Genomic DNA, 144,179 nt, shown 5'->3' on the forward strand with positions numbered 1-144,179 from the left:
AGCGGGCTTGCCCATGGCAAGTGCCATAAGAAACAACAACAATAAAGTTCGAAAAATTGTTAAGATATTTAAACATTCTCCTATAAAGAATGATATGATATTCAGTTAGTATATATTACTAAAATATATACTAACTGAAAATAAAACAGAATATATATTAATATTAGATTCTAAAACACGTTGGAACAGTTTACTCCTAATGATGGAACGATTTTTGAAACTGAGAAATCCAATTCAAGCAATAATCGACTTAAACCAGTAAATAAATTTTTCAGATAGTGAATTCGACTTAATATCCAGAACTGCATCAGCTCTACTTCCAATAAAACTGACTATTGAGGCATTATGTCGGAAAGATTCCAATTTATTAACAGCTAATGCAACAATAAATTTCATGTTGCAGTCACTGAAAGAACAGCACACATCACTATCTGAAGAATTATATATTACATTGAAAAGTCGCACAGAAGAAATGCATACCGAAATAGAAAATGTCTTATGGTATTTACATAATTATAATGATTTTAAAAATGAAAAAGAAGAAAAGAAAATAACCAATTCAAATCTGATTAAGTTTATAATAAATTTTCTTAAATTTTTTTACCCACAAACCTATCCACATTCAGAAGAATTCGGTTCAGTTATCGAAGATTGTGATGACACTAATGTCGATAGTGAAAAGGAATTGTCTCTTGAACAAAAATTAGAATTAGCGAAAAATAAAAAAAAATCAATGAACCAAAATACTATACAGAAATCAGCTATATCCAAAACCATCCGACGAAAAATCGATTTATTTGAAGATGAGGGATTTAGAGGTAAATACTCGGAAAAAATATATCGCGCATTGCTAACAGTACCACCAACTAGCGTAGATGCCGAAAGAGCGTTTTCGACAGATGGTAATTTTTGCACAAAATTACTTCTCAGGCTTAATGACAGTGCACTTGATGCATTATGTTTTTTAAGATCACATTTCAAAAATTTGTAATAGTACCACAGACTGAATAGGGATATTTACACTTTTTTGTGATTTAAATAAATAAGATGGCCCTTTACTTTTTTGTGATTCTTTATATACTGTTATAATTTATAAGTTACAAATTATTTTTTGTGATATTTACCCTTTCTACTAAAACTGGCAAATAAAACAAAGAAACACCTGTTCTTTCTTTCTTTTTCTAAAATTTCTACTACTGGTATTAAAACCGGTATCCCGGTATTAAGATCTAAAAAATACCGGTATTGAAATTTTGTTCCGATATTGCAATCCCTAATTATTATAATAGCTGTTAGATTATTCGTAATTCCATTTGCAAAAAATAGCACAATATAGATACTTTGAATTAATTTGTATGAAATAAAGAGAGAGAAAAAAAGACTAAAAAAAGCCTTATAAAGTGCATAAAAATAAGAACCCCCCCTTTTTTTTTCCAAAATTTCTCTTAATAAATTTTTTGAAACATTTAATCATTCTATTACATATTAAAAAAAATAGTGAGGTGGTGACAAAAATTTTGTTTCAGATATTTTGATATAAACATTTTGTAATGTTTTTAATCTCCATGTTTTTTTAGATTTCGTGATGAAAAATCAGTGAAAATGCTCTCCAGAGCTGTCTGTCCTAAATTTAGCATGTGAGTAATTTCGTGGAAGTTTATATCCTCTTTAAGAAAATTTTTTTTCACAAATTTATCAATTTTTTTTTAATTAATTAAAGATCTATCGAGACACAGATTTATTACTTTTATAGATAGAAAAAATTTCACAGAAAATTCACATTAGAAAAATTCACTTCAGAATTTCACATTAGAAAAAATCACTTTTACATCACTTTAAAATTCAAAAGATAGTGTTCTAGTGGTACCATATTTCCTTTCGAAATTAAAAAAAGATTATAAATTGTTTAAAATTAATTTTAATTATAATTTATAAAAATACATTTATAGTCATAGTGAAATTGAAATCTGATTTTATTATTTCATGAAATTAATGTTTTAAATTATTTCCGCGTTTTTAATATAAAGATGAAAAAGAATTGCTTCATTTCAAGATTTGAATGCAACAACTGAAATGTTGCCCTTTATTCTGCAACATGCTTTGAAAACATGCTAAAGAATGTAACATTAGTGATTTATATTTTTAATCGCATGTCTTTAATATAATAGATTTTAAAACAATTGGAATGAGTTATTATGCAATTAATCTAATGAATATTATTGATTTTTTTCATTTGCGCAATATGAAAGAAAGATATTAAAGAAAGATTTAATTGCAAATTTGCTTTCGATAAAGACTGACCATCTAATTATGAAAAAAAAAAAAAATGGAATTGATAACATTAGAAATGTGTTAATTTTATTTTCAGATAGACATGCATGTTTTGATGCATATTTTTTAATATCAAGATTGCCAATAAAGCTAATTTTTTAATCTTTACTTTCGGGAATGTAGAATTGTGAATAGCTATTGTTATGCGTTATTTTTTGTTTCCACTTTTTTATTTTAAATATTTTAAATTTTAATATATTTCTTTAGATTTTCATTGAAGTTTACATACTTTAGCTTTTTAAAAAATATCAAACAATGAAATTATTTTTTCAATAATTAAGACCAAAATCCGTTTCATTATTTTTAAATTCTTAAACAATTAACTCTTGAAGATGACAAATATTTTAACAAGTTGCATTTCCTTCCAGTTAACAATCACATACTGATAAAAAAAAAGAAAAGAAATATTAAATGCTTCTTCTGTTTTAGCTTTTAATATTTTTTTCTAACTTTTCTAAATGATTTCAAAAGATATTAAGTAAGAGTTTTGATTTTGGATATCTGAATTATCTTGAAAAAACGATTTTCTTAAAAGCGTTTACTCCCTGGCGCTTTTTCTCTTGCAGTATAAAAATTTAATTTTTTAACTTTTTATTATTTCTCTCTATAGAAGCTAAAATGCATCCTAGGTACTTTATTTCATGACATTTTGCAATTGGAAGTATACATTTAATTAAAATAGTTGAGGAAATAAGCCCTTGTTTTATCTTGAAAAAACGATTTTCTTAAAAGCGTCGTAAATTCTACGGTACGTAAATTAAAAATCGGTTTCTCATTCTATTAAACCTTTCAAGGGCATTTTAAAATACTTCACGGAATTACTTGAAAAGTGTTACCTTTGAGATACGTAACTATAAAATATATTGAAAAGAAAATTTCTTTTTCCAATAAGGCAGAGTGGATTGCCGTTTTTATTCGAAACTACTGGCCTAGTAGAAAATGATATTATTCAATTTTATAAATATTAATTTGGCTATAAAGTAATACATCCAGTGATTATTTTGACCATGGCATTATTTAAAATAATTAAAAACAGGAACTTTATCAAAATCAAATAATTTTATTTATTATTTCTACTTATCTTGTTCAGGATATTTTAAAATTTCTGAAAATGTCAAGGGAAACATTTTTTACTTTGCATAACATATGTTTTTTAGGAAAATCAAATGCTCAATGAAAATCATTTTGATAACCTGTTGATATATATATATATATATATATATATATATATATATATATATATATATATATATATATATATAAGAGACCCTCATATCCGCTATGATTGGTCGGGTTTTATAACTTGGATGTCGATAGGAGAATATTTGATAGTATATATAATATCATATTACTCTATACTTATATATATAATATAAAAATACGAGCCTTTGTGATAACGTTCTCTTGAAAACACTTTATCTTTCTACTCATTGAACAATAGAACGTTGAATATTTATACGATGGAAAGGATTAGTATAAGGGTGCGCAACACATGATTCATGTAAGTGAGCAATACTATAAACGGCTTTCTTTGATAAAAGTACTTTATTGATGTTGTTGTTAAAAGAGAGATGGAATCACGGAAAGAAAAAAAGTTATTCACACTAGATATTACATAGTGGAAAACCACTATGTAAAACCTTGAAACAGATAAATGGATCTCTAAATTAGTTATTTTAGTACTTGTAAGCGACACTTTGTATTACGCCTCGAAACAACGAATGCAGTTGACTCTAAAGTTGGGCTAAGGTTCGAAAGGAAGCAACTCTCTTGAAAAAATTTAAACTTATGAATGTAAAAATACAGAAAAAAAAATCAAGCTATTTGAACATACCATTTTGCCTTTATTTTTTTCACAGATACGATTTCGGAAAATAACACATTGAGGAAATCGTTTAAGATATCAAACACAAAAATATTCATAAAAATTGCTTGTATTTAGCTAGATTTTCCACGATGATAACTTAAAGTCAAAAATAGTAAAGTATCGAATATTAGTATAATATGAATTAGTAATGGCGCTAATCATATTTCACAGTTGTTAAACTGTAAAATTTAAAACTTTAAAATTTTCTTTGTAAAAAAATTTTTTTTACTAAGTAATTCTTTGTTAAAAAATTTGTTAACTCTTTGTTAAATTTTTTACAAAGTTATTCTTTGTAAAAAAATTTTTTTCTTTGTATTTAAAATTTTTAAAAACTCATTCCGGACTATGATCAATAACACACAGAACTAAGGTTTAGATATTTGAATAAAATATAAATAAAACGAATCATTTACAGATGTAGGCAAAGTATCTTGAAATGGTTACTTTACATGTTTCTAAACAGGACTCTTCTAATTAGGAAACGATTAAAAAAGGTCTAAATAAATTAGTGCAAAAATTTTAAACACAAATTATTAAAATAAATTTTGAAAGTCGCTTAGATGATACAAAGATGTGCTGCTTATCTTCCCTAGTAACATTAATATCGGTTTAAATTCTATTTTGCCTCGGTTTCATTGAGAAAGAAGTACGATTGTCACAAATCTGAAGCTGTTTCATTTGGAACATTCAGTACACCTTACAATTCTCGGCATTCAAAATAAAAGAAGACACCGTTATGTTAACTTTGTTATTTACGATACAATCAAAATTAGTGTAGAAATATGTTGTGTAGATTAGTAATGTAGAAATAGATTCCAAAACTTTATTGCTGTAAATTATTAAGTTATCCTGTTTTTAAATTTTATTCAGAATATTTTTTAAATATTTAAAAGAATATTTTTCCAAACAGTAATTGTAATCACCAATGTTACAAATCACAAATCTAAACTTTAATGACTTTTTTATAAAATTCGACTTTTGGGCAAAAATATGGAAAATTTAAAGTCTTTACTTTAGTCTATTTGCAACAGAAATTATTTACTGTTTATCGTCGACAAACATAATTAGATACTTCACCTTAAAGTTATTTTTATTTATTTCTTTAGTAAATGGTTAACAAAAATGTTGCTGAAAGTAAAACTCAATGCCAGCTCACATATTTTTTAAAATTCCACCAATATTAACATTTTCAAAGCAAAATGAACTGATTCAATAAAACTATACATACATTTTGACAAGTATTTATTTCATCAAGTGAAGCTATAAATTAAGAAAGATTTATAGGTTTCTTTAAAAATATAGCAAGATCATTGAATAGTTGTTTCTTCTCATAAGCTTTGCTTTTAAATAAAACAATCAGAAATATAAATTAGTCTCACAGAGCCATATTCATCTTGCAAAGTATTTTCAGAAAACTGTCTACCTTTCATTAAATCTCATTGGCGTAGAATAAAATTATATTGTACAACTCCAATTTATAAAGCATTAGTAAATTTTTATTGTGAACTAGAACTGGATTCGATTGACAAAATATTTTTAGTTAATCATTCTATAATAGTAAGGTAAAGGTATTTACTATTTTTGGCTCTTGTAAATAAAGATAAATTCACAATATTATAAGTATTAGTACTAATAATTTCTTTAATTTTTTAAGCATTAATTGTGATTAATATCACAGAATTCTTAATGAATCGAAAAAATTCGTGCAATGTTAGCACCATAAACAAAACAAAATCATGAAATCCGACAAGAAACCAAATGAATATGGTAGTGTTAATTATTTAAAGTGCTATAAATTCAGCACTAAAATTCAGATGCAAAACCCTAGAAATTATTTCAATAAGAAAAAATTAATAAATCTAATGAAAGAAAATGAATCAATACCGTAAATGATAAAACAATGCTTTTTATTAGATTTCATGTAAATACATTTCATTGCAACAAACACATACGAGTTTATGATAAAAATACAATGTATATTTTGTAAGACATTAAGGACATGCATTAATTGTAACTATAGAAGAAACTACCTAAAATTACATTTTTGAAGCCATTTTAATTTGAAATTAAGACATTTCTAGTGTAATTGAAAAAGCAGTTTGTTTCTAAATATATCATTTTACTTGTTCTTCAAATAAGAATGTGTTTCTTTGTTACTTGCGATTTGAAACAGAATATAAATAAGAATTACAAATCAAATTTTTATTACCGATGAAATATCAATATAATGGAAAATAACATCCATCCTTATTGAATAATTTTTAAATATAATAATTATTTTTCACCAGCTCAATCGATAATAATAAAATTCCCAAGGAATTGGAACACTTCAAATATAAAATTAATAAAAATAATAAATATGAGAGTGTTCAAACCATATAAAATAAATAAGTTAAAAATTTATTTTTGCAGTTTGTTCTTCATGAATTTATCACTTCTTTTTAATAATATAAATAATACATTTCTTATATTTTAATACATGTAGTTTATAGGGCGAAAATAAAAAAATACTTTCAAACTTTTTGAAAAAAAAAAAAATAGCCAGGCTAAATAAGTATTAGATTCCAGGAAAAATATTAAAATAAAGTTAATTCAGACGAATCTATTCAGTTTAAAAACACCTGTTAAAAATTGATCATTCAGCTATTGACTACATTAGATATCAAATATGATTATGAGAAAATGTAAAACAAAACAAAAATAGATAATTTATCTTAAGCAAATCAGCATTACAGATATGGAAACTGAATAAAATCCAATTACCTATGAAAGTTCCACTTATTTTTCTGGACGCTTAGTTTTATAACAAAAATGCATTGCTTAAAAACTATTATTAAAATTCTTTACAATGACATCAAAATATACATAGTATTTGCAAGCATTCTGAGATTTTAACATTTCTTTAGCAATGTAACAAAGAAAAAAAACAACACGCTTTTTTAACACAGAGCAGCGATTTTCAAATTTCGTATCTCATTGATAATCTTTACAATTGCAACTGTTATCACAGGACACTTTATTAATAGTATTTACATAACTTGCTTATATTTCACAATATATACAATGTAATTAAATATATTAAATTGCACTTTATTTATACTGCTATTAAATGCTTACAAAATATATTTACAAATGGGAAAAATGTAGAAAAAATCCATTATTTTAAAATATTTAGATCATTATTTATAGCTTACAAATAATATTTTAATAATCTAATCTCTTTTTAATTTAATCTTAAAAATATCTTTTATCAGAAATTATTTTACAGGTTAATTTTTTTTTCAGATAAAGATTCATAAATATAAGAAGAAAAAAAAAATCAATCACCACTTTGCAAAGAAACACCATAATAGAATATTTTAATTTAAATTACAGTGCATAAAGATAAACACTTCTTAAAACTATTCCTTTTCCATCATTTTTTTTTTTTTTAATTTCGAAGATGAACTTGAGAAAATCAATCAACACAGTACAACAAAACTTACAAGTATTTTAAGAAACTGAAGCCTTTTTATAGTCCTGCATACAAAGAAGTCTTCGACATTCTTTGATTAAAATTACATATTAAATTCAGATTTTCGGTATCACATTCAATGTATATAACCTAATAAACCTTTTTATATGACATAAAAATAATACGACATAAACGCATGAATTTTATGAGGTACATAAAATTCGAAACAATATTTAAATGCAATTTTATTTATTTAATGTCAAATGCTATGAGTAAAATATGGAATTTTTCACAGTACTTAATATTTATGAAAGTCATGTATTTATTAATTCATTATTTGAGTCTAAAGGTAGATCCGAATTATTTAGTTGAGTATCAAAGGCACGTATGGTAGTAAGCACATCAGTCCTTTGTTGAGCATTCATATTTTGAATAATATGAACTACTGAATCCATGGCAATATCAGGGTGCGACTTCAGCAAGCTAAAACAATTTAAAAGAAGAAATAATTACTGTAGTGCAAAATTAAAACAAATAAGATACTACAATAACATATTTTCAAAAATATCTTTTAGTACTCTATTGTTATGAAAATGTACAAAACGTTCGGACATTTCTATTTAAAAAAAGACGTTCATTTTCTAATCTTAAAAAAAGTTAATAAAAAAAGATTTAATTTAAAATTCCAGTATTTTGTTACTACTACAAATGATAAATCTAGCAAAGAAAAATAGAAAAGGAGGTGGTTGAAACAGATGACGATGAATTAATTACATGCTGGGAAGAACAATTGAAAAAAAAATCTTCAAACAAAAATAACGAATAAAATTCAAAATCATCATTTATAACAAATAAGATAAACATAAAACATTTTTGAAGCAAACTGAAATAGTCAAAATATAATTAAGAACAAAAACAAATTAACAGCATTTACCTGCGTATTTGGGAAATAGCTGCATCTCGACGGAGGCAATCAATGTTTTCCAAAATTTGTGATCGTTCAAGGGTATTATCTAATTGCATAGTTAGCCAATCAACAACAGTTTTGTTATCATCCCATAAATATTGCTGAAAAAAATATCAAAAAATTAATAATAATGTTACTCATTCATTTTTGTACTTAATTTTTAAGTCTATCCATATAGGAAACGTGTGCGTGTGTGTACAAATTTCAATTTATCTGCGTTCTAAATATAATTATTTTCTAGTAATTTAAACTCGGGCTTCACTTTTGTGTTCCGTAGGCTTTACTTTTCCCACGCTGAACCTTTAAGAGCTGAAATTAAAAATGCTTTATCTGCAAAACTTCATTCTAAAGTTATTAAAGTTTATAATACTTTCACACAGCCTCTTTCTGCTCTTTTTCGCACTCTACCAGTGCCTGTTCTCGTAAAGAACTTTTCAAATGCATTTTAAAAATTGAAATGTTTCCTTAAGGATGAAGAAAATGCTATTTCCAACTAATCATCGCTGTTCTTTCCCAAAAAAAATTTTCATATATAGATGAACAGGAAATCTTACGTGTATATCTTAGTTAATTTTCTATGCATTAAAAATAATAAATACATAGAAAAAATGCTATGCTATGCTAAAATGTAATAAATTTTATATAATCTAAAATTTATTAAATAAATTAATGAAAGACATATGACGAAAATTCAGATTAACTCAGTGTAAACTCTTCTTGAATTCATTCAAAATAAAAGTATGCTTAATTAATGATTAATTTTTTTTGTCTTTTAAGCCTTTTCTAAACCAATTTAATAAAGAAAACAGCAAAATAAAATGAATAGAAAAGAATAATCTTTAAGCGTATTCAAACATCAAAAACATTCTGTAAATAAAACATCAAAGTCAATGGAAGCTAAGAAAACATTTCTAATACCTTTTAAGTCTAGAGATAGTTATATAAAAAAAAGACAGAACATAGTGAAAAAATATTAAAATTTCAATACAGACTCTAATAATAGTTCAACTTACATTAACAGCTCCATGTTCTTCAACAAACCATCTTTCAAGCATTGAGTCTACTTCTCCGTCACTGAGACTTGGTTTCACAGAAAGGATGTCTGCTTTGATACGATTTTGGAGTAACAGTCGGCGCAAACGCCAGTAAAGAAGTGTTCGAGATTTGTTCCATGGAATGATTTCCTATAAATACATACTCAATGAAATAGTATACAAATTCTGCAATAATTTAAAATTAAAAAAAAATACGCTTTCAATAATATTCAATTTTAAACTCAAGAAAATAAAACTTTTATTCACAAAGCAAATGAAAACCATAAATATTTTTTAAACATTTAATGAATATCACCTAAAAGTACAGCAGGGGTAATTAAATAACATCAATATAATTATATCTGTTACATACGATACAAACATTTCTTTACGTTTCGGAAGTTACGAAATAAATCTTTAAATTTAGATCATGTCATTATTACGTTTATTATATCTTTGCGTTCTGAATTAACTGATATATTATCGAATAAATATGTGTTAAATAACATATCTCCTAAATCAATGAAAAAACTTACTTGAATAGCTCCTTTGTCCATCATATGACGGGGAGTATCATGAAGATCAGAAAAAGTCAAAGCAACTTGATGATAAATGGGAAGAAGCGCCTGTTCTCTTAGTTGTAATTGTTTTTCTAAATTTGATTTTTGTTCAGCAGTAATTTCAGTAGATGACAGTTGTTTCAATATATCTTTGCAGACATTATCTATTCTATGCATGGTTTTCACAAGATCTTTCTTCCGAAAACGAATTTCAACTGTACCTTCAGGCTCTAAAATGCCACCTCTAATTGAAGGGAGGAAAAAAAAAACACATTTTGATTCGAAAAACAATATATAAAATAATATAGACTCTAAAAATTCTTTTGAACAAATTATAGAGAGAAGTTTAACTAAACACGGAATATATCAATCAATCAAAATCAATTGCCTGAATATATTTAGAAGTTTGGATATCGACAAAAAGAGCATTAAATAAACAACAGAACATACACAAAAATATTTATTTAATGAAGCATTTATAGCAGTGAGTTTTCAAATTTCATTTATAGAGGAAACAAATAAAAAACACAGGCAAACTTTTACAATCTTGTTTTCTCTGCCTTATTTTAAAAAGTAAAACAAAGGAAAAGTTGCTACATTATATATTCTCCTGTATCTGGATAATTAAGATTTTGCATAAAATTAGAACAACGATTTTACCTGCTGTCAGTGTCTGCATACATTTCCATATGCTTTTCATTAATGGTAGCGTCTACAACAACCCAAGCACCACCACGGAGCTCCGCATGTGGAGGAATGTATACAAGAATAGGTTGGTTGTACTGTCTCAAAGCATCGACAATCATGGCACCAAATTTCAAAATCTGATCGTACATATCTGTATCACAGGAATATATATGAATTATACTAATAAAATGTTAAAATGAAACAAAAATAATCGATTAGAAAAACAATATTATTCTAAAATAACCAACTTTTTTCAACAAGAAAATTCATGAAATACAAAATTAACAGAGAAAAGAATTAAAATGTCAACTGAAAATTAACCATTTTACATAAGATATTACAGAAAAAATAAAACAAAAAGGAAATCTCGATATTTATATATATCACTAATATTTAATAACAAGTTACAAATATCTAATTTCAATTAAGCCATTAACATTAAAGTACTTTCAAAAAAAGCTTTCATACGAAATCAAAGTGAAACAGTGCCAGTTTATTAAAAATTAAATTTGATGAAGAAGCTATCATGAGCATGCAGTTAATGGAGTTGTAATGAATGATATTATAAAGCTGAATTTTAATCATTACATACACCTTTACTGTTCAAACTAGAAAAAGTTTTATAGAAATGAAGAACAGTCAGATTACACATACACACATTAAAATAAAATGCATTTTAAAATAGTTACTTAACTAAGCAGTAAGCATCCGAGAAATAATATTTTTTTTGTCTGTGTGAGTATAGCTTTAAATATAAATTAAATAAACATAAGTTATAATTTGTAATTTTAAAAAATCATTTGGTAACTAGGAATTTACAGAACTGTTAAATATACATAACAGAGTTCACATATAAAAATTCTAAATGATAATTAAAAGAAATCTGCTAAATACAATCAGATTTTCATTGTAAATATATTAAAAACAAACACTTTTGTAAAAATGCTCTTCCAATTTAAGAATTATGAAGAAAACCAAATGTTTACAATACGGGCAAATGATAGAAATACAAGTAATTCCATAAAAATTTCATACCTTTCATTCCTCCAGAAAACCCTCTCCAATTAGCAAATACAATTAATGGCAGTTCTTCCATATTAAAATCATTTATAGCTTGTGCTGTTTTATAAGCTGAATCCGGGAACCAAACTTGCCCAGCCTGAGAAATAACCTGAGCAAAAAAAAGTAAACAAATAAAATAAAAAGGTGTAATGGATATAAAAATATCAGGCACATTTTTGCCTATGAAACATTTGAATTAATCTTTTATGAACCGTTTTTTTATACTTAAACGTCTAAATCCTAATGATATTTTTCCCCGCTATAAACAAATGCACACCAAATAAATTCATGACAAGAGACATTTAATTTTGCATACAAGAATATACAATATATTAAACAATTTCAAAATAGAGATCGAGGAGTATAAATATCGTGTTTGAATGTTAATGCTACATATATTTAAACAGTCTCCTTGTTTAACATATTCAAAATTTAATAAAGAAAATTCTTATAGTAATAAGACGGAAATATTTTAATTATTGCTGAAAAGATTTTATGAGCTATAAATAGTTAAAAAATGAAATTTAAATAAGGATGAAAAATCACGTAAAGTGATAAAAGAATCCCGTCTATACACAATTTCATATAAAAATATCATTTATACAAAAAGTTCCAAAAACAGTAGAATAGACTTTTATTTCTTTAACTATTGAAATTAGACATTAAATTCCAGTTGCAAAGTTTCATTAAATAAGGTAGGCAATTGTATGAAAACACTGACTTTTGTAGAGGTTGATAAAAAAAAAGTTACAAAAGCTAAATTTTTATACAGCCCTCATAGTGTAAAAGAGTCAATTAGTAAAATGTTTCCTTCAAACACAAAGTTTCATACATCTGCAAAAGTTGTTGAGATGCTCAAAGACAAATTTATTAACTCATACCACTTTTTCATACTTTAGACTGATGTTGATGTAATCTTTCGGTGTGTAATTTGATGTTATCTTTCGGTGTGTTATTCGATGTAATCTTTCGATGTAATGTGTAACGAAAGGAATAACAAATATAATGTAAGAAATTACTAAAAGGACGGAATCAGATCATAATGGATTTATTAATTGTTAAAAATTATCAGATGGATTAATTCAAGTGTTTGCAAAACTTGTTTAAATTACACGCCTTCGACACCTTTACAAAATTGCATCCTTCTCAAAATACTTGCGTACACACGATCTATATCATCGCTTGTGACATCAAGACATGTTCCTTCTATTCGTTGGTAAATATCTACTGTTCCTACAGAAGGTCTGTTGTCCACAGAAGAACGCAAGCAACCTCTTACAATAAAAGTTAAAAGACGCCAAATGTCAAGTTAAATGATCAATGTCAGATGATCCAGGTGGGAATTCGACAAGCCGATTTCCCTATCATGGAATTTTGCATTCAATCATTGTCTTAAAGATGATGTGTGGTGGGGATTAACAATTATTATCAAAGCTAATCATGAGCATCAGCAAATTGCACCCACACATATGGAAGTACTGCCAAAGACAATAATTCATCCATTAGTTCAGACACAATGTCAATCAAAAATAACTGAATGTATTGGCCATCATTCAGCGTATTGCTGCACTAAAAAAATGAGTATATGAAAATGCCATTCTAAACATTTACAAAACCAATGATAAAATTCATTCACAAAGAATGGATTTTTATTTTCTCCTTTGGTCCAAAAATACATGATTGGCAAATTTTCTTTCAATTCCTGGTGATTGGATAAAATAATAAAAGACAATATTTGAAAATGACAGCATTTCTGTACTGAATAATTAACATTTCTAAAATAAAAACTTACAATAAATTTGTAACAAATCCCTCTAAATTTAGAAATACACATATGTCTGTAAATTTTGCAGTCAGAAGTCAGAAACTTTGAGTATGCATATCTCAATGTAAGCAAAACATTTTATTAATTGATACTTTTACACTATGTATACCATTTTAAAATTTAATTTTTTTTAATTATCAACCATCACAGGAGATAAAGTGTTTGCATACAACTGCCCGCTGATTTAATGTAACTTTCTAATTGGAAGTTTATGCTTAGATGTAATATTTAGAGTAATAAGCCCTTGTTCCACTTTTTTTTGAGGGGGGGGGGGAAGGACCCCCTATATATGAATCTCCACACAGCATATAAAGAAAAATATAAGGTTTTATGCAAATTGTTAAATGTTTTAATATTAAGAAATTGAAATACTTTTCCCATATTATCCGCTCCCTTTTCACAATTTTACCGCATAAAATTTTACACATGCTTTAATATGACTTTGAAATTCTCATTTTTTTAAATCCACACACCTCTTAAGAAAATTTTATAACGAAGGTACAATATAATTTTTTTAATAATACTATTTTTTTCTACTTCAAAGTACTTCAGAATTTATTGTAATAAATATAATATACATAAAACCATCACATCACATTCTCATTATACATAAATTCTCAAACTACCTTTGCTTCAGAATCTAAATTAGCTGGATCAGCAGGAATATCGATTTCAACAGTCCGTGTTTCGACAGCAATTACACCAACTGGAATACCACCTAACCGTGCACGTCCACAAATTACAGTCTGAGCCCATGGCTGCATAATTTCCATAAAAGATCCATAATCAAAGAAGCCATCTTCCCAAAATCCTGGAAGATCTAAAAAGGAGAAAGGAGAAAAAAAATATAAAAATATATAACCAAAGCAATCTGTTTGAACTTCAGTGGTTAAACTAAAAAAAAAAGAACCTCGAAATTTCCATGTGTCTTAAAAATATCGCAAGAAATTTTATAATTTGAAATGACTTGTTTTTCCACTTATAGCAATTTTTTAACTTCTTCCCACTGACAGGAATCCAGGGTTTTTTTTTTAACAATTTTGAGTGCCTTGGTCTAGAGTAATTTGGGACCTCAATGAAACTGAATGCCAGTGGACTATATATATATATATATATAAGCATTATTTTGTTTGAAGCGGAATGCCGTTTCGAAGATATAGAAGAGACATTGCATTTTTAAGTCCGCTTTAATCCATCCCGGGAAAGCATAATTTATTTATAAGAAGGCGCGGACAAGGCACATCCGCTCTCTGCGCTGCACAAAAACAGAAGTGGGGAATCGCAAGAAATAAGTTATCCCTCGTCTTATATAACATGAGATATCGATAGGGAAAATATTTTTTAATAGCGCTAATATATTATTAAGATTCTGATAGGGAGTTCTGACGCATGTCAATCACAAATAAGAGAAACACAGGGATCTTTTAAAAAGAATGTGCTTACTGGATATTTTTCTATCCGGTCACGCGGAGTGTGTGAAAGTGCAAATGTAAGCATTTTTACAAAGCTTCTCTTGAATTAATTAAGTAGAGAAAGTGGAAATGGATCAGGAAATAAGAGAATGAAATTACTATGGGCTAAATTAAGATAAAACTTTGGAAATTAATTTGGATTAAATTAAGATTTTAAAAGTTATAATATATATAGGGTGATTATAATTAAAGTTTAGGTTTCAAAACGCTATAAAAAAGAACCACTGATGAGAATGATGTCAAATTTGAACGGCATGTTATTGAAGAAGGCGGAAAGCGTATGGCAGAAGAAAAAAATTAGTTTCAAATTTTTGCAACAGATGGCGCTGTAAGCGATAGAAGATGTAAATTAAAATACCTGTTATGCTCACGACACATTTCAAAGTTATAAAACCGCCAGGTACACGGCTGTTTCTCATTTCGCATCTCAGACGTTCGCCATGGGCGTCTCACTGCAGGACCACGCTCTGATGGTAAAGCTGTATTACAAGAACGATGATTGTGCAAGAGTAGTTCTGCAAAAGTTCAGGACACTGAAGGGTATAAAAGAAGGCGTTGGTCCAATGAGTGCCGTGGGTCTGAAGAAAATGATGCAAAAATTCGAAACGATAGGTTCGTTTGATGTGCAATCTGGTACAGGGAGAAAATGAGTGCATTTGACAGTAGTTGATGAAGTGGCCACAGCATTACAGGAGGGGACGGCCGGTGGTGTACAACCGTGCAGTGTAGGAGGAATTGCCCGAACATTGGACAGGCCTACGAGCACGATGCTGAAAATTGTACGAAACATCCTGCAATGCTTTCCGTACAAAATTGGTCATGTGCAGGAGTTGCTTCCGCCTGACCTGCCAGCAAGGGAGACGTTTGCGTTAGAATTTCTTGCTCGCATGGAAGTGGATAATTTTGTTGACAGATGAAGCCCATTTCCATCTGGCAGGGTACTTCAATACCCAGAATTGTCGAATATGGGCAATGGAAAATCCACTGGCAACGCACTCCGTACCACTTCATCCTGAAAAGGTTAAGGTGTGGTGCGGCTTTACGGCATCATTCATCCTATATTTTTTCGAGCAGACGGTGCTTCCGGTCCTACTACCATCAGTGGTCATCGCTATGCTTATCTTTTGCGCAACCGCGTCATTCCAGCTCTGCAACAGCGTGGATGGAATCATTTTTATGCAAGATGGCGTTCCTCCGTACATTGCACATCCCGTGAAGCAGCTGCTGGGGCGCCATTTCGGAAATGCTCGAATTATCAGCCGTCATTTCCCTACAGCCTGGCCGTCCCGATCACCTGATCTTACTCCATGTGACTCCTGGCTGCGAGGTTATCTGAAAGATGTTGTGTTCCGTGCTCCAATTGCAAATTTAGCGGTATTAAAGGCATGCATTTCGCAACACATTCTGAACATCACCCCGGAGACACTGCGATCCATTGTGGAACATGCTGTTTGTCACTTTCAACTTGTTGCACACAACGGTGGACACCATACTGAACATGTTTTGCGCCAGTCTCGTGATATTTCCGAACTTCTTTGAGGAATGGATCTTATGCGGTATGTCGCCACAAAACTCTTGAAACCGATTTGTCTCTTTCGATGTGATATGTAGTCATGCAAATAAAACTACTTAACAATTCTAATTTGCCAATGCGTTTTTAATGTGTAACTTACACCTTAGCCGTTGTTTTACGAATCATTTCTCATTTCTCGTCGTGATTCTAATTTTTCCTTCTGCCATACGCTTTCCGCCTTTTTCAATAACATGCCGTTCAAATTTGACGTCATTCTCATCAGTGGTTCTTTTTTATAGCGTTTTGAAACTTAAACTTTAATTATAATCACTCTGTGAGTATATATATATATATATATATATATATATATATATATATATATATATATATATATATATATATATATATATATATATATATATATATATATATATATATACGTATACACGTACCTAATATAATAAATCAGACCCCCCCCCAAAAAAAAGAAACGCTTGTTCTGGAATAATTTTCCACAATTTTGCAAATTGTTGCCTTTTGTAAAAATCCATAATTTTAATCTATATTACAATAGTATTCCTGGGGTTATGTACAATTGTGTAAGAAAAAATGCATCAAAATTCTGAAATCATTAGCAACAGAAATATTGCATTTAAAACAATACATTACACTTTATTAAGTATTAGAGTGCAACTGCTTATTTTATCATTAATAATATAGGCAATTTATGTTACATATATAATTTTACCATTAAATGACCCTGTATAAATATTTTTGAAATGGCATATATGTTTAGGTAACATTACGACATCAAATGCTGCGTTTAATTAAATCCCTAAATATATTTTTAACATATTTAAAATTATAATTATTTTTATTCAAAATTAAATTAAATTACTTTAAACTCTTTTTATCTATGCTTTGGGATTAACCTATTGGAAAAGGCAGCCCTGGAGTAACTTAAAATCTATGGGAAAACTTTCAATAGCAATATAAAACGGAAGAAACATCGAATAATATTAACAAATAAAGAGAAGGATTTCAAAGCATGGTTTACTGCATTTTATTAAAATCTAAAGGTTATTTTCATATATCACACATTTCAGTTGCTTCCTTAATAACATATTCAATAGAAAATGTGGCAAAATATTTGATTAAAGATCTATTTCATTATAAATAATTTTATATGGACACCAAAAACTTAAACTTTCTCATAAACTATGTAAGAATTAAATAAATTTTTCATGGAAATACTTGGAAACATCTCATATTCAGATAATTAGCAACAAGGTTTTTAGAATCCATGAATGAAACTTTAAACCTAATCTCTTAATAATCTGAGAGAAAATAGCAAATGATATATTAAAAAAAAAATATTGATTATTAAGAATAAATATTTTCATCCTCAGAATATTTTCTATTATTTGTTTATATATACAGATTCCATTTGTAAAAATGAACTTAATATACTTGCGAAATCTGATTGTGGATGGGGGACCTATAGATTGCCAGATTATTTTTAGATCTAAAATTAGTAAAAGATGTGCAAAAAAAATAACATACTATGCAGTCGTTTATATCACAATAGAACTATCCACCAAAGAAATCATGCACCAAAGAGATCTTATCCAGCAAACTAAATGGATTGCTGCTCAGTGGCACTGTTGATCAAAGGGTTTCCAAAAAATTTCTTAATAAAATAAATGAGAGACAAAATCAATTAAATAGGTATTTTCGCCGGACTATGGTACTCAAATTCCTGGTAACGTTTGTGATGCGGTGGCAAATTAATCAAATAGTAAGGGGTAATCAAATTTATTAAGAAGGAACTATATAATACTATTAATTTAATATTGTTAATAAACGCATTAAGAGAAATTTTGACCAGCTTGAAACATATTTTCTTTTTAAAAAATATTTTCCAGATAGTCTAATGGAATAAACAGAATTTACACATCAAATTAGTTAAATTCTTAATTAAAAATGATTCCATATTAAAACAACTATTTTGTATACATAAGATATATTCGTTTGGTTTTTATATTATGAGGAATATATGCAGACATCTAAGTATTACCTTCTCAGCATTAAATTTTAATGTCTATGTTATTTTAAATTCACAACTAAAAAAAATAAGATTCGTGATATGTTTTAATGTATAAATTACTATCACGTAACTATAGTTTGATCGTTGAATTATGTTTTCTAATAATTAAAATGCAATTCGTTGCCAACTATAAGTTATTTTGTATCCAAAAATTAAATTTTGTTTTTATATTTATTAATTCATTTAACAAGATATTTACAAAGTATACAGTAGGATTTTATTACTTATACCACTGATAGTATTAAAAGTGAAATTCTTATATATCATCCTAATAGTATCCCTCGCAAAGCCGATAAGCTCACAATATTCAAACGATAAAAGTATCTTCATACCGTATCTTTTTCATTCAGAAAATTTACTAAAACTAATAACAAAAATACCTAGAGTTTAATATGGATGCATTTACCGAATAAACATTAGGGGACTGGAAAATAATGTCTTTTTTCTACATTTAATTCATATAAATAAATATTTTACCAAGTTTTTAATTTTAATCAATAATTCAATCACCCTCGTTTTCAACAACCTTTTACCATCGAATACGCAACTTCTCAATGCAGGATAGATAAAAATCCATTGATTTTTGAGCAAAATATTTGAAGATGTCATTTTGGACATCATTAGAATTTTCAAATTTTTTGCCACTTAGAAAACGTTGTAAAGATCGGAACGAATGGAAATCCGATGGCACAACATCGGACGAGTATGGATGATGAGACAATACCTCCCATCCCAATTCATTAATTTTTTGAGGTTCCTCTTTCGCAGTGCGGTTTTGCATTATCGCGTTACAGAATAAAACCTTTTCTGTTGACAATCACCAAGTATTTTTGATCCATTCGATCCAGTTATTCACTGTAAACGTCCCACAGTTTTCCATGTTTCAGCGCTTCAAAATGAACGATTTTGAAGTAAACAATGTGCTGATAAATGATTAAAGAATATCAGGATGCGTAGAAACGACATTACTTTCCGGTCCCTTTAATAAAATATTCGCTGAGAAAAGGATAATCAAAAATGTTGCATATTGTCTACTTGCTGTGACAGTAATTGTGAGTTCTTTAAAAACCAACTTCAGGATCACACCTTGAAAAGCCAACAACATGGTTTATTCTAAGAAAACTTCAATTATATAAAGCAGTTACAGTTAATAAGCCTATTAATATGTTACAAAGACATAATTTTGAACTTACTTGGGCTTTCTCGACCAGCTAGTAAATATCTTGGATCATATGGAAGTCTAGTAGGTGTAAATATTACATCTCTGTCCACTGGATCAAGTGGTTCCATTACTGGTAATTCTGCTCCTCTATTCTAAAAACAACAGTAACATATAAATAAAACTATCACTATTGACATTTTAAAATTTCGAAACCAAATTATAAAAACACATCGTACGTACATTTTAAAAATATCACTGCATATTTGGAGATAAATAACATAATTTAATACTAGCATGTATATTTAAATATAAAGAATATAATTATCACCAGTAGAGAACGAAGGATTAATATGAAATTTATTAAAAAGATGTAAAAATATTTTTACTGTAATGATTAGCTATCCAAGTTACAATGATATAATTATATAGGAACAGATTATCAAGCAATATATATTAAGAAATTGTTTCACGAATAGATGGACAAATGCCATTGTGAAATTATGATTTAAATTAAACTTAATTTTAATGCATCTTTAAAAATTTCCTTTCCTTTCTTCTTGAATTTTGTAACATCACATATAAAAGAAAATATTACTTCCAACATTAATCAAAGATTTCTTTTTCTTAAGTTAATTTCCCATCTATACCATGACAAAATTAAACTGTAAAAAAATAAATTAAAAAAAATGAGTAATCTTTTATCGCTTTGTTTCAGCAACTAAAATAGTAAAACTTTCAAAATTCTACCAGTTCTCTTAAAGTTGATATCTCCAAACACAGATAATGTAAATTAAAAGAATCAAATTTTTTAATAGCTTTAACGGAAAAAGAAATTAAATATACTGTAATTTAAATAAATCAAATAACCATCTATAAAGCAACATTAATTTATATATACCTTAGGCATGTAGGACAGCCATTTTAACATCAAATAAATCCCTTGAAGATCATCAGGTGCAGTGACATGTGAAACACCATTATTATGCATGATCTGAACTCCTCCGAGTTGATTATTAGAAGTATACACTTCTCGTCCTAAAAGCTGTTTAGAAAAAATATCTATAAAGTAAAAAGTGAGTTTGAAAAAATTAATGAAAGCAAATGAGAGGTTTTTAATAACCAATACCTTATTTAAAGCACCAGCTCCAGTGAGAATAATATGGGAATTCTCTATCTGAATAACTCTTTGACCAAGTCGTACAAGATACGCTCCAATTCCTATAGCTCTGCAAGTAACCTGTGAAGTTATAAAAACAGTATTGTTTTGTTAAATAAAAAATTCAGACAGCCTAGAAAATTTATCTTCTCAGGAAAAATTCTGGCTTAAGGAAAATTCACTTCCTACTTTTAAATTACTTTTTTTAAAGATAATATACTGAACAGAATATTAAATTTAAATTTCTGAAATCTACATAGTGTAATTTAAACTTGTTGGATTATTGTCTATTGATTTTGAGGCACAACTACCTTAACGTGAAATATTTTTCAATAAAAGAACAGCGACTGCTATGACATGAAATACCACAGAATTAGATATTAAACTAAATTATGACTTTTCGTAAGAAGAAAACTGCAGCATTTTAAAGCAAAAACTCATGTACCTACCATACTTATAGTAATCACGTCTTTATATGCTTGAGAAGATTCACCAGCAATCATTCCAGCACATCTTAAATTTTTTACACCAATTCCATCATCCCTCCCTTGAAATAAAATCAGATTTCAGCATTTCAATGCAGATTAATCAAACGGTTACAGACAGTACTGTTATAATTTATATTTATAATCCAGGAAAAACTATACATGCATATTAAGAGATCTTTTAATAGCTTATCCATACACATTAGCATCACACACACACACACACACACATCCTTGCAATAAGAAAATTTAACTGCTTTGATTAATACACAAAATGAAGCTATGGCAGAGTTAAACATAAATCCAAATTTGGCTCCTGACATATAAAAATATTAACTGCAAATATAAAATGAAAAAGTTACAAAGCAGAAACTTACCAATAATATCGGTTATTTTGTAACGAGATTCACCTTCATCTTCAATTAAGACGGCATGGATAGAATTCATAGCACTAACTTTTTTGAAATTTTCAGGACTCATGTAAAGATATTTGTAACCCTAAAATGAAAATTATATAATCAATAATGCTAGGACATTCATATGTTTAAATAATTACCTATTTTTTTAATACTAATAGAATACTTTTGATTTTAAATCTGCTGCTTGGAGATATGTCTTTCTCATGCATTCAAATTGCTGATAAGATTAGAAAATAAATGTATCTCATCCATTGTTTACAATACAAATTGATATCTAAAACTATGGTAAACATTTGCAAAGGCAGCAGATGTTTACCATTAACAAAATAGAAAAAAATGCCTTCTAAGTTATTATTTATAGAAAATTTTAGTAATAATTTACTAATTACTATGATTTACACAAATGAATGAACTGTAACACTATTACAATACACTTTCAAAATTCTGTAAAAATCACAAAAGTCAATTAAATAAAGTTAAAAATAAGTACCTTATCTGGATTATCCGGATCTATCCAAGCCACATTAAAAATATGCTTGATTTCTTCAGCTAATCCAATTCGAGCTCCACTGTTTGCAGAAATATAAAGACGTGGAATACCAAGTTCTCGGGCCTTTTCTGATGCTTTCTAAAAGAGTAAAAGACCACTGATTAACGTACCGAAAATGACGCATGTCTACAATCACAGATTAAAATTACAAGCTAAAATTTCAAAGATTCACAATTTAGATATGACTTTGATTATCTAAATTTTGATATATCTTTTTCCTTCACATTCAGGAATCATGTTTATGCAAATATAGATTAAAAATGCACAATTTACAAAAAAATATCTTTGTCTAATCCTGAATTTCAAAATAAAGTCTATGTTCCGACCTGTCACTGTGCTGCCCTCTTGCGGCAAAAGGGAAAACACTTCAGTGTATCGTGTAGCGTTAGCGAGTGTGTGTGTGCGTTAGCAAGGCTGCGCCTGCTATGCAATGATGACCAGAATAAAAGGAAAAAGAGTCCAAATTTATTCTTGTGTTGTGATTTTTTAATAATGTGAGAGCTATCGACGTAAAGTTAGTGCTTGTGTAATCATATGGTCCGTCTCGGAGGAGTTGAAATAGCGATCAGCGATGGATTACGTTGTGTGTGAAAATATGCGAAGTGGATTAGCGTAGGCTTAGGAAACGAAAGTTGTAGCTTGAGTGGTGTTTTCTGTTTCTGTTCTCTGTGTTTTCGCGTATTCTCTCGTCCCAATTCTCAAGGATAATTATTGTGGGTAAGTGTTCAATTACTTAAATTTTCATTATGTCTTTGTCTAGTTTGAAGAAAGACGAATTAAAGAGTTTGTGTACGGAATTAAATATTAAATTTGCATCTTCCGCTAAAGTTGTAGATTTGATAAGTATAATTGAGAATAGTGACATTTATAAGCAAAGAATTGAGGTTGTGAAAAATTTAATTAAAGAGATTTCAGACGAAAGAAGTAAAAATTCGGATCAAGCCGAAAACGAAAGGCGTTCATTAGAACAAAAATTGGAGATTGAAAGGCTTTCGCTTTTGCGTGTAGAGAAAGAAATAGAGCTTTTAAAACTCAAATCCTCATCGTGTGAGCTTAACGATAATGAACAGTGTTTTAGTTTAGAGAATTGAATTAAGAGTATCAAAGTTTTGACGATTCCTGTTCCCAAAAATGCTGAATGTTTTAATCTCTTTTTCAATTCGCTCGAAAAAGCTTTCAAAACAAAAGTAGTTAGTGATAAATTTAAAGCGGAAATTCTATTAAATCTATTAGGGGATAGAATTGGCAATTTAATGGTTTACATTAAAGAAGAAGAGTTGAGTGACTATGAAAAAATTAAATCTATTGTCTTAAAACAATTTCAACCAACTTATCAAGAATGTCTAAAACAATTTAAAAGTGCAGTAAAATTGCCAACAGAAAATTATGTGCAATTTGCTTCAAGAGTTAGATCTGTTTTTGAGTATTACATTCAACTTCGTAATGTGAATGATTTTTCTAAATTGTGTGAGTTGATGGTTTCTGATCAGATTTTTAGCACTCTTCCTCAAGATTTAAAAAGTTATATCAGTATTAAACAAGGAGAATCTGTTTTTAATGTGCAGGAATTAAGTAGAGAATGTGATTTATTTGTGGCTTCTAAAACCGAAACCAAAACCAAAACTGAGTGCGTTTCGTTTTCCCGCGCATTCGTTACGAATAGAAATGAGCAAAGGAATTTCGGTAAAGGAAAATTTGAGAATCGTAATAGAAATGTTTCTAAAGTTTTCTTATCGAATACTAATTCTAAATGCGTTATGTGCCAGAACAACCACTCAATATTTAAATGTCAGGAATTTCAAAAACTTTCTGTTAGTGATAGAGTTGCATTTGTGAAATCCCAAAACTTATGTTTTAAATGCCTCTCACCAATATGCAATGTGAAAAAGTGTTCTGCAAGAAATTGCTTTTGTAATAAACCTCATAATAGGTTACTTCATTATCCCAGAGAGTTTGATCATTTCAGTTGGAGTGGTAAAAACGAAACTAGTACCATAGTTAATAAAGGGGAAAGTTCAACTTTAAACCCGGAAGTTAATTCCTTTTATCCAACTTCTTGCGCAACTAATGAAAATGTGCAATCGACATTTTCAGCTACGAGTACGGTTGAAAATAAACAAATGAGAACTGTATTGTTAAGCACGGCTAAATTTTATATTCGAGATAAATTTGGGAATCTGCAATGTGTTAGAGGGTTACTGGATGTAGGAAGTCAGTCCGATATTATGACTTCGGAGTGTGCAAACAGATTAGGGTTAAAACAAGAAAAAATAAATGTAACAATTTCATGTTTAAATAATTCCTCAATGACTGTTACCAAATTTATTAAAGCTGAAATTTCAAATGCTGATAAGAGCTTTAAGCAAAATTTTGAGTTTCTTGTTGTAGATAAAATCACTGAGTTAACCCCAGTTAAATATTTAAGTGTTAAAGAACAAATTCCTTCTAATATTAATTTGGCTGATAATTTTATGGTTCCCCAAAAAGTTGATTGTCTCCTAGGTGCTAAATCGTTCTATCATTTGTTGAGGCCAGAAAAGATCTACTCATCAAATGCAGAGTTGTTTTTTCAAAATAGTGTTTTTGGATTTTTGGCTTGCGGTAGTGTAATGGAATTTGATTCCCCAAAAATTCATTGTGGGTTAATTATTGATGAAGATTTAAACAATACCATGAAAAAATTCTGGGAACTGGAAACTGTTGAGTTAGAGACCCCTAAATCCCAAGAGGCAAAAATCGCTGAGGAACATTTTGTTAAAACTCATTATAGAGAGCCTAGTGGAAAATATGTAGTCACAATCCCACTTAAAGAGGAACCTAGTTGTTTAGGCGAGTCTAAAAGTATAGCATTAAAAAGATTAAATTCACTTTGGAGGAAACTATCTCGTGATAAAACTTATTTAAAATTGTATGAAGAATTTATTAATGAGTATGAAAAGTTGGGACATATGAGAGACGTGACGCATGAGACAGAACCAGAAACAGTGTATTACATGCCCCATCATGGAGTATATAGACCAGAGAAAATGACCACTAAGCTTCGTGTAGTATTTAATGCCTCTAGTGCAACCACGAATGGAACATCATTCAATAGCTTACAATTTAATGGGGGAATTGTGCAGGAGGACTTAATTTCAATTATGATGCGATTCCGCAAACATCCATGTGCATTTATTGCGGACATTGAGAAAATGTATAGGATGATTTACATTCATCCCAGTCAGCGAAACCTACAAAGAATACTTTGGAAGGACAGCGAGTATGGTTCAGTGAAAACGTTTGAACTGTCGACAATTACTTACGGTACTACTAGTGCCCCATTTTTAGCTACTCGAACGCTAATTCAAATTGCAAGGGATGAGGGACACAATTTTCCCCTTGCAGCGCCTGTTGTTGAGAAAGATTTTTATGTGGACGATGTGCTATCTGGTGCTAAGACTTTACCCGTATGCATAGAGATGCAACAGCAGCTCACTTCCATGTTAAAACGAGCTGGCATGAACTTGCATAAATGGCGAGGCAATCATCCTCAGTTGTCTACCACTTCTGGATGCAACTACGACTTTGCAGACTGTGATAACAAAACTTTAGGTGTCACGTGGGACCATACTAATGACTGTTTTTGTTTTAAGGTGTCCATAACTTCAACGAATGTTCATACTAAACGAACAGTTCTATCCACAATAGCCAAGTTGTTTGACCCTCTGGGCCTCCTTGGTCCTGTGATTTCACTAGCGAAAATCTTTCTACAAAAATTGTGGCTTCTGAATCTTCAATGGGATGATCAGCTTCCTCCTGAAAATCATAGTGAATGGGAGAAGTTTTCAAACGAGTTACAGTGCATTAACAACATCAAGGTGAGCAGATGTATTCTTCCATTTTCCGACGTCGAAGCTATAGAGCTTCATGGTTTCAGCGACGCTTCTGAAGCTGCCTTTGGAGCTGTTGTGTACTGCAAATCCCAAACACCTGCTGGTGAGGTTGTTGTCAAGATGGTGGCCAGTAAATCCAGAGTGGCTCCACTGAAGAAGCTCACGATCCCGAGATTGGAGCTCTGCGCTGCTGTGCTGCTGGTGAAATTGATGCAGCGTATCCAGTCGGCTCTTCGACTGAAAGTGTCCAATACCTATTACTGGAGCGATAGTATGATTGTGCTGTCATGGATTAAAAAAGAGACGTCCCAGTTAAAAACCTTCGTGGCAAACCGTGTAGCCACACTTCAAGACCTTTCGTGTCAGGAGCAGTGGAGACATGTTTCATCAGGTGATAATCCAGCTGATCTTATCAGTCGTGGTGTAAATCCGTCCAAAATGCTCGAGAGTAACTTGTGGTGGGAAGGCCCTGCCTTTCTAAAAAACTGTGAGTATCCGTGCAGAGAAATCTCTGACACTGTGATAAAGGACGATGTAGACTGTGAACTCAAAAAAGTTGACTGTGAAAGTGTTTTAGTTACTACATTGAACAATTCATGTGTTACTGATATTCTTAATTGTAGTAATAGTTATACTAAAATATTGCATGTAATAAGTTATGTTTTCAGATTTCTCCACAACTTGAGGAGTCCAACTGAAAGGAGACTGGGTCCCTTGAAAACAGAGGAAATTAGGAAGGCTGAAACCTTCATAATAAAGGAAATCCAGAGTAGGGAATTTTCAGAAGAGTTAAGGTGTTTAAATAAAAATAAACCTGTTCTTGACAAAAGTAAGATCAAATGTTTAAACCCCTTTTTAGATGAGGTTGGTGTACTAAGAGTCAATGGCAGAATAAGACATAGTAATGTAAAAATCAATGAGTTAGTGCTTCTTAAAGATGAAAACCTACCCCCTCAAAAATGGGCATTAGGTAGAATAATTGAGTGTTATCTGGGTGAAGATAAAAGGGTCAGAGTTGTAAAAGTTAAAACTCAATCTGGAGTTTATAAAAGAGCCATTTCAAAAATTTGTATTTTACCTATTGATGTGTAATCTTATATTAGTGTTCTTTATTGTGTGATTAATGTTATTACCTTGTAATGTGTAGTGTTTAAAATCTGAATTTGTGTGTTTTTATTGTGCATTGAATTGTGATATTTCATAGTTTTTCCTTGTGTGTGTGTGTTGACAACATTATGTCAAGGCGGGCGGTATGTTCCGACCTGTCACTGTGCTGCCCTCTTGCGGCAAAAGGGAAAACACTTCAGTGTATCGTGTAGCGTTAGCGAGTGTGTGTGTGCGTTAGCAAGGCTGCGCCTGCTATGCAATGATGACCAGAATAAAAGGAAAAAGAGTCCAAATTTATTCTTGTGTTGTGATTTTTTAATAATGTGAGAGCTATCGACGTAAATTTAGTGCTTGTGTAATCAGTCTATTTAATGTTTTTAAGCATGTGAGCATAATATCGAATGTGCGATTCTAATAAATGTTGTTTTATCACCCAAAAGTAAAGTTTTTAACCATCAGGGAAAAAATATTTGATCATTATTCTACAAAGAGAATTAATAGTTTAACAGTCAAACTAGATCTTAGCAATACTTACAAGAAACAAAAGATCTTCTTGTGGTGCAAAAGTTCCAATTAAGAAAGTAATGTCATTACAAATGACAATAACATCTCGCCCTTGAGGATATTCTGGAGTAATAAAGGTCATTTTCCAAGCAACCATACCTATCTATAAGAAATAATAATTTTTTTTTTTATTTCACAAAATAAAGATTGACAACACATCCAACAAACCGATTTTTTTTAAAGCTTGCAAATTACTTTGTAGAGAATTTAAAATACTAACATCATTCTCTCCAGGCAGTCTCTTCCTTTCAATTAAATTACCACTAGAATCTAAGACGAGTTCAGTATACTTCAGCAGCTGAGAAGGAATTTCCACTTCAGGACGACCTGCAGTATATTCTTCCCAAAGGCGATTCAAAGACTTAAAAGAAGAAAACAAATATGTATATATCATACATTGCATTACATAATCGTCGATTTCTCGAATTAAGTTTTAATTCCTATAAAAAACTTACTTGCTGAAACATGTCAGGAAAGTCATATACATATGTTGTGCCATTGGACTGAGCTTGAAATCTCTTCAACTGTAAATAATCTTTCGTCATATAACATGTTGAAATAGGCAAATCATGTAATGGCCCTTGTTTATGACCCCATGCCTCAAATTTCGTACAGCCAGTTACCGGATCAGTTACTTCTTTGTACAAGTTCATATCCAAATAATAGCCACTTTCATTTGCGAGATAGAGGCGTATAGGCATGCATTTAGATGTTGGAGTAAGCCTAAAATAGATATTACATTATCATTATTTTTTATTCTTTTAATGATAATTAGAAATAGCACAACATATATGCAATAACAATATGCACGCAAATATTACAACATTAAAAGTCGAAACTAATTATGAAAACTTCAAATTTTATAATTTTGTTGTTCAGTTTGATTTATTTGGACATATATTTAAAAATTTTCAAGGCATTAGCTAGAATATTAAAATGTGTAGCATAAGAATAAGCTTGAGTTAAAATCTTTATTTTGTAGTCTTAAATTGAAAAAGAATATATTCTAAAATAATCGGAAAAAACAATATAAATAAAATAGCAAGGAATTTCCAAAATATACTGAATGTATTTGACCACAAAATTTATAAATGAAGGTTGTGTTTACTCAAGTCTTCAACATTTTTACCATTTCCAACTAATTTCACATAATTTACATTTAAAGAACATGGCAGCATCAATTTAAATAGTAATATTTCAGTTCCAAACTACTGATACTGCAAAAACTTATTTTAAAATTTCTTCAATTTTATCAAATTAGTAAATCCTTCCAACTTAATTTGATTCAGGTAGAAGCAATCAGTTGTTTTTTACACTTGTAAGAAGATGTCTTATAGCCTATTGCTTCAGTTTTTCTCATTGATAATAATTCATAATGAAATGCCTTTGTTATTCATTACAGACGCATCAATAAATACAGATAGTATTTAAAAACAATTTTTCATGGTTAAAATGTTTTTGAAAAATTACCTGATCGTCATTTTCAATTCTGCTTGCAGAACTCTGAGTTTCCATAGTCTCGGACCATACCTCATAACCATAGCACGAACGTTTTCAGCTATCTGCGAAGAAAATTAAATTATCAATCATTCTGTGTATTTAATTACGAGCGCATAGTGATTCTTTAAAATAGAAAAACTCACTTTAGATAAATCCATCGTGACTTTTGGAACAAAGTTCAGGAATATGTGGTTGCAATCCGTTCTTTTAGCCTAATACAGGTAAATAATAAATTACTGAGTCAACGGTCCAAATGATACAAGACAAAAATTTTATTCACATTTATGCAAAATAATGAAACAAAAACCTGAGGATGAGTAAATGCCACTTCTAATTCATCCATTGCTTCTAACAGCAATCGTTCTCCCTCATTTTGCAGATATTCATAAGACGCTTCCTGAAAGACGAAGAGCAACATTATTTCTATAAGATTATAATGCATGCAAATGTAATAATTCAGATGCTTTATAAATATCACTTGTTGAATATAACCAAATTTATTTTAAAACGCATGTAATTCAAATTAAGAAGTGGGTATTAATATCTTCAATTTCATTAAAGAAAAGAATTCAACAACATTTAAAATACCATTTACTACCCTTATATCACGAAGGTAAAAGGAAAACAATTTTGTATGTATATATATTGCAAGTATAATTTTAAATAATGACCTAATAGCACTGAAATTCTTTTTTTTTATTTATTCATTTTTAGAAATAATTTAATGTTCACTGAATAAAAATTTATTTTAAAGTGTTTACACCAAACTGAATTCCTCTGTTACAAAACACTAGCAATATCACATATAGCATATACACATAATTGAATGCATTAATTATTACTAATTAAATTTCGATGTTAGTCAACTGTACAGGAGCTTTTTCTTTTTTTTTTTTTGTACATGAAATTGTGGTGAATAGCACATAAGCCAGTTAACAACTCTTCTACCCGAACAATTTTTTTGGTATAATGGTTATGTTACTGGACTGCGAACCACAAGGTCCCAGGTTCTATCCTACGTGCATCTCTTACCACTTCAAAATCTTCAAATATTAATCATTTGTAGCATAATCATGAAATAACTTACTAAAAGATCCTGAATAATGAAAATAAACTAATGAAATTTTAAATAAAAAATACGCAATTTGCATACCTTAGTAATTAAATCAGAATGTCTGATGATGGAACGGATGAAAAACCTGTAATCAGTAACTTCTTGACCTTTTGCAACCTTTAATAGAAGATATATATATATAGTTGGATATAGTTTTTTCCTACTAAAAACGTTAATAAAGGATAAAAACACAATACGAACCTTAGCTTTCCCTAAATATAAATGCATTTTTTGATTGGCTGTAGGTATGGCTTCCAAATCATAATTTCGCAAACGATTAATCTCAAGTTGAAATGCTAGAGCTGGTTCCAAATGTCTATATATACGATCTTCTTCGAACTGTAAGTGTTGTAAAATAATATAATGGTAAAATCAACTACCAACAAAAAAATCATACCTTTTATTTAAAAATAATCATTTACTTACATTATCTCTTGCTCGATAAGTGAAGTATTCTGGAAATTGTTGCTATAAAAAGAAAAAGAAGAGTATCAATACATATTGATCTCTATGCATAGTAATAAACAGATAATTAAAAACATATGAGAAGCTAAATTTTTATAAATATGAATAAATTTTCAAAGAAAGCAATTCTTTTGCATTTTTGCTTTGAATCCTATCTAATAATTATTTCTAATATGGTAATATAACAACAAATAAAGATTTAAACGAATACTGTTTTCTATCTGTTGTGTAACTTAAAAACTTTTTTATTTGATCTCCCAGCCAGTTTTTAATTCAGGATTATAATAAAAATTATATTAAATGAATTCAGATTTGTTGTGTAACTTAAAAACTTTTTTATTTGATCTCCCAGCCAGTTTTTAATTCAGGATTATAATAAAAATTATATTAAATGAATTCAGATTTCACAGAAATATATAAAATATTCAAATTGAATTGAATATTGTTTGAATTCGAATCAAAGATCATATTGATTTTTAGAAATTCATTATTTCCCATTCTGTAGTCTTACTTCTTTCAAAATGACTTTATATAAAAGACAAGGTAGGATTTTCTCAACAGGATTAAAAAAATGCTAATGATAAATAAATAGAAATTTAAAATTTTAATATACTAATTTAGACTTTAGTAGTAAGATCCATTCAATTTAATAAAAAGTGGAAAAATTAGCTTAAATGATTCATTACAAATAAAATAAACTAATCTTTGAGAGAAAACACCAAATACACATTTTATCATATGACTGAACTTTTCAGAATAATTGCACATTGACAGAAACACAAATATTCATTTAATAATTGAAGTTCAAGGGATAAAATGTCACATTAATTTGCACCAAGTTTTACAGTGCTATCTTTAATAAGTGTAAATTCTGAACTGAATTCATCATATTACCAAAAAAAAAAAAATGCTCATGACCATTTGGAAAATATTTCATAACAATTAAATTCAAAATGATTTTAAAATGTTAGAAGAACTTATACATCTGAATAAAAGTCAAACTAAACAGCATATGTCCAATTTCATTGAATCCACAACTAACATAACTTTGCAATTTAATACTAGAAAAGTTTCTTCAAGTTTTGGAAAGTAGTTTGTAGGTAAGCATTATCTTTTAGTCTCTCTTCATATTATTAGCAAGAAATTGATTTTATTTTTATATAACTATGTTATTAATGTTTGTGCCTATATATTACCAACTGTAACTATTTCACGAAAAAATTATTTAAGTAAACATTTAAAATTACTTTTGAATCAAATGAATACACAATGTTGCTTTAAAAAATCAATTTTCATTAAAAAAAATGCAGAAACTTGAATTCATTCATACCCGAATTAAATGAAATTGTAAGCTTTATCACTTGAAACATGATCTATGGAAAGTTGTAAAGTATAAATTTATATTTCCGATTTCTCCGCAAACTCAAATGAATGTAATTTTTGAAAGAAAAAAAAAAACTATTAAGAATTTTATACGATGAATTAATAATCACAATATATAAGCTAATAAATCTCTAACATAAGAAATAAAATAATAAAAAAATACATTAATTGATTACCTTGTGTAAAACTATGAATGTTATTCTTCGCAATTTCTTCTCCATAAAAACTTCTCTCTAAAAAGACAGAAGAAATGAATTAATCATCAAGTTATTTTCATCAATAATAAGATATATTTAATATCATAAACTTATTAAAGTTTTAGAAACACAGAAAACTTACATTTTCTTTACAAAAAATTGAAAATCTTTTGCTGTATTGATTGTCATCTTCAATGTTTTGCATCATAATTGCTACATTTATAATATTCAGGAAGTCTTCATGCTATAAACAAAACAACACTTATAAATATTTGAAGTGTAAAAATAACCTATTATTCTATATAACAACATTAGGAAGTACAGGGTTCTTACTGATGTTTCTGCTGCAACAGAAAAAGTATTGAACTCGTCATCATATGTAGAAGAATCATCTAATTTTCTTGCTGAAGCAGCCGTCTCTAAAACTTCCATCAGATTATAAAAGTTGCTGAAAATATTTTTATAGAAATTTCATATTTATAATGGAATCTTGAACAATACGAGTATCATAATCATAAATCAAATATGAAAAATTCATTTACATATTAAATTTACTCACTGTCGAAATTGAAATAATGTTTATACATATAAATAAAAGTCATTGTCACTATATATGCATGCGAGTTCCACATCTTCTCCTAAATGAAACATCTAATAAAATTTCATATATTTAAAACAAAAGAGAAAGAATACTTTCAACTGCTCAAAGTTCAAAAATTAATTAAGTATTCAATTAATTAGAAATTCACCAAAATGTCGCCATTTAGGAGAAATATTCTTAAACTATTTAAAAATTCAAAATTTTATAATTTTAATAATAGCAATTTCATTACAGCACAGCATCTGTTTCAGTCGTTATTAAAATTTAGACATATTATAAGTAAATTTAACTGTGAACTTTATTCTTCTTTAATTCATTACTTCTTAAAATTTCTGCTTTTTTTTAAATACATATCCTTTTACCGTGTTTTTATTGGTTTCAAAGTAGTGCATAACTTATGATGGACTTACGCTAGTAAAAACTAGGATAAGTTGATTATTGAAACAAAAGCAAGAAAAGTAAAGCTCATGCGATCAAATGAAACAGATGTTTGATGATGGCAGTGACTTCAGGATATAAGAAATTAATCAATACTTTTTTTCTCGTAGAAATTTCGGAAGAAATTAATCCAAAAAAGATTCTCACCATCTTCAGATTTAAAAAAATTACCTTTTCAACGATATCAATTTCATTTGTAAGCGAGTTTTCTTTCAAATGTTATTAATTCTTAAGAAAATTTAATGCAAGATATTTTGAAGTAAGGAAATTTATAGGTACTCCCTTACTAGGCAATGTTAAGCCCTCGAACTGTTCAACCACCATCTTTTTTTTTAAATTTTCTATTTCTCTCTTATTTAAATTCATGTCTTGAAAAGGGTTTTATATGTTATACAAAAGTAGTTTCTACTTTAGAAATATTATACTTCAAAGGATTTTAATGCCATGCGTATTTTCTCGATGTACTTTCGAGTAAATGCAAGTCTGCAACTTTTCTTTTATCATACGAGGGCAAAGGTTTAGGTCTTCCCCTGGTATTGTTTAATATAACTATTTTTCAATTTTTAAAAAAAATGCTTGCTACAGTCTTTGATATTCCTATCTTTTTCACTATAGTAAGGTTACTCATTCCTGTTGAAGAAAAAGCTTCTATTTGCCACTTTCATGATCAGTTAACTTCTTATCTTTTGTCATCTTCACCAAGAGAAACAAAATTTCGAAGAAACGTACGACAAATTAAAAAACTGAAGACTTGTCATAATCTTAGTGATTTCAACTTTTGGTTGAAAATTTTCATTATCATAACATTTAGAAACAAAATAATTCAATGGAATTAATTTATATTAAAAGGCTTCTATGAAAACTTATTTCGCAAAAATTAGAGCTAAGCGGAAATTACACAACAATAATTTTAAATAATTACGAAATTACCTTTTAAACGCATCAAAACTTGAAAAAGCTGCTAATAAACCATATCGGTGGCAATTTTCATAAGCTTCTTTAATATCCCAGTTTGAAATTGCAGACGGATCTTCACTTTTCAAATTACAAGATGTAAAATGAATCGCTCTGCAAGAAACATAATATAAAAATATTCAAAAAATGCAAATCTATTATACACTGCAAAATGGTTAAAATTTCTTCAGTAAAGTGAAAACATATTTGGTCATATCAAATGTTTGATTTCTAACATTATTCAAAATTTCAGAAAAATAAATAAACAAATGAAGACTTTTTTATTAATCATCTCATACAATACATAGTGCCTTCAAAAAGAAACTAAAAAATAATGCATTACAAAATAAATTGTAGCGTGTAAATAGTGAGTTTGAGTCTATTTCTAGTATGCCAATAAAGTTAGTGTTATGTCATTGAAATTAGAAGGACCCCCCCCCTTTCTTTAATCTTGAAGTTGCCATTGTAATCATCTTTGCTTTGTCAAAAAAAAAAAAATGGTAATTTATCATTATTATTATATAACAGTGGCCGATTTCAATTCTTTGTCAAAAATATTATAATGCATTATCATCCCTCTATTAAAATTCGTAGGAAAAAAAGTCATTTATGTTAGTATAAATAGCAATAATCTTTTTAAAAATTTTTTAGTTAAAATGTTCTTAGAAATTATTATAAATATTACCTGTTTGGATGAGATGAAGGTAATAAAAATTGAAATAATGCAGCGCAAGTTCCAGACATAAGGCTTACATGCTTCAAGCAAGTTAGTTCATATGAAATATATGCTCGTCGCACATATACCTGAAAGAAAAAAAAGTAAATAGAGGAAGTGCAGAATTCCTCTATAATAGATAGATGGCGAAGACAAGCTTTCATTCTTTAACTTATTAGCAAATTTTAACGAATTTTGGCCTCATTTTAATGATTAAACATTTTAAAATTATTTCATTTTTGAGAAATCTGAAGAGTCTATTTAATGAAATGAACATAAAAATAAAAGAAAAAAATGGTTAATAAAACAAAATGCTCAAAAAATTATTCGATCCGAAAACATAATTCCCGAATAGTAACTAATATTTTTCTAGCAAAAGTCGTCAAAAATCATTTTTTCCCCTTTTTCTTTTTTTAATGAGGGACAGCAGTTCAATTGGCAAAAGCATTTAAATGTAAGTGGCTACTGACTACAATAGTTTAAGAACATACATAAAAGAAGTTTTTAGGAGTTCAAAAATCTTTGTCATGGTTATGAAATTTCAAGCCTCATGTTTTTCAGATGCAATTAAGATATTTGGCAAAATCAATATAATTTTAAGAACTCTGAAAAGAACTTTTCATATATTGCCGCTTTCGTAAATCAAATAGCTTTCTAGTCTATTATTTAACGGATTTCTGAGAGACTACTGTATCTTAAGACAAAAATACAACTCGAAATATTGACTTATATATATATATATATATACAGCATATTTTCTATTCTTTTCTATTCCTGTCACAGGAACATAATATTATTCATTCAAATTACACACTGAAACTTGAAGCTTATGAGCACATTAATATGTCTACTTTAAAATGCTATTTGTTTTAAATGATTGATTTAACATTTCAAAAGATGAAATATTTTTTTGAAAAAAAAAAAAAAACATGCATGTAACCATTTAAAAATGATAACAATTATTCAACAACTGAACACATTATAACTAAAGAAAATACCTCTAAAGCAGCCCTTTGAACAACACTATTGCTGTGAAAGAAAAAGTCTTGCAACACATCAAATATGGAAGTTTCCGACATGATAAGTTTTTGAAGATTTTCAGGGCAAAAATCGTGACCGTACATATCAATGGCAGAAAGGAAAATAGATTCCATTTGATTATGTCTTAATTCATATGCCGGTTGATGAGCTGCAATTAAGACCTATAACAAAAACATTCATCGTTAGGAAAATATCCAAGTTCGATAAGGTTTCATAACTAACATTAAGAAACCTAAAATTTAATTAATTATATAGGGTACAAAAAATTAAAAATATAAATTTGTCATTATATAATTATTACATCTTATCACTTACAATATTTTCAATACTTCTTATACGACCAAAGAAATAAATAGAAACAAATTTTCTAAATACAACCGAAATGTGCGATCACTCGATCACTCACTCACTCACCACACACACACACACACACACACACACACACACACACACACACACACACACACACACACACACACACACACACACACACACACACACACACACACACACACACACACACACACACACACACACACACACACAAGATAAAATAATATCATGCTAAAAAAATATAAAAGCCTCTAAATTCCTTAATTTTTTAATAAAAAATACATTTCATCAAACATATTAAAATTAACATTTAAAAATTGGATAACAGCATCGCAATTTTATTTTACCTGGCGAGCACGTAGAGCGACCTTCGAATTCTCAGATTTATTGAGGGTAGTAAGGTCATTCAAAATTGCACCTAATTCATCAGTCAAGCCAGGTTCATGCCCACAAAGGTGATCCTAAAAGAAGACATAGACAACAGTTTTATTGAGCAGATTTATTCACTTTTAGTAATTAATTATATAAATTTTTGTAAAAAATTACTATATAAATACTAAGTAAATGTTATAAACAATATATTATAAATGATAATATTAATAAGAAATAATAAGAAAATATTATAAAAAGAATATATTTTCTTAAGAACTGAATATTTGAACATCCTTATTGAAAATTTGTTACCTATTTTTGTAGTTTCCTAACTAATTAAATACTGATGAAATACGCTACGAGTTATGAAAAATAACTTTTTAAAATTTGAATTGAATCTAAAATTCTGCTAAACAATAATAATAAATGAAAGAACTGCCAATAGTTTAAAATATAATTGAGGTAACTTCACACTTCTTATTACAAGAACTTCGAAATTTTGAAGGAAATTAAATCCTTTTCACTTCCTGTTTATAATTAAAAGAATTCTATTTATTTATACATTTTTGTTTCTTATTATAATTATAAAAACAAAAACAAAAAAAATATGAATGAAATTTTAATTTTCAGCATAATAAATCAGTTAGTCAAACTACAGAACTACACTACTAAATAAATCCAAATTTTATGATTATGCTAAAATTTAGATTATATATGTAATGATGCATAAATGAAAAAAGTACAAATTCTGAGAACCTACTCTTATGTACATAATATTTAGATCATAAATATATAATTTAAGAGTACGTTTTTTTATACTTTTCTCTCAATATTTTCGTTTTTAAAAGCAGAAAATTAAATAAATACTATTTTTTTTAACTTTAAACTCTAAACAGCCAGCTAATGTAAAACAAGAATAATAAAATCTTCTTCATATCAAAATAGATATTAATAATCCAAACAGCTACTTATTACTTCAAAAAGAAGCTGAAATCGAATTTTAGATATTTTCTTACAAAGAATTTTAACTATTCAATTTGATTTATTCACCTTTTCCCTGTTGTACGCTTTGACCACAGTTCTTACAAAGAAATAGTAAATTTTCAATCAACAACAATAAAAAAATAAACTACAATGATTTTTACAGATTTTTTTAATAATTAAAAAATTTAAATGATTATTGAATTTTTTCTGCCATATAACTTATATATACAATCATCAATAATCATCTACAAAAAAAGGAGGAAATGAACTCACAATTAGTTTAATGATGAGCTGGTTCTTCTTACTGACTTGCAAATGTGAAAAAATTTTAGCAACAACAGTAGCCATATCATCTTTATGCTTCTCTCTTAGCAATGCAACACATTTGTCATAATGTCCTACATAAAAATGAGAGATTAAACTAGCATTTAATATAATAATTTTATTTTTGTCTTGTGATCAGTCATTACCTTATAAAAACTGTTCAACAATTCTTGAGAATAGCTTAATTACATGTTTATAAAGATAGAATTTTAATGGTCGATTTTTTCCCCACTTCCTAATAATAAAGTAGAGATTTGAAATATATATAATTGGGCATGTCACCATGATTATAGAATATTTTAATTAAATTTTTATTCTACCTGAGTGGTACCTTCTGGTAGTTTATTTAATAAATATCAAATGAGGTCGCCTGGCCATAATCGGATGAAACACATACTGAAAGAATATCTTGGCTTCACTCAAGGGGGGGGGGGAGTGGGGAATGTGCCCATCAGTTGGAACAAAAAGAAAATCCAGTGTGGATGATTTTCTTCAAGAATAAATTTTTGCTATTTTCTCTCTATTTGCATTTCTTTTAATTCACCAGAGGCATTATGAGTCTTACTATGCATGCATGAATAACAGAGTCCTGGATGTAGTTGAGTAAAAAACTTAGCATCACAGTCACCACCATATTCGAAGACAAAAGATATCAATGCTATTCCTAAATTATACTACAGCGATTCCCAAGATTTGAAAATCGATTCGGTTCGCGCTTTTCCAAGGAAGAAAGATAAATCTAAACCGAAAATCATTATCATAACTGATACGGCACAGAGAATGGGAGAAAAGGGCGGTGCCATCAGAAAAAAATATTACTTTAATTATACCATTTACTGAATTATAATAGCTCCAATTAAGGAAACAGAATTAGGTGATTTGCGGTTAACTATCAGTGGCGGGGGAATTATTTCATCTGAAATGTGTACAATCAGAATAATAAACTACAAAGAAACTAAATTAAAAAAAATCTCTACAGTTTTTGTCAATATTATTATATCCCTTTCACTTAGTGGGCTATCCATCTAGAGGATAAGAAAAGATTTCGTGAAAATTTGAGAAGGTCATCAATACATTCCCCCCTCCAGCTATAAAAGCAAGTCTTGCCATCCTCCAAAGGAGGGAGTCTAACATCATTCCTGCTTCTATCTCAGAAATTTAATCACAAAGAGAAAATAAATACCTTTATTTAAGCAAAGATTTCCACTGTTTCTAAAATTCCCAGGGAATTGCAATTTCGAAACGCTAAAAATTCTCTTGATTAGGTAATTAATAAGTTTTTTTTCGAAGCTTAGCATGCTATATATATGCACATACTCATTTATAGTGTTTGGGTCCAGAAATTCTGTTTATTTTGCCTCCAAGACAAAATAGAAGAAAAGCTGAGTAACTAAATCTTTATTATAAGAGCCTCTTATTTGGAAAGTCCCCACGAGAATTTCTCCTCTATCGGGACAAGATTTTAATTAAATCTTAAAAATATTTTACCACAAAAATATGATTTAATGCAATTTAATATTTTACAATGTTTTGAAAAGATAATTCTAGTATCTCCAAAAATAGTTTGTGTAACCACACAATAAAATTCTACAATTTTAATACCATGGAACAAAATGTTAAAAAAATACTAAAAACTGTATCACCCAGCTTTTGCACTTTTCAAAAGTCTAGAGATGTAGTAGTGTTAACAAGGTGGAAAAATTAATTGCGGAAAATCACTTATATTAATTACCACCTAAAACTTATTCTCAAAAGACAACTTAAAAGTATTGTAAATGAAAAAAAAAAAAAAAAAAAAAGGATAAAACTGTGCTTGGTTAAAATTCTTATTAAATTATTCCCACTTATTTCATGAAAAACTTTCCTAGTAACAAATTAAATTGAGAAACAGTGGAAAAGTGAAAACACATTTTGCAATACAAAATTACACTTGCAAGAAATTTTTATTAAATTACATTCATTTAAAATATAAAATTAATTCCAATATACCTTCAAATGCCATATCTCTAAATTATTTTTACTTTGATGGTTTCTATTTCAGATATATATTTGGATGAAAAAAATAATAATTGCATCATAAAAAAATTAATTTAATAAAAACAGCATGAAACTTTTTAGAATATATCATTTTACTGTATTCAATTATAATCTTCAAGGACCAGATTAACGAAAATTATTCAAAACAACAAACAGTTAAAAGCTGAAGTCTTTTCAATTTTTAACAGTTTCAATAAGCCATGTTAAGAAGATATTATTTTGTAATGTATTAAAGTTACAACTTACCATTTTGAAATTCTGTTTCAACAGATAAGTATTGTTTGAGAAGATCTTGCACAACTGCTTTCATTCGACCACGTATGCCGTTTCTGTAACGTTGAACTAATTGCACAATGCCTTGAGTAGTCATAAAAAACACATCACGATCAGATCTTTTCTGTAAGGTAGCAGCATAGCTGTCGATAACACTAGCAATCTGAAAGAGAGAGAAAGAGAGAAAAAAAAACTAATATATGATCAATTTATTTAAAACGTTTCTAGCAAAACATTAGAAGTATTCAGGGGGAAAAAATACTTTTCCTCATAATTCAACTTTCTCACCTGCTGACTAGGAAATTGTGCTAAAACTGATGTTATATTGCTAGAGTACATGGCCATTAACTTCTTTATATGCTTTTCAACATTAGGTGGAATCCTTCCAGATATTGAAGATATAATTTCCTAAAATAATATAATTTAAAATTAGAAGGAAAACGAAGTAAATAGCAAATAAATAATTTCTGTGAAATAATTTTTATTACAAAATAATTTTATTACAATGAATTATTTCAATGTTTAAAAGAATTCAACAAAGAAAATATATATAATAAAGGTCGAAAAAATTTATTTTTATCATGCATTCTGTGAAAAATTAAAAATATGCTTAAATATATTTTTTTGGTTTTGATTTAGCAAACATTCATCATCTCAAGAGCAAAGTGTGCATGTACAGCTAATAATGTGAAAATAAGTATTAGGTAATTTTCAAAATATAAAAGTAAAAAATAGTTTTAATTAAAAAATGATGGAAGGCAAGACAAAAATCATAAAAGTGAGTGACAATGAAAGCAATGAAAAAAAAAAATATTGACAGCTGGTGATAAATGAAATCTCATAATTAAAATTCTAAACAACCATTCTTCATATAATTTTTAATGAAACTACAATTTGTTTATTTTAAAGTATTTTTATCAGCACCTCACACTTCTTTTGTTCCGCCCCATTTGATTATTAAAAAAATTTCATTTTCTAATACATAAATACGACAAGAATTAATAATATTAAAAATCTTTCATATAAAAAAAACGTCATTCATTAATTCAATAATTCCTAAAATTTAGGTTTTTTTTTTTTTTCCATCTAACAACTTGATTTTCAAACTAAGTTGAATAAGACAAACACAATAAAATAAAATGTTGAACAGAACTGCATTAAAAATCAAAAATACATAATACTAATAGCAGGAATGTTTTAAAAATACAAACTTGAAGCTCAAGTAAAGGTAGGCTGGGATCTCTTAATGTGCGCATAAATGTGTCAACAGCTTGTGTCATTTTGGGACTAAAATAAGGATCAGGAAGGGCGTAACCAGCAAGAATATATTCCAGCTCCTGTCTTGCATTTTGGAATATCTGATTCAATTTATCACCATGCCAGCTGGAGAAATCATCATTTGGGAAAACGCCAGTAAATAACTGCGCCTATAGGAGGAAAAAGACGATAAGACCGACATCCTGCATAAAATACAAGCCAAAAAGGGGGAAAAAATTATACCACCTTATTAATTCGTCTATTTCATAACGTGTATTAGAATCCAAATCAGGAAGTTTTTCTTTTAAGATCACAATTTTAATTTATAAAACAGCACTTAAAGGCTGAACATTTCAATTTTCAGTTAAAGGTAAAATAAATCTCTTACATATACATTTTTAAGCGCTAAATGGGGGAAAAAACTGGATTGAATCTAAAAATAAAAACAAATATGAAACATTGCATTCTTCAAATAAAATTTAGAAAAAGATTCCACACACAGAAAATAAAAGAATAGCGATTAAGCTAAATTACATTCTTTTAGTTTTAATCTTTTATATTTGTTACTGCTAGGAGTTCAAATGTCTATTATGCAATTACTACATGAATGATAATACTTTCTAAACTCTGCGCATTTTAACTATACATAAATTAGATTCGAAAAGGTTTTGAAAAATACAATATTGGTCAGTTTGCTATTCAGACACACTCAGAATCGAATTTCATAACTAAATGAAGGAGGAAGGGCATACAAATTCATTTAAATTTCATCACGAAAATTATGACCAAAATAATAAAAGAGTAATAAAAAAATTCAGTAAAGGAAAGACCATTTAATGCAAAAGAACCATATTTAACCACAATCGAATACATGCATTTAAAAACGAGAAACCTTTACAGAAACCAATATTCGTAATTGTCTGCCAAGATATAATTTTCCTAATCATTGGATGAAATGCGTTTTCAGATGCGTTTAGCGAAATAAAAAGAACAAAACATAAAAATGGATAATCACCACACTATCACAAGTTGATATAATCAAATTCGAGAGCAAAATTTTTTCCTACTTTTACTATTCTATAAAGTTAAGAAATGATACTGTAAAGAGCATGCATCTTTCTAAGGGAACGATATAATCAGATAAATGTTTTGTCAGTATTTAAACTTCGTTTTAAAAGATCGTGTATTTAAATAATTCATCCATTCTCTAAACTCAACTCTTTACCAAGTATTTAAATAAATAATAATAAATGAAAGGCATATTTCGAAATAAAAATTAAAATAGAAACAAACTCACCTTTTTCATTTGAGAAGGATCATCCAATTCCAATCGAGCTAATATAGTTCCAGCTTCTAAAACCGCACCAGGACGCTTCACAAAATGAATACTGAAACGAACAAAGTTATCACAGATCAATGGTCCATAAGTGACTGAAATGTATATATGAAATTATATATTTCAAAATTATTTACCAGCCACTTTCGTTAATTGTGAGAGTCATAACCATTTTCATTACTTCAATTTCAGCATACGGTTGAGAAGGATAAACATGAGCACCGTCTTCAACAAGAAACTGGATTAATTTTCCGGTTGAAGGAGATCTGTGTAAATTATAAAAATTACATATCGATATGATACATCTGTAAATTCAAAATATAGGGGGGGGGGGGGAGTAAAAGTAAAGTATACAGCTACCTTAAAATTGTTGGATCATTTTCTTTTTCAAACATACACGTTTGATTTCCAATTACAACTCTATAATGATCGATTTCTTCTTTCACATAAGTGGTATAACTTGCTCCATCCACTGACAAAAGTAAACCTCCATCACTTAATCTATGAGCCTCTATTTCCTTGTATGAACTATTAAGAGCCAAAAAGTACCGATTTGGACCAGATTTGGTAACCTACAACATAAAGATTATTTTAAAAACTTCTCTGTAAAATTTAAAATAAGAAATCGTTTAATAAAAAGAAAAATTAATTACCTGGACTTTATATTTTATGCCATCATAAATAAGTTCAACATCCACTGTGTTGTTCAAGATATTAGCAGGTAGTATTTGACCCCTAGAATAACACATAATTGCTGTATGAAGATGAATTCCATTAATAATAATCCAATTATAAAAATGTACAAAACTGGAAACAAAACATTTCACCAGAGAATGAACTTCAAACTGGAAGAATTAAGTATTTTACTTCTGTTTTAAAACCTGTAACACACCATACCATTCTTCTAGTAATTGTAATAAAAAAGTAAAATAAAACTCAAATTATAAATTTCATTAATAAATACAAAATAAAAAAATAAAATAACTTAGAAACAACAACAACGCCAATCTAGGCTAACTCATGCAATATTAAATATTTCACCATAACAGTGATTTTTAGGTTTGAATGCACAAATATCAATGCTTATTTTCATTTTGAGCAACAATTATAATAAACAGAGAATAGAAATAAGACAGTAACGGAGAGATGAAATAAATGGAATTTTTTAATAACATAACATAATTAACAATTTGTAATGTTATGAAAAAAAATAGGAATATAAGATGGTACAAGTTTAGTTTTTATAAACAGAGACCGTATGATTACATGTCATTTCACATAATTGAAAAACCTTTCATGGGAAAAATATTGTTTAAAACTTTTATGAGGATCAAGACTAATATATTTTAAGTTAAAAAAAAAGATGAAAACGAAACTCAAATATTACCGTACACGTAAATAAAATCAATGATCTATTTTATTTATGAAATCAATATCTAATTTTGAAACTAAACAGACTATAGGAGAATAGTTATTATATGACTAAGACATAGGGAAAAAAAATGTAAAAAAGAATTTAATTCATACATCAATGAGCTCACTTTTCAGAATTAACATAAAACATTCTAGAAAGCAGGTTAATTTTTCAATTGGGATTTCTTTCCAGCTTGATATTTTCAAAATTTTGATGCAAAGATAAAGAGCTAAATGAAACAAACTGTTAAATCTTTTTAAAAAATTACATCTTTTCACTGAAAATAGATAACAAAAGTTATAATAATACATATGTTGCAACTGAAAATTTCCAATAATATACTCAATCATATTACGTTTAAAAACTTTACAATACCCTTCTGCTAATATTATAGCTTATCATAACATATTTCTATACAGAAGTACAATTTTAGAAAATGTGTCATTGAAAAATATTTGTAAAAAAGAAATGAAAAATTGAAAATTAGACTACAAATTTATAATTATACTTCCTACTGAAAAAATGCATTGACATAGGTGAGAATTTATTTGATCTCTATGTAAACCAGGCAGTATAAAAGAACTACTTATACCAAAATCAACAACGATTATTTTGTGGTAAAATCAATTTTTAAAAATAAAAATGTTTACTTCTCCAGAGATGTCTGGAAATTATGGAAATTATCCAGAATCTTTCGGTCGGCAACATGGAGAGATCCACAAATCACAGCAAGAAAAGTATCTGGCTTCTCCGCCTAAAAATAAACACAAAAGCAGACGTTTAGTAAAGAATCGCAAAAATAAATATTAAGCTCCGTTCTGGCAGCCTGTGCGCTGTCAGATGGCAGATTTACGACCATATCCGTACAGACAACGGGTCATCGGAACGGTGCTTTAAACTTATCGATTATCTACATGAAACACCTAATTGCATAATGAAATCATCTATTTATATCTGGACAGAAATAACACTATAAAAAAAGTAAAATAAAAAAAAGTATATTTACAAAAGTTAAAAAAGAACATAATGCACTGCCATTTTTATTAATGCTAGTATAATTTTCGAAATATAAAGCATTTGGTAAAAATATTTGTATAATTATTTCGAAATAAGAAGCACTTTGCAGCACACTACATTATTTAGTTTCTACTATAATGAACTAGTTAATTTAAATTATAAATCTAATCAAAGTTCTCATCTTTTGAAAATAAATATTTATAGAAGAATGCAATAAGAAAATTTTAATAACAAGAAAATAAGCTTGAAACCTACAAAAAAAAAAAAAAAAAAAAAAAAAAAAAAATCTTAGAATTATATAAGGCAAGTATTTCTTGTAAGGAAAAATTGTATTCTTAATGAAGTTACCTTCACTTTTTCAGAAATTAAATGATCAAGCCAAATGGTGTTGATGTTATTTCGCTGGAAGTCCTCCGTTTCCAAAAGTGTTATCAGATATTCAACAGTTGTTCTGAAATCACCTCTAATAGATAATTCTTTCAGTGCAACAACCAGGTTTCTATTTTGAAAATAATATATATATCAAATCAGTTCTTAAAACTAAAATAATTGTCAGAAAAAAAATTCAGAGAGCACTTACTCTCGAGCTTCTTCTCGATTTTCACCCCACGAAAAGCAATGACCAAACTGAGAATCTGCAAATTCATGTAAACCACCCGATGCTGTAACACTAAAATAACCCCATACATTCTTATTACTTCTAAAATTCAATTCCTGGACAGTTCCAGCACTAGGTTTGAATCCTTCATCAGGATTTTCACTAGTGATTCTTGCAGCAATTACATGACCCCAAGGACGAGGCTTGTGCGAAGGATTATCAAAGTCTATCATTGTATCACTCCAAGGATTTTCCTTGTACAGAGTTCTAATATCTTTTATACGATATAAAGGTATTCCCATGGCAATCTAGAAATATTATTGTAATTAACATACTTTTGTAATTTTAAATATTAATTTTAAAAAAATAATCTTACACAGGGATTTCCGATTAAAAAAAAAGAAGAAAATACCTGCAGCTGACAAGCAGGAAGATTTACATCGGCAACCATTTCTGTGCATGGATGTTCAACCTGAAACAGTGACGCAAAACATGACACAAATATAAATCGAAAGTTCTAAAATTATTATTCATAATATCAAATTTTGAATGATTATTAAATAATATTTTTGTAAAGCTAAATATATCTAAAATGTCTTAATGGAAGTTTTATGGGCTAAAAGATGTCTATGTATGCAATACAATTTACTAAACTTTCACCATAACTTGAAGCATGCAAAGAAAAGAAAAGAAAAGAAAGAAGGTTTTACAGGATTCCCATTCTTATTGAAGGGAGGAAAAATTCAAACATTTTCAAAGATAGTTCTTGTTTAAAAAATCTAAAGACCATGAAACTGTATGCTTTAAACATAATAATACAAATGATGAATTTAAACACAATATTTTCACTATTAACACTCAAATACACCATTACTTTTTCTACATCTAGATGCTTATGGAAAGAGCACTATAGACACTTGATGTTTATGAGAAAAGCATTAAGGACACCTGTAATGCTTAAATTGTAGTTAAGCTAAAACTTGCAGTTCAAAGTGTGTTTTGAGATCAGAATGCAAGCGCATACTATTAGATGCGATACTATGTAGTAGTATTCTAGTAGATAACTAGGTGCGAGGCTACTATTACTAGATGCTCACATCTCAAACACATTCACAATTTCGTTGATGCAAAATGAATATTAAAAAATATTAATCCCGAAAGATTACCTAAGCTTTGTTTTGACTTGTGCTTGACAGAATGAAGGGAGAAAATATAAAATACAAATACAAACATTTGCTTATGTTTAAATAAATAAACCGGAAGCAATGTATCATGTAAATATTTTAAATTTGCATTTTAAGTTATTCTATTAAAGCCTAAATCCCTGAAACTATTTGATTTGCTATGCATTTAAAATCTCCATTTTTCTTTTAAATCAGTCAGTTCATGCTTTTGCAGAGTGATAACTCTCTCGTCAATTTTTACCTTTTTTTTTAAATTTTTTAATCACTTAGTTTATCTATAATGCATTTTATTTTCTCTTCATCATTTTTAAATAGTCATCATTGCTCGTTGCTTTGTCATGTTTCCATTCGAACATACTTAAAGTAGACATTTTCTGCATATAAATTCTTTCATGATTTGGAAATTCCCTATAAGATCGCATTTTTCCAATATGCAATATATATTTCCTCCACAAAGCAAATGTTCGATATGCAACTTTCTGCAAACGTTTCGCAACATATTTCTGCATCAAGGTTTCCAAACTCAACATTTTTATTTAAGAAAAATCCTCTTCCAGTTATGATCTGTCTATAGAATATATCATCAGAATCTTCATTATCTCTTACAGTTTCTGATAAGACTTTTGATTATTTATATATTTTGCGAAAACTTATCAAATTGATTCGTGGATATTTCAAACTCCTTAAATCCTATTGAATTACAAGCCATATCATTAAAAATTTTATTAAAATAAAATAAAATAAAATAAAATAGCATTTATTATTATTAATATTGCAATCCTAACTCATAAGAAGAGAAAGACAGGCTTTCATCTTTTAATAGTAGAGTATATTTTGACATTCTTCTCAGATCTAAACAATCCATATTCCTGGTAAGTACATAGTTGACAGGTGATATATTCAAAATTTTTATGAATGAAAATGTATAAAATTCCAACAGTTCTGTTTGAAATTTCTCAGCTTCTTCCGAATAGTAAACCTAGCCTTTCTTAACATTCTGCCTCTTAAAGAGTTCCATATTAACTTTGCTAATATCGGCATACGAATCTTTGTTTGAAAAATCAAACTTTGAAATTCTATTTAAATTTGATAGTTATGAAGTATTTTATTTTTCATACCACTGGAAAATTTTTAGCAAAAAGGAAGTACCTTTTTCATATCCTGTGCTAATAATAACAAAAGTAGTCATCCTCAATATTATAATGTAAAATATGGTTGATTAATTTTCTTCAATGATTAAAAAAATCCTCAGACTGTCATGTTAAAGGGATCTTTGCAATATTATATATCATTTAAACTTTTGCGTTGGAAACTTGCGCTATTCCAACATTCTCAAGACATAACATCAAGTCGTTCTACATTTCGATTGCTCGTTAAGCCACAGTTGCATTCTCCAAACACCTAGTTCTGCAAAAATTTCAAGGAAGTTATTCTCTCTGAAATTTTTAGGTAATTTATTTTCAGTCGAGATAGATAAAGTATCTTTGGTTGGGGATGGCCCATGAAAGCTGAAACCACATATCTAATTTCAACTATCTTGTTTTTGTTTTGTTTTTTTCTATTCCAAAACCGAATGAGTTGCTTGCTTTATTTACAAAGATTCGTTAAATGCTTCGTCAAATATCAGACTATGAAAAAAATTAACAGACAAACCTCATTGATTAAATAATTTCACTCACTAATGCACAGAGCAATGCTAAATAAATTTAGGCAACAATATTTTGTGATCCACATAAAAAACTTTTAGCAATTTTGTAATCAGGGAACGTTTTGCAGAGTAGGTTTGAAATATCCTAGCAAAAGTTATCTGAATAATAAACTTTGAATAAAAACTCCAAACACTTCAAAGAAAATTTCAGTTCTGCATCTTTGTAGTGCGAAAACACAAACTGTTTAATAGTATTATCGTCGTTGCTACGTCTACTGAAGATCTGTCGGCAGTTTTGATGATTACCTCCAAACTACACAAAAAGAAAAGATTGATGAATAGACAACATTCCAATATCAACTTTCTTTTTCTGTCAGTGGAATTCTCAAAACAAAACCAAGTCCTAAACTGACGTTCATTTCGCTCCCACAATATGATGGATGTACATTTCCCCATTTTTTAATGACCCAACAAAAAATCAAGTATTTTTCTGGAATTTCAAGTGCAAAATAAAATTCAAGACTGTTATCAGGACCATGGGCACCCTATTTCAAACTGTTTCTCGATCTAAGAATATGTAATGAAAAAAAAAAGGAGAGCATCTAGAAATTATTCACAGGGGCATTAAGAAAATTATACCCTTAAGAATAGAGAATTAATTGCAACTGTCAGATGAATTTCAGTGAAGGCCAATATGTATCCACATATCTCAGAAGCACCTTAAGTCTAAGCACCCCAAATCGCTTTTAAGATTTAAGAATAATATCTGGTTTATTGTGATGAGAAGAAAAGTGTAAAATGGATGGTATTTTCTTTACATTTACAAGAAGAACATGATATAAAATATACTTGATTATAACAAATAACTTTATAACATTTGCATCACATAATGATGAAAAAAAGACAGGCTAGATTGTAGAAAAAATTATTACATTGAAAATTTAATTTATATAACATGAATATAAATGAAAACAAAACAAAACAAAAAAAAATTCTAAGAGCAATTAAATAATGTGTGTAAGAAAAGACTTTAAAAAACGATTTCTTTTTATCATTTAAAATATATTACATGGGAATGTTTGGAATGAATAGAATTAGTTTTAGATTCAGGAATCATCACCTATTTATCACACAATTACTGGATGAATTTTGAAACATAGATAAACAATACTTGATACTCAGGGGTCAGCAATAATCAATCTTTAATCTTTCTGCACACAACCCTGTTTGGGCTAAAAATTTCCATAGCCCATTTTAGACTAAGAATCTTTTTATACGCTCAAAGAACGTAAATAAAAGAAAATAAATAAAGCAAATGTTATAAAATAAATAAAATCGTTGCTGATGAATAAAAATAAATTTAACAGTTACTAAGTAAAATTTAGTTTGACTTTTGAAATCACTATGCAATATTTTTGCTTCTTGATACAGAAGAATTTGAAAGAAAAGCAATTTACTAACTTTTCGGGGACATTAAAATTTTTTTGATCAATTCCAAGCAGGATTACAATTTTTAATACAATGAGTGGCGGTGCATTTCAAAAAATCGGCTTTTCAACATTAAAAAAAGATTTAAATAATCACATTTTGTATTCTCATGCTAACTGATATTTTTACTCACCTGAAGTCGAGGATTTAATTCCAAGAAATAAAAATTTCCATCATCTTCATACAAATATTCTACAGTTCCTGTGCTAACATAACCAACCATTTTCGCTAAGCGAACAGCTGCCTATAATTTTTGAAGGGCAAAGTTAAATAACATTTATATGCAATCACTGTAAATAGAGTTAAAAAATATTTAACTTAGAATATCGACATAATGCAAATAAATTTTTTAATTAAATGTTTTAATTTGCAAAATATAAATTAAATGAAGAATGAAACCAGCCGAAACATTTTCTTCTCCAGTGGATCTCTTAAAGTGGAAGCTAAACTATTAAGCAAGCAAAAAGAAAAACGTCGAGTTTGAAGTTGGGGAAAAAAAGAAAGGAAATAGATGAATATTAACAGAGCCTTAGTTTATTTTTTTCTATACAGTTTACATTAATACAGGCAAAAGAAGATGTAAAATAAAGATGATAAAAAATTATTATGCTTGCAAAAATTCATCAGGAAAAACTAAAAATCCAAATTAAAACAATAGTAATTTGTAAATACATAATGAAAAACAATATCTAACTTAATATGCAGGTGCATTTATTCATTTGATGATTCGTCATACAGTTTATTTCTTTAACGTTAGAAGAAGTAATTTCCAATACTGAGGAGTTTTATTAGATCACCATTAAAACAATTACATAAAAAATGAAACACAAGACAAATATATAATTTCTGAATTTCTAAGTAATGAGCAAACAGTTAAATCTGATATATATATAAATTTATAAGATTCATATAAAAAAGTGTTTCATTATTTAAATATTAAGAAACATCAGATTGCTTCAGATCTTGAATGTATTAAAATTAACATGATTTTATTACAACGTCGCTAATTTAGAAATGAAATTCTAAAAAATATTATAAGAAGAAATTGATTTCATTATTACTTTTTATGTAGTTAAAACAGCATGCGTTAGGGAAGTAATTTTCAAACTTTTTAGATTCCTGGCACCCTTGGACCCATCTCTAAAATTATTAAATCGGCACTGTTAGAGCATCATGCGACACGCCTTTAAGTACATTCGGTAAATATTTTAACACAAGTGTGGAGCGATATGGAGAGAAATTCGTGTTTGATATGTAGTGCGATTGCAACTATTCCTGACACTGCAGCTTTGTTGAAGCCCAATAGCGACTTTGCTTTATTTAGGCAATTACGTGTATACAAACACCACCTAAGTTCATTCTCGTTCGTGTAATTATTAATTGGTTCCTATATTTTTTTCCCCAGTAATTCATCCCGACAATATTTATATAGTAATATATCTTGAACTATAGAATTCCAATCATAGTGAACCAAGGCTATCAAAATAACTTAACAATTTCCTCAAATTGAATGGGAAAAATGAAAAGTGAAATCGATACACTAATTCTGTATAACAAAATTACTCCATTGTCTCAGTTCGTCGCGTAATTACTACATTATTACACAGTGGCAAGTTATTAAAATTACTACACAGTGGCAAGTTATCAGCTTCCCTTAGAAATCTCTCACCAAATTTGCAGGTTATAACCTCTTTAATGTAAGCTTTATCAACTATTCATCAATCGTACAAACCTCAACTCTTTAGCAAAACAATAATTAATTCGAAATGAAAACTTTAAGTAAAGTTTATTAGAAATTATTTAGATTATTAGTATTTAGAAAAGTTTTTTCTTCTTTTTTTTTTTTCCTTCTATGGAGTTTGTCTTGTCGTCGTTTGAAATATTTACTGTTATTTCTTATTGTTCTATTGCTAAGAACAGGATGATACGACTCCATATACCTTTACAATTTAGAAAAATTTAGGCTGTGGTTGACAATTTTTTCACGAACACACAATCTACTGGGTTCATCTTCATTACTGACCAATGTGAAACCAAATGCCAAATAACTACAGTCATACTCGTCAGGCAGAAAAACATTCTGTTTTGGAAACTGAAGACATTTTATGTGAATTAACAAATGTTAGAGTTCGGTGCCCCAATTCAGAATAATTATTTATTGTTGAGGCTGTTCTGTTAATGTTATTTCTTATTGCTCTCTTTCCAGCATTTAGCCAATAGTACATTTTAAATTAAAGGAAGAAAAAAATTGAGAACGTATATTGCAGAGCTAAGCTGAGGGCAAATTTTCTACATTGTAGTCTTGTTCACAGAAAATGTTCTCTCTTTTCTCTATATTTATGGGTATATTTATATCAATCTTTGATTTCTAGTGTTCGTAGAGCGATTTTTCTTTTTTTATTTCTAGTATTGAAAAGACACTGCTTTTATACACTTGCAACACTTCAGAGCTTTGCAGAACCCAGATTGAAGATCACTGTATTAGGGAAATGTTTATTCTGGAATACAAATAATTTTTTCTATTTTTTTTTAATTGACAATAAATTTAGAAATTATTGAATGTTAGAAAAAAAAAATTTTTTTTTCCTCGACAGAGAAAAAAATAAGGAATTAAACACTACTTCTTAATAGAATTTTGAGGTCCTATACCTAATTTAAATTCAATACTTTACAAGTATTTCACATAATATGATTACCCTAATTTTCTCATTATTTTGAAAAGTCTATTTATCCATGTAAATAAAATTACATTTGGAGATTTCCCTTCATTTTATCAATCAATACTGCTTTTTAATTTAGTGAATTTACTAAATAGAAGGCATCAGATAGACTAGAAAATAATTTTTGCAATTACACTTCAAATAACTCACAGATTGTTTGAACCCTACCAATTAACATACAAAGTAGTTCAAAGGAATTTTTTGAAAAATAAAGTAATTCTAATTAAAGTAGATATATCCAGTTAGAAAATTATCTAGTTTTCTTAAATATGTATAGCAAGATTTTAATTTTTATATTTTGGCATGAAAAACAGTAGGAAACGAAACTTTATACAGGGTTGCCAGTGAAAACTGGACAAAAAAATTCCCTGTGTATATGCAACATAAGAGGAAATGCCCGAAGAGCACCCATGTGCTATTAATAATGGAATAATATTCCATAGTTTTAATTAGTGGAAAAATCAAGGTTTTTCAATAAATGTGGATTTAAACAAGATGTAATTTTTAAAACAGTAAAATCTCTGGACATGTTCAAATTCTTTTTATAGTATTCTTCCCAAATATAGAACACTGCTAAAAAGTCCCCCCCCCCTACAGTTTCAGAAGCTTCACTAGAAATCAAGTAACTTGCAGTCATTATTCAAATATCGATATTTTTTTCTCAGCCTTACATTTTTAGGATCATCAAGCTCTATCAAAAATAAGTGTCTAATGTTTTTGCTTCTTCGATTATGCTTCTTTTGACAATGTTTTTCATTAACTAATTTTTAAAAAATGAAAAGATTACCATCTAAAAGCATCATTGATTCAGATCTCTGAAGAATATAAGCAATATAAGAGAAGCATAATTAATTTACCCTGACAAGAATTTATAACATTATTACTCGAGCCAGATCCAGGATTTTTTTTAAAAAAAATGAAATCTATGTATTTCTTTATATTGTCAAAATCCTTCAGAGTATTTTTGCAAACATTGACATATTCTACACAGTGAAAAGAACAAAAATTCAACAAAAATTCAGCGTCACGTCTAGCCGAACTATCTTTAAATATTTCATATATTGCTCTTAGAATAACTTCCCATTCCGTAGATTTACGTTCACACTGAAACGCTCAACGAATTATGTGTACCTATTATGTGTAGTCATTTTTGCACGAAAATTCTTTGACAGTTTAAAAAAATTTTTATTTACATTTGGTCCTTCTTTGTAAAAGCATGTCCAAACTTGACATAACTTCTTTAAAATTCCCAAATAATTCTTGAGCAGTGGTATGCCTTAAATATATTAAATTTCACTAACTTGTGGAGACTACTGGTAGATTCACACCTTCATCTTATAATAAGATCCATTTCCTATTTTTGTGAAATCCGGTTCAACGCTTCATCCAAGCATATTAAAAACAGTTTCTAATGTTTAAAGATTTCTTACAAGATTGTTGAAAAAAACGAAGCTAATCTATAACAAATATTGTACAACATTTTTTTGTGACATAAAGTACATATTTTTAGCTATTTCACTATCAGGGTCCATATGTGAAAATATTTTCGATATATCATTGAATGCATTAAAGGAAGAATGTGATGCAACAAGTTTTAATGCTCATAAAAGTTCAACTTTAAATTGTTGTTCTTGAATAAAAAAATTCGAAATCGGCTTATTTTCGGACATAAAATTTGACGTTTCCAGATTTGGCACATCATATTTTCCATTGTTCTTTTTAGATACGAAGTCCAATATCAATTAAGACTTTTTTTGACTGGCAGCCAATTTTGCATGTTTTCCTCTTTTGACATGATTAGTATGTGTCTGTTTTGCCATATTACTTAAGCTTATTATCTTCTTATAAAGCGAGTACGAAGGAAACAAATTTTGCGAAACTTCTCTAACTCATTAAGCAAAGCCGGGATTCATATTTTTATTTGTCGAATCTGTATTAAATACGAATTTTGAGCAGCTCATTGTACATAAAAAAATTCTCTAATTTGCGCCGAATAAGCTCAAAGTTTTTCAACTAATAAACAAACTATTAAATAAACTCACACGTGAGTGGCAAAACACTACCGCGAAGCTTCCACAAATTGAATATAGCAATTTCCGCCAGAGAAATTTATTCTATTCTCTCACGCAGTTATAGCAGTCTCACGTATCCTCATTTGCTGTAATCCGGGAATCTCATGGAAAGAGAACAACTACTCCTGAGACTTATCTATACAGGAAAAAAAAAAAAAAAAAAAGAGGAACGACTAGAAAAGCAGCGAGTTTCCGCAATTACACAGTTGTCCCATTTTTGGTTCTTTTATTCTTGCAATGTCCAGAGATCAGCATTTTTTAAATTTAAAAAAAAAAAAAGGAAATAAACTTAAAATTCCCTATATTATCCCGTTTTTACGGAAATTTTAAAATTTCCTTATTTTTTTTAGATGATTTGAAAATTCATAGTATTTTCCAGGTGCCATGGCAACCCTGTTTATAATAGAATTTCTTGGAAATTTTAATTGATAAAATTATTGATCACTACAAATTAAAGGATTTACTTTTTCCATTTTTTCAAATACATCAGGTTTGGCAATAACACAAGGTGCTTCTTCAATAATCTTTTGATGCCGCCGCTGAATCGAACAGTCTCTGCCAAACAATGAAATGGCATTACCATAAGAATCAGCAAGTAGTTGAACTTCTAAGTGACGAGCACATGTGGCCATCTTCATAATGAAAACAGGAGATCCTGGTACCTCAGTTTGAACCTAGAAAAAAGCAGAACGTTATGTTAAGGAATACATAAAGGCTTGCTATTTATTCTAATCAATCAATGTATGGCAAATAAATTTTGTGGCATAAAATTCCATATTACGCAAATAAATTTTGTGGCATAAAATTCCATATTACGCAAATAAATTTTGTGGCATAAAATTCCATATTACGCAAATTAATTTATAATAACAAATTTTTATAATTTATAAGGTGTGATAAATAGAATTTCTACTAAAAAAAGTGTATTTACTTGACGAAACTGAGTTGGAAAATCTTCTATACTGACAGCTTTCCGTATTCCCTTTCCGCCACCTCCTTCAGAAGCTTTGATCATAACAGGAAAACCTATCTCTTGTGCAATCTATTGATAAAATGTGCATTAAAATCAGCGGAATAAAATACATATCTAGGACTTTTAAGAGATTAACAGACGGACAACATACAAAGGATGATTAAGATTATTTCTGCAACTGAGAAAACTCAAAAGCTACACATATTAAATTTCGGTCTCTTTTCTTAAAAAACATTTTGTTTAAGAAATATTATATTTTAACAAAGAAATTTCTCTAAATGGTGAAATTTCATTAAATCTTTCTATTGCTATTTAATAAAATAAGAAATTATATAAAGAAATCAGCCCCATATTATACATATTCGAAGGTGTGTAAACTAATTTTATCTTTAAAAAAAATAATAAGCACTCTTAGAGAAAAAAATAAGAACCACCCATACAGAGATTTTTTTATTATTAAAACTAAGAGTCCGATGAAATAAATTAAGTTAGGTATTAACTAAGCAAGTGCCCAATTTTATACAAATAGAAACATAGAACATTATCAGGAATAATACTTAAAATGTTTTTTTTTTATTTATGTTTCGTTTGAAAAATCTTATTGAAAGACTTTCAACGCATATCTTAAATTACTTTACATGCCGGCGTCTTTGCATAGGGGTAGCTCGTCTTCCCTGTGATCTGGGCTTCCCGGGTTCGAATCCCGGTTCAGACATGGCTGTTCTTCATTTGTGTTCTATCTGTGAGGTGTGTGAATGTGCCCCCCCCCCCGTAAAAAGGGGTTGTGCAAGCGAATGTGTGAGTTTCATCTTCATATGAGCTAGAAGTCAGACTTCTGCCCTCGGGTGCTCAGGGGTATTTACCCTCAGAAGCTATTGCACCCCCTTTCTGTGGTAACGCGGACACGACCATCATCATCATCACTTAAATACACAACATATATATATATATATATATGTAAAAATACATAAAAATTTCTGTAAAAAGAAAGAATCCTCCATTCCCCTTTCTAAACAAGTGAAAGGAGATGAAATAAGAATCAAGGAAATGCAAAGGATATATTTTCCCCATTCTATTATGTATTTCCTTAAAGTGAGATAAAACCATACTCTTTGCACTATCCCCCAGATTTATTGAACACTGAAATCTGTTAAATAATAAAAGATCCGCCATCGGAAAGAAAATACAGTCTATAATCGTGCAGATCTAGCGGAGTGATAAATGTTTTTTTTTTTTTTTTTTTTTTTTTTTTTTGTAAGAAGAAAAATATAAGATCCTGTGTGCATATATATACAGGGTGTTGCCGAATTCGACCTACAAATTCAGAGGGGTGATAGTAGGCATCAAGAGGATAAAGAATCACCATACAACATGGGGTCACAAACGTCGTTTAGGGGGTGAAAATTGCAAAAATATAGGTAGTCGGCAAAATTTTGGAAACTGTAAAAAATTAATAAAAAAAAAAATAACAAATGGTGTTTCAACTATGATTTTTTTTTTAAATGAAAGCACATTCTTAAAGGCAATTTTTCATGTAAGTAAATGCTGATTTGGTGAACCAGGGGGTCGTAAATTATTGAAAACGAAAAAGTAGTTTAGAACCCATTCTGCAAATATATTAAAACTTTAAGAGAAACAAAAGCTTGAAAACATAAGGAATTTTATACTCTTTAATTTGATATAAGTCTGTAGTGTGAAAACTGAGAAGGTTTTAAGATATTAAAAAAAACTAAACTGTTTGCCGGGAAACATCGCTGCAACATCGGCACCATTGTTTACAGAAGGTATAGCAAAATTCTATCGAAAAATCTCAGGAGTAATAGTAGGCATCATGGAGATAAGAATTTTCAAAGAAATATAAAGTCGCAAACGACGGTGAAATTTATTTGCTGGAATACAAATACAGCATACATTTACAGCACAGACATTTTAACATAAGAAAGGAGACGATGAGAAACTTTTATAAAAATTGCTCAGCGTTGCGGACACGAAGGTCATTACACAACCGACACCGACGTTTAAAGGGCCACCGGACGCGCTCAAACATACCAGATGTACTTGCGAATTCTCCAGCAGCTACGACGATCCGTTCTACGAGATCATTCAAAGTATCCAAAGATGTCTGATAAACAAGAGATTTCATATGAAACAACAACAGGGGAACATTATTTAGAAACAACATGGAAGATATTTTAAAATGGACATTATTCAAAACTGCAGTCAATTAAAAGGTAGCAATCTTACATAGAACACCTTCTCTAGATTTTCATATCACACGTTTTATTAATGGTGTACAAACATATACATATAAAAATAAATGTTTTTGCATATTATCTTTATTTTATTCTAACTACGATATGAACTAAAATCTAACTTCTTAGTTCACATTTATATTTTCGCCATTCTTTTAGTTAAAAAATTAAATAGTTCTTTTATAAAAATTTTGAATTTCCGTACAAAATTGGGAATATTTCCAAAGCTCTTTGCCTGGAAATCTTTTATTCTATAACACAGTAAAATATGTACGTATGGTGTTAAGAAAATGTATTAATTAGAATTTTCTATAAAACGGTTGGTATAAATACACATGTTTACTAAAATTTAGACAAACATTGATTACAAATTCAAAGTTAATATTTTTTTTTTTTTTTTTTTTTTTGAAATTTTACTGGAATTTATAGTTTTATTCCCATTTGTAATTTAAAATATTTTTGTTTCGATAAAATTTTATAAATTTAAAAAATGTATTCTGAAGGTAATCACATACTTAAGCGAATTTACGGGAACACAACCTAAAGAAAAGAGTATCTTTCAATTTAGTGTTGCATGCTTCGTTTTTGATTTTAGTCTTCCGGCGATTTCTAAGAATGTATGAAGAACATCTTACACGAATTTGTTTATGTTTCGTTTAAAAAATAAGCACTTTCTGCGCCATTCGGCAATAATTTCATTTGAACTCCGCATTTCTTCTGCCTTATGCTGATGTATTCCTGATTTATATTCTGCTGATATTACTCCTTTTCAGGTTTTTTTTTTTTTTTTTTTTTTTTTTTTTGTCTTGATGGCGAGCAGGCATCAGGAGAACACTATTGGGAAACCACTACTCGATTTCAAGATTCTGTTAAACACTTCTTTTCTTGCAATAAATACCAAAGGCTCCCCTTCTCTATCCAGTTCACAATAAATCATGAATCATAATCCCGTTCACTCACAATAAATCGTGAATCTGTGCCACATATTTTAATTTTGTGGCATAGAAAATATTTGCTATAAATTTCCATAAAACATCTGATATAATGTTTGAAGTTTAAAAACATCAATTTAGCCAATGTAGCTTCTCTAGGAAAGCGAAACGAATTTTGTTTTTTAATGAATGAAATGCAATTCTATTTTTTAAATGCATGCATAAACTTGGATAAAGGATAATACAGATTTTGATTACAATAAGGATACACACACTGTTTTATTACGTAAAACCTCACATTAAACGGAATACCTTAATGAAAATTCAAATTTTCATTTTTCATCTCCCCCTCCTCAATTTTTTCGTATTTTAATGCATGATCTGAAATGATTGTGCAAAGTTTTCGACTGGTACCGATAAAAATCCCATAAATGTGCCAAGAGCTATCGTTTTCCCAGTGATATTTTTCCATTATTGTTTTTTGATTTTATAATTGTGATAACTTCGAGCAATTACTTCGAAAATTATTATCCCATGAAACCAATTTTTACATAAAATTATTTGCAGCGACGCCAGTTTCTATGTCTACCTATTTTTTCCTCTCTGGTTTTCACAATTAAAAAATATTTTTAATTATAGCCACGAGAACTTGAAAACAAATTAACATATTTAACATTTTTACTGGATGTAGTAATAGACGTACACGTCAATGAATTCAGTAACTAACTAAATATATAATATTTTTCTCCGAGATAAATTGCACTGCAAATGTAAATAAATAAATTAGTAAAAACAATGCATGACAATGCGCGAGTTAAAAAATATTCGTAAATGTTGTTTCTTTTGGATAGTTCCATACTACATTGTAGAAAATCGAATATATCGTATATGTTGAATAATAGTAGCAAAATAAAAAAAAAATAAAAAATGATTTACGAATTACGATCTTAAATAATGCATGAATTAATCCTTTTTACTTTATCGTATACGACGTATAAAGAAAGTATTATAATTGTCAAAAATTTGAACTCGAGTTTCTAACAAATCCCCACGTTTTAGACCACTTTGAGTTCGAAAAACACATTTTCGGAAAATGTCCGTCTGTCAATCCGTAACAAAAATAACTCATAAACGCTTTGATCTAGATGGATGAAATTTCATATATGGTACTAGTTTACAAATTTTTATTAACTTTTCAGCAAAGTCTATTCAGTGGAAGACTACACGTCCGACTGTTTTAATATAAATTAAAATGTTAACTACAAAACAAAGAGAGCTAGACGGATAAAATTTGTACTCAGATTTACCATCTATTTTTTATCTACTTAATGCCTATTAGCTTTCCTCTTAATTTATATTTTGAATTTGACAACGCTCACTGAGAACATCGATCTGGTGCTGCAGCGATGTTTTCTGGTTTCCATTTTAGTTTTTCTTGAATATCTTAAAACCTCCTCAGTTTTCACACTACAGACTTATATCAAATTAAAGAGTATAAAATTCCTTATATTTGCAAGCTTTTATTTTTCTTAACGTTTTAATATATTTGCAGATAAGGGTTCTAAACTACTTTTTCGTTTTCAATCATTTACGACCTGGTTCATCAAATCGTCATGTTACTTACATGAAAAATAGCCTCTAAGAATGTGTTTTCACATTAAAAATAAATCATAGTTGAAACACCTTTTATTATTTTTTTATTAATTTTTTACAGTTTCCAAAATTTCGCCGATTCCTTATATGTTTGCTATTTTTACCCCCTAAATGTCGGTTGGGACCCCATGTTGTATGGTTATTCTTTATCCTCTTGGTGACTCCTATCACCCTTCTGAATTTGTCGGTCGAATTCGGCAACACCCTGTATGTATATATATATATATATAAAAGCACTTTTAAGGTCCTTATATAAGGACCATAAAAAAAGCGGTTTTTGAGGATTTTAATGATGCTACGCATCCTGTATTCTACCTCTAGACACAAAAACAGTAAAAGAGGAACAATGCTCATCCATTTTATAGCAAAGAACAATGGCAGTACGTCCATTCATTTAAAATGTATATATATAAGTTCAAGATTCACAAAGACATTAAACCGGTAGCATTTATTTTTGATATATTTTATTGCGGACAAATGGTGTAATATTGCTCTAACATATAAAAAATGCTCATTAATATTATTTATAAATGCCATTCACTTCACATATGCCTTTCCAATGATTATAAGAAATTATAAGGGATTTGAAAAGTGCAGACATCGTTGGGATGTTAAAAGAACAAATTCTTGGCTTACCAATTTGCAAATAACATAGTAACTTAATGCGGTTGAAGTAATCACATATATATTACAAAAATTTAGAAAAAAATTCATTTCTGCGCACAAGTAAATGAGATAAAACTTACTTTCATGCCTTCATCTACATCTGATACGCATCCTTTTCTGTACAACTCAGGGCGAATTTTTATTTTGTGACCAAGATTTTCATTCCATTCAGCTTTTAAATCTAAAAATAAAGGTACAAGATAATTAAAAAGTTTAATAATAGGATGTAAACTAATGATGAAAGTATATTTTTTAAATTTTAAAATATATTTTCTGCATTAAATGGTTTTAAAACTGAACCATTAGGCCTTAAACACTTTGATATAAAGACTCAGGAAAAATTAACCATGTTTGAAAGAATTGAGTTATAAATTCTAACTACTCTTCAGTTTTGAATATCAATATTGCATCTACTATTTATATCTCGTTTGGTTATATCTCTGATGAACATGAACACAAAATATGAAGAATAGAGCATACAGCTGAGTTAACTAAAATCAAGAATTTTATTTAAAGAATAAGCATGTCAAGTTTGAAAAAAAAAATATTTTGGGATCAGAATCATTGTATAAAAATAAAATACAAAATCTTATAAATCATTAAAGTTACTTCTTAAAACTCACCAGAACCACTCCATGGCAAAGTTGGTATGCCAGCAGTCTGAGCAACAATAGATGATGCAATTTTATCACCCAATGACCACATAGCTTTCTCTGGTGGACCTAGAGCAAACACATACCCACACACACACACAAAAAAAAAAATCAATCTTCAAATTGCTGCTAATGTGGTAAATAGGGGTAAATTTACAAATGAAACATTCTTTTTATTCAATTAACTATATAAAATGTAATATACCCATAAATGCTATGCCATTTTTATTCAATAATTCTGGCAATTTGGGATTTTCAGAAGCATGGCCCCATCCAGCCCAAACAACCTATAAAAACAAGTAAAAAGGAAAATTAAGATAAAATCAAAACATTGATAGTAAATACACATACTCACTGACGTTCATAAAGGGACAGCAAAGTTTTATAGAGAAAAGTAAGTTGTAATAGTTTAAGTTATTAAAGACATAAATATAAAATACAAATAATCCTAAAGCAAAAATATAATGCAAAAAGTAGATTTATAAAAATACGCAGGAAATACAGGATATAAAAAAAACATACCAGCGTATGGTTTTGAGAAGATAAGCAAAATTATTACAAAAATTCAATTACAATTTCTTTTATGAAACCTTAGCAAGGTATGTTTTCACTTCTCATTTTGATGCATACATAGCATCAAGTGGTACATTCTTAAACAGATTATATAAGAGAATATGGGACTAATTCTATTATTCCATTTTAAACAACAACAGTCTTTTATATCAAGTGGTATTAGACTACATTCTGCTAAGTATCTCCGAAGTGCATCCCATACATATTCTGTTAGATTAAGGAAGAGTGAGTGAGCAAAGCATTTCATTCAATATATGCTATTACTTTCAAGAATATTAAAAATGCATGTTGTGCTATGATATCAGTTATCATCACCCTGATACAATATCCAATAACATCACAAAAATTGTGTACACGAGGCAACATATTTTAATGATTAGTTTTTGTATTTATAATCCCACTTTTCAAGATGTTAAGTTGCACACACCCATTCAACATCATGCTTGATCCTATCTTATCACCACCATTTAAGGAATGCTGCATTTCCACAAATCTTAAGTGCATCGGAGAAGAATGGACAGTTCCCAATTAACTTCACATGTACTGGTTTATAAAATCGGATAACAAACAATCTTCTGTCATTTGTTAAATATATATTTTCCTATTCCAGTATATATATTCCTGACATCACTCATATCGCTTCTTTTTATTGGAAATACTCAATGAAACACATTTAACTTATTTATGGTCAAACAAATGAATACAATTTGATCTCCAGATCCTCATTTAGGAAGACATTCCGGCACCCAAGTTTGTAGGTATCCCTTGTAATAACTTTATAACAGTCATCCGACAGTTTCTTTTGGCTGTAATCAGTACATAACGATTCACATTTGTTGTAGTTTTAACTGATCAATCAGAACTAAAGTATCTAATGACTTTTTCAGTTTCATAACATCTTTTCAACAAACATTCAGTAACATTTTTGGCACTTCCAGATCCAAATACATTACTGACTGAATAACCTTCTTTTAATTTACCCACAATATTTTTCTAACAACATTTATTTAGATGTGTTTTTTGATTCATAAAACTTACAATATTAAGTGAATAGAAAATAAGGTGCATAACACATGCACAACATGTTATTTCACACTGGTCCGTTTCACTGTGTATTATCTTGAATGACTTACCTGCTAATCATGCCATTCAAAATATTTGCTTATTCACCAATCAATCAATAAAGTAAATTTATCATATCTGAATAATTTTGTCACCTTCACGTGACCACTTAAAATTTACTTTTGTACAGAAAAATCAGCATTTCATATCTGTCCCTTAATTTGCGGGCACCAATATATATAGAATCAAAGGAATGTGTTGAAATATAAAACATGAAATTAATATAAAAACTTTACAGACAATCAATATTACTTGATATTTATATCTTATTTTTTAAAAGTAAAATAAGAGTGAGAATACCTGTACATTCATTCTTTTGGCAATATCTAATATTAATTCCACATTAGCATAATTATTATTATTGGTTCCACCAGGAACAGGCACATAATGATCAGCAAGCTTGATGTATTCTGAAAAATTTATCAAACATAAATATAACTAAATTAATGACAAAAAAAAACAAACTAAAGTACTCATTAAAAACAAAATTAATACCTGCATTGGCTTTTAAATCTTCTGGAGTTACCATGACAACAAACCGAATCGCCCTTTCATTTCGGAACATTTCATAAGCCCATCTTCTGATGGATCTCATACATTTTACAGCTGCAATTCCATTATTAGCTATCAAGACCTGGAAAAGGATGTTGTTTATAATTAAACAAGATTTTACTGCTAAGTTTTATTTCAATAATTAGGTCAAATTATACTACAATGGAGATAACAATATTACTTTCTTTATTATTGAAAATAGAATTGGTATTAATCATTTCCCAAGAATATCTGAATAGATTAGTGACTTTCGAATACTTGATGAGGATCTCATTAATATGGACCTAAAGGCATACAATCATAGGCGACTTTGCAAAGCAAAAACACAATTTGATGCTTCTATTTCTGTAAGTTTTCCACCCACACCCACACACAAATAAGAATTGAGCATGTATTGCATACATCATAAGATAAGAATATTTATTAATGCATTTTATTTTCAATAATAAATAAATGATTTAAATTTATTCATTTACAGAAATACTAAATATATATTGCTATAAAAGATATTATGCTGTAATGTAAATGTAATGTTGACTATTCAATAATAAACTTTAACAAAATGTAGGACTATTGACTCTATTTTGTAAACCATAGTACAACTGTTTTAAAGCATAACAAATGTGTTTAATGAAACAAAATTCATTATCCATGAACAGCAAACATGAAAAAAAAAAAAACCCTTTAAAATATAAAATATACATAATATGCAAAGAAATAAGTTAATTTCATAATAGGCTATTCTAAGAGAGTGAGACACAATATGATAAATCTTTGAAATGGATGGTGATGTCAAATTAATAATTAGTACCTGCCAAAATTTTTCTTGCACAGTCCTAGTAATACAAGCAATGTAAGGGCAAAGTTTTAACCAGATTTTACATGTCTAAAGAAATGAATAATGTTCCTTAATAATAAGTAATGCTAGAGATCATATCCACAGTACAATTAGAGTAAATAAAATGTTTCAGTTCAATAAATAGAACCTGAATCATGCAATGCTCAAAATTCGCCCTTTAATTAAATATATAAAACATTTTGACTTCAATTTAACATTCATACATAACCTCCATTAAAGAAAAAAGTCTACAAAATAATAAAATACACAGCATCATCAGTGCTTTTAGTGCAATATTATATATTATATATATACAGTGGATAAAAAAGTATTGGCAATTACCTTAATTTATTCATATTGACAAATAAATAAAATGTTATGCAATTTTAGCTGTCGTAATTAAATACAAGACATCTTAGATATATAAAAATAGTAAAACTTTTATTTTAATTTGCATTTTCTACGATTTTTTCTTTCAAAATCGAAAATTTGCATGTCAAAAAAATATTGGCAAAGTTTTAACTGCTATGCAAATTTTGTTACATTGAGGTCACGTGTTTCGACTGATAAGAAACTCTACCGGTATAAAGTCTGCAAAACTACTCCAAAAGTGTCTATGCATTATTTTGCGATTACTGCAGTAAAATGACTTCGAAATCGAAGGGGTTGGACGTTAGTGTTAAAAACTTGATTATTAGGCTCAGAAATGAAGGTTTAACTTATCGTGCTATAGGAGTGCAGTTGAATGTAAGTTTATTTACTGTCAGAAGTGTTGTAAAAAAGTTCAAGGAAACAGGATCAACGGAAAATAAGACTAAAATGTGGACGACCTCGAATATTTTCTACAAGAGAAAAACGTGCCATTATTAAGAAGGTTAAGAAAAACCCTAAAATAAGTCCACACCAGATAGCTAGAGATGTGGCTTTCACTTCGCAAAAGATTTTCAGGGTACAGACTGTACGGAGTGTTTTACACGAGGGACGTTATTATGGAAGGGCAGCTAGAAAGAAACCATTCATCTCGCAAATAAATAGGAGAAAGAGGTTAGATTTCTCAAAATCCCACATTGATTTATCCGAAGAGTTTTAAAACACAGTTATTTTTTCCGACGAATCAAAGTTTAACATTTTCGGCAGTGATGGACGACGATATATGTGGAGGAGGCCAAATACTGAATTGGAAGAGCAACATTTAACTGTTACTGTAAAACATGGTGGAGGCAGCGTCTTAGTTTGGGGCTGTATGGCAGCTAATGGAGTTGGCAACCTGTATTTTATTGATGGTATTATGACAGCACGTACATACATTGACATTTTGCGCCATACCTTAAAAATCAGTGCCCAAAATCTTGGATTGGGAACATCATTCGTTTTTTAACAAGACAATCACCCCAAGAATACAGGGAATCTCACCCGTGAATGGCTACTCTACAATGCTCCTCGCCAGTTAAAAACCCCACCTCAATCGCCTGACACCAATCCAATTGAAAATTTATGGCACCTGCTGGATCTAGAAATCAAGAAACAAAGTTTCAAGAAAAGACGACCTCAAACGTTTACTCTTGCAAGAGTGGCACAAAATTCCCAACAGTACAACAAAGACCTTAGTTTCCTCTATGAGAAATAGATTACAAGCTGTTATAGATGCAGAAGGTATGCATACAAAGTACTAAACATATACTGATTTTGTTTTCGCTCATAATTTTGTCGATTTCATAAATTTGCCAATACTTTTTTTATCATGTAAATTTTGGATTTTCTCGTAGATTTTGACTAAAAAGATATTTAAATGAAAATTTCGTTAATTTTGTTTGTCTTTTCTCCTTCTGTAATCGCTATGTTAAAATAAAATTTGTAAACATACTTTGTAAGCAAATATGACCATTTATAGGCAATTGTCAATACTTTTTTTATCCACTGTATGTATATATATATATATATATATATATATATTCTGTAGTAAAATTTAATCTCTGATTAAGTAAGGAACTAAAACATTTAATACAAGGTACAATATAAGAAAATATTGCATGTATTTTACCATGAAGCATTCAGTATATTGTAAAATTTATTTAACCCAATTATTTTTTGAGTTTAAAGTATTGTCTTAAAAATAAAGTAAGTTTTAAAAATATCACAATGAGTTTTTTGTATTTTAACAAAATTATTCATCCTTTTTGGGCCAGAAAATTAAGAAACATTTTCTAAATATTTAGTTAGCAGAGCTACTAAAAACAGAAAATGGAATATTTCCTACTTTAGAGTAAGGTAGCTCATTTGTTTCTAAAAGTTGTAGTTATAAAGCTTAATTTCTAAAATTGGCTATAAAATGCTGTTCCTTGAATATTTCTAGTGGAAAATATTATATTTTAAAAAATGAATTCCAGGTAATCAAAAATCTCGTTAATTGAATTAATAATTCATTCAGTTTATTTTTATCAGTTAGAATTATTTATAGTTTGAAGAAATCTATAGCTTCTTTTACGATTTTTTTTTCATGTCATAAATCTTAAAAGAAATTTTTTAAAGTTCCTAAAATATAAATCCATAAAAGATTATTTTTAATTTTTTTAATTATTCAAATAATTACCACAGATAAGTCAGTTTAGAAATAACATAACAAAAAGTTGGGCAACTACAATCTGCTTTTTTCCCAACTAAGTACAAGCTGTTTTCTTTACATGTGTGAAGGAAGAGGATTTCTTGTTCTATATTTAGTTTTTAATCCAGCTAATGGACTTGTGAATGAAGAATCCAGTTAAGAAGATTAACAAATAATGTTTATGCACACATATAATTTTTAAAAAAAATTATTATGAAGATAATTACAACTATAAATAAAATCTTTGTGCTCTCCCAATGCATTATGATTTGAATTAAAATTGTTTCTTTCTTTTGCTTCTTTTCTCACATTATTTGACATTCATGTGTGAAATATTTCCTTGAAGCTGATGAAATCTTTCACATACATATATGTAATGATATCGCTTAATTTAAATTAAATCCTAATTAATTTCCTACTTTTTATCTTAATTTAGTCCGTATTAAATTCATGCTACAATGTTCTCTTATTTCCTGACCCAATTCCACTTTTTATTTAATTACTTTAAACACATGTTCTATAAAAATGCTTACTTATGCATTTCCTCACACTCATGATCAGAGATAAAAATCCTTAATGCTTTCAACATTCTTTTAAAGTTACTTAAATTTCCCTATCCTAAATCGACTTGTGTCAAAGAAATCCCTATAAAAAATCTCATTACAAAATCACTGAGGGAAAAATTTCTCTCTTTTTCGCTCTTTAGTCGCAATATAGACTGATGCATCTTTTATGATCATTTCTTGTACATAATTATGCCTCCTGGGATGGAATAAATCGAAGTTAAAAATTCAAAAGTATCTTCTCTTGTATGTTTACATATATACGCAGCTGCATGTTTGCATACATACATGTTTTACATATATACTTTTATTTATTAGAGAATATTTGATGTGACTCGTTAAACATTTCTATCAAAATATTTTTTTACATGATCATGAAAATATATTAAGTATTATTTACATTATAAGTATAAATTTAAATCACTGTTTATTACTTTAACAAAAATATTTGCTGCTATATCAAATTTCAAAGGGAAAAAGCAGCTATAAAAAACATTTCAAAATATTTAAGATATTGATAAAAATGAAATCATTTTGTGAAAAAAAAAAATGAAAAAAAATTTTTTGGTTCTAGGCTAATTGAATTAGAGGTAAAATTAATACTTCAATGCAGCAAAAAATAAGTTATAAGTGTAACTATTTATGAATTTATTTACTATTATCTTTTAATGAAAACCACTTAAACTTTAAGCTTGTTGTTCTATGCTCAAATTATTTTAAGAGCTAACAATTTTTGTCAGAAAATTAGAATTAGCTTAGAATTCTGTTTTTTTTTTTTGTTTTTTTTTTCCCATTGTTGTTGCTTATATACTATTTTAATGTTTTTTTTTTTTCTTCTTCTAATATTTTAGCTTTACTTTCAGCGGAATATTACATATTATATTCTCCTCTGTGAGCATTTTATGCGTAGAAAATTCAGTACTTGTTCATATTTTGCATTAATTCTTTGGATGAGTACTTTTATAAGTATAAGTTTAGCATGAATGACCATACTAGGTTGATACTTATGGCCATTAATATTTAATAATCTTTTGATAGTTTTATTTATCAAATAATCAGACATAAATGAAGAAATTTTAATTGCTTAAAGATATAACCTGCAAAAAAAATCCATGATCAAAAAACTTTTTGGCTGTTATTCTTTTGACTGCAAACTTTGAAGTAATTCTAAATTTTTGCTTTCTAAAAAAATTGCTAATATTAGCAGAAAATAACCAATCAGAGAAATAGTTTCACCATAAGATTAAAACTAATCTTCATTTTTTAGAGTATTATTATAATTAGTAAGCCACCTAGTAGAAACAATAACATGATAAATCCAGTATTTCTGAATTTCTTTATCACATCTCTAGATTTACATTTTAAAATTGCAAATTCGAATAGATGCATATATATAATGAAATCCTAAACATTAATTTTTTGTAGGTGCTAAAATTTTGAAAAATTTATGAGTCTTCATTTGTTTCATTATTTTGTTATAATAATAAGTAACTTTAATATGGAAATTTTGAAACCTATTTTGTAAAAATTGTATCCTGACACAGCACAAACATGTAATCAAAAATATACCTCCCAAATATAATAATAAAAAAGTACTCTTCTGCCAGCTAAAGCATTTTAATAGAATCTAACAGAAAAAAACAAAGCCACTATCAGCAAAAAATCATACCTTGTTAATAACATGATTTCCTCCAAATCGACGCACAAATTCTTCAGGAGTTGCAATATTTACATCTCTCACATCGGCTTGACATTGGTCTTTTTCAAGCTGTAGCAAATGAGCTCCTGACATAGATTGCCTATGAATAATGAAAAATTACTACAAATGTAATACTTAATTACTTTGTCTGATAAGAGGCTCATGTAAGACAAGACATATGCAAAATAAACAGAATAGGAGAAACAGAGCATGGATAAATAACACAAAAACATTGGAAAATTGATTTAATTCATCAGGTTTATCCGATACATTGTATTAATGAGAAGCAATTATTATAATATCACACAGTCATGAAATAGGTTATTTTATACAGTGCATGATTAGTGTTTTATAGATTAATTATTTAACCACCATGCTTATACACCATATGTCAGCAACTAATATGATTTACATAAGCACCTTATAGGGTAAAAAGAATTTATATTCAGCCTATATTTTTTTCTCCTTAAATTAACTTATGTTTTCAAAAAATGATATTATAAACCAAGGTGTATTTTCTTAAACTTTAAGGATCCAAGCGATATTATTACATTTATTTTAGTTCACTCTTCTGGCCTTGCTTATTTCATAAATATGTGATCATATACTAAATATCTCCTGACCATATGAAATGTATTTACGATTGTATATCAACTGATAAGAGATGATAACATTTTTTAGAATCCATTTCTTTAAAAATATTTTGTGAAAGCCAACTGATAAGGTAACTACTCTTATTAACTACAGTTAATTCTTAGGTAACTACAGTTATTCAGTGGCTTCTTTGAAGAAGGAATTTACTTCATTATGCTTCTCATCTTGCTTCAAATTATATAACACAAAACCAGATGGTTAATATATAAGAATAAAATTTCAAATACATTCTTAATTTTCTATAATTGATTCTTTGGCCTTCATTACAAAGCAAGTTTCCTTGCCTACCACAAGACTACGATCAGAATGTTGGTTTTCAATAAGAATTACTTTATAAATCTGCTCCAAATTTATAACTGTAGATATTTACATTGAATATAAAGTTTACCAAATCAAAACTGCATACACAATTAAATTTAAAAAATTTTAAAAAAATGATACTTTTTAGACCATGTTGTTTGAAAAAGAAATAAATACATAGTATGCTGAAACCTTCATAAAGTTAAAATTTTACAATTCATTGGCCATATTCCTTTTCATTATAATTTTCTATAAGTAAAAAGTAATCATATATTAGGATATTTTTTTTATCTAATTCATATAATGAAGAAAGCCTTAAATGAAAATCCTGACTGCATTGCAGTGGCAGGTTCAAGCCCATAAATTTATTACACACATACAAACTGTCATAAATATTCAACGCTTTGTCCAGTTGAGTAAATTAGTTTTAGTAATAAATTCTGTAGTAAATACCTTCATGTGGCAGGCTATGAAAAAAATGTCTAAATTGAGTTGAGTTGAGATTGTTTTTTATGGCACAAAAGCCATCTTTGAACAAGCTGTGCCACATTCTTGAAATTAAAATACTTATATTAATTTAAGGGTACATCTGTGAGTTATGAAAAAGCATAACAGTGATGTAAAGTATGGTACTGTTCTAAAAAGCGCAGTTAATGTTTATATATGATTATAAAAACCAATATTTTTTTTTTTTTTTAACTAAGAAGGCCAAATTGGGGTTTTTGGAAAGCAACTCGCCCAATTCAGGGCGAAATTTCTGAAAATATGCAAGACACTGGATAGAAAACCATGGGCATTCTACAAGAATGTGCAAGACAGACATAGGACTATTACAAATTAAGCAAAATGGTGTTGGGTCCCCCATCAACAAATGTCGGTGGGTGAATCGAGTGTACCTAATTCTCATCCTAGTTAAAATTGGGTTCAGTTTTCTGCTGTGAAAAGTGGGTCAGAAATCTATTGTAGACTTAATTGTATGGAGCTTATTATGAATCTGTGCATCCCATTCAGTTTGCTATTTGGAATCCAAAATGTGACATATATATTTCTTATAATCAAAAAGAGCTGTGTTGGCAAGAAAGTAGTAGCCAATTTAGCTGCCATATCAGCCTTTTCATTTTCTGGAATTCCCACATATGCGGGGGACTCAACGTAAAATAGTTTGAAAGCCCTTCCAGATAAGTTTGTCATACAAGTTTAAAATGTTGGAAAGCAAAGGATGGCTGCAGGCATGTAAAGATGATACAGATTCCAAAGTTCTCAGTGAATCAGTGTATATTATATAGTTATCTGCAGAAAAATTGGAAATAACTGATAAAGCTTTTAGAATAGCAATTATTTCTGCTGTAAAAATGGAACAAAATGAAACAATTCTATAAGCTACTGTGGAATTTGAAATAATACAAGCAAAAGAAGTATGATAGAAACCTCTAGAGCCATCTGTAAAAATAGGTTTAAATTGACGATATTTTTGATGATGGTCAGTAAAGATTTCTTGATAAATGATATCTGCAGTTTTTGTTTATCAAAATATTGAAAAGGATTCAAGTATTGGATACCATGAAATTTCCAGGGTGCTAAGATAAATGATTGCTCAGGAACTATTTGCTCCTTCTGTGTAAAAAAAAAAAAAAAAAATCTAAAAGGCTTGTTTATTAATAATTTCAACTTTTTGTCTACTTGCCAATCTTACTACTTTTTTCAAGTGAAATTATGATCAGATACATTTATAATAATATAAATTAAAAATAACCATTTAACTCCATTACTACACTTTTAATCCATTCCCTTGAAATTCTAATGCAATAATAATATAAATATATTTAAGATGCTTTCACACTACAATCACTTCTTTTGCATATGAATCGCAGGTTAGCTATGCAGTGGGAAACCAAAATGTCAATACAAATGCAAATGATTCCCATAGCACATGGAACCAATACAGTAAGTGAGAACTGTATGCAGTTCATATGGTGATTAACATGTAAAGTATTATGAGATGTATTTAAGTAATATGATTTGATAGTAAGTAAAGCTACCCAAAAAGTAAAAATTAAAAAGAAATAACTATCCAGATTATTCAAAAATACCATCTAAGTTACAATAGTAATTATACTAAATAAATCTTTTAACAGAAGTAAAAAGAAAAATTAATAACATTTAATTTCTTGAGTTAACACAGAAATAATAACAATAGATGATATTTCCCAGAAATACCATTGTTTTTCAATACAATCCAATCCACTTATAATCAAAATTCAACTTCTTATTTTAATTCGAGAATAATTTTTAAAAATACAAAGCTTCAATGTACTTATATTTCGTTTCATCAATTAATTGATTTTTCATATTTTACAAGATACAACGCTATAATCTTTTTAAATTTAATGCTCCATATCTGAATAAAAATAAAAATGAACATCAAAATCATTTCATTATTTAGACAGTTGGTTAATAGAAATGAAAGATTCCATCAGTTCAAGAAAAATGAAAACCACGCAACATCAGAAAATCAACAAAGCTGTTACACAATTCATGTAGACTTCAAACATTTATTTAATTAATATATATGCAAACATATAAAATTTACAAAAACTGGGGAAAATAGACTGGAAATTGAATTAACATGACAACTCATATAATCAATGTCTTCCAAAACATACTGCTTGAAATAAAAACAGTACACAATTTTTAATGATTTGAAAAATTGTGTACTGTTTTTATTTTGTACTAGTTATGAATATATATATCCATACTAGTTTATATACTTCATCCTAATAGTTTAAATCAAAAACAAAGTTATTACTAGATAGGATTACACTTGCTCCATAAGAATTCAATCATCAGGTTACTCTTCAGATTAAATGCACAATACATACATATATATTTTAAATTTAGAAATGAACAAACACTTAAATGTTTAATACTGTTAAAAAGGCCTACGAGTGTGAGTACTTAATGTTTACATACAAAAACCTTCACATTTAAAGTCAAAGGTTGCATTAGCAAGTATTAATATAAAGACTAATAAATAAATATTAATTAATTTATTGTTTACTTTGATTTCCACATATTTGTTTGGAAGAAAGGATATATTCTAACTGATTAATTATTTACCAAGTGTTTTCAAATGTAAGATAAGAAAAGCACGTCTAAATATACTGTACTAGCATTTGTCTAAATCAGAAACAAATGTAAATAAATTTAAAAACTGTAAAAGTAAAGCAAAACTCACATCATTTTGATATCAGAAATTTTAAAATTTCCGAAAGAGAAAATTTGCATGTAATTGCAAATTATATTATATATGAATTTAAAAAAAATCAGATCTAAGGAATAATTCATCGCAATATCACAGTGTTTTACACGCACGTTGAATTTGGCTCTCAAAATCATGGTAAACCAAATAGTTAAAATTATCGCTCTTGGCACAAAATCGGGAAAAGTATCAGAACCCGAAATGAAGATTCCGTAAAAACTTTCGGTGATATTTCTCATACACTGATATAATACGGCTTACCTTTTGTTAATAAGAGAAACACCAGAAGAAATTTCATTTTAAAACTTCATGAACCCACTGCACTGTCTATGTCACTCAAGAGGCAGAAGTACGAATTAAAGAGAGCATTTTTCAAATATAATGCAGCTTAATAAGTAGAAAATATTGAAAATGAAGAAATTTATTACCTTCTTACACGTCTTCTCTCGCTCATTTTGAAAATAAATTCTATAAATATCAATAAAATGCTAGAGCTTTTGGGCTACCGATCCGACGATCAGATGTAGAGTAGACGATTCTGATGTATTCGCCAAGAAGAATTGACGCCAAAGCAGTATGGTAACCTAAGACACTGTTTATTTCATTGGTAAAGGGACCGATTGCACATTGTGTTATTCTTCTTTTAGGTCAATAACATGACTTAGAAAAAATATTAATATGAAAACTCAAAATTTTCGCAAAGCAAATTACAGTTAATTAAGTAATTAAAAATATTATTAGCAATATTATTTAATTAATATTTCAAGACTAATTAATTAAATAAAAAAATTTACTGCTGCTCCGAAGTGTTTAAGCTTCATTCTCCCAAAACAAATTTTGTTTTGTTAGTAAAGATTAAATCGTCTCATTTTTGTATAACCTTGTTCCTTTTAACATTATTAGGCATTATCATTACGGAAATGATATTAGCACCACGGGGGAAGCTGCTTATCGAAAGAATGTAAGAAAAGTAGCCAGCATCATAATTTCGGAAATACGGTCGGTACATTTAGATTCAAAACAAAAGTAAAACTCTCTAAAACATCAATAATAGATATTTTTAAATACTGAAAAACTCTTAAATCATATTTTTTACGAAAGCTAAAAATACATACATTTTGGATTTACTGGAAAGGTCGCACTAATCTCCTGTATCAAGAATTTTACAAAATCATAAAATTTTATCACCATATATATATATATATATATATATATATATATATATATATATATATTTGACCTCTTCAAGGGCTAATTTTTTCAAAATGAAAATAAAACAATTGATTTTTTTTTTTTTTTTAGTTTGAAAACGTTTTATTCATTTTACGTTTCAACAACTCAATAAGTCAGAGAAATTTTGAATTTTCTTAATCTTTATACAGTAGGGAAACTTTGAGAAGCGCAATCAAAACAATATTCAATTATTCCATGGCCTGTTTGTTCACCAAAAATACGAAATATTTCTTCAATTTTTATGACATTAAATAAAGAAACGCAAGTGGAGGTAACAATAAAAAAAAAAAAAAAAAAAGAGTTTTTTGTTTGTTTTTTTCTCCCTATTAGCAATATCTTAAATGCCAGACCTTTTATTCATCAAGGAAAAAAAAGTCATTATATTGTCTTTAAAAATTAAACCTTAAAAAACAAACAATAAAAACCAAGAGGTATCATAAATTAATTATAAGTGTGAAATAGCAAGAATCATATACAGAACTAAACACTCAGAAAGTTTGATAACTGCCTCACAAACGCAAGTTTAATATTCTTTCTTTCTTTTCTTTTTTTTTTTTTTTTTTAATAATTTTTTTAGGAATTCGTATCTTTTTTCTAATAGCAAATCTGAAAAGTAGAAAACAAAATATTCTGCAATTTCCTAGGTTTCTTTTAGGACAGTGTATTCAAGATGCCATAATACAGCATCTGGTACTGTTTAAAAATTACCTTTACTTAAATTTTCAATAAATAAAAAAACTCCCCACCATCTGACTTTCAATCGGCTTTAGCTTGATTACATTAACTTTTAAACTGAGGTCAGATAACGAGAACAGCATCTTAGGCGGTAGCTGCCTCTCCAAACTTTCGCGTCACATTAGCGAAATAATATTTGACTCCCAATGTCAAATTTAACAAGCACCAACCGTGCATATAAGACAGATCTTTAATGGAATCGGTATTTAACAGAACTTACTAAACAGAATTCGTGAAGTTCATTTACGAAAAAGTTTTCACTAAAGTTAACCAGTCACGATACTGATTGAAATAAGGAATACGGAAGCACTTGATAACACAATACGGAGCCCTGTTTTGAGTAAAATTGTAATTTTGTTTATAGTTCCACCAGTTCTTCCACAGGACTTCTTTATCATTAATAAAGTGAGAATGTTTTGTGAAGGATAGGATAAAAATTTTAAAATTTACAGAAGGGATAAGATAGCCCGAATTCACATGAAAGCAAACGCATCCTACAGTTGGAACTGTCAAATAAATTTCAATAAGTAAATTATTTCCATTTTGATTTGCATGTTGTGAAATTAAATATGATTTCACAGGATTTGTTTTAATTAAATTTTATTTCAAAATACACTATAGAGTATTAGATGACGAGGTTTTGAATCGAGATTATTTGAAATTATCCGCGTTAACAAATCTATTAAGAATATAATTTTATGAAGCTGATTTAAATTTCTAATTGTGATTTAGAAATGCCGAAGGAATGTAACAAAATAGAACAATTATAGAAAAAAAAATTCAAATTGTAAAACAAATTATGAAATGGAAACTGGACTGAAAAACTTTAAAGATGCGGCATTTCCACATTTTATTTTCCATTTTTGATGTATACTTTTTTGTATGCCTTAACGCCGAGCTTGGATTTTTAATATTTCAAGCCGATGAGAGTATTTATTTCATATTTCTTATTTATTTTCGCAGAAAATAACGTAAATTGAAAAGAAGATTTTGTTATATACTTTGATTTAAAAAAAATAGCTAATGGGAGATAGTTCGCAATTATTACATTATAAAAAGTGTGTATATAAAAATATTACGCGGACAAAAAATTCCACTAAATTCTTTGTAAGTAGCTAATATACTTTTCGCATTTTCGATCCTACTCCCTTGCGTTTTTATTACTCATGAATCATATATTGACAAATTTTTTCTTTAAAAAGAGAGGATTTTTTTTTATCTTGCTGCAGTACACAAAAGTTGCTTACAATAAACTTTTATTGCATGAAAAGTATTCTAAGCATACAATTCTTCTAACTCCTTTCAAAATAGACTCGAAAGGACTATATATCGCGCTGGTATAAATGGAGGGGATAAAATTATATTGATGTAAGTCACTTCGCAGAAAAAAAAATTATATTGTAAAAAAAAATTGTTGTTGTTGAATTCGGATTCAAAAGACAGCTAACATGATAGCATTACACTATTTTTGTTCTCGAATAATACGGTATTCTTAGCAATACATTAACCTCTAGACAATAATAAAAATGGTGGCTTACACGACTGAAACTTTAACTATCTAAATATTCTTCACTAGGTACAAAAAGTTTACTTCAAGTATTTTATTTTTAAATCCGAATTTTTAACACAGAGATTACTATTGATTTTAAAAGAAATTCATTTAAAAGTTGCTGAATTAATACCATTTATGTATTTCGGCAATAAAGTACCTTTTGTTGTAGATTTTAAAAGTTCAAAACCTCGTTTGTTTATTAAGATTTTCCAAGTAAGCGTTTCAGTGTTAAAATTTCAGTTGAATTTTGTTTAAATTAAAAAAAAAAATTAATGCTAAAACCTTTTTACATTAAAAAATTTGTTGCAAATGTTGAAAAAAAAAACTTTCTAGTAATGTTTCAATATTTAAAGTTTTGCTGGTAAAAAGAAACCTATAATAAGAAAATGGAATCAGATTAAACAAAATGACAAGCGAGTGATTATCATTACGTAATCCCAACAGACGTGAATACAGATGTTTGCCATTAAATATTCTGATGCTAATTTTAAAAAGAAAAACGAGGGTCACATTTTTTTTATTTTTAATTTAACCAAAACCCCTTCATTTAAAAGTCAGTAAAATTCAAGAAAATGTCCTACTGTTTGTCAACTAGCTGACAGACAAGTAGCAGAGAAAGAGATTTCTCTTTAAATGGCGAAAGGAACGAAGGCTTTTCTACTAATTAAAACTGACCCAAAGCAATCGAGAAAGCGCACATTGTGGGGTTCCCTAGAAAGCGCGTGGTGCCATTGCGCAGTGAATAACCGTAAGTCCTCTGCGCACTCACGTGAGTAATCAGACAGGATCGGAAGAGTCTGAGCACACGTGGAATTCGTCGATTAAGGCAGGGACTTCGGATGACTGATTTTCCAAACAGACGAACTATTACAGCTCTGAAAACTTGTTTAAAATAAGTTTTTAATAAACTTTACAGTACAAATATTTCAAAAAGCATCAACATCACAACCAATTTTTATGATATAATTCATCGTTTTGATATAAAACGTCTATAAACAGTCTAATAGAGAAATTTCCAATACACCAAATTTTGAATTCTAAAGAATTGAATTTTCTGCTGACTTATCTAAGAAAGCCTGAATTTTCAAATCAACTAAGATCGCAATGCGGCAATAATAAATTTTCTTGTTGATATCGGAATAATCAGTTCACAGCTGCGTGTGATTAATGAGTGTATATATTAAATATATTAATAGAGTGTATATATTAAAAGAGTTTTTTACCAATTGCATGGTTTTTTTAATTAATAAAAATATATTATTTCATAAAAGTTGTTTAGATTTTAAATGAGAAAGTCAATTTCAACTTATAGGGAGAGTGTCAGCATTATTTTACATTTCTAATAAAAATCAAATTTTTGTTATTATTCTGTACATCGATTTTATTTTTAAGCTTTTATTAGCTTCACAAAATAATATCTAAAAAAATTGCACGGTACACCAGATCTTTTTATTTGTCAGATAGCTATAATCAATTCTAAGATATTTCTCCCAGACCTGGATTAATATTAGCTGCATGAATAAATGAAACTGGACAAAAAATGAATGTAGTTATTAGTATTATTATTTACCGTTAAATACCGCTTATGTTTCCTACTTGCATTGAGATGCTTTAACATAGTCAAATCCCAAATGGGGTAGCAATAACATAATATTACTCATATAATAAAGCATAAGGCTACTGGTTACTTTCAAAACAAATGACAAGAGCACAAAATATATTATTGCTAATTAAACAACTCATTGACTTTGAAAAATATATTAACAAAATCTATGAAATTAAGTTTTTAAAATGAATTAAGTATCCTTAAAGCCTGATTAAATATAAATAGCATAAATTTTAACAATCTAATAATTTCAAACCTAAGTTTAGTTGAGTTCTATTAACGTCCCGTTTGAAAGTAACACTGGGCTATTTTGGGACGGACCTCGTAATTATGAACTGTGGTCAGATGACGAGGACGACATCCGATTTCGCACCTCCTCTCCAAACTTCTACACCACACCAGCGGGAGGACGTTTTGCCCCAACGGATTTAACGTGCATTAGACTCTCTTGCACGACGTTTCTTCGGTGGTATCGGATCCCGAAACCTGAAACCCTCCGGTTCTGAAGCCGAGACCTTACCACCAAAACACCGCGGCCCCTCCAAACCTAAGAATAATTCAGCTATATACATGTCCCGTTTTGAAGCAGTCCAAGGGCTATTGTGAAATAGACATGGTAATTCTGTGCTCATGTCAGACGATGAGAATGACGCCTGAGCTGGCACTCCCACTGTAGGCTTCCACACCACATCAGCTGGAGGACGGTTGTGCCATGAGACTAAACTTAACATACACCGGCTTCACATATACAACGGATCTTTAGCGGAAGCGGGTTTCGAACCTGTAGCCCTCTGACCCCAAAAGCTTCCCACAAGCCCAAAATTCAAGAATTTCGTTCATTTATTATTTCAATATGTGAAGCAAGTGAATTTTTATTCTTTATTAATTAAAATTGAATTGTTTAAAATATAATGCCCAGAGGCTCGTGAACGCTAATTATGGGAACCATCGTGAGTCCAAAAAAGAAATACTGAAGTTACCAAAAAATTTATAGTGATTTAAAAAATAATAATAATAAACTGCAATAATATTTGTTACAAATAGAATTAGAAAAATGATCATAACAAAAAAGATGAAATCTATTTTAAATTTATTTTTATTTATCATTAATTAATTGTTTCTTTTAAAAAATTTTAGTTGCATCACAAAATCTCGCGGATAATAAAAAGGCATCGCTCGATCATTCCACTTTTAACTCTATAAAAAGACTTCGATATTTTTGTTAAAAGATTTTGTATTAAAAAGTTTGCGGTCAGAGAGATGAGTATGAGAAGTCCTTGAATGCCAGAAAATTCATATATTCATCGGAAAATTCTAAGAATTCCCTTCTCTTTCTATTCAGCACATGAACTGTTGTGCTGGAAAATATTAAACGAAGCAGCAACCATAAAAGATCAAATATTTATCACTAAATTAATTACCATGATCAAGATTTCGTGATAACTTTAAAATAATGATACAAATAACTAATTACCGTATTTTAGTGTTATAAGGAATTCCAAGTTTTTAGACTTCAATTTAGGAAAGAAGTTTTCATTAAAGATATTAACATGCATATTTCATTAAGTTTAGTTTAGTTACATTAAATGTTACATAAAGTTTCATTAGTTGCATTTTAAAGCAACACGAGGACTATTGCGAAACGGATCTCGAAATTTTGAGCCGCGATCAGATGATGAGAGCGACGCCTGGGCTGCTACCTCCTCACCAGGCTTCCACGTCACGCCACGCCAGCGGGCCTGCTTACGCGGCGGTTCTTCGGTGGAATCGGGACTCGAAACCGAAATCCTCTAAGCTAAGACCTTACCACCAGACCCCCTCGTCCCTCATATATTTCATTAAAGATATTCTAAGATATAAAAATTATTTTTATTCTTCACAGAAGCCGTCAAATGTCTCCCCATTTTCATCATTAGAGCAACACACGTCGTAGAATGCATCTTCCATGATACCATCCATGCTGTTGATCACGCCATGCTTTTTGAAAGGCATTTATATTAATTAGTTCAATATCTTAAGCAATCGGAAAAATTTTAAAACAAGATTTTTATTTTTTTCACAGAAATTTTATTTATGTCATCATAAATTAAAACTCAAATGTCAGAGACGTTCTGCTGCACACTTTGAGAAGTTGCAAAAACTATATCTTAGCAATATGGGGAATTCAATTGGAAATATAGCTAAAGTTTGATTGATTTAATCACTTCAATTAGAGTCCAATTGGATTTCCCAAATTTTCATCTCTGGTGCTTTGGTTGCAAAGTGAAGTGAAATGAGAATGGGAATTTCAGTTTTTTTCTAGAATAATTGAAAACGGTGCATTCATTTCTTAAAACGTTTTTTTTTTTTTTTTTTCCCCTTATAAAGGTTGTAGAGCATAAAAATTTGAGTTAAATGAATAATAACATTTTATATTTTGCTTCAGAAGTATAAGTATTATTTTTTATATATGCATACTAATTTCTCGTTTAGAAACAACAGGGAAGATATTTTAAAATGGACATTATTCAAAACCGCAGTCAATTAAAAGGTAGCAATCTTACATAGAACACCTTCTCTAGATTTTCATATCACACGTTTTATTAATGGTGCACAAACATATACATATAAAAATAAATGTTTTTGCATATTATCTTTATTTCATTCTAACTACGATATGAACTAAAATCTAACTTCTTAGTTCACATTTATATTTTCGCCATTCTTTTAGTTAAAAAATTAAATAGTTCTTTTATAAAAATTTTGAATTTCCGTACAAAATTGGGAATATTTCCAAAGCTCTTTGCCTGGAAATCTTTTATTCTATAACACAGTAAAATTTCTACGTATGGTGTTAAGAAAATGTATTAATTAGAATTTTCTATAAAACGGTTGGTATAAATGCAAATGTTTACTAAAATTTAGACAAACATTGATTACAAATTCGAAGTTAATATTTTTTTTTTTTTTTTGAAATTTTACTGGAATTCATAGTTTTATTCCCATTTGTAATTTAAAATATTTTTGTTTCGATAAAATTTTATAAATTTAAAAAATGTATTCTGAAGGTAATCACATGCTTAAGCGAATTTACGGGAACACAACCTAAAGAAAAGAGTATCTTTCAATTTAGTGCTGCATGCTTCGTTTTTGATTTTAGTCTTCCGGCGATTTCTAAGAATGTATGAAGAACATCTGACACGAATTTGTTTATGTTTCGTTTAAAACATAAGCACTTTCTGCGCCATTCGGCAATAATTTCATTTGAACGCATTTCTTCTGCCTTATGCTGATGTATTCCTGATTTATATTCTGCTGATATTACTCCTTTTCAGGTTTTTTTTTTTGTCTTGATGGCGAGCAGGCATCAGGAGAACACTATTGGGAAACCACTACTCGATTTCAAGATTCTGTTAAACACTTCTTTTCTTGCAAAAAATACCAAAGGCTCCCCTTCTCTATCCAGTTCACAATAAATCATGAATCATAATCCCGTTCACTCACAATAAATCGTGAATCTGTGCCACATATTTTAATTTTGTGGCATAGAAAATATTTGCTATAAATTTCCATAAAACATCTGATATAATGTTTGAAGTTTAAAAACATCAATTTAGCCAATGTAGCTTCTCTAGGAAAGCGAAATGAATTTTGTTTTTTAATGAATGAAATGCAATTCTATTTTTTAAATGCATGCATAAACTTGGATAAAGGATAATACAGATTTTGATTACAATAAGGATACACACACTGTTTTATTACGTAAAACCTCACATTAAACGGAATACCTTAATGAAAATTCAAATTTTCATTTTTCATCTCGCGCAAGTTTTATGGGAAAAGACCCACTTCAACGTTATAAGATCCGCGTAATCTGAATAAAAGAATATCAATAACTTTTATTGCGTTTATGTATGAAAGCACATATTTCTCAGAAGTATTTGAGAAAACATCCATAAGAAGCGGAAAACACGTAAAATAAATGATAACATAACAATGGGTAGAGAAGAGAACCAATGACAAGATTAAAATCTTTTAATATAATAATCTCTAAAATCTGCTGTTACAACAGCAGAAATACCCGAGTCTGGTCACAAACAGCTGTGCAGGAAAACAATCTGCATGCTCTGTATTTCGCAATGAATAGAAGAATAACTAATTGAAATAAATTCGGGAAGAAAAAACAAGTTGAGGAAGTCGTCCCCCTCCTCAACTTTTTCGTATTTTAATGCATGATCTGAAATGATTGTGCAAAGTTTTCGACTGGTACCGATAAAAATCCCATAAATGCGCCAAGAGCTATCGTTTTCCCAGTGATATTTTTCCATTATTGTTTTTTGATTTTATAATTGTGATAACTTCGAGCAATTACTTCGAAAATTATTATCCCATGAAACCGATTTTTACATAAAATTATTTGCAGCGACGCCAGTTTCTATGTCTACCTATTTTTTCCTCTCTGGTTTTCACAATTAAAAAATATTTTTAATTATAGCCACGAGAACTTGAAAACAAATTAATATATTTAACATTTTTACTGGATGTAGTAACAGACATACACCTCAATGAATTCAGTAATTAACTAAATATATAATATTTTTCCCCGAGATAAATTGCAATGCAAATGTAAATAAATAAATTAGTAAACACAATGCATGACAATGCGCGAGTTAAAAATATTCGTAAATGTTGTTTCTTGTGGATAGTTCCATACTACATTGTAGAAAATCGAATATATCGTATATGTTGAATAATAGTAGCAAAATAAAAAAATAAAAAAAAAATGATTTACGAATTACGATCTTAAATAATGCATGAATTAATCCTTTTTACTTTATCGTATACGACGTATAAAGAAAGTATTGTAATTGTCAAAAATTTGAACTCGAGTTTCTAACAAATCCCCACGTTTTAGACCACTTTGAGTTCGAAAAACACATTTTCGGAAAATGTCCGTCTGTCAATCCGTAACAAAGATAACTCATAAACGCTTTGATTTAGATGATGAAATTTCATATATGGTACTAGTTTACAAATTTTTATTAACTTGGGAAACTACATGTCCGACTGTTTTAATATAAATTAAAATGTTAACTACAAAACAAAGAGAGCTAGACGGATAAAATTTGTACTCAGATTTACCATCTATTTTTTATCTACTTAATGCCTATTAGCTTTGCTCTGAATTTATATTTTGAATTTGACAACGCTCACTGAGAACATCGGTCTGATGCTGCAGCGATGTTTTCTGGTTCCCATTTTAGTTTTTCTTGAATATCTTTAAAACTCCCTAGTTCTCACACTACACGCTTATATTAAATTATAGAATATAAAATTCATTACATTTTCTAACTTTTATTTTTTTTCAAGTTTTAATATTTTTGAAAATATGGGTTCTAAACTGCTTTTTCGTTTTCAGTAATTTACGACCCCCTAGATCATCAAATTCGCATGCTACCAGCATGGAAAAAAAAAAACTTTTAAGAATGTTCTTTCACGTAAAAAAAAATCATAGTTGAAGCAGCATTTGTTATTTTGTTATTGATTTTTTACAGTTTCCAACAGTTCTCCGACTCCATATATTTTGGCAATTTTCTCCTACTAAACGTCGTTTGGGATGTTGTATGATGATTCTTTATCCTCTTGATCACCCCTCTAAACTCTATCTTCCTTCTCTATCCTCTTGATCATCCTCTATCACCCCTCTAAACTCTATCTTCCTTCTCTATCCTCTTGATCATCCTCTATCACCCCTCTAAACTCTATCTTCCTTCTCTATCCTCTTGATCATCCTCTATCACCCCTCTAAACTCTATCTTCCTTCTCTATCCTCTTGATCATCCTCTATCACCCCTCTAAACTCTATCTTCCTTCTCTATCCTCTTGATCATCCTCTATCACCCCTCTAAACTCTATCTTCCTTCTCTATCCTCTTGATCATCCTCTATCACCCCTCTAAACTCTATCTTCCTTCTCTATCCTCTTGATCATCCTCTATCACCCCTCTAAACTCTATCTTCCTTCTCTATCCTCTTGATCATCCTCTATCACCCCTCTAAACTCTATCTTCCTTCTCTATCCTCTTGATCATCCTCTATCACCCCTCTAAATTTGTAGGTCGAATTCGGCAACACCCTGCATATCGTCATGAAATTTTGTGCCAAATCCAGCGAGGGAACGTCTGTCTGTACATGTAAATGCGATAACGCAAAAAACACAATGATTTAAAAATATCAATTGGTATGTGATTCTGAAATTTCTAATTTAGATTTTCAAAGAATAATTTCTATTAATAGCCATGATAACGTAAATACCAGTAAATATTTTCATAGCGATATTGGTAACGTGCATATGAATAAACGCAATAGTTATGAATGTATAAAATATTCTTATCGAATGAATACAAACGGAGACGCGAAGGTCAATAAATAAATAAATTAAAAATGTATATTTTGTATTGACTTCAGTGGAAACACGCTGGTTCAAAATATCTTCTTAGATATAGAACATCAATTTCATCTCAATATAATGTTTGAAAAAGTGGACTTATTGAAAAATAACCTCTTCTCAGGAAAACCAAAATTTATTATAGATCAAACATTTTAGTTTAAGAATCGTGCACTGAATTTCATTCCTCTAGGACTTGGTACTTTTGAATTGTTAACGCCTAGAAAATCTTTCCATTAGAGGATTTCATCCAAAATCTGATACAAATGTACAATTTATATGCCGTATGCTAAATTTTATCTGTCTCGCTAACGATCTTCATCGTTTTTGAAATATAATATTTACCGTTCATATTCAGAGTCAGGAACCTTCCGCGTTTTTGCGTTTTGAGACATTTTTTCGTAGAAAGGGAGAGAAATAAAGGATGGAAGGAGAAGATGTATGCATTCATCAATAGAATGAATTCAGATTATTCGCGGAAGGCAAAATAACTGCTCATCTTTCTGCGTTCTACCCCTTAGCGAAGTACAATCGTCGAAATGTGTTAGTTTCGTGATCCTGAAACGAACAGTACATACACGAGCGCGTGCACGCGCACACGTACAAAAACGCACACACACACGCACTCGCACTCGCACACATATGAAAGAAAAGCAGACAAATTTATTTGAAATTCGATTTTTAGATACAATTTTGATGTGAAAATCTCATGTCAAATTTCATTTATTTAGTTTGTTGCGTTGTTGAAATATCCCTTTTGCATGCACACCGATAGATTCATATCGCTGATGGATTGGATCCAAAATCATACAGCTCAACATTTTTTTTCTCAGAAATTCGATACAGCCTACTTTTTAGTTATCTAGTTCATATGCACAAAGAAATTTGTAGAAGCAATTTTTTTCAGGTATTCTTAATGAGGAGATACATGGAAGCCGAATTTATTTAAAGATTGCAAAACTTTCACAATATTTTACATACGAGTAAGTAAAATGCAATGTCGTGATATTGTTCGAACAGCTCATGTGGAAATGAACTGACCATTTTCCATGCAAGCATTTCAATTAAAAAGCCGACATTTATGAAGAAACCCAGGAAAAAAAATTTTCTGCCAATTATTCCATATTTTTTGAAAGAATTCTTCACTCAATTTCAGTTTATGAATTCCACGGAATTAAACACTGGATTCAGAATTATTTGAACAAAAAGTAGAACAAACAATAGAAAAATCTTTCTGGGTTTATTCTAAAATTTAATTATATATTTATTTTTAAAATTTTAAAAATATTTATATATGAAAAGTGGACAGTTCACTTGAACCTGAACGGTCGTTAAGACAATATCGCAACATTGTGTTTTTCCCATACTGCTATTCTGTTCGTTAAAAGGGGGGGGGGGAGGAAAAAAGTTTTAAGCACAAAAATAAAAGTCTTTGAACTACGGCATTTATCGATAATAAAGGCATTCTGTCACAAAAGTTTATAGAATCTTGTATTTTGACCACTTTTTTTGTTTCTATAGACATATTTCAATGCAACTTACTGTATGGATATGTTACGTCTATTATAATGAAAAAAAAAACACACCGTTCTTTCCCGTATATTTAATACTAATTTTTAAATCATAATATATCCCAAATATAACAGAATAAACAGAAATAATTTATCCCAAACATTTATAGACAAATGCAGTTTTATGCGAATATGGTATCGATAATCATGGCATCAATTTAGAACCTAATTAATACGTAGTAGGAAAAGGAAAGCAATCCTTTATTCTGTGTTTCAAAATGCCTAAAGCATCGCAGCTCTTTAATAAAGAAGTGAGTAAATTTCTGAATTTAAAATTGCTCGATAAAACTGTTTAGGAAATATCGAAACCCTTAAATCTTTATAAAAGTATGATTTATCCTGCATTAACTCATAAGACGCCATATAAACCTCATTTGGAAAAGACCCCGTGTAATGGATATTCGAAGTGATAGATAGGCACAAAGAATCTATCTATCAATGAAGTTAGAAAATGTCGGTTAGCGAAATTACTAAGGCTTCCCAATTGCAAAGATCCAAGAAAACTGTTTACAGACAAATTATAGAACATGATTATATGATCTATGAAAAAATGGCTTGCAGATTACCACTCTCAAAGCTTCACATTAATAACAGATTACAATGGGATCATAATCATATGTCATATGGTGATAAATGGATAACTGTTTTTTTTTCAGTGATGAAAAAAAAAAAAAAAAAAAACTCGATGAACCTGGAGAGAATATAAAACATTGGTATTATTTACGAAAAAGAGCCAGGAGCTTTTTCAGTAGGAAAAACGGTGGTGGATCTGTGATGGTGTGGGTGGCTTTCAGTTTCAACGGAAGAATGTATTTGACCTTTTTCGGTGGCCAATAGAATTCTCCTAAATACATAGAAGCATTAGAAAATTATCTTATGCCATTTTCAAAAAATACAGGGAGACGAGATCGGAATATCAGCAGGATAATGTTCCCCTCCATACTTTCAATGGTACGAAATATTTCTTAAACTCGAAAAATATTACTGCTCTTGAGTAGCCACCGAGGAATCCTGATCTAAATCCATATGTGAAAGTATAGGAATATATCTCGAAAAATATTACTGCTCTTGAGTAGCCACCGAGGAATCCTGATCTAAATCCATATGTGAAAGTATAGGAATATATCTCGAAAAGTATATGAGAATGAATGATAATTTTATTAAATATATGCCTTGAAGACAGCCATTGAAAGAGCATGGTACAACTTGGAACCAGAAATATTACAATTGCGTGGGAGGTAAAATGTGTACATGATGCCATATTGAAAAATGAAAAGACTTTAAGCCATTGATGCCATATTGAAAAATGAAAAGACTATTAAGAATATTGTACTGAGTTCCGTTTGTTGAAATGCCATATATTATATAAACATTTGGGACACCTAATGTTTCTATTTTGTTATATAATTGAAACAAAAATTGTCATTTTTTTTAGATTATAACTGCACAGTACGTAGAGTATTCGTAAACTGTTCTTGGGTTATGTTTAATGTTTTTTTTAAGTATACCACAGTGAAGAAGTGAGAAAATACGTATTATAACAGTGTTGATATAAAAATCTGTCTTCTGGTATTGGTGAACAAAGAAGCTCCGGCTTATCCGGCTTTTTTGTTATCCGGCCTGCCCTTCCCCACATTAGGCGGGATACTTGGGAGTATACTGTATTTAGTTGATCGCATATGGCATGAATAAACATACTGGTAATTTGTGTTTGTATGCCTTTTTGTTTTGAAAAAACATATATTTTACTAGAGTCAAACTTTTGGGAAAGAGTATAGTTCACACAAACCTTTTTAAACTATACTTTTATATTATTTTTTTAATTCACGGACATTCAGTAGATTTTTTTTCTTACATATAATTTGAATTCAAATAAATAATTTTACTTCAACACTGACATTCATTATCCTTTAAAAAAATTGATTTCTTTTAGGTGATCATCGTTTGTTTATATAAAGCAATTAGGGATTTCCCAAAATAGAAACTTTTCGTCAACCGACATTTTGACCTTATTTACAGCAAAATTGCAGAGAAGCATATTTTTAATGTCGGGGATTTCTACGATAGTAAGATAAAAAGTTGCATATCAACTCCACCATCTCTGCATTTCATCTGTTTATATTCGGAGTAGAGGGTACCACGTTAGCTTGCATATAAATATTTGGAAAGAATTCTGATAAAATTTACAAAGAACTTAAGAAACTTTTCAATCTAGTATCTTTCTTTCCCTGTTGGATTTTCAATTCCAAGAAACTTTGATTTTTGCCTAAAAACAATGGATAAATTTTATGTGTTTTTCTATGAAAATCACTAGTCTTTAATCAGCTTCAAAAACTAAAAGAAAATCTTTCTTTACATTTAATTAAATATTTTAATGTTTTTAAACGATTAAAGTTTCTTTGCCCTCGATTCCACCAGACATAACCAACAATTAAGAAAGGGGGAAAACACGAATTTTACGCAATTAAAATTTTTTGGATCCTGTCAAGCTTAATTTATAATAAATTCATTTGATGAAGATGAACTGAAAACTTTAATGCGTGAAAAAAATTGTAACAGTAATCGTAACCCACCTATCGCTTAAAATCTGTAGAAAATGCTTACCTCATGTGTGTCGGATGTTTGCTAGCTTTGCTGATATCCAGAAAATCTTTGGACTGGCTGAGACCGTAGGAGGAATTTTCGATGGCATCAGTGAACTCATCGTCTTCTTCAGAAACGATGAACTTAATTTTATCACTGAAAAAAGTTATGAATTCAATAAAAATTCATCTTGTTTTATTATTACTCTTTATTAGTATTTATAGTAAACCAGAAACAAAAAATAATAAATCAGAAAAGCGAATTTTACAATCATTGATAAATTCCTTATGATGATGAGGTTTGAAATAAAAGATTCTATTGTGTTAAGATAAATTATCAAGGCTGAAATAAAGTAGAATAATATTTATTAGGGTCCCGCATAAGTTTTTTTCACACCACGCTATATATGATTTTAACTAAATTTATAAGAAGATGCAAGCTCATCTACGACATCAGTTACAGTTGCTCTTATAAATTATGTTTCGTTGGTGACACAATCTTTTATAAAATGTTTTTTACATATTCAAAATGGATAGCCAAAGAAAATATTTGTAATAGCGAAAAGCATATTGCAGATTTGATTTGTAACATTTACGAAAGCGGCGCTACGACTATTATAACACTGTCCGCAATTGGTTTAAGCGATTTAGAATTTGGCAATTCTTACTTGAAAAATGGAAACTGTAATGACCTCCGAGAAGCGAATCTTAATCAAGGCTACGCTTGCTGAAAATCCGCAATATAGTGTGCCCGGGATACAGGATGACACTAACATCCCCGGGCCAACGGTACATAATCATTTGACCAAGATTTGATGGAACAGTCAATATGGATTCCACATCTATTGACGGACACTAACCTTATGAGCTACATCTCTAGGAGGGATTTGCTTTCCCAGCAACATGAAAGAGATCCTTTCTTAAGGAGACTTGCAAACAATGCAAATGTAAATATAACTTCTACCGATCAAATTTTCTTACTTTTGACTCTTTTAATCTAATTTTTGAATGGAATATCATTTAGTAACTGATCTTAATAAATCTCAAAGTGAAATTTTTAGTAAAGTTATTAAAGCAAAGGAGGCTATTTTTACTCAATGATAGTTTTATGGCGTACTTATTAGATATAAATAAGCGAATCATATTCAGATTCTAGGCAATTTAAAAAATGTAATTAGAAATATTATATTTACTAAAGGACTTGGTTTTTTTAAATGAAGTATGTCTGGTTTTTTAACGAAGCGTCGGAATTACAATCGAATTAATAAAAGCAAGTCATATTAGATATCCATACTGATAATCGGAAGAAAAATAATTTCTAAAATAGCATAATACCCTTTAACATTAGTAATTAGAGTCTTAGCACAATTTGATCAAATAGAAACCAGTAGACAGTGTTGGTGAGGCCTTTTAGCATTTCTAAATGATCACAAAAATTAAAAGACGACTTATCCTTTGAAGATGAATTTCCAGGTAGAGATGTTCTTCTGTAAGTCTCAATTCCGTGATAACAGAAAATATAGTTTTAAAAAGCAAAACGGATGAAGCATTTATACCTTATTTGAATTTCATCCCCACCGGGTGATGAATCGAGAGATTCAGTCAGAATCCCATTCTGTTTCGAATTTGTGTCCATACTGAAAGAGTCCTCTACAGTGTTTTCTTCTGATATGGTTTCAGATATTTCCCCATTCAACGTCGGGGTCTGCAAATCTGAAATGTAAGCATTGCAATCAGTATCCATAAAAACACGTAATTATCCGTATTGCAATCAGTATTCATAAAAACACATAATTATCCGTATTGTAATCAGTATCCATAAAAACACATAATTATCCGTATTGCAATCAGTATCCATAAAAACACATAATTATTTGTATTGCAATCAGTATCCATAAAAACACATAATTACCCGTATTGCAATCAGTATCCATAGAAGCACATAATTATCCGGAAATTAAATAATCCTTCAACAGCGATAAAGCTTTCACACAGTATTAATTCATTTTTAATATAAATACATATGTGCGTATAGCAAAGCATATGCACACATATACTTTGCTAACAAATCCTTATAAATAAGAAAAATGTCTAGAAGCAGATTTTATAAAAATATTCCTTCTATGAATGAAATATTCTCTTAGTAAAAATATTAAGTATTTATATTCTAAAGTGGCCATTTCCAAACTATAAAAAAAAAATTGTTATACAGGAGAAAATTATAAATGTATAAAAGGGAACGTTTTAAAACTAAATATTTTAAAACTAGACATGGCAAATAAAAAAAAAAGACTTTTGAATTTGAACAATATTCTCTAGTATAGTAATAGTTTGGGTAAAGTTAGGGAAAATGAAACATGCTTTAAAATTTAAACTGAAACGCTGATAATTCCTTATATGATATGCATATTATTTTTCCACAATTGAACGTCATATTAATTCTTAATGTGAAGTTCAGTACTGGAAGATTTATATACAGCTGAATATGATAACAATTGTTTTCGGATTCATAAGATAAAGCAGCTTGTAAAATAAAAAAAAATAAAAAAAATTAGAAATTGACAAAACGATAATGAAAGAAAGAAAAGAAAACACAGCGTTCTTTCTAGTTGACAAGACTCGGAATCTAGGAATTTAAAAAATTCCGTTGTATATAAAAAAAATTCTTGTTTAAAATTAATTAAGAAATACTACAGGCTTATTTTTTGCTTTCACTTATCTGAAGATAATTTGAAATCGAAACTTTCATATCTTGTAGTGAAGACTCTGCTTCTAGTATCTAAAAAATTCTTTCGTAAAAAAAAATATTATTTAAAATTAATTAAAAAATTAAAGGTTAATTTTATGCTTTCACTTATCTGGATATAATATCAAATCGAAAGTAAAGTCCCCAGCATTTGATTTTTTATTTAAAATTTCCATTCTAAAGCAATGTAACAATTGCCTCGATATGGTTTTCATTTTGAAATACTTACGGAAGCCTTTATATCATTTCTTTAAACATCCTTATTTGTCGCTTTCTTTGAGAAAATGTAAAAAATTCTCCCACTGTTTGATAAATTTGTAAAAAACGGTTTAAATTTCATACGCCCGCTGTAATAGAAGCAGCCATTTCATCATCTTGTTAATAATCCCAGATTCATATCTAATTTAGGTTAAGAATTTTTAAGTCCTCTCAGTTCATCAAATTAGCAACCCATACCCCACTCAGACTGAATATAGATAACTGAAAGAAAAAAAAAAAAAAAAGAACATCGAAAATAATTATTTAATCAATTATTCTGAAGACTGTATCTACTAGAAACTGTGGTAAGTAAAGGAGATATTTTTATTGAGTCTAAATGTTTCCATACATTGTAATTTAAAACGGGGAATCTTTCAGATTATTTTGTAAGAAAAAATCATCTTCCATTTTTCCCTCTGTTTTTTCTATTAATCATATAAATGTCTGAAATCTGCGTAACAAAAGAAGTGAAAGAATATAGCAATACTTGTAAGAGTATTTTATATGCTTCACCGTTTTGCTCTTATGATGAGCATAACACGCTTTCAAAGTTAAATTAAAATCAAGAACTTCTTCCAAAATGCTTTCCGATTCTCTCTTAAATATTTTATTAAGGAATAGATTTACGAAACTCAAGAAAAATTTGTAAGCAAATGCAATCAGCTCAGATAATTCGGTAAATTTTATTTCATGACTTATATGTAAAAAATACACATGCCATAAGATTCTTTCAAAAAACTCCTTTTTTCAAGGCTTAAAATTGTTTTAATTCTGTACTTGGCCTTTTAAGACCAATCTTTTAGAATGAATAAAAAATACGAAGTTGTTCTAAGTTAAAGAAGTTACTCAGATAAAAACTGAAAAGAGCATATCGAATAATTGGACTTAATCTTGGCTGTTTCAACACTTCTCCAAGAGGAGCCATTTCCCCCTAAAAAATACGCGGAAAGACAATCCCTCCTCTGACAGTCATCCTAGATAGGCGTGTCCTCTAGAGCTCCTGCCTGAACGATTGCCCTGGTTAATTTGATCGGTTTCCTTTTGATTATTTTATCTCTTTCTCTGACAGAGAACACCTGAGTCTTATAAATCACATCACTCCAGACAAAGTTCCTCTAATTCCCTTTATCATACAGCCTCTGTAGATGAATTATATGTTGCAATGGAATTCGCAGGATTTTCTAATGCTGATGCTAACTTTGAAAAAAATTTCCAAACAGCAGCGCCCTCTCAGTAAAAACACCCTATCTCTTCAAAATCAGCTTTAATAGCCCAAAATTCTATTTCAAACACTCCTAATTTTTCGATCGCAGCTCCAGTAAATCTCTCAACATCGATTATTGAAGAATTTATTCCCGTCTCATCGAAAGAGCTGCCAAAGGGAAATTTTCTAATAGTTGAAATCCTGATATAGATTTTCAAAACACGTTTAAAACATTAGAAAATTCTGAAAAATGAGACCACCCAAGAAAATGATACAGTTACTTCCAAGAAAATTCCCAAAATTAACTTAAAACTGTCCGTAGACTGCAATCTGATCCTACAACAACTATAATCTTTTTTGTTTCCATTTTTAATATGAATGTTTATTTTCTTCGATTTTGTTTTACTCCGTGTTTTTTTCCGTAGCTACCAAAAGCTCTGATTCCAAGATGCAACTGAAGAACCATAGCCAGTGACTAATGTACCGGAGTAACTCTTCTTTACTCTGCTGTCCGCTCGCAACTGCAATCCGAATAGTTAGCAAACCGCTCTCTAGCATTTGCGAATTATTCCGACAGCACGTGCTTTCGAACTAACCCATCTAAATCCTCCGTCTCGAAACAAATTTTGTCAGAGAAGACAAAGGCATTCGCAGTTTGTGGGCGTGCTTTCGCGGGGAAACGTCTTTCCCCGAAAACTTCCAATGAATCTGCAAATCAATGTTTTGACTGTTGATTTAATTTAAGAGATAATTGATGACTCGCGTTGAGTTCGCCTCGCTCCCATAGTTCATATTGGGTTCGCTGTGAAAATAATTTTCTCGAACGGCTCGCGAGCTATTTTCGTGTCATTCGGCTCGCAGGTGTGTACTTGCATTTATATAATTTATCGTCAAGTAAATAAATTTATAATATGTGAATTAGTTGGTGTATAGTTGGTGGTTGGTATTAGTGGGTTAGAGCCCCCGCTGGTGTTCTGGCCCTCCACCCTAAATATGAGGCCCTCCTAAATATGAAAAACTTCCGCTATGGTGCTGTTTCTTGCTTCTTTATAGGGCAAAGTTGAAACAATCTCTGCCGAAGAAGAACATGTCTCTCACGAGGAAGATGGTATCGTGGCCAGTGATGACCATTAGAACTCCATCATAGTTCAATGCAATTGTGTCATTCAGTTTGCCCCTAATGCTTACGCAAGAAGGGAGCAGATATTTTACATTTGACAAGGCGTTTTTTTTTTCTATTAGTAGATCCTATTTGTTTCAATCCGGTTTGGATTTGAGAATTCGTAAACATTTTATTTAGAGAAGATCTCACAGCAAGAAAACAAAAATCAGAAAGAGAGAGAGAATTACACGATGGAGACGAGACAAAGCCAACTGAGTAAAAATTAGTTATGGGATAGCTAACTGGTAACATTTTATTTATTTCTGCTGAATTATAGCAAAGGTTAATGAACTGAGGTTTGCTAATTTATAACTTTCTAATTCCATTAAATGGTTATTGCTAATACTTTCTTTCAACATTATTTTTATTTCGTATTTAGCATTGAATTTTTTTTTTCTGTTAGTGGATCACAATTTTTTCAAACTGATTTTAGTGCTCATGAACATCACTGCAAAGAAACAAAACCTTTAATGCAACTATATGAGCTACATCTAAAGTACACTAAATATATATATATTTTTTTTTTCTTTAAGCACTCTGCCAATGCGCATGAGATTTGCAATCACATCCGAGATAACAGTCCCTATAGACGGACACATTTTTTTAATTATTAATAAATTTTTAATCTAATATTTTTTTATTTGATAGTACGATATAAATTAAATATGTGAGTATATATTTAGCCCATTTTATAAATTTAGATCACCTACATATTAATAATACGCTATTGCATGATATTGGTGGTCGTGGAGGCCCTTTTTACAAGTCTTTATTCCCCAAATTTGTTTCATGACTACAAATTTGTATTTATTTGCGTATAATTCTTAATATAAATGGAAAAGCAGAGTTACTTCCTAATCATAATTAATACGCTTTGCAATATCTGTCTTTTAAATTAGTCTTGTTTCATGTTTGTACAGATGGATTCTTCAAAATTTCACTCCCTGATGTATCAGAATTCTGACTTTTTTGATATTCTCATTTAATCGAGTAGCTGAATTTCGATTTCATACGAGTGGTGCCTTTTTGGTAATGAATTCGAGGGAAAAAAAACCGAATTTCAAAAATGCATACTTAAATTAAAGATTATAAAGTTAAAAATAAGTAAAATAAAAAAAATTTCTAACTTTTAATAAAATATGTTTTTAAAAATTGTTTATTGTTATTATCACTTATATCTAGAAGCAGCAAAAATGTTACCAAGTAAAGTACCCTAAGAAAATTAAAATCATTGGATTTTAAGAGAAACACAGAATCCTAGAAAGTGTTTGATTTAAAAGAATCAAGTCAAGTTCAACCCCTCCCCCCCCACAGTGACAAAAAAATGTTTTGTTTTACAGCGATATATCCACAATGAACATTCGTTTTTTAAAAATACAAAACTTCACCATCTTTGCAGCTTGACACCGATATTAAATTTTTCCTCAATCTAGCAGAGAGGTGATGAAAATGTCACCTTAACCTAAATCCAGATGAAACGAGACTTACAAAGAATTAAACTTCGTAAAAGAAAGTCAAAAGGAAATACTGAATCCCCGGGGTAGAAACTGTTTCCTCATCACTTTCTTCCTTAATCACTAGAGGAAATAAAGCAAATGAATGAAACGCATGAGTTAGAGGAATTGGAAGTGACCTTCGATGTGAAATTAAACTGGAAGATGCTTTTGCGGTGATGTTTTTATTTGAGTCTATTTACTTAAAATGACCCGAGTACAAAAGATTTCACAACTGATTATTATGTTTTTGTTTTTTCACCTCAAACTAAGTAATACCAAAATGTTCAGATACATTTTGTAACATATCAAATGAATTCGATTTTAAAATCTTACAGACATCTCGTTCCGCCACTTCCTTAGAGAGAATTATGCAGTTATATAACATTGATCGTGCATGACTCATTTAACCTTATGTAACAGACATTATCCTCTAGTTTGATCATTTATATATTTAATTATTAATATTATTTATTTAGAATTTAATAATTTTAATATTTAACACTTATAATATTTAATACAGTATTTGCTTTTATTTTTCACGTGTAAAACAAGAAAGGAAAAAGTCAACCTTTTGTAATTATTTTGAAACAATATCTTTTTATTTTCGAAAGACGAGCATTCCCCCTCCCCTTTTATATTTGTAACTAATATTTTTCCAATTGTATTTGAAATGAACGTTAAAAAAATTTCAATGCTTACTTTCTAATTAAAATCATTAGAGATCACGCTGATTTTGGCCGCAGTTCTGTTTTTAACAAAAAACCAGCGAGAGTGGTCTTCCCAAACTTTCTCGCATACTCTCTAATAAAGGTGTTATCCCAGAGAACGCCTTGCATGGCGTTGGGGTACAATAGTTAAGAAACATTAACCTTTGAGTGAATTTTACTGAATCTATCGCGTGATCCTTGAAGAATGTTTTGGCGATTCATCTTTGGCATGCGGTTAATAGTATCCGAAAATCGAAATCGTGTTTTAAACACGTTTTTCTCAACCGATTGGAACAAAAATTTGACACAGAACTAGATTTTTAGTCCAAAAATGACATACCAATTTTCATATATTTAAGTTCATTGCGTTTTTCAGTTAATGTGTAACCATGTTTCTGAAAGTACAGATCGACAGACGGTCAACTCCTTCGTAGAATTGGCTCAGACATCTTTGTTACAGACAGGCAGATATAATGCCAAAAATGTGTTTTACGAATTTAGGGACGGCTTCAACGTGGTGATTCGTCAAAGTTAAAATTTCTTGATGATTGCAATATTTTCCCTATATTTCGTTTACGAGAAAGTAAAACAATAAAAATGACAAATTAGATGTGATTTCTTATCCAGATCCTTTTTTAATTAATAAAAGAAAACATATATAAATACAGTTTTTGATTTCTCTTTACTCAGTTCTGCAGTTTTTCAAATTCAGTTACGAAAATGATAGTTGTAGCAGATTGCAACACGATTTTTCTTTATTTGGGATGTTCCAGAATCACATATTTAATGTCTTTCAAACTATGCAGAGAATAATAACCCTGTTTCAAGCATGATAGATTCTGAACAAAAATAATATGACGAGACTCTGGAACTAAGTAACCAGTGCCTAAAATAAAAAAAAATATTATTTAGAAATGGATTTTCTACTTTTCGGATTCTTTCCTCTTCTGTTCATTTTATATTATCTATTAAAAAATTATTTCGCTTTGATATTCTTGCAATATTTTGCTAACTATATATGATTTAAATGCTACATTTATTTATTTTGTTATAAATGAATTATAACTATAATGGTTTTCCAGACAGAAAAATAAGAATATTTTGGAATACATTTTTAAATCAGTTATCCTATATAAAGATTTTACTACGAACAGATTTTACAGACATACTTTCTGAATATTATTTAAATATAGAAAATTTTGAAAACCATCCGTTATTGAATAAAGAAAATGTGGACTAACAGAAATTGAAAGATCTCTTATAGCCCAGCTTTCTTCATAAGATATTTAATCACGTTTAATATCTTCGTAGACTTCTTAAACATGATACTATACGGGGATCTTAAAAGTTTTCGCAACTCTGTTTTATTTATTTATTTATTTATTATTATTATTATTTAGATAGGCTAATAAGCAAAACTTGACTAGAAAGAGATTCTGATTTCTAAAATATCATTAAATTTTCCCATATAAGCAATTTCGATACTTATCTTTGAGGTATTGGACAATAAGTAGTTTTACCTTTACAGAAGAGCAATTCGAGGATGCTTCATCATATTGGAAAAGTAGACTGTGTTTTTTTTAAAAGCATGTAACTTCCCAAATTACTGATGTAGAACATACTCTTCTAGACTTTTCTTTTGAATAAAAGAGAGAGAAAAAAAATCTCATAGTTGTGCAGTTATACTATATCTGTAAAAAATGAACAACCGAGGTATTTTTTCATTCATAATTCATAAAAGCGTCATTTCATTGTTAAATGTCCAATTTTTGAGAATACATTTTGAATGATAATAGGCAGCGAACGAGTAACCTTAAAGCATATTTAAAACAACGCTTCAATTTGTCGCCGACTGACAGGTGTTCGTACTATAGTGATGCAATCCAGGATGTCAAGCATTTGATATCTGAATGTTCCAAATTTATTTCTGAAAGACGTAAACTTAGGAATTGCTTTTTGCAGAACAATATAGATAGGCCTCCTCATTTACTTGCCTTTGTACAGAGCAAATCATCTTTCATTTCCTTTTGTACATATATAAATAGTATTTTTCGCCGTATTATTTAGACTTTATTTCTGTGTGTCTGCCTACATGTATTTGCATATATACTTGTATGCTTTTGTATTTGTATTTTGAATATTTTATTTTTATTTGATCATACTTCTCCAATTGTATCATATCATTTATTGCATGTTTCCGTTAGTATGTGAGCAATTTTTTTTTTGTTTGTATTTGTGTATTTTCTTGTTTCCCCCACTTTTCTTTGCATCTGTACCTGCGTCCTTTATATTTGAAATTTTTTTCCCCTATCAATTGTGTACTGACTTACGTTTGTAAGCCTTGTGGTATACTTGTTGGCGCACAAGAAGTTTATACATCGAGAATAATTTTTTTTTTAATGTTGTTGTTGTGTTGTGACTTATGGCACTTTATAAGCCCACCGATAGGTATATGTCAGCGATTTAAGCCGAGTGAGCGTCTCTTGTTTTTTCAGTAGCGCCAATTAGGGCCAGGAATACGACTTAGCTACTTCATGCGTTCACATTCGCTTGCACAACCCCTTTTTACAGGGGAGGGGGCACATTCACACACCTCACAGATAGAATACAGAAGAAGAACAACTATGCCCGAACCCGGGACGCCCAGATCACGGGGAAGACGCGCTACCATTAAAAAAAAAATAGGGCAGAGATATGTTTCTCTGCTTTCGCGAGTAGAAAACATTAAAGAAGCAAAGTTATTGGAATAAAACCTTGACCTATAGAAAATTATAAATTTAACAGATTGCTATTATCTGAATATAATGCTTATTGTTATCAAAAGAACGGATTTCATGTTAGTTTTTTTCGTTGCAAAATAATAATAATAATAATAAATAATTAAAAAAAAAAGGATTTCTTTCCGAATCTATACGTATGAAGGTGAAAATTAATCTTCAGCTCCAAACTGAAATGATTGCGACATTAAGATCAAATGATATCCAAAAATAAATTTTTTGTTGTAACATCAGTGATGCATGCGGTTTAAGCGAAAACTCTACAGTCGGTTGCAAATGATGGTCTTTACTTTTAACACGATAAAAACAAGTAGGAGAAAACAAATGGAAGAGTCTATTTATGGTGGTAAGAAAAAAAATACATTTAAAATTTGAAGATAAAATTAATGAATCAAACCAAGTTTAAGATTTTGCTTTTCCAGATGACGAGGAAGTATTAAAAAATTTAACTATTTATTTAATGTTACATGACGTCAATTTGAAAACTAGTCATGAAACCAAAGCTATCAATCTATTTTTGAATTACGATTAAAAAAAATTCAGGATATATACAGGTATTCAATAAAGTGTCTTTATTCTAAGCATATTGGTTACTTTTATATGGTTGATTTATAGACTGGTTGTTCACACATATTCGCCAACTGACTACAGTACATTTTTTACAAGCGATTATTTATACTTTGATACAGGATGGAGCAAAATATTTCAACATCCATTTTCTCCACACAAATCCAACACAAAGAGAAAAAAGATCGGAAAAAAGAAAGAAAAAAATAGCGGAAAAAATCGAAGAGCAAAAGCCGCAATACTGTCTTCGTCATGTTACAGATGTTAGTAACTCAGTTAATGTAATTCATACTTAACGTTGCAAATGGCTGAAATTAGATTCCTCCAAATAAACTGTTCAAACATAGAGAAGTAATCATTTACACAGCGTTCATCAATTACCTTTACATTTCTTTTAAAGCACGTGTAAAACAAACTGAAACGGGGATTAATGGCCTTAGGAAAGTGTCATTTACATTTAGCTCAAGAAAAGCACAGAATTCATCTAACCCACTAATTAGAAATGTTTGTAATTTTCAAATACTGAAACTGCTTATTATAATTTTAGAGAAAATAATCGAAAACGTTGACTTTAATCGCAACATTACACCCACGATAACTATTATACTAATCAATATTTTATTCTACTCTTTTTCTCGTAACAGGTAAGGTGTTTTGATATTATGCACATAAACTAACAACTATTACGTAATTTTTAAAAACTTTGTTTAAATATTAAGCCTATTTAACTATTCGAAATATATATATAAATGTATACTTCTCATTTTACTTTATTTTCCAAAATCACGGGCAAGCTAAATATCAGCTGCGACTGAGCGGATCCAAAAAAGTATAGTTAAAACTGGTAAACAAGAATAAGAGTGTAAGTTTGATTCAAATGAATAAATAAAAATAGCATCATTAATTCATAAAAAATGAAATTTGCAACCGAAAAGTTCCAAGCACGAGCCGTCTATTGTTTAAAATAATAGCCGTGAAATAGTACATAAATATTGTCTCTTAATACGCAATAACACCCATCTCATTTTTCCAAATTTTACAGCAACAAATAATTTTAAATTTCGCAACTAATAAAGTACATGGCGGATCTTTTTTACATCGGTACATCATATACGGTCTCCTGTTTATACCAGATATGAAGAAAAAAAAAAAAGAGAGAGAGAGAAAAAGAGCAACACCATATACGTTATTAGTTACGAGAATTCAGTTTTCTTCTTTTTCTTATAACATTTGGGGAAATGAGGTAGACAGCTCAGCTTGCAGAACAACGAATCAACTAAGAACTCGGAAAATATTCATATTTGCATGTATATACTCAGGGTCAGATTAAGGCCTTTAAACGTGCCAAGTACTTAAAAAATTTTGGTGACCCCTAATACATGTAATTCAGAATATAAACAATAAAACAAAATAAATAAATAAATATTTGTCGAAATTAAACCAAACAAGAATATGACACGCATTTTTGTAAACTTCCACTTTATTTCTATTTGAAAAATTTTATCCTCCTTTTTTTGTAAGTGAAATATCCTTGATCAGATTCTCCAAACTAATCTCATATCCTGCTTCTGTATTTAATAGTAATAAGGCATTCAGCCTGTCTTCTTGCATAATTATTCTGATAGGAATGTCGAACTGTACCACGTATTGTCAATCCTACTTTTCTCTTTAGTATTTTTTAGACTTTACTGAAATTATTATTTTCCTTCTAACAGAAATTTATCATTTTTTTTTTCTCCTTATTTTGCACACAAAGTAGACACATTTGATAGACAGCATGCAGAGTTTCCTCAGCTTTCATTTCTTTTATTTTTGTTTCCTTTGATTGTATGTTTTTTGGTAGAAATTTACACATTCTTTCGATTTACCGATTTGGCGGTCAACGGAGTACTTGAACTCAAAGGTTCTTCACCTCCGCATCTAGAAATACTGGGAAAGAATAACATAACAATTGCAATTACATGATTGAATACATTTTACAGAGTATGCTCTTGTTTCATTGAATGTGCGGATATCTTTTGCATATCCTGCTTCAGCTGCATCATTTGTAGTCTGCAGTCCTTAGATCAGAATAATTTAGGCCAAGGAAAAATTTTTGGTGCTTTCTTTCCTTGATTCCTAAATAAGCATTTAGCTTGCTAAATGATTTTTTTCACTCTATATGTACCAAAAAATGATTTTAAAAAACCCTGATTCATTCTTCAAATATTTGACAAGTTTGCTTCTGATATCAGTAAGTATACAGCAAAAACGATTTTGGCAAGACCACAAATTCAGATTCTGATATCTCTCACACCATAATCTTTTTTGGAACTACTAGGCATATTATCCTATTGAAAGAAACATTTTAAAAGCAGCACAACAACACGAATGAAGTAACTCATCAAAAAGATTACGCATACTCCATTAACTTGTCCAAAATATTTTTAAATTATCATTAAATACCCATACAAGCTATTTTAAAATTATCATTAAATACCCATACAAGCTATCAGCCTGAACAGACATGAAGAATATGTTTCAAGATATTTAGGTCACATCCCAATCTTTCCATTGTGTTGCTATTGTAAACATCATTATGACAACAACAAACTTTCAACAATTAAAATAATAAGAAACACTTCTCGCTAGTGAATGGCATTGCCATTGGACGTTTGATGACTGTTTACCAGACAAGAGATACTGCAATGTATTCTACGTAAAATCATCTGTACCAAGTTTACCAGTATTTCAGGACACTTATTACATACATTGAATAGCATATGCTTATTTGTTCTTTTTGTGGAACATGAGAATTTTTTAAAGAGATAAATAGAATAGAAAATAATAAAAAATGTAATAACGGGAAAATTAGTTTGAAGACAATTGTACATTTACAGTTAAATTTTTGGTTTAAACCACAGTAAGTATAAGCCTAATATAATCAACTACACACTTTTTTTTCAGATCCCTCCTTCAACATAGAAAATAAATTATATATAATTACTTTTTCATTGATCTTCCAAGAAGACAAAATAAACACATATTTCCGTATAGAGAATCTGATCTTCTCTCTTTGTTCGATTAGATAATCAAAAATCCATTTTTCAAATTTAAATAACGGGAAGCACTTCGAGGATAAATGCAACTTTCATTAGCAGATAATTGAGATCGAAGCGATTGGCAAATTGGGAAACAAATACAGTTTACTTCAAAGGATTATGACACAGGTTTCTGCGAAAGAAACACACAAAAAAAGAACATTTCACGCTTAATTAAGGAACTTCTTTCTACTTCAGAAGAATTATTTTCCATATCATGTTAGATAATGTAGAGTAACTGTATTCAAGATGCAACTTTCGCCCCCATTTGTATCTTTTAAAATATGGGTTAAGTAAATTTTCAAAGCATGAAATGAAAGCACCATTTTATCATCGAAGTACTTCCAGTTATTTCAATTTGCAAATACTCTTTGTCCTCCAAAACAACGATCAGATCACAAATCACATCAAAGCATTTGAGAAGAGAAGCTATTCATATAAGAGGGGCTTACAACTTGCTGCTTACACCTTGAGGCACTAGATTAACGATTCATTGAGGAGTATAGTTTTATAATTACAATAAAAATACCTAAATTTAAATATTACATTAAGAATTTTTAATTTAAGTTTTTTTTATATACCTTATGTTATACCTGACAGAAATATACTGCTATTTTAAAAACTAATGTTATGAAATCTAGCAATAATAATTTCGTGTATTCTCAAGCTAAAAAATAATAATTTAGAAATAATAATATTATTAAATAAAGTTATCTGCGTTAAATATAAATGTTTAGTTATTATAAAAACATATTTTTATAAATGAAAAAATCAAACACTGTATACTTAATTAATTGGAACCCATTCATTTGTGGTGCTTATTGTAAGTATAATAAATTATTCTTTCATGTAAGAAGAATGATTTATATGCTGATATCCTGAATTTTCTTATTTATTGAAAAATAACAGTCCGAAATATTAAAAAATAAATGTGCAGAAATTGAAGTTACGGAAGCGGCCATCAAGAGATGGCATTTTTTGAATGATGGTTGTGAAATAGTCAAGATTACCCTATCTATTAAACAAATATTGAGATCAGAGCTATCGAACTGAAGGTATTTCGGAGAAAGATGAATGATCGTTGTTGAATAGCACTGGAGCGGAACTGTGAGGCCATCACCGGCCAAGGTACAATCCCACCCTAAGGTGGTACATCTCATCATCAGCAGGGAATAACTCAATCCGAAATCGTTATAGTGCCCAATAGGAAAGCGAGAATCAAACACCATACTAGAAGCTTTTCAATTTCATATCTGTTAAAAGAAAACGAAAGTGGGGTATATATAAGAGTCTTGTATCGTAAATGCTATTAATTTTGGTCAGTAAACTAAGTTTTTCAAATAGCGTTTATGTTTTACTTTTTTAGGATAAGTTAGCTCTATATCAATCTTTGAATATTCAGTATTATGTTCTTGTTATAACACATTGTTTTTTAGTACCGAAATTAACTTAATTTATTTCAAACCACAATAAAATATTTTAAATGCTTTGCTGTTTAATTTAATTTGAAAAAAAAACAATTGAAGAGTCTGTTTAATAAGTTACAACTGATGTTTATTGTCTGTTTAATAACATACAACTGATACTTGTAAGCGGTATCTAAAAAACGTGATAATTTTAAGTAATTTAAGAAGGAATTTTATTAATTTTGACTAATATACATAACAAATTATTTGCGAGTGGTTTCTGAATATAAATTGATGTATTAAATTTAGAGACCTCATTTTTTAAAAATTTTGGGGATTTCTTTAAAATCGCATTTGACAGCATAGTAACAGCCCCCCTCTCCCCTCCAACGAGCCCTTGCAAAAAAAATCCGCCCTTGCAAAAAAAAAAAAAAAAAGTGTTGATTGCTTCGCTGATGTATTTCAGTTGCGGTCTAGACGTGCAAAGGGACATTGCAGGCCAAATGACCACAGGTAATTGTTGACACACTGAGAATGTGCTTGAGAATTCTGGGAGAGTTGCAGGCTCTGTGATGATACTGTAACTGATCCTGGAGACTTAGGATTGATTCTGGTAGAAACTCTGATCAGACGTTTCTTCAGCAGGAACTCAGCCACGAGATTTTCGATACATTCAAATTCTTGAATATGACAAACCTATGCCTGGGAACTGCAAATAACACCCCTATATTTTATATACGCAAATATTTATTCTAGATTCAACAGCTAAGTGTGCTAGTGACTCCCACATTATCTAAGTACGCTACGAGGAGAGATGGCCAGTTATCTTAACGAGATGGGAAACTGGATGCATGTGATTACGTATTTATAAATTAATGGTTACACTTAAACAAGAGATAAGTTTCAAGAAGATTTATATACCAATTTAAAGGATAAAGTTTACGAATACTTTGATATCTTACAATAGTCTAAAAAAAGAGTACTAGCAGAAACATTCTAACTCAGAATTAGTTTTTGATGTCAGAAGATCGATATCTATTTACCCTACCTAACCTTAAGCCTCTAAGAGTAATTTCCAAAATTAAACTAAATCAGATTTTTATAAATGGATGTTTGACTCCATATATATATATATTATATATATGTGTGTGTGTGTGTGTGTGTGTGTGTGTGTGTGTGTGTGTGTGTGTGTGTGTGTGTGTGTGTGTGTGTGAATAACATATATGTGAATAACAAGAATTAAGTTGTTATGATTATTGTTACAATTGTTATACTGTGTATTAATCTATTTCCCAATTTTCCATTTTGAATATCCAATTTGTGACTATCTCTGCAACAAATGCCTTAAGCCACAAACTTTCAACGGTGTTTACGTTTTTTCATACAGTATGTTCTATGATAAGAAATGTTTACACCATGTCATACCACATACTCCACGAAACTTGACGTCAAGTACAAATCTGTTTAAAGAGAAGCATTATGGTTCATCAGCCAGACCAAGCCATCCGAATATTAAAGAATATCCCGGAATCCATTTCTCAAAGAGATGAGTTATTATAGTTTAGAATCCAGTAACAATAAGCTTTGAAGTATACTATGCGCAATATTTAACAAGAGTTGAAAGTTACTTTTACAGGTTATTGTTCAGTCATGACAATCTAGATTTACACCTTGGAACGGTTTTTGGTCATAACTGCTTATGGTCATGTTTGCTTATGGAACGTGCTCATGATTATAATTTGTACGTCCATAACAACACTTAAGATTACTAGCTGCTAATTGGCTCTTCCACAACCAGAGAAATTTTGGAATTTGTCATATATAGCCTGCATCGATCGTGTTTAGAGATTATTTTTCAGAACTATGTGAAATGACGTAGACGGGTGCTAGAGATTTTTAAATTAATTTCTTCGTGAACATACTCTTACCAGAAAAAGTCTTCTTGCAAATACATAGCAAGCATTCAAGATTTGAAAGAAAACACATTATAATGATGAAATCAATTTTACTTTTTTTGTTATATTCCTTGAATACTACACTAGATTTTAATAACAACTTCGGAAATATAATACACATTGTTTCTTTTTAAAATTAATTAGACTCTAAAAAACATAAATGGCAAGGGTAACATTTGGGTACACATAAAATCAGCTTGTAAAATTAATTATCATGGGTTGAAAATTAAAGTTTATTAGTTAGTTGGATAGCTCTTAAGTCTAAGGACCTCTGTCAATTATTTGAGCATATATTGAATCAGTTTGGATGTTTCTTTAGAATAAATGTTATTCCACACTGTGATGCTCTTTGGAAAAAAGTCTTTCGAGGTTACGTCATGCTGGTGAACCTTGCATTCCAATAAATCCAGTTAATATTTGATAGGATTTAAGCCCGGCAATTGTGGAGGAGAATGTAGCTGATTTTTAAAATTGTATAGCGTACAAAGATTCACATTGTGAACTATGTGTTCAGGATCATTGTCTTGCATTAATCAAAAGTTATATCCAAGGTTCAATGATGTGAGCTCTTTCAAATTTTCTTTTAAAATGTTTATATACCTTATATGATATAATATTGAATCTACAAAGGTTAAAAGATCTATTCCATAGGCTGCCATACACCCCAAATCATTACGTTTTTTTCCACCATGCTAAACTGTAGGCATAAGATTCTACTTCTCAAAAGTCCTATCTTCTTTTCTCAACATCAGTTTATACCCTTTGATGCCAAAGATACATAACTTCTTCCCAAATTTGAGCAGACTTATCAGCCTACCAATTTGCAAAATCTAAACACTTTTTGATAGGCGATATGTGTAGTTTTCTACGAGCTCCATGGCCATGATAATCAAGCTTTTTCAAAATTTTCCGTATGGTATCTTCTTGCAGAATTTTTTCAAATCTCTCTCATATTCCATTTGTAATTTGCGATACAATAATCTTAGTATTTAGAGGTACGGACTTAAAGATGTCATCTCTCTTCTTGGGCAGTCAGCTTAGATTACATGGCTTTGAGATAAAAGATTTACACGAATTGTTGTTATTGATAACTCTTTGGATGAAAGAATGAGTTCTTTCACCGATCTTGCCAATTTTCCTACGTGTTTTGCCTTCATTCCTTAGTTTTAAGATAATCTTTCTTTTCTCAAGAACAATCTCTTTTTCGTTCAGATCCATTTTAACTCAGTTTATCTTCCAAAATTCCCGAAAATGCAACTTTGTTTTACTTTCTAGACAATAAATTGTTTACCAAGTTTGAATTTAACTTAAGAATAACCTTTTATCAGGTAGCAATTATTGCTGTATTCTATTCTTTTCAAGTAAATATTCTTATAATTTTTAAATTTAGTTAATTAAAAAAAACAACGCTTTTCCGAAATTATTATTGAAATATAACCAATTGTGAAAGAATTATAATAAATAAAATTGAAATTAATATTATCATTAAAATATGCTTTTTTTAAATCGAGAATATTTTATAAATGTTCGTATGCAGATTTTTTCTGGCAAATGCATTAATTATAGAGGCGCTTTTAAAAATCTGAAATATTCAAAACGAAATTTCCACAAAGTTGTTTTCCACTAACCATTTTTCTTTCAAATATAATCCTTCCAGCCAGTCATTATTTTCCACCTTAAAGTAATTCCCAATGAATCGATAATCTTTTCGCATTCCTCTGCATGATTTTTATTAGAACAGCTGCGAGATCTTTGGCTGTTGAAACCAGAATTTTTGTACACATAGCATGTACAATTTCACTGAAGTAAATAGTGAGAAAACTTTCGGTCTTTTAATTGCAACAGATATCAAAAGTGCTATACGACGAGCTCATTGCCCTGACTCTCATTCTTTGCCTTCTTCACGGTAAAAAATCAGTTAATTTATAAAGGGTCATACATAATTCGTTAAGCAAACGTTCAAGCTTAAGCTTTTCCGATATAATGTAATTTTCAAATAAGTTATTAAATGAGACATTTCTAAGAAATATAACTATGAGCATTATTAATTATAAAAATATCTTTTTCGGTTCTGCTGATCATTTGAATGGATCATTTTTAATAGGAACTGAAAAAGTATCATAAAAGAAATGAACCAAAACCTTTATCTGTGCTATGTATAAAAATATTATTTTAGAGATAAAGAATATCCCCTAAAATGAGGTGAAAGTCGGCCCATTTAGACATGAATTGGGAGATTTAAATGGACTGGTTAGACTAATTCTCGATTATCTCATTTGCCAGACATCCAGAAGTAAATTCAAAGTTGAGTATATTTACGCAGTGCTCACTCTCATTTGAAATCTTCATTCAAAAGCTGATAGTTTAAATTTGTCATTTAAGTACAGTATTTTCTTTTCTCTTTATATGTGTGTAGTAACTGAAAATCAGTAGGGATAGTCACTGTAATTTTAAAACAAAAAACTTTCTCGCATACTTTTTAATAAAGGTGTTCTCCCTTCCTCCCTCTCCCCACTCATGAAGTTGTGGACCTTGGACACGGTGGTGCGACTCACATTTTTTTTTCCATGTGAGAGTTGTGTGATTCATAGTATACTAAAAAAAAAGCTGGTGCTAGTGTACTTACTTCATGCCACTAACAAACGATAAAGAAATGACAATTTTTGGCGTGAATCTAGTATTTTTATAAACCTAGCAAACAATGCTAGATTTTGCACCCTTTAGGAATATCCTTTTCTTTGATATTACAAGAAAGAGATAACATAAAATGCGGACTTTTGAATCTCTAAAAAGTCGAACCAAAGATTCCCATAACTACGAAAAAAATAAGTACAAAGAATATAGGTTTAGTTTAACTGCTAGAGTTCTCCAAAAAATTACTCTAAAACCAGGTACGAGTAAAATCAAAGATTATTTTAAAAAGTGCTTTTGGAATTGCATATCAGTTCAGGAAGGAAAAAGACAAACACGGTTCACTTAAATAGCACTTTTTTTATAGAATCTTACTGTTCATTCTATAGCCCTTTATTACGCTTTGTACATGAAATTTTAAAGAAGCGCAAAGATCTTATTAATAAGTAATTTAAAATATTTCATTTCAAAATTGCGCAGAATTAAGAAAAAAATGACTTATTTCGTTAAATGCCACTCGAATTTTAAATACTTAATTAAGAAAGATATCTAAAGAGAGATATATAAAGATATCTAATAAGAAGAAATTTTCTAGCTTTTATTAAAACATCAGAGGCTCTGAAAATAGAAGCTTAATGAAACAGTAATCAAAATGAAAAATGCATTTTAACCTACATGTACTGAATTCAACTTTTAAAATACATAATCTCTAAATGGTACAAAAAGCTCTGGAATTTCTACATTCCGCTTATTAAAAATACTTAACAGCATTTAAGGTGAGAAAGTTTTAACGCATTTATTCAAAATGAAATTTTTATATAGTATTTTACTTACAAACACTATGTTTGAAGAATCATCGAATTAGCAAAACAAGTTCTTTTTTTTTTTTTTTTTTTTTTTTTTTGTATTTTCAAATTTTAATTCACAGGACATTAAAATCAAAACTTAAGAAGTTCGCTAAAGTGATAAAAAATAAACTGTACATTGAAGTGGTGAGATTCGTCCTGCGATGGCGACAAGAAATTTGTTTTTATTATCAACTTTAATCCAAGAATGTTTTCTTTCCAAAGCCCAACTGAGTATGAGTAAAAAAGAATTACTTTCCACTCAACTCGTTGCAGTCATTGTACTCATACATTAGTGATTTAAAAAAACCATTTGTCGTCATCTCTGCACTTACGATTACGATAAATGTCTAAAAGAATTTGAAAGGATTAAATTGTCTTAATGACAAGAGAAAGCGATAAGAATAAATGGTTTTAGTTGTAGTAGAAAACAAAAACAAAAACGGTCTTGGATATAGAAAGTTATAGCAATAAATAGTCTTACTGATAAAAGAGAACGATAGTAATAAATTATCTCAAAGGTAAAAGAAAAAATTAATAAAGATAATCTTAATGATAACAACAACTAGTGTACATGATTTTACAATTAATACATTGTCTGAGATAGGATTAAAAACTAAAAAAAAAAAAAAAATATGTAAACTATTTAAGCATTCTTAGAATTCATCTTCAAGATATATTTTCCCTTCATGTTATCTAAAACGTTTTAACCTTATTTTTCAACTTTCAACTTTTTTTTACCTTTACATCACATATAAAAATTTATTTCAAAAAAATTATATTTAAGTTTGTTTCTCTTAACTCCAGATAGTGATGAATTCACGATAATCAAAACAAATAAGTTATTCACTCTAAATCTTGTCTGATATATAAATGTAGTTCTTTAATGCAATCTGATACCATATTTTTCGTCACTTCCCAATAATCACGCTATCAAACATTTTCATTGCCATTTATGACTAGAAAGAGTTTTTTTTTTTAAAGCTAAACCCAATCATTCGATAAAGATATTTAATTGGTTAAGAACTATATACAGATAAAGAACTTTGAACTTTGCATTGGGATTAAAAATAGTGGATGCAGCTTTTCAGCAACTTTGGGTTACCTTTTACACTTTAGAATTCGCAATGAAAATTTCGTAAAGCATTTTACCAAAAATAAGATGGGGTTTTGTAAATGGCGAAATACGAGACTGTTTTCAGTAGATGTTGCGTTTTTTTTTCAAGTGAAACAATCTACATTTAACAAAGGCATGTAATGTTTTATATCATCATCACAAATCTTCATATTTTAAATTTTGGGGCAATTTCTCTTGCGTTTTATGCTATAAATTTTTCACCCAAATGGAAATTCCTTGACAACATTAATTAATATGATTTTTTAAATTTTAATTTACATATTATACATTTATATCACTATTTTCTGAAACAATACTTGTTTTGGGACAACGACATACATTAAGAGCAACCTAAAAATGAAATAAAGCTTATTTTTTGTGATAATCTTCTAAAGGAAAAAGATATAAACATTTCCAGAAATGAAAAACGAAGCTTAGTCAAGAAACTGATTACATATGCTGAAGATTTGCACCAAACCTATAAGATTCCGAATTCGTAAAAGGTTTGGGTGTCAAAAAGTGATTGGTTGATAAGAGCTGTTAAGTTATAGTTTTGGAACATAGTTTTTTGAAATTCGACAAAATGTATTAATACTAAATTTAAATAAATTCCTAAATCAGATGGTTTTTATATAACATAAATAGTTATAGATGTAAAAAATATCGCATTTATAAAAATCTCTAATTAAAATCATATATCGTCGTTATTATATCAAAATATTGAATATCAAAAACCACACACATCAAAATATTCGAAATTTTTATGTAACAACTGGAACCACTAGCGACAAATCGTATTTTTTGACAAAAAGCAATAATATCATATCTCATATAAGGATGTGAGAGTAGGTGTCGTTAAACAATATAAGTGTTAATAAAAGTAAGTAAAATGTGTTGACAAATTTGATTTACACGATTTTAATCGAACAATGGCGATAAATGGTTATATTACATATTTGACTCAGTTTTGTCTTCATGTTTATTCACTATTTTTATAATGAAGCTAAGGTTTAGAATGAAACCGTCCGGTTTCAGTCAGACAATTATTAATGATTAGGTCAATCGGATTTTCAAAATCCAGGTTGTGCTAGTTTCTAATCCTGGATTCCAGCCTCGTCTCTTTTGAAACAATTACGCTGCATGAACATCAACCTTAAACACCTTCACGTTATTGTGGTATGGAAATTTCCATGCATTATCATCATCATTTGATAGTTGGTTCATCAGTAGAAAGAACAATCTTGAAAGTGATTTAAAAATAAAAGTATAATGAAGTTAAATGCTTCTGATATACAGATACTGTTGACCGCCAGAAAAAGAATGAACAGGTATAACAGTAACCTAGAAATCTGTCGTGTGAGCATAACAGGAATGTAATTGATCGCCAATTTTTCTCCGAAAAAGTTGTTTTGGCGAGTATAATTGAACTAAACTCCACTGAAACCTCGTATTTTAGTTGCATTAACTGTTTATGCAATGCACATACACATTTTGACACATTCTCAGTGAGCTAAATATACGAATAAAAAGCCGAAAAATTTAACCTAATATCTATAACATGGCTGTTCAATACCCAATACCTATAACTGCTTAGAAGCAACAAAAAAAAAAAATCAAGAGTTATACAAAACAAAAATAACAATCTAACTTCATTTTATTATGCACGGATTTTAGACTAAATGACACTAATGGTACCCGTTGAAAGTACTTTTGGATTTATATTGTCAATGAATAAAATATATTATCATCTTTGATTCTTGCCAATGTCAAAATATTTTTTTGACAGTTTCAAACTAAAATTTCGCGCATAAAAAAATAACATTCATTAATGTTTTCTACTGACAATCATTATTTTCTAAAGAAAGATGATCAATGAAATAGTTCCTGGCTTGTTTTGAAGATTATTATCAAGCGTAAAGCAAAAAGATATCTAACAAAAAATTGAACGTAGATAATAACCAAATGCTTTACTTTACGAAAGTCATCAGTTTTAATTTCTGTTTCGCTGTTATAGAAAATTACAAAAAAAAAAAAAAAAATCATAATTTTTAAGACTAGCTAGAATAAAGTTACGTATAACTCATCTGAAATAATAAGAAAGAGAAACTTTTAAAAGATTTAAAGTAGGTCAAGTAAAGCGGATAGAAAATAGTGAAATGGGAGTTATCAACAGTTATATTCAACAACACCGTAGTTAAAGAATGAAACTTAAAGTTTTAAGGCCGCATTATATTTCCTTATTGACACAGCTGAAAATTTCCAATATTCCAGTTTCTTTTAAATAAACGCATTCCACATCAGAACAATCGACTATAAGAGAGCAAACCTGAGGAGATGGAGCTGAATAGTAAAAACCTCGAAATGATTCAAATTAGTGAAACTGATTAAAACTGTGCCTAAAAGAGCAGCTTTGAACTTCACAAGAATGAATTTATTTATTTGAATCATTGAAAAATTATTTAAGAAATTAGACTGCTTCGGTTAATCACAAATCCTTTCAAAAAATTGATTTTAAAAAAATCCATAGGAATTACTTTGGCATTAAAAAGTTCTTATGAAGCTTCTTGAACTTATCAGGCAATCAGATACATCCAAAGTATTATCAATTTTATACAAGAAACAAGAAAAAAGGCATATTTCGAGGTGAATAATACAGTGATTGAATGCCTTTTTATTTGATTTTGAGAGAATCTAGATTAACTTCTCAAAATTAGAAATATTGCTTAGGGATAATCTTCGACAACAGGTGACTCAGTAGTACCAAATTGGAAACATAGTTTTAAGTATAATTATTTTATATTTTTGCTCACGTTTTGTCAGTTCGTAGTTACCTAGTTATTTTATTTACCACATAATATGATCTCAAAGAACCATGTAAAATCAGTATTGAAGATAAATGCATGTATGAATGACAATAACAAATTATTAAAAAAAATTATAATCTCATAGATAATTATTTTGAAAACTTTATTTTATTTCTTATGTCTTATATAATTTGAAAGGCACTATAAGCTCAGCTAATACATTCCTCGCAAGAAAAATCGCACTAGTCATAACATTCCATAGCGATTATCGTCTCTTCCTCTAACGGAAGATAACAGAAACGTATAGATGACTAGAGTAAAATGGTTAACTACTGCTTGTGTTAATCATAGCAACAATAATTCCGTCTCGGTTATACTGCTATGGGGTTAGAATAACATATATTTTTATTTTTTTGCATCAGAAAATTTGATTCATAATTACAAGAAAAACGTGGTTTAGATATTTTAACATAGATTTTTCAAAAAATATTTTAACAACAAAAAAAAAATCTCTTTTGAAAGACAATTAAAGGAGATCATTAATTGCTCTGGAATTGAAATTCAAAAAAGCATGTCGTTACTGAACAATCACTAACACCACAAATGAAATCAATGAAAAGTACGAGAATGTGCTAAGGAGAGATAGAATTTATCTCATTCACAATTTATATAATTTAATCGGCATGTGGAAATATGCAAATGTTTTTCCAAATTTGATTCCTAATCAATTTTAAATTAAAGAAATTTATGTCATATACTGCAGAAAAAAAAATCAGTGAAACTGATAGAAACAGATGAAGAAATATCATTGAGATTTGAAGAAATGTGTGTAAAATCTTATCATCAAGGATTCATGTTTAATATCGGCATAAGAGTGTCTAAAAACTGCAATATATTCAACTCAGCCTACCAAAGACATCAATCAGTCTTTTTTTTTAAGTGTGTTTTAATTGACAAAAGTTCTGATTGCAAAAACAATATGTAATAAATAAGATCGAAAGCATAAAATTAATCTTTCAAATAGAACTTTCCAATAAATCAAAGGAATGACATCCAATATATCATATTCAAACTTAGATTTGAAATGATAATTAAAATTAAAATTTGAAATGATAATTATTCTAATGTCCTTGAAATAAAAATTATAGGAATGATTTAGGAAATGTTTTCATTACTTCATGAAATATATTCCAGACCATTTTGATAAATAATATCTTAAAATATACCTACAAATTTTCTAAGCAATGTAGATCAACTTATGATTATATGGAATATTATTAAATAGCAAATAAGTAAACTTAGCAGGAAAGACTCATACTAAGAATATCCAAGCTTGTGAAGAAAGGAGATAGTTGCTAGTGAATAACCTCCGTTAAAGAATGATTATCAAATCATTTAAGAGCATAAAAATAAATATAGAATTGCATTTGAAAAATATGTATTTTTTTCCTTGAATACGCGTGAGTCATCGATAACTTTATCAAACTAAGTATTGCATAAGTCACATAAAAATTTTAAATCCTGCTTGTGAAGAATCGTGAATTGAATCTAGAGACCAGGAAAGGAATAAAAGAAAGAAAGCGAGAAAACAACCAAATGATCACAAGGGGAGTCAAATACTAAAATATCAAATGACACTCTGGTATAACATGAGAATAAGAGATAAAATTGTTAGATCGTTTTGCAACGGAAATAAAAGTCTGCCATTAAAAAAATATCTTTCTTATATATTTGAAAACATCCATATATAGTTTTATGTACAGAATCTACCAATGGGTAAAAAAAAATCTATAGTTAAAAAAATGCGAAAATAATTTTGATACTCCATTTGATAATCCATGATACTCTGACCACATGAATTTAATTTTATCTTAACATAGAAAATGTGTAATGCATTTCATTTTTCGGTGTAGTTTTAATATAGATCTTATTAAGTTAAACGTTCAAAACATTAGATTAGAAATGTGACATTAATAAATTATCAGATTAATTATTAGATTAGAAATGTGACATTAATAAATTATCAGATTAATTATTAGATTAGAAATGTGACATTAATAAATTATCAGATTAATTATTAGATTAGAAATGTGACATTAATAAATTATCAGATTAATTATTAGATTAGAAATGTGACATTAATAAATTATCAGATTAATTATTAGATTAGAAATGTGACATTAATAAATTATCAGATTAATTATTAGATTAGAAATGTAACATTAAATAATTCAATGAAGATTCTCAAATAATTGAGAACCATCTAAAGAGCCACTTTAAATTAAAAATTGAAAGTGAATTAAACATGCAAAAGATTATATTTAAAAAGATTAAATATTATATTTATATCAAGAATTGAATCATTAAAAAAAACCAAGAATAGAAGAACACTTAGTAAAAGATTTAAAATTAGATAACTCGTTTCAGCAAACAATTGACACTATTTAAATGTCCTGCAGTATGGCGATAAGAGTAGCACATGTTTCGAAAGCATGGTTTCATAACTGAAAACAACCTGAATTGCCCGCGGTTATAAGGTTTAATCGCAAAACGGCAGAGGGCGCTCGACTTAAACTAACTCTCAGATGTTTACAGTATTTTCCACCCTTAAAAAATCTACTCATTAAGCAATATAACTCATAGCAAAGTGAATGAAATGCAAATGAATGGCAGGTACTTACTCCGACTTGCCAGCAATGCCCCCAGTATTCCCAGTTAGTCAACACTTTTCTGCTTCACTCTTGCACCAACACAGACGTTGTCACGGAACAAACTGGTGGTTTTTTTCGTCTGCCACCTTCCTCTTTCTACGTGACGTCAATTCCTTCCCGCTCACACTTTCCCTCCGTCCCACCTGACGCTTCTAATTCGCCAAAGCATTTCCTCAGGGAAAAATCTTGAGAAATGAATGATTGACAAGGAGGAGATAGAAAATGATTTTGTTCTTTCGGCATCTCACCCAGGACTCAGCCGTTCTTTTATTATTAATGAAAAGGCGGCCTTCCAATCCGTCAAATGCAAATCATAAGCAAACTACATTTTAGTTTCCTCTAATGAAAATACGTTTCCAATTCATTACGCGCGCTTGCGCATAAAGTGGAAGAGGAATCTGAGCGATTTCTTATGCAGTTGGATAATTAATAAGAGTGTTAAGAAAAAAAATAAGTTGTAAAAGCCGTATTTCGCATGAGAAATTATTATCTTTCCCTCACGAAAATTCGTTTCCAATACATTACTTTTTTTTTTTTTTTATTCTATCTACGCAAAAATTGGAAGAGAAATTGGAGTACAACTGGAGATGTCTATATGCTCAAATTACGACGGAACAAGTACTTAAAATTAATTTTTCTGATAAATTAAATTTATTGGTCAAATAATTTCCAATAACTTATGGGCAAAATGAATTCTTTGCAAGCTTTAATTATGAAGAAATAAGTTTCAAAAGAATGTACTTCTTCTATGATGCGAGAAGTAGTAATAATTTTATTTATTCTTCGAATCTTTCGGAAGTACTTTGTGTGCAAATTACGTGTTTAGATGAATTGCTAACATTTGATAAAATATTTTTAATTGCCATTAGAAGAATATTTCCTTAAACGTTTAAGTTTTCTTTCTTTCTTTTATTCGTTTCGGGGCGACAAACGAGCAGTAAACACTGTAATCATCAAAAAATTCGGCCATCAGATTCTCATGAAATTTTCCTCTTTGGACCGCCTTAAGAATGAAAAAAACATCTTTGAATTATGTCTGTCTTTATCTCTGTGAACACGTTAACTTACAAACGTAATGAATTAAGTGGGTGAGATTTTTCTGGCAGTGTCTGTGCTAAATTGCAGAATTCTATCAAATTTTGGACAAAGCGCCCCCAGGAATTGATCTTCCCCGTGTGTATGTGAATACAAAAATTCAAAAGCACTACAAGCCAGTTCTATATAATCTGGCAGGTGGTTTTTACTAATTTTGAATTTAGTTTAGTTTAGATATATTAACGTCCCGTTTTAAAGCAAAACTAGGGCTATTTTGGGACGGATCTCGCAATTTTGAACCGCAGTCAGATGACGAGGACGACACCTCAGCTGGTACCACCCTCTCCACAACAGCGGGAGGACGTTTAACGTGTACCAGACTCGCTTACACGACAGTTTTTCGGTGGAATCGAGTCTCGAACCTGAAACCCTCCGGTTCCGAAGCCGAGACCTTACCACCAGGTAACCCTTTTTACTAAGTTTGAACCGAAACTTTAAGATGGTTGTTTCTCTGTCTATGCATGTGTCTGTGATCGTGACTACTTTGATAAATCAAATTCAATGTATAATTTTGCCACCAAAATTGTTCAGGTATCAAATTTTGAAGCTATATCAGCCACAAGGTAAACGACCTAAATACATATTGGCTTTTCCTTTTATTATACTAAGAAGTACAAAACACGGTATGCTATGAGAAAATCGAAGCCGCAAAATTTTCGTTGTGTCGCCTTCTTCCTAATACACAGGAATGGTTTAATTTTGTAAATGAAACTGATTAAAAAATTTTGTTCAATTAATTTCTAAAAAATGGGTGCGTAAGAGAAATGCTAATAATTGAAGCTGTACTGCTTTAAGCACTGCAGTTATCAGGAAAATTTTTAATTAATTCATCCTTTCAAATACATATATTAAATCATGATAAAGTAATTAATATTACATCTAAATGCAAGTCTTTAACCAGATACGAATTGGGAAATTGATTCAAAAAATGTCTTCAATTAATTCCTAAAAAATGGGTGTGCAACAGAAATGCAAATAATTGAAGCTGTATTGTTTTATCATTGCACTTATCAGAGAAATTTTAAATTAATTCATCCTTTTAAATATATATATTAATCATGATAAAGCAATTAATATTACATCTAAATGCAAGTCTTGAACCAGATGTGAATTGGGATACATTTTTTTTCAGTCTAAAATATTTATTTTATGATGAGGAACATCTCATACAAGCAATAGATTATACGCACAGACATAAAAAATAACTTTCAGCTCTTTAATTGATTACTTTTAAAAGCAGAGATCGAGGAGACTTTCGTTATCTTCTCAGAAAAAAATTTTCAAATACCGTCCAGTGATTAAACTAGATTTTCGAGTGGTTGATCGCTATGAATTGCCGCTATCTATCAGTTCGCTAACTTTTTTTTTGTTACTATCTTTCTAAAGACAAGCTGTCTGGTATTTTAAAAAAGAAAGATTTGTATGATCTTTTACTTTGCTTTGGGCTGAAATTACTTCAAGTACGGTATTGTTTCTACAGAAATTGTAACTATATATAGTATTGCTCCCACAGAAATTGTAACCATATATAGTATTGTTTCTGCAGAAATTGTAACTATATATATGTTTAGGCAAAAATACAATCATGCTTCTGTTTTTCTACAAATTATCGCGTGTTATAAATTTAAGAAAAGCCAGAACAAATGTGCTTTGCTTTATATACAAATCTAAAGAAAATGCTTTTTACTCAAACTTGCACTTATGCTAATGATATGGGATGATAATGATTTCATATGTTAATGATTTATGTTTTTAAGCTGAGATAAATTATTGTCACAGTATTTTTTCACTTTCTTCATTTTACTTTATTGTAGCAATTATTAATAAAAAAATTTGGTGACATTTAAAAATATCTTTCTAAAGGTACAGATGTATATAGCAATATTTTATTTTGAATGTTAAATAGGAGGTGAACTAACTCATTGAGGATACAAGTGTTTGTGAAATCGGACTTAGCATCGAAGAAAGATCAAATTTCATGAATGGAAAATATTTCATATGAGAGAAAAGAACAAAACTTTTCATTGAAGCTTGCACATCAAAAACAAAGCAAGTAAAAATGTGACCAGGGTTAAATATACATAGAAGAACAACTACCAGAATGTTTTCGGAAAAGGAATATGAAAAATAGGCAAAACATAAGAGGATGACTAAGCTAACAAAATTCCAAGCATGACAGCTTTAGGAATTGGAAATAATAATATTAATTATAATAATGCAACTAATAAAAAAACACAATTAAAATAAAAGATAAAGACGCAAAAAATGACAAGGAATGATTAAGAGTTGTCTTTCTTGATGGGAGTCTCCTTTTTTTTTTTTTTTTTTTCGTGATACATTTTATAATTCCTATAAGCCAAAAAACTGTTCTGTAATTGTTGAAATCCAATTGTATGAATGATATTTTTCCAAGCCATAATGTGAAAGACCAGTGTTGTTCTGAGAAGGAACTTTTATATCTAAAAATTTAAAATAAATTTCAAATGCTATAAACTACTACAACAACATATCTTTTTTTCCCTGGAGCTCCTTATCAGTTTGGAATGGATAGGAGTGGAAACGTGGAAGCGCTTGTTATTATTATAAATATTCATGAGTAGAAAATGGAAAAGAAATTTCAAATACTATAAACTACTACAACAACATATATTCTTTTCCTAGAGCTCCTGATCAGTTTGGAATGGACAAGAGAAGAATTTCACTTTGAAATCCTCGTTATTTATAGTTATAAAATAAACGTGTGGTTATTAAAATAAATCGGAATAACAATTTGATACAAGCAATAATATTATATAATCTTCAGTGCATAATGTTTCACAAACTTTGGGTGGTATCATAATAGAATAAAATCTTATAAAAGATTTGTCAAATATTTCAATACAGAAACAAGATGAATGCGAGATTATTATCTTAAGATGACGACCAAGCCAGATTTCATATATATATTTAAAACGAGAATTGCGACAGAGAATGATAGTAGTGCTTCTTTCTCTATTCAATTAATTGGAGGATTAAAACCTGTCATCCCGCTCTCCTATTCTGTATGTTTATTATTCTTATCTTTCCTTCTTAACCATCAATCTAATCAGCACTTATAAGGTGACACGATAGAGTTGAGAAATAAAATTCTGTACAGGGTGATCAGAGATCTCACAGATTAGCTATAAGAGTGTAGTAAAACTCAAGTGATTTAGTGCGTAGCTTTAATAGATAAATACTCTTTGAGCTCGGATTGATTCAAAGGTTGTACCATCTCGTACGCAGAGAAAAGAAAATTTTGTTTGAACATCATCTGTGTCATTCGTAAGGAAAAAGTTACCGTCAAAATATAAGGAAAAAGTTAACTCCAAAGTATCAACTTCCCTTATTACTTTTAGATGAAATTCTTAAATGAGCACCTTATTCTTAGATGAAAATTTTACTCTTATTACTCTTAGATGATGTAACTTTCCTTATGGATCTCTTTTAAAGAGATCCATACTTAAAGTTGTTTCATCTAAGAGTAAGATGTATCGAAAAATATAGATATTTAAGGAAGAACTCATCAGCCCTTAAAAATGGATTAAACTACTTTGGAAAACATTTCGGTATTTAAATTATTTCTTAAAGGAGCATTCAAAACTGTGAGGTGGTCCTAAGAAAGCTCAAAAAATACTTAAATAATCCTGGTATGGTAAATTAACTGACCAAAGAATTCAGTTAATTTCAAAATGTAAAAATTGGATTCAATCTTGCTTCAAACAAAATGCATGGATTTTGGCATTATTTTTATGAAATGGAAATACCCAGCCAAAGTCTACTTAACGTTAAACAAAGTACCAGCCATTCTGTAAATTATCCGAGGTAGCCTTACAATAAAGATCTCCACGACTAAAGAATTTCGATTTCATTAACATTAATCACGTTCGCGCCTATTGAACGTTAAAAACATAGGATTAAACTTCCGTCTGTTAATGTGATGTAAAAATTTTGAGAGAAAATTATTGGCTTAAGTGATTTTTTTTTTAATGGTTCTTTGGTCAATTTTCATTTCATTTCCAAATACAACAATATAATGCTATCAGACAAACATAGTCTTTGATGCTTTTTAAATGGGCTTTACAACTTTCCTATAAAATCATTGCAAAAGTCAACATCACAAAAACGATATAAAAAACACAAAAACATACGAATAATGGTTTACTTTGCGTTTGACAGCCTTTGTTTATTCTCCAATCCATTGTCAGTAAAGCTTCGTTACGAAACTGATATAAAGATCACTCCTTTTTTTTTTTCTTTCTATTTCCTTTTGTCATTCAGTCAAAATGAGTGACGGAAAAAATTCAAAAGAAGAAAGGAATCATTTCCAACACTGCGCTTTCCTAGGCAACTCTAATTAAAATATACCTCCGCATTTTCCATCGATATATAACACTACTCAAGGTTTCTTCCCGTGTTGTGTGAGACTTCCTTCATGTCTTTCCATTTCAAATTCTTCTTGGTATAGTTACGCTATCCTCGGGCTGGGCAAGGTCGACTCAGCCTTTCATCCCTTCAGTGGGTCCATAAATTGAGGACCAAGCAGCCTTGGGAACTAAACGCTGGGGGTTCCGCGTTAGTCTGACCACATAACCGGGACAATATGCCTTGCATCCCAGGGCCCTCGGTCAAGAAAATAGATATGGGCACTGTAGGCTTTGGCCCACATGGGCTGTCGTGCCACTAAATTCAGTTATAGTTACGCTAGGTTATTGAAACTATGTCACAGGTGACACTAACGAAAAACGTATGAATCTGATTCTCGTCAGTCGGGGTCTATGTATATAAAATGCAAGCGTATTTTAACTCGTACTGTAAATTAGAATCTAACCAGCTAATATGATGCTTTTTTTGCAAAGTTTTTTTCGTAGAAAATAAATCTATTACTTGTCTTGTAGTCATTTCACCCAAGAGTCAATTGGACCGTCTCATTTCTGTCTCATTTGCAGTTGCTTTTCTAGTGTCTTCTGTCTTAGCGATTTTTATCTAATTGATCAGCATTTCCAGAAGTGCATAGCTTCGCGAATCCAACAGCTTCTAGCTTTCTAGAAGTGCCTAGCTAAGCGAATCCAACAGTTTCGAGCTTTCTAGAAGTGCCTAGCTCTTAGCTACGCGAATCCAACAGCTCATTGACATCAGCTTCCAAATCTTATTCGAATTACATAACAACTTGGTTAGTTTTGGCTCAATTTTGAAAAGAGGACAAACTTTCTGCTCATCTCTAACATTTCTTTTGGTTACAGAATTTCGTATTTGTATTACATTTTAAAATGGAAGAGGTTCGAAGGGTAAGGTAGAAATAAAATACAATATCTGGTTCGCGTCAATTGGAATATTATTGTATTTGTATATATATATATATATATTTCTGATGGTGGATATCTGGTAAGAAAGTACAAGTATTCCATTACTGATGATCACTATGCGTGAATCTTGTCGTATGACTCTTAATATTTGCAGACTGTGAAACCCCCGGAAAAATGCTAATCAAAATTCATTTCAGAAAGCCATCTTATGATACATTTCTTAGGTTTCTTCACATCATAACAAAGATTCGCAACTCATTTTTTGAATTGCAAAATATTTGAATAAGTGAGATTTGTAGCATGTAATGAGCTGGAAATTAGGAGAGAAATTTTATTCTAAGGTATTATTTAGTTACTATTATTTAATTAAGTTGTATTGACCAATCATAAATCTGCCATGGAGGGGGGAGATCGGGGATGAGAAGTAAAGGGGTTCCATTCTAGTATAATAATCACGCTGGTGAAAGTCCTCATCACCGATGACGAGACGTACATCTTTGTGAAATTCCACGCATGAGACACTCGTAATAGAGTCGATTTTTCGTGGTTCTTTGTATCATTATTTGTGGCTCTTATCATTCTATATATACTCATAACTGACTGAAGTAACTTGTTATGATTACCTACCCTAAATACCGTAGAGTATGCCAACTCGAGTACGAAGATGAGAAATTGATCTTTGAAATGTGCAGGTTTTCGGGTTTGTTAACTGCATAGTAATGGTGTTGGGTTGGTAAGAAGTTACAGTGCCTATGACGGGAAATTCGCCACTTATGATAATTCTGTGCATGAGCCACACAAGGTCATTCAATGCATGTAGCAGGGTCTATATTAAGTGGCAATGCATGTAGCAGGGTCTATATTAAGTGGTTTCTAGCACCTAAATTATTTTCTGTATTATTCAGTTTATTGCATGTATTTGGATCAGGCAGTTTTTTTTTATGGTTACTTGTCTTAAATAATGAATCAAAATTATTTATTAAAAATAAAATAATAAGTACTTAAGTTTTTAAGCCATTTAACAAAGGTGTTTTTTCAATACATTTTTACTATGTAAGAGGAATCTCATATTAAGAAAAGTCTATTGCCTATCTGAATTATAACAAGCATTTTGCTTGTAAATTTAATTAATTATATCTCAATAAATATAAAATCAGTATCTATTTAATGCAAAGGGTGGAAATTGAAATTGTGTCTTTATATTGAAATAAAAATTCAGTGAATTGAGTGGCGAAATTTTAGAAATATTTGCTACCAATGATGAAACAATTAAAATTCACTCATGAATTTAAATACATATTTGAAAGCACTTGATGGCGCCGTTTTTAATTAAAATGAGAATATCAGTTGAAACAGACGATTTTAAAAACCGCCAATAATTAATTTTCTTCATTAGTTACTAATATTTATTATATAAATACTGCACGCTTTGTTCACAAATGATGAAGGATAAGAAAGGTTGTCTTTGTTTGATTTTGAGCGATTGACTTCAGCTCGCTTGTAATCATGGTTTTATCACTACTTAAAAGTCAATAAAAGCATCACCAAAAGACGTATTAAAATAAAAGAGACATTTAAAAAATAGTGGTAGAATAGATCAAAGTTTAAAATTACAAAATTTTCGTTAATTTATAAATATCTGAGTATTTAATTAATTGTGTGTTTAGAACTGTCCACAATATTTAGAATAATTGTGTAAAATTCAGTTGAATTCGGCTCTGTTGTTGAAAAGGAAATGTGGAGCATGCATAGCCCTAATGACTTTTATTTATGTGCAGACAATACGACAGTGCAAGGGAAAAAATGGTATTTTAAAATGAAGTCGACTATGCCGAGAAATATTAAATTTATTTAGATTAAGTTTAAAATAAATCGACAAAATTTAATAAGATCTATATCAGTAGAATTGATCTGAATTCGATTCGAATAGAATTTGAGTAAGATTTTATTAATTTTTAACATAGATTAAAAATCAGTTAAATTAATGCCATGCACATTATTTGCATTTTAATATTTTATTTTGAAAAACGAGTATCATTAACCAGTCTTAAGAAAATTGCAGTGAAAATTATTAAAAATATCAATACTTTTATTTGTCTTCACAAAGTGAATTCTGCTTTGGCACATCTATCTTTGCCAGTGAGATTGTGTTTCTTGGAACTATTTTATCCTTATCGCTAAGACGTCCCCCACCGGGTCATGACTTTTGTAAATATTTTGGAGATTTAAAAAAAACAAAAAACGACTAAGCTGCTCGTTCTTCAAACGATTATTATAGTAATATGGCATCCGATCCGATCAAAATTCATGACAGAGATAGCAATTTTCACAAACCCAAATTTAAGTGGCTTATCGCATAAATATTTCCTTCGAAGATTAGATGTATCTCCTGAGTTACTGAGTGACAACGATTTCATCGATTATTACAGGAAGGAAGAAAGAGCTTAGCATTAAACAGAATTTTATGCATTATCACATTATTGATTCGAAATATTTGCTTTGCTAATGAGGATTGCCGTTTGGAATCATCACAGAGAATAAAAAAATTCATTACATTGAATGTCCTATACGGCTATAATAATTGGGATAAAAAAAGTGTTTTCTCAAATGACACATTTATTATTCATTCTATATATTTATAATTATTCCATTTATTTTTGTTGTGCATTGTGATTTTATGAGAACAACAACTGAGAGGAAAGAATGTAAGTTTTAAGAATCTCCACTTGATGAAGATAATCATACATTCTTATTTAAATTGAATTTTCTAAGATTTATGTTCAATTCTAATTAATAAAATAGAATTTTCAATTATAATTAAGAGTTTTGCTCTTGATTTAAATGGAAATATAACTTTAATGCTAACAAATATTTATATGTAAAATTCTTTTTAAAAAAATGTAATTAGAGTAAATAAAAGCCAATCAGAGCCTCGATGAGAAAGTGCTTTAGAAGAACAGCTGAAATGGAATGAAGTGAAAAAATGAATGTTCTGTGATGACCGCGCTGCCAATAACGTACCGCATTTTTAAAATAAAAAAAGGTAAAAATTGAAATGGTTCAAAATTGAAACGGGATTTAAAAGTTTGCATCTGTTCTCTTCATCGCTAAAAACTGACCAGAGTCATTGTCCAAATGGTAAGAGGCCTTTTCCTAGACAGAGAATTGTTGAGAGTGTAAAATAAAAATTAAAGAAAGCAGAATTTTTGAATTTACTTATTTGTTTGAAATGGTGAATTGCCCCAAGCATAATCGACTCTCAACCTTCAACAAACAAAGTTGATTGGTTCCTTTTCAATGCATGAAATTAAAAAGAAACACATTCACCTCTGGCACAATGAATAAATTAATCTGGAAAACTAAATGAATAATTAAAAAAATAAGAATAACTATCCGACATGAAGTAATATGATTATTCAATTCTCTGTAATCGCCTCTGTGTGAATTTATTAGCACCTCGGACGATTATCATGATAAGCAGACAGTAATTAATACAAAGTAAAGGAAACTCGACACATCTCTTGAATTGCAGTTGTTCCTCGAGCGTTCTGATTGATACTAGCTGAGGGGAAAGAGATCTTCATGTTTTAACCAAAGTAAAAGCTATATAAGCTAAACTTGCTCTAAAACGTTCCTTCAAGAATAGCATTGCTGGAAGCTTTTGCAACTTGCTTGAAGCTTTCGCAAGCTCAATATGATATGTGCAGATAACTGAAAATGATATTTGTGTGCTTCATCGAACGACACGCCACGAATGAGCAAATTCCTGGTCCTTATTTTATTTGTTATAAGGAAATATAAAAATAGTTGGTTTTGTTGGAAAATAAATAAAAATTTCTTAAAAACAATAGCAAGAACCTTCACTTTCTTTCAAATATTGTAAATTCATACAATAAAATTTATAAGGCATTTAGTTGATTGGGATATTCGATGAAACTCTTCTTTTCAGCATTAATTTACTAACATTTATAAAAAGGTTCATCGCTATCAAAAAATTAAACAGAAATTTCCCAAATTTTAAAAGGTACTCATGAAAATCTTTGGAAAAACTCCTTTTGCTAGACTTTTATAGAAACAATTGAAAAAAAAAAGAATTCCTTCAAAATCTTAAATAATAAAATCTCTGATATCCTCAAAAGAGCTATCCTCGCCCTGTCGTGGCATTTAGGGTAAACTGACTGATACGTATCGCCACACTAGCACTCTGCCGAGAACTAAGTTTGAGTTCTAATGCCCATCTACGCCCACATAGAAAACCTCTCTTATTTATGTTACGTCACCAGTACGGATAAGGCCTACTCCAACCATTACTTTACTCAACAGGGAAGCGAGAACCAATCACTATATCAGAAGTTCCTCATTCTTAGTTTTGGGGTAAAAATTTGGGATAAATAAATATTCTTCCAAACCTTTTATAGATTATTTCCAAAGTATTTTTATACTTATTCGGTAAGTGTAAGTTTGATTAAAAAGTAGCCGTTACATTGAAAATTATTTTCCAGCCGTAATGGTTACACTATGAGAATGCGATCACACTCACTCACTCACACACACAAGCTATGATTTCATGACTTACCTAAAATAAAACTTACGAAACAGTTGAATTTAACTATATTGAAGTTGTTCTATCGTAAAAAGCTGAGTTATTGCTAACAATCAGAGACAAGTAATTACGGAATGACATTTCAAACATTTGCGCAATTTTTGAAGTGATTTGTTCAAGGACGAAAAGTTATTTAAATACTAGCTCTCCCTCAGTTAGAAGCTAGTATTAAAAAAGTGGAAAAAATATCTTTCAGTTTTTGGAAGCTCAATGTAGCTCCAAATGGAATAATGAGTTGAGTATAAAAAAATAGGTGAGTCTAAATAATAGTGTAAATAGTCATGAATGAATTAATAAGTGAATATGAGTCTTAAATAATAAAAAAAAATCGTAACGTCATCAGGAATTGGAAAAATATTAAACTGTGTTCTTCATTTTAATTCTTCTACGCAGGTAAGTAAAAAAATGAAGGAAACTATGCTGGATTTTAAAACTCTTCATTCAAATTTATCAGATAACTATAATTCTCTGAATATTTAATATTTATTAACAATTGTAAATTTGCCGGCTTTTGTAAGTTTTTAAGTAAGCAAGTTTTTGATCAGGAGATAAATTTTAGAAGCACGTAAAGAATTTTTAATTAAAAAGGATTTACAAGATATTAAAACCTCAAAGTGCTGTCATCTTAACAAAGAAAGAAGATTAGTCTAAGCGAATTAAATAACATAATAACTTCCAAATTTAATATAAACACGAAGAAGCTTCAATAATTTAGGAAAAAACTATGCAACAACTTCACAACTTTTGATGAGTTTTTTTAAATATATCAATTTTGATAATGATTAATGAATATTATCCTCACAGATAAGCCATGTTCCACTATGTGTTTGAATTATGAACTAGGAAACTTTTATATTGATTTTACCTTTCAAAGTAACGCTTCTGTTTTTACTTTCTCGTGAAAGTTGCACTTCAGGATTTTGACGAATCTCCACGTTTTTGACCTCTCTGAGATCGAAAAACAAATTTTTGCCACTTTGTCTATCTGTGACAACGACAACTAACTCAAAAATGCTTTTAACTAAACGAATTTGGTATACGATCTTCATACCAAATGTGTCTATTTCTATCAAATTTTGAACAAAATCTTTTCAGAAGAAATCTGTCTGTTCCACTGAGATACAAGTTAACAGTGTAAACTACAAAACCAAAGAAACTAAAAAGATAAAATTCGGTACACAGATTTAACATCTATAGCATAGACACCTATCAAAGTATGAGCGAAATTCAATAAGACGTTGACCGTCTATTGGCCTGTATTTTCAGAAGCACGTAAACGCGATAACTCAAACACTCAGTGACATAAATATATCAAATTCGGTAAGTGATTTTGTGACATGTATAGTTCTGTGTCAGATTTTTGTTTCAGTCAGTTGGGAAAGGAGTGTATAAAACACGAATTTGATTTTCGGAACCATTCACCGTATGCCAGAAATGAAACATTAATAAAATAGCCAAGGATCACACGATAGATTCTGTAAAAATGCTAAATTCAAGCCAAAGATTAATATCTCGTTAATGCTATGCAAAGCGATCTGTGCCTTGCAGAAGTTCCAGAATTTTTTTTGCTGAGATTGGATGGGAGATAGCACCTTTTATGAGAGGGTACGCGAGAAAATTTTTGGGAAATCACTCCCTCTCGTTTATTTTAAATTTTTTAAATGGGAGAGTATAATTTTGTTTGAATGAGTTTAAAATGAAAAATGTTGTCTGGTATCACGAGAAGCCGAACGCGAAGTTCAGATGTCAGACGAATCAATTCTCATAAATTAGGAGACATCAACGCAATCTATTCATTGCAATCCTGTTTTTCTCCGTCTTTCCATTTCTCGTTTTTCCCTTTCTCCGAAAATGCGCTCTTCTAGCAGGTCGAAGGTACTACCGCCAACACATGAAAGCCAGGAAATGAGTGGAAAAATAGGAATGTTCTCCCCTCGACTTTCTTGTACACTCCTTCAGCATAGCAAGGTTTTTTTTTTAAATGATGAGGATGATAATCTTCGCTGCATAGTAAAGAGAGTCCAATTCCACACTGTGATACAGATCTATAGTTTTGATGTCATGATCACATACCAAATTTCATTCAGGTATTATTGGGTTTTCGAGTTTGTATGTTCACGTACACACGAATGAAGAAACAATCAATCAGAAGACGAGTTCGGTCAAAGTTTCAAAGTAGATCTGCTATCTTGATATTAAAACTTTAGGTCAAATCCTATCTTTATAGATCTTCCACTTTTGAGTTATCATGCTTATTTGAATACGTACACATAGATAGAAAACTTTTTTTTTATTAATTTTGTCCAAAATTCAATAAAAATAGACAATTTTGGTATTCCATGCCAAATGTCATCCCTCTGGTTTGTCGAGTCTTCGAATTATCGTGTTCGCATACAAAAGAAAATCTATTTTTTAACTCATCGTTTTGATTTAAACTTGGTCCAAGTCTAAAACCAGGAGATTCTTCAAAATTTCGGAATCGAAATTTTTTAACGACTAAGTACTTTCTTTGTGAATACTTCACAAACGAGAAAGCAAAATGTAAAATACATGCCAGTATCTCTCATACAGATGTACTGAAAACTACGTATATTTTCTAGTTAACCCAATTGGAAAACGTAGTTTAGTTTATGAATATGATCTTAAATTGAATCAGATTGGCAGGATAACGTTCCGTTTCACGTTTCCGTTATGAAGGCATTTCAAGATCTTTTGCTCTAGACACTGCTATCTGTAGAATGAATCGATGAAATTTATTGATGGCGACTGAGGTAACGATTGATAAATAAACATATTGACGCGATTGATTTTTAGGTATTGCATGATCGCAGCCAATCAGATGAGTTTTAAATTTCAACAAATTTTTAGCTTAATCATCAGGTTAAAGATTTGTTTTTGAATAATTTTTTATTTTAATAATTTTTAGAAGATATACATGTTTTTATTTGTTTTTTTTAATATGTACATTATGTGGGGAAAATGGCTAAAATAATAAAATTCTTGAAAAATGTTAAATGTAGATTATTATTAAATAATTTTTTCTCACAAATAAAATCATGTGATTATTATAATATACTAGAAGGAAATAATAAATCTTAAGAAAAAATTATTGTTCTACATAGTTTTTCAAGTCGAATATAACTCAAGTAGTTAACGAAATAATTAATATTCCAACATATTGAAAATTAATAATGAATTATACTAAAATTTATTTAATTATTTTTAATAACTATTTTAATAATTCATTATAATCATACATTGAAGTTTCAATAATTTATATCTCATGTCATTTTTAAAACACTTATTTTTGAAGCTAATAAAATTCTTTTAAACTCCCAAGCTCAGCGCTTCTAGGTTAACAGTTGCCTAGTAACTGTTAGTGCAATTATAAAAAACTCTGGATTAAGACTTGGTAATAGTAATAGCGAGATACCTTTTACTATATTCGTAGCTACTGCAATTTTGGTATCTTTTTTTTCTGTGTATAACTAGTAGAATCGTGTTTGACTTCTAATTTCTCAGTCGGATCTAAAACTTTCCATTCCTGGTTTTATTACTACAACATATACAATAATTTTATGTGTATTATAACCCTCTTAGTGTTAATGCAAAGAGTATCTTAGAGCATAATTTGTTAAATAATTTCTGGTCAAAGGTAGAGTTATAATAGAAAACTGTATATATTTTTATATTTTATAATTAAAGCAAGAGAAAAATATAAATATAAATACAACTTTGTAAAGAATATGCGGTTATAAAATATCGATTTCCATAATCATCTTCTGATTTCTAAACATAAATAAAATTTAGCATCCAAAATTAATTCGCCATTTTTAAGCCTTTATTGTACGTCCTTGAAAAAGTGGAAAATTTGATCTTTCTGCAAGTGCTTCAATTTTTTATAAAAACAACAAAGAATATCTAAGAAAATTAATAATGAATAAATTAAAGAAAATATTAGTTTTTGGCATGCTGCACTTTTTAAAATAAATGTTTAAATAATGTTTTACATTGAAACTATAAAAATTGATGCAACATAAACAAAATATTGTTCATTAATTAATGCTAAATATGGAAGCATAAAATATTCAGGATTTTAATGTTGTTTCTTTGTAGTAAATATACCATAAAAGTTTTTAAATATATTTCTTTGAATTTGATAGAAATTACTTTAATATTAAACCTTTTGAAAAAGATGTTTATTATGGCTCAATTTCTATCTTACAAATATTCACATTTCTTTACTTTTTCTAACTCCAGTGTGTTTGTGTTGTAACATAAATAGATTAATTGGATATATATAGTGATTTTTTTCCGTTTCTGTTTGAAAAAAAAAAAAAAAATAGTAACCTTAACCCATTAGCTGTCACGATCCCATTTGGCGAGTTTGGAATTTTACGTACACTACTCGGGGCCAAACATTTATTTGGTTAACAGTTTAGTTTCATTCTGTATAGTATATCAGTCAATATTGTGTGTAGCAGCAAGTGCGTATTCTGTGCTTCGTTTCCCTACAACAAGCGAAGAAAGTTGAAATTTGCCTGTAAGTTGCATGGAATAGAATTGTCATATTTGGAACATTATATTTTTGGTTTGGTTTTTATATTATAATGAAATTATTTTATTGATCATTTTATAACGAACCCTTTTTTTTTCAAAAATATCAAATATTTTTAAAACAAAATATAATTTGAATTGCACAACTTTTTGTGTATTTATATATATATATATATATAACTTATACGAACAATAATTAAAAAAAATAATAATGTCAGTTAATGTGTTAAGGATTCATGATCCTTTCACGCAAATTTCAAAAATCATTTGGTTCTCCTTTCCATCGTCATTTTCGTCCGCAGCTATCAATTCCAATTCACTGTGTGAGTAAGATTTAATGTCTTAGAGAACAGATAATAATGCGCAAGTGCTTGGGCGTAATACTCGTGAAATGAGTATAAGAGAGCGAAAATACCGTTTATCCCGATAAAATGTGCGGTTGGATTTAACTTCTCTTTCCTTATGAGCCAGGACAGGTGGTTGACCTTGAAAAGAATCACCCGACCTTTGATGCATCCAGTGGCGTGACGTGACGTCACAGCCTTCCGATGCGAAAAAAGAGACCATCGCCTTAGATATAAAACTATATGATCAAGTAATCTCCTTTCATTGCAGCTCGAGAGACGAAAGAAGTGTTGATACAGCTTTTTGATAGCGTTGGGTTAGCTGACAGTGCCGTCTCAACGCAAAATGTTGAAATCACTTCATTTAATACACCGATATTGCTAAGAACTTTTCAATGACTTGATCGCGCTTCACTTCTAATAAAGGGAATCAAAAATTCTGGATTAACTGGGGCAAATTCGAATATTCGTCCCGATCTTAAATTAATAACACGGAATATCCTATAATTTACTTGTAAGTAAGTAAGTCATATTAAAAATGGAAAAAATGGCTTTATCTCTTTTTTTTTTTTTTTTTTTTAAAGTTTTAATACTCGAAAAATTTGTCTTCTCTTTCTTTCTCCGCATCCGGTAGGGGTGTGGGGAGAGAAATTTATTTTCCTCTGATCATTTATATTTTATTAATTCCTTTTTTGATTTGAAAAAAAGAAGGGAAAAAATCAAAAGAAGAAAACACTGAAATGCACGAACTAAGGTTAGAAGTGAAAAGCTGTAAATTTTTTTTAAATGCGTCTTTGACTTTTGAAGTATGATTTACTTTAAGATTTTTTAAACATTTTTTTATGATGAATCATTTATAAAGTGATCGTAAATCCTAGATCAGAAGATAGGGTTCTGTTATTGACCTTTTATCTAGACTTGACCAATATCTAAAATGTCCCAAGTTGAAATTCAAAAGTTCAGGTCATTCAGTGTTTTCTGCTCTCAGATTCATCTAATTTATCTCTTTCTAAATCGGGACAAAATAAAAATCCTTCTTAGGCCATATTTCAATTTATTTACTAAAAATACAAAACTACAATATTATGAATTATTAAAATTATGAATTATTACAAAATTATAAATTATTACAAAATTTTGAATTATTACAAAATTATAAATTATTACAAAATTATAAATTATTATGAATCATTAAAATTACGAATTCATACAAAATTATGAATTATTAAAATTATGAATTATTTCAAAATTATGAATTATTATTAAATTCATTTGAATCGCAAAAGTAGGAATAATTTGTTTAGGATCGACACCAGCATTACTTGTCTCTAACAAGATGAGTTTTCCAGTAAATTCAGTTGTTTTTAAATTTTTTGAAAATATCCGGGAGAGATCATTTTCATTTTCAAGTTGCATATAATTAAATTTTTAACTGTGGATTTTCTTATTCATTCTATTTTCTGGCGTTATACATTATATATTTCTATATCCGGCATTATACGCTATTCATCACCAAGACAAATATTTATTATCTAAAAATTTTATTAGTATAATTTATTATTCGTCTCTTTTTTTTTTATTTCTTTTATTTTGAAAAAAGGGTAATATTTTTAAAAGAATTTGTTGGCACATAAATGAACAACTCACTTTATGTTCTTTCAAAATAAAATGTCAAACCAACTACAATATAAGGCAACTTTAGACTGGTACATTAAGTAAACCAAACTATAATAGTTTTGAATTAAAATCATCTTGCATGAAGATTTTAATCGTCCTATTGTTTCATGTTTTTATTATATTTTAATATGAGAATTCCTCTTATATAAACGAAAATATAAACTAATTGTAAACAGTATGTTATTTAGCATAAAATTTTTTGTTCCTATTCTATTAAAAGCGATTCCGACTATTAACTCTGTTGCATCATCTGTTGCACGGAGACATTTGAATAAATATGAGTCCGAAATCTTAATTCTTGCTATATTTATGAATGCTTAAAAACTAAGAATTCATTTGCAGTGGTTTCAAAATTTGGAAAATAAATAAAGCCATTTCTTTAATAAAAGTATTTAAGATGAAAGAATATTTAATAAATAAGGAGCTTATGGCCAATGGATTGTTAAAATTGCAAAAGGGATAAAATAAAATCATTGTCGATGAATAATGTAAGTAATCTGTAAAATTATTAATATGCACTGAAATATAAATAAAAGTTTACATATCATTTTCCGCCATCTTGTCTTTCGGTTTCGGAATTTCCAATGTGTAAAGATTTAAAAACGATGTACGTATATATTTATATAAATCAATACTGTTGCAAAATAGAAATTACGCATAGATGGAAAGTGTAGCAAAGAAAGAAAGGAAAAAAAGTCATGAAGCAACACTCGAATGCTATCAATTTGAATTTAAAAGATACATTGAGCAGTATTATGAATCCTAATATTCAGCTTGAATAGTTCCACTAAGTATTACTCTTCAAAATTTGAAATATAAAGCAGTGGTTTTAATCATTTATCATTGGGAATCGAACTTTTCATAGAAAGCCCTGGTGATCCATTTCAGAACTGAAAAGTCTTCTCTTTTGGGGAAATTTTAAGAAGGCGTGGGCACGCTAAAGTATCGTCTTCATTATCTCCTCACGGTTCAAATATATGAGGTCCATCTCAAAACATCCCTCGTGTAATTCCAAAACGAGACGTTAATCTAACTAAAATAAACCAACCAATTTTCTATATTTGCTTTAAATGAATTTAATTTAATATTTGCTGTTTTATAATTTTGCTGTTTATAATTATCCATATTTGCGTTAGTTTCGATTAGTTATATAATAAAAATAGCTTAACGAGTACTTCATATGATGAGGGATTCGCATAACGAGCAAAACAAAATATAAAGATGACTGACTTAACGAGCAAAAACACCCCTCGCTTAACGAACAAAATAAAAAGTAAAAAATGGCTCGCTTAACAAACAAAACAAAAAGTAAAAAATGACTAGCTTAAGGAGCAATGTTTTCGCAGAACGAATGGAGATACCATGATGTCACATGTTGAATTGGCTTGTATTAGTCTGTGTTGAGCATTTGTTTAAAGAAAGCCCTTATGTCTACATAGAAAAAGTTTTAGCCCGTTAGCGTTATCGAGCTGCGACTCGAGAGATCTGAGCAAGTACCCATGGAGCTTTAACCGACAAGACTGCGTCTCAAGTCAAGATGATGAGATTAGAGGAGCATAACAAAGACATCGATGAGCTGGTGGAACAACACAGCCAGAACTACCGAAGAACTTATGGAACTGCATCCAGTGCCACAACAAAGATGCGAAATAGATTTGGTCAGGAGAGGAAGAAATAAAAAGTTCAACAGAGCAACAACTTTCCAGTTAAATAAGGGAGATGCTAAAAGCGTGGGAAATTATTGCATTGTATGTTGAGAAGGCAGTAGTTGTGTGTACCACAAATTCATTAAATGATAATACTGTGTCTCATTTTCTCCAAATTTTAAAGTGTAGCCCCCCCCTCCCAAAAAAATGTCTTTAGACAATTTTCTTGTAAAAAAAAGGTACGCATAATAAATAATAAATTATATTATTATAAAAATTGTTTACTTTTTTTTTTTTTGAAATGAAACGAATTAATCCATTTTACATTGATCCTATGGTGGAAAGAAACTGTTTCGCATTGCGAGTAAGATTTGGGTACGAATGCTCGTTAAGCCAGGTTCCACTGCATTAACATAACATTATGCGACAATGCGAGGGCTATTTTAGGACCATCCTCGTAATTATGAACCTGGATCAGATGATGAAAACAACACTTCAATCAACACACTTCTTCAGCTTCCACACCACACCAACAATGCAAAGGAGTTAAAAGGATATCTCAACTGCCTGCCTCTAGATGAAGAGGCTCTTTTTCTTTAGATAATGAATTTCGGATTTTCATTTTTATCCTTCTCAATAGGCAATGCAATATAGAAAGTAATATAGTTTTCTAAAAATGCAAAGATCAATATTTTTTGATTGAAGGGAAGGAATCAGATTATGATTATGTAACTTGCAAGAGAAATGGTTCTAAAGTCGGATATGAAAGAAAGCATTAGAAATAAATGACTGAATTGCAGACATTTCGATTATTTGTATTTTTAAAGTAGACTTCTTAATGAAATGTATATTTCCTTATTTTGGTTTCAATCATTCATTTCTTTATTTCAGTCATTATTTCTTTGCCTTTTTCGTGTTCTCGTGCTCCCTTAAGAAAGCGCTCTCCACATGTAATAAAGAATTTGGAAAAATTAACTAATTAATTCCTTTAGCAATATTGCCTTTAAAATTTAAATTGCACAGACATGATAAGAATAGATAGCTATGGAAAGTCTAGGGATATTAATGAAAAAATGAGTGAATTTCACATTTTCCATGACCCACTCACAGTGACGTCTTGGTAACCATAGATACAGATAGGAAGAAAAGAAGCCATAAAATTCTGACATTTACCCAAATAAAAGATGATGTAACGACAAATTTGATAACTCTTTACAAAAATATCTGGACTCAGAATCAGTTGAATGAGCTTGAATCAGCTGAATGAGTGTATTTCTATTAAGCAAACTATACTGATAAATTTTACATTTTATCTTTAAGAAAGAAAAGAAATGAGTAAATATTCTTAAAATTTTAATATTATAAAGGTTTATTTTGAATATTTATATTAAATTAATTAAGTTTGTTTTTTAAACATTTTTCAAAAACTCTAGTTTCTAATACAATAATATATAAAATAGCATTTTCTGATTTTAAAGAATAATTTCAAAAAATTCTTACTCGTTAACACATGGTTTTTACATTTTCCAAATACTAAAGTTAAAATTTCTGGAGAAAAGGGAGAGAAAAGAAGCTTTAAATAAAGATTGCTTCCAAATCGCTGTATTGCAATGAAGGATCTCCTGCTATATCTTATACACACATTTTATTCGATTTTCTCTGCATAAAAAGAATGCGCGAGTCATTTTAGTCCGTTCCAAAAATAAAAACGTATAATCAGTTATATTTTTAGAAATAACATCCACTTATGAATGCAATAAAAAAGCAGTCTTAATTAAAGCGTGCTCTTATTTCATTTCACATAGCCCACGTTTGTAAATTTGAAATTTTGTAATCGAATTTTAATTCATTTTTTGACATATTCAAGTTCTGATATTTTGTACTCTTATGTGTTCCCGATGACAATAGAACGTTTAAATAATTTCAGAAAGAAAAAGTTTGTTTTATTTGGACCCGTACATATTTTTAATACATATACATTGGGGCAGACCCACGTATTCATTGGGACAGAAGTGTCATTTTAATTTTAAAAAAGTAGTAGATTTTTTTAAAATGTGTCATCAAAAAATGTCATCAAATTTTTAAGAAGTATACTTCAAAGTAGGAATAAAATAAATTATTAAAATTGTGACATCGGTCCAATTGAAGAAACTGGTTTACCAAATGGGACTATCAATTAAATTAAATATAACGAAAGCAAAAAGTATATATATTTTTTAATTTTCAAATTCACGCCAACACAGAATACATAAATTCTAGCATGATAATTTTCGCACTGCATCATTTCATCCACCTTTGCTTCCTCACCTATGACGCATAGGTACGCTTTTGTTCTTTTTGGACAAGCATTTGATGTTGTTAATATCCCCTTATTATTTTTGTTCTTTTTATTATTCTATTTTCAGTTTTTGAAGTTTATTAGTTCTTCTAATGGTCTGGTACAATTTATCCCAAAATCTTTCCTGTCTTAGGATATAGTTTATTTCGCTGCTTAATTTAAAGCGGTGCAAGGATTATAAGTTTGTAGTTAAAATAATGAATCGATGATAATTCACTAAATATAAACATATTGCCCATTCTCTAAATCTAGATTCACGAACCACATTTATATCATTGCAACATAAAATGCCGATTTTAAAACTCAAATGCTTAATAAATAAAAGTTCAGTCAAGGAGACACCCACATAAAGTAATTCTCCCCTAAATGTGAGCTAATAAATTCATTTTAATTGAGTTTTATTTGCATGAATGATGTTATCTAGTAGTAAATGAATGAAAACTTTATTATAATATTTGTTTTCTTTATATAAGAATTATCTTAAACGCTCTTTTGGCATCTGCTGGGTTTTTTTTATGTGTGTAAATAATGAATGCCAACATGAATAATAATTAGTTTTTATCATGTAAGCTTGCATTTAGAGAACTGAAGTGTTTATGTACACGCATATTGATAACAGTGAGTTACTTCTTTTCTTTTATTCAGCACTTTTTTTATTCTGTATCTGACAAGGCATTTTTTTTTTTTTTTTTTCCTTTCAGTAGATTTGTTTCAATCCTGTTTTAATGATTCATTTTAAATTGAGTGTTCCTGAAACATTATGTAATTATGGGATTGCAAACTTCACATTTGATTCACATTTTTTATGCTAGATTGTAGCAAAGGTTAATAAGCTGAGATCTGCATTATTTTGTATTTAACAATGCATTTCTGCAGAAAAGTGGACGCAGATTTCATCTTTTTCGGAATCGAATTCTATCATTCTTGAGATCAATTCATTTTCTTTTATGGAATAATTCTATAACGTTTCTAATAACTCAAGCAATTTTTGTATAGATTTATTCAGTTTAGAGTTCATTTAATTATTCTCGGTTTTTATGTTTGGCATCATTCATTATTTAATAACATTCAGATTTTTTGTTTGAAGTTTGTGTCAGTCTGATTTCTTTCTGTTAATGGATTGCTATTTGTTTCAATCCGATTTCAGTAATTATATTTGATTTTGATGTTCATGAATATTATGTTTAGAGAAGATTCCGCTGTAACGAAATAAAATTTTTAAAGTTTCTAAATGTTCACATCTAAAGTGAATATTTAGTAACAGTATAATAATATTTATTATTTTAGTAACAATAATATTTTTTTAATTTCTTAAGCACTCTGGCAGTATGCGTGACAATGTTTACTGTAACTTTCATTAATGAATCTCTGACAATCATATTTGACATAATGTTAAAAGTATCACACTCCTCTAAACGGGGACATCTCCTAGTAACATTTATAATAATAAATTAAAGATTAAAAATTAAAGAGTAGAACGTAGTAAATGGAATGATAAAACAGAAATAGAAAGAGCAAATTATAAAATATAATAAAGATTCAGATTATTATAAAAAAAAAGTAGCTTTAAAATGACTCTTTATGACTCGAATAATATTTTTTTAATCAAAAATATGTCAAAGTATGAGGGGAGTATGAGGGGCGAATAATATTTTTTTAATCAAAAATATGTCAAAGTATGAGGGGCTGTAAACAATATTATAAAAAACTTAAGTCACAATAAATATAATACAAAAAAATCATAAATATTTATTAACTATTAAAATATATTATAACTGTAGTTAAAATTTTGATTATTTGTGTATTATTTCTGTTAGAGCCTCATGTTTTCATGATTTCGGTCTAATGTCCATATTTTAAATATATATATATATATATATATATATATATATATATATATATATATATATATATATATATATATATATATATATATATATATATATATATATATATATATATATATATATATATATATATATATATATATATATATTAGTACACTAATAAAAGTGTATTTTTAAAAAATGATTTATTTTTATTATTTGTTTTAATATGTGTCAAGAATATATATATAAAGAGAGAGAAAACTAATCATCTGACTTATTTTTTTTTCATTTTTAAATTTTATTTTATTGAACAAGTTAGCTTATTTTAAACATAACGTTGATAGAGTCAACTGTTGTATACTTTTTCCTATTCATTTTAGGATTTCGTCTATTCGCCTCTTCTCTTCCCTTTTACCTTTCCCATTAACTGACAAATACTCCTTGCCGAAATGATTATTGCACCACACCTAACAGACATAATGAGTAAAAGATGCATCTTTTAGTCACAAACGCCCATGTTTGCTCACAGTTTTAAATATATACAAGGAAAAGGAACAAGAGAAAAACGAAAGAAGAAATCACGATACAAGTGAAGGAAATGTGCCTGGTTAATGTTTTTGAATATGTTACATCATTACATTAAAGACTCCGGAAATGAAAAATCTGCCAATATTAATAGAATTATAATAGGATCATTTGAGGTAATTGGGGATGAATTTTGCATCATTTGTTCATTTTTTTTTCTATCTTGGTATTTAAAATTATTATATGAAAGGGAGAAATGTTCTTATTTTTTGTGAGCGCGTGTTTGGCAGTGTTCATGAAACAATGTCTTTTAGAGGTTATTTTATTCATTACCCAGCCTCATTTGCAGGAAAGTTTTTAATTACCTTGATGTTTCCCTAGTTGCTTCAAAGACTATGAAGTAACTGAGAGCATTATGTTTCGTTTTCGGATAAATGGATTTGAAGAAAATATATTTGAAATGAAGATAAATGCTTTATATTGCTTTAGGCTGTATTTTGCAGGCTGTTTCCAATGATCCCAAAATATTGTGTTCTGACTCTATTTCAGCTAAAATATTTTCTGTTTTGTAGAATATGGCATATAAACTATCCGTTTTTTAACATCTTCAGTTTGGAGTCATTTATCATCCATTATCATTTTCTCTCATTTTGTCGAGAAAATTTGGGAAATGAACCTTGATGGAATCAGAAATGACTGAATATTAGGTCATATCAGAAAGAAATATTGAAGCCTTTGAAGCATGCATTAAAAATAATAAAAACCATTGTAATTTGATTTAATAACAGAAAGTAGAACTTCCACTTCAAATAAAGCGTTTTATTCAACTAATGACTCATTAAGTGCTTCTGGATATAAAATGCCTCCTATAGACGTAGCCGACATTTGTTGATGAATTCATCTTGATGTCACAATTCATGAACTGGATCGCGAGTACTCATTTAATTTTAAAAGAATGCGATTTTATATAGTTCTCATTTTGAACAGGTTTCGTAAACACATCAATTAATGTATTATTTATTCACTTTTTAAAATTTATCAAGAGTAAATAAATGCCTTATTATTTTCTGATTTCTCGCTTTTACCAATCCCCCTGTAATATGTGCATTATCTCTGATATATGTAATGGATGACTCTTTCAGACATCCTTCTGATGGACGAAAAAATAGTGAAAATCAATAAACTTGCTTTTTAATATCTCAGCACATTCAAGAGATAGAAGCGCGGAACTTTGTATGCGGATGATTAATATAAGAAAAGAATGTTTGTTACTTATTGACATCTTTTCTCAATGGAAGACTTATAAAATAATTTTTAAATTTTTTTTGTCATAAACCTCTATGGGAAATATAGTTTTTTCACGAAATTCCCTATCTTATTTGATGAAACTTTGCAGCTGAAAGTATGTCTAATCCAGTATTTAAAAAAAATTTCTAATTTTTTGAAATACCCTGTACATAACTAAGCATCTTACCTTGTATAAAACCGTTGTAGAAAGCGAATAATGAAATCTACCAAAGTATGGTATCACTTTTTCTGGACTCTAACAATCTGAGGTACGTAGTTACTTATTCCCAAAACCATCAAAAACAGTTTTTTTTTTTTTTTTTTTTTTTTTTTTGTAAATAAACATATTCTTTTTAGCAATCTAGGATAAAATGGATCCCCAGAGGATTGAGAACGTAGCCAGTTAAATTTTTTCTTTAAATGAATAAAAACACCATTTTACCATGCTTTAATGACACATATAAATTGATACTTAACTCAATACTTAATAAAAATTAAAATTTGAAACCAGGTAATACTTATGTACACTTTGAAAAAACAGTCATGTTTTAAAACTATTTCTGTAATTTCATTTTACCGAAATTTCAAAGATATATTTTAAATAAGCAACACTTCCAGAAATACTTATTGGTGGAAATTTTCAGAATAGCAGTATTTCAAAACATATCAACTTGCATTTGATTTACTAACAGTTTAAAGATTTTTTTAATAGCAGCACATTTTAATAACAACACCAAATTTTAAAATGTATCTTGATCGTTTTAAAATATAAAAATGCTATAGAGTTAATTTTTAATTTTTCAACATTAAAATTTCAAAGATTTTTATAGCAG

The 144,179-nt window shown here is 29.3% G+C and overlaps 1 protein-coding gene across 2 annotated transcripts; it reads right to left on the reverse strand.

Moving 5' to 3' along the window:
* Positions 1-6,121: 6,121 nt before the first annotated feature.
* On the reverse strand, positions 6,122-118,240 carry LOC129958070 (acetyl-CoA carboxylase-like). 2 transcript variants are annotated; one of them, XM_056070242.1, is made up of 53 exons: positions 118,092-118,240; positions 92,212-92,368; positions 90,678-90,812; positions 70,708-70,837; positions 64,979-65,117; positions 64,784-64,893; positions 62,994-63,075; positions 62,759-62,857; positions 62,216-62,316; positions 56,591-56,701; positions 56,124-56,333; positions 51,001-51,111; positions 46,960-47,019; positions 46,530-46,855; positions 46,298-46,448; positions 45,583-45,686; positions 44,172-44,253; positions 43,879-44,090; positions 43,656-43,784; positions 43,480-43,570; positions 42,137-42,352; positions 41,214-41,333; positions 40,899-41,088; positions 38,565-38,689; positions 37,283-37,396; positions 36,560-36,763; positions 35,532-35,650; positions 34,823-34,960; positions 33,187-33,301; positions 32,996-33,097; positions 32,833-32,889; positions 31,235-31,276; positions 31,010-31,147; positions 30,848-30,925; positions 30,002-30,091; positions 29,838-29,906; positions 29,665-29,756; positions 28,650-28,917; positions 28,415-28,555; positions 28,166-28,297; positions 22,592-22,729; positions 22,060-22,180; positions 21,647-21,744; positions 21,168-21,278; positions 20,940-21,083; positions 20,073-20,193; positions 14,414-14,607; positions 11,936-12,071; positions 10,874-11,051; positions 10,190-10,457; positions 9,633-9,803; positions 8,587-8,720; positions 6,122-8,135 (listed from the first exon to the last, which is right to left on the reverse strand). In XM_056070242.1, exons 2-53 carry the CDS (start codon positions 92,289-92,291, stop codon positions 7,967-7,969), a joined length of 6,996 nt encoding a protein of 2,331 aa, XP_055926217.1. In that variant the 5' UTR covers positions 92,292-92,368; positions 118,092-118,240; the 3' UTR covers positions 6,122-7,966. The 2 variants fall into 2 exon arrangements, with proteins under 2 accessions (XP_055926217.1, XP_055926218.1); XM_056070243.1 differs by lacking the exons at positions 90,678-90,812; positions 92,212-92,368; positions 118,092-118,240 and adding an exon at positions 75,379-75,502.
* Positions 118,241-144,179: the final 25,939 nt, after the last annotated feature.

This window comes from Argiope bruennichi, chromosome X1 (assembly GCF_947563725.1).
Source record: "Argiope bruennichi chromosome X1, qqArgBrue1.1, whole genome shotgun sequence".
Lineage (NCBI taxonomy): Eukaryota > Metazoa > Arthropoda > Arachnida > Araneae > Araneidae > Argiope > Argiope bruennichi.

Coding starts and splice junctions, on each gene's coding strand:
- LOC129958070 (XM_056070242.1), bottom strand. CDS start 92,291: ATGGACACAAATTCGAAACAGAATGGGATTCTGACTGAATCTCTCGAT. Junction 35,651..36,559: donor TTCAAAGGGCTGCTTTAGAG/GTATTTTCTTTA, acceptor TTTTTCTTTCAG/GTATATGTGCGACGAGCATA. Junction 30,926..31,009: donor TATATTTAGGGAAAGCTAAG/GTTCGTATTGTG, acceptor CTTCTATTAAAG/GTTGCAAAAGGTCAAGAAGT.